Here is a 144,179-nt window from a genome sequence, read left to right as displayed (position 1 = left end):
GTGGGGAAGCCTGATCCAAAAAGGTGAATTGGAATGAAAGGCACCTGAACAACAACTCCCATGAGTTCCTATGGCAATAATTTACATCAAAATATTTCCATTATCAGGTAGTCATTTAATGAAAAATATTTTTCATAAAGACCCAATTTTCTCTTTAAAACAGTTTTGAAGGCAATACTTTAATCAGTTCTAATTATAAGTGAAACCTACAATTAAGGCTGCATAACATTTTTGATAACAAACACCTGGTTTCTATTGCTTATAACTTAGCTAAACTTTAGCCATTTGGTCTGAAATTTTCCATGTTTGATTTCTGCATCAGGCTGAATTCTCTTAGGTTGCATCTTCACAGCAACCTAAGTTTGAAATAAGATAGGCAATTTGTGCTATGCAAATTGCCTATCTTATTTCAAAACTATTTTGAAATTTGGCACATCTGCACAGCGACAAATTTCAAAATAACTCGCTATTTTGAACCATCCCTTATCCCTCATGCAACGAGGTTTATTGGGATGGTGAAATAGCAAGCCCATTATTTCAAAAAATATTTTGAATAACAGGTGGCTTGTGTAGCCACAGGGTAGCTATTTTGAGATACTACCGATATGCTAATGCGAGTATTTTCCTCTTACCAATTTTTGAGATCTAGCTTTTCCATGTTTCAGAGCATATCATTGAAATTTGGTCAGAAGATTTGAAATCAGAGGGGTGCTTTTTGTTATCCGAAAGGAAATCTATCCAGAGTTGGCAAAGTATTAAACCTTTTGTAATCATCCATTGCACATGTTCAGTGAAACTTATTAGACGGTTGCTACTAAAATCTCAGACCATTCTAGCTGCACTAAGCATAGACTTTGAACTCTGATCAGTACACCACTGCCACCACAGTACACCCTTTGGCAAAAAGGATTACTCAAGCAGGGGTTCTCAAACTTTGTGATATCGCAATCCCCCTTTAAGTTGTTCGAGACCCCCCCCCCTTTAAGTTGCTCATGACCCCCCCGGGAGGTTGGGATCCGCAGTTTGAGAAACGCGGAATTACTGGATTCAGAAACTAGAGAATACTATACATTCTAGCTCTTTTACTGGTATGAATAATTTTATGCAAAATAGACACTCAATATTGAGCATGCAAGTAACATTTTTCTTGCATTACGGGAGAGTGACTGAGAGGCTACACAAAATCATTTCTCGTAGAGCTCAAACTCAAGCCACATCCACTTACATATGTTGTCTACAAAATGGCTGTGTTGACTGTGTGTGTTTGGCTGCGCTGTCTCACTAGACCCTACTCTCCTTCACCACGGTTAGAACCTGGCATTCTTGATTCCCAGTAATTGACTGATGCACAGCAAGTAGTTGTGTAGACCTTTCACAAAGCAGCCTACTACTGCTACCAACTATTCATTTATTTCAAGTGGTAGGGGTCTGGGCTGTGGACTCAAACTGTGCTTATTACTCATGTGTGGATGGGCAGTATCACTCCTCATAATATAATCTTATTGAGGGAACACTGCTCTAGCTCTGAATCAGACGTAAGAATTGTGTGTATCTTCTACATTTTTCTCCATTCATACAAAGATAGTGTCAACTGTGGTTTAGCCAAACAGGAGCTTGAGTATGTAACTCTACCTCTCTTTATGTTCAGTTATCTTAGGGTTATGTCAATTTAAAGATCAAATTTTACTAGGCAATCTAGCCTACTGTATCTTTGAGATCAGACAACCCCTGTGTAGTACAAAGTGTACCTTAAGTTATTATCTGCAAATAAACCTTAGTAATGAGGTTTTAGATCTATTGGTTGAGTGTTGATGATAAATTCTCTGTGGAACTGACTTCAGCCCATTAAGCAAGCCGGCTCCTGCCATCGTGGTTGTTAATTTGACAGGACTGTGTCACATTAAGTAGAACAAACATGTTTTCACCCACTCAGCCATCCAGAACGGACATGGCTGTTACTCTAACAACTGGATATTGATTGAAATCATTCACCCCTTCTGACCTGGGGCTGGTCTACAGAAATAGAACCTGGGCTGATTAAGAAATTGCATGTGTTCTGGGCACATGTGTGCAGTGTTAACAGTACCCATAAATTTCAAGCTATTTGAATATGTGTCATGTTAATGTTCTAAGCATTGTGTCTGTCACTTCCTCCAGGGACACTGAAGCCTCATTTATCTTGAATTATTTATTTTTCTATATTCATGTACCCATGTGGTCAAACTATACTTCTAGGGTTCACTGCTCCACGTCCAAAACCAATCTGAAATCTGCATCTACAATAAAATCTCTAATTGGGAAGCTAAAATAAAAACATTGAATAAAAATAAATTGGGATTTGTTTTCATTATAATCTGGGCAATGGTGAATAATTAAGTAGCTAGTAGTTTTAGTACTGTGGCATAATTTATGATTTCTAACATGAATAAGAAAATTTAAGAAGAGATGGAAAAGAATGTATAAGTACAGGACACATCTTATACCATTCAGAAGGTAGAACAGGTTTAGAGGACCAATATAAATATATTTCACCTAATCCAAAATCAGTGGCAAGGTTATTATTTAGCTTACATACCCATACGATACAGTAAAGATGCATAAATTGTCCCCTCATTGCCCTGTGTGAGCTATATGCTTTGTGGCTCATGGCACAGAAAAAATAGAATCTTGGAGTGAGCTGAGCCTTAATTCTGGCCCCCAAAGCCCAGCCAGCCTCGACGAGCCAAATGGAGGGGGGAAGTAAACTGCTTTTGCATAGATCATTGGGGAAGGGAGTCAAATCAGGAATCCTCTTCCCCTTTGTAATGTTGCTGAAGCTAGTTCAATTGCATCTTACTCAGGGCTCTTTATGTCATGTAACAATCTAGATTGCATAAAGATTATGTATTTCTTGCTGGGATTTTTCATTTTTAATTTTCTTTTTGTGTCGCAGAAGTTTCATACTTATGCATTGCATTGATTTTATTAGATTGATTTTATTAAATAAGGGATCATTTTGATGAATTTTCGCAGAGTCCCAGGATAGCACTTAAAAAGGTCTTGCTTTTCCAGATGCGGTTGTGCATTTAGTTAACCATTTTCTTTAGAATTACTAGCACTGAAAATAGTGGAATAGCAGAGACCAACAGGGTGATGATGAATTCTTACATGTGAATCCAAAAATATCATCCCTGACAGTCACAGCTTGTCTAAAGATGTGCATGCTTTTTAAAAAACATTTTTAAAAAGCCAAGCTTTGGGGGAGTGGGGTGTCTAGACAAAATCTGTTTTTGTGAAGTTGACAGAGTGAGAGCTAATGCACATTTTTCTTATTTTAATATAGTTACTGGTTCAGGGTTACAAAAACAACTCTTTCTGTGATGACTTGTGGCATGACTCTGAAGAAAGAACTCTGTCACTGAAGGAAAGAACTTTTTGGATTTTCACTGAATATTTGTAAGAATGCCCCAAGGTTTTTATTTTGGACATTAAAGAACCATGTTTTATTTTTGAGTAAATGGGCAAAACTGCAATAAAAGTCCATTGAAACTGAATCAGTTTCCATAAGTAGAAAATCTGGCTCAGAAGTGCAACAGTTCTGATGGAAACTAAGGAACCCCTTGTCCTTAGTTCACTATTGATATTTGGTGAACTCTTGCAGTGAATCTGAGCTAGTAAAAAATAAAACCAGAATCAAGGAAACAATAAAAGCTAGTAAATGATAATAAATGTTGTTCATTTGTTCCAACGTGTAGTATTCTGATTTGGAAATGAAAATATTTTCAAAGCAAATCATGTTAAAGGCTATTTCACATTTTGAAACTGCAATTTTTTATTTCCAAAAATTAGTTTGATGAAAAATGTCTAAGTTAACAGCTGTAGACCATGCTTCCCCTCCCCCCCCCAACAAATGAAAAACAAAAATGAAAAGGGGTCTGAAAAACAAAGCTATGTTACCAGATGAATGATTACAAGAAAAGAAATAAGATGTAACCAATACAAACAAAAAATGGAAAATAAGACTTACAACTGAACACAAACAAAAATTATGACAACTGAAGATAATCATGACCAAGCTAGAACAGTAGAAATAAAGATCAAATATGAAGAAGACCAAATACAAAGTCTGCAAAAGAAGGGCTGGGAAATTTAAAAAAATGAAGAGAAATATTCACCTCCAATTTCAATGGAATATTTTAAAAAATTAATATTATCAGTTTCATGAAGTTTTTCAAAAAAAGTCATTTCCCCCCTAAAACTGTTTTAATTGAAAAAAAATTGAGCATCTCTGCTCCCTAGTGCTTCACAATGACAGCGTAAGGCTCCATAGATTATCCTTTTTAAAAGACAGTGCGGTCTAGTGGAATTTGACCATCTTTCACTATAGCTCGTGAGCTGCAGATCAGTCTCAGGAAGACATTTTGATATGTTTTACTGTGGAAGTGACTGGGAGTCAGCCAAGTGGGTATGCTGATGAAAAAACTGACTTTGGTATCATCAAGCTACAATGGCATTAAAGATTCATGGGGGCTCCTCAGAGGAAGGCAGGCCCAGAAATCTGACTGAATGCAGAATTAGTCACAAGGGAGACACAGGCACTGCTGTGCATCAAAAGTAAGCAATGCATTGCTTTTTCATGCCGCTGAGCTATAAACGTATCTGCTCAGAAAATGAGGCTATTACAACAGGATTATCAGGGCAGAAGAGTTGTATTAGAATAAATCATAGATATCTATGTAAACAATGCCGTCCTCCACAATAAGATATTAAGTTAATTATCTTAATTGCAACTTTTGTATATCATTACTGTAATTTTGCAATGATGTTGAATTGTAACCAGTTTGTAGCTTAGATAGCCTCAAACACTTCTGCTATTGCTCATTTGTATGTGGATTTAATATTTTGCTTCATAAATAAAATTATTCAAAATTTCATAATTTCCACTAGAATTATACTATTGACATTTTGCTCAGCAGACTACAGCTCTAGAAGACAATGGCATTGTCTTTGAAACTTTCCTGAGTCCCATATACAGCAGCCCAGATTTTACGGGGGTGATGATAGGTTTTTGCATTTCAGTTCCAGCACAATCTGATGCTAAAGCCAGCTCAGCTAACCACAGGAAGATCACCCCACTGTAAGGGAATTATGCATAAGCACAGGACTGTTACGTTGCCGCCTATCTCAATTCTATCCTTTGTACTGAAATAATGGCATGACAGAGAAACAAAGAGGAGGGGACTCTGCGACTTACCTGTATCCCAGATCTCTGAACATTGTATTGATCTTTGGGGTCACCAGTAGTTGTGTCTAAAGGTACCTTTCAAGTTTCTGTAGTTTGCACTAAGGGACTAGCCTGCTGAACAATCGGTCTATGATCAGAGAAGTGTAAATGTTACTCCAAGCCTTTGGTTCATTATCCCATAGCTTGATTATGCCCTCCTTAACCATAAATGAGGATCCAGGCCAGCATGTACAGAACAGAAGCTGCTGCACAACGCTTCCTATAGATGATCTCTCCAGTCTTTAAGTGACTGTGCTTTGACCCTGTTCACGCCCTTTTTGAGTTTGTTTAGTGGGACTGAGTTTTACTGGCATGAGTATTTATAGAAACGGAATTTCAAAGTCTCAGCATGACTTTTGGAAAATTAATTTTAAAGTCACACATGCAAGCATTTGTATCAGAGGTTCATGGGTATTCATCTGACAAAGAAACAGAAACAATACAATGCAATATTATTGAACAACCACCCCAAGCTGTACACTCCTAACAGTGAATAGTAAATATATTACAGACCTGCTTAACCGGGCTCATTTAGCCTTGGTGACCTCTGAAAGTCAGAAATAAGCAGGGGTTTGAATAAATGGAATTGTACAGCAAGTAAAAGACGACTTCTTGGTGACATACTATAATATCGGCTAATTAAGGTTTTTTTTTTAAAGAATTTGTATAAGTAGAATTATTCTGTACTGTTATTTTCAGAGAGATGTTCATGATCAAATTCTAAGGCTAGAACTATTTTCAGACATACACTGGGCCTGTATGTACTATAACTTCAGACTTCCTAAATTGTTCTAAAAGCATGGCTGCTCCAGCCCTTTGTTCGTGGTGCAGTGTGGGAAAACTTTACTGCCCATTAAATTTGATTGTGCACAGGATCAAGTAAGTTGGCCCGTGGGATTGTGGAAAACTTTTGGCAGCCTCCCAGTCCAATAGGGTTGTGATTATTCTTGCAAAGCAATGGGACTTGAGCCCTGGGTCTTGACTTAACTAAGGTTCAAACCCTTTATCTCTAGAATCTGATAGCTCAGGGCTTAGTTCTGGGGTAACAGGATTTGTGTGTAGACAGAATGGGGGTTAGATCAATACCTGGTCTTACACGGCAGCTCTAAAGCTTCATCTAAACGATGTGCCCGTCATGCGTCACCTGACTTGGGCTCACTGGTCGAGGTCTGCAGGACTGAAAAATACATTGGTCTTGGGCTAGATTCTGGGACCCCTTCCCTCACACAATCCCAGAGCTCAGGATGCAGCCTGAGCCTGAATGTCTATACGGGGATTTTACAGCCCCACAGCCTAGAGTCTCAGGAATCTAGGTCAGCTGACAAAGGCCAGACATGAGGAGGAATGTTTAATTGCTGTGTAGATGTACCCACAATGATCAACACAAGACTTGCCTAAGGTCGCACAGGAAGTCTGTGATAGAGATAGGAAAAGTCTCTTGCGACCCAGTCTGCAGGATCAGACCCACCTGTCACTACCCACCTTCTAGTAGGTTACCAGACACTGGTATATCTGTGGTGGATCAATAGCCCTCTCCTTCAGCCCCTCCTCATCTGACCGTTATAATTCTATCCAGCTATTACCGTTTTCATTACTGAAAGTGACAAACTGTAAGAAATGAACATGGCCTCATTTAAGTGAAATAAATGATAGATGTGGAGGCTGGTTCTACCAGGTTCTGATTTTGACTGATCTTTTCTTAGCCTGATTAAATCAAACCTGGACTGTGCTACCACAAAGATTTAGTGAATTTGATTAAATTGGAACATTTCAGACAATTACAAAACGGCTAATGCCTTTCCGGTGATACACTGCTCTATTGTTTCATTCTTCCCTGCCTTAATATCATCTGATTGAAAGAAACTATGCAGTCCCCAGGGGACGTTGTAGCAGTAGCAGGAATTTAATAAGGATGTAAGAAACGGCCATACTGGGTCAGACCAAAGGTCCATCTATCCCAGTATCCTGTCTTCTGACAGTGGCCAAAGCCAGATGCCCCAGAGGGAGCGAACAGAAACAGGTAATCATCAAGTGATCCCTCTCCTGTCATCCATTTCCAGCCCTTAATAGAGGCTAGGGACACCATTCCTACCCATTTTGGCTAATAAGTATTGATGGACTTAACCTCCATGAATTTATCTAGTTCTTTCTTGAACTCTATTAATGTCCTAGTCTTCACGACATCCTTTGGCAAGGAGTGCCACAAGTTGACTGTGTGCAGCGTGAAGAAATATTTCCTTTTGTTTGTTTTAAACCTGCTACCTACTAATTTCATCTGGTGACCCCTAGTTCTTATGAGAACAAGTAAATAACTTTTCCTTATTCACTTTCTCCATAGCTATCTTGATTTTATAGACCTCTTTCATGCCACCTTCCCCCTTAGTCTCCTCATTTCTAAACTGAAAAGTCCCAGTCTTTTATTCTCTCTTCATGGCACCCGTTCCAAACTCCTAATCCTTTTTGTGCCCCTTTTCTGAACCTTTTCCAATGCCAATATATCTTTTTTGAGATGAGGCGACCACATCTGTACACAATATTCAAGTTGTGGGCGTACCATGGATTCATATAGAGGCAATAAGATATTTTCTGACTTATTCTCTATCCCTTTTTTAATGATTCCTAACATTCTGTTTGCTTTTTTGACTGCCACTGCACATTGAATGGATGTTTTCAGAGTAATTTGTTTTCATATCTTGTTACCAAGCATTAAAATATAAGTATTACTGGATAAACCAGGACTGAACGTTCGCTTGGTCTGTTTGATTAACAAAAATAATTAATAAATTTAATATTTTGGAGTTTTCTGAAAAATGCATGGGTCTGACTCTGATCTCACTTACAGCAGTGTTATACTGGTCTAACTCTAACATCTTTAATAGAGCTACTCCATCTACAATCTGCTTACAAAATATGACGTGAATCCTCTGGGCTTCTTGGACTTCACTTCCTGTCACTAGGGTTTGAATATATCCGTGGGCTGTATTCAGCTTTCCAGACTTGACGAATCTTCATTCAGAAGTTCTGCTATGAATTTAGGTCTTGGATCCTTAACTTTGGGGGAAAGTGAAATCTTCCAATGCCACCCATTCATGGTGCCAAAATGAGCAAGTGTTCTGAGCAGATTAAATATATTTTCATACTATGATGCATCCTCTTATTCCATGTAGTAAAATAACATGGATACACTTAATCTATCATTACTGTGTGTCTGAATTAAAGACCCATGAAAATCACATTGTTCAGAAATAGTTTCAGCCTTCTTGAAATTCAAGCAGGCATCACTGCAATGAATTTCTGTTTTAATGGTTTTATTTGTAACCAGAACGGTTAGACTTCAAAATGAAATGTAGCTGAGATTCTGGAGAATCCATTCTGGGAGATGTGCTGGTATGTTATCTTTCTGTGTGCACGACTTCATTGAAGTAATTTTTTCCAAGCCTACTTGTGGGCCCATTGAATTGAATGGGATTGATTTTATTAGGAACAGGTTTGGAATCATTCCCAGTAATATGCCATCAATGACTTGAATATTAAATCTACATCTTTCAAATGTGTAGGTTTGTGGTTGGCATAATTTTAATCTTTCAGAACCTTCAGATGCATCATGGAAGCATCTATTTTAAAACAAAAATGCGTGTGAAGAATGCAAATATAGGGGAACAAACAGACATGAGAGGGTCACAGGGAAGATACCAGTATGTGTGGCATGCTAGCATTTACTATACCATGGTGATACCATGCACACAAAAGACAACCTGAGCATGTATTATTTTATCTAGTACCATCATCTGTGCATTGATTTATGAAAAGACTAAATCTGTCCTTGCTGCTGCAAACATTCAACTTGGGTAGGTTCAAATGTTAAAGCCTGAAAACGTCATTGTATCCTGGTGCAATTTTAAGCTGTTCTTGAAAGCGCCTCTTATTTCTTTATTCATTGTAATGTGTTCATAAAATAAATTGATGAGGTATGAATGACCTAGATCCCCTTATATAGACAAATTCCAGGTGAACCATAGCTTGATGAGATATTGGTTTGTTTTATCTCTTAGGAAATCCACATTTGCAACATCTGCTAGTGGCACCACGAGGAAAGCAGTGAAGCAAAGGGAGCAGGCTTACAAAGATCCTGTGGGAGAAGAAGAGCAACACTACTGACTGAGATCACTTTGCAGGGAATAATTTTGAGCAGTCTAGTAAGGATGATTGGAAGTGGCCTGCACTACAAAAAGAAGCAAACAGAAAACAAAATGCTGATTTGTGATAGCAGTTGGCTGCAAGCAGGGAAAGAGAACAAATCTGTCGTCTTAGGTATTCATATGGGCCTCTTCACTCTGCTGCCCGAGCACCTCAGAATCTATCTAATTTCCTTGTCTAACCTACCCTATTGGGTTCAAGGGGACTACTCATGAAGTAAGATGCTAGTCAATTTGACCAAGTGTATCAGAATCTGGCCCTAATCTAGTTGCTTTTGCTGCCATAGTATCTTAACATGCTTTTAAAAAGGTTTCCAGACTGAAAAGTTAATCATTTTTACTTTGTTTCATGCAAGACAGTTTTTCCATAAACAGTATAACCCATACTTTCAGAATTCTATAGTAAATTCTAGATTTTTAAGGATTAGGTTACATGGTTCACTGAAATTGCAGAACTGATTAGCGTATACTTTTTGTGATCTCTATTAGGGTGCAGACTCACCACCATGACACCTCCTACTGGTCATTCTGGGAATTAGTTCAGTTCAAGTCTTACATGCCCTCTTAAGGTGGTATCGCACTTGCCATCCCTTCCACCATCTGTGGACCTGCATTGCTCCCAGACCACAACTTCCTCCTCTGGACACACCCTTCAGCTGTGCCCCACCCAGTTCTTTCCCCCCTTCTGGGAGAGGACAAACAATCCTCGGCAAACTGCAGTCCCAGTTTAGTCATTCTTGTCAATGGCATGCCAGAGTTCATGCACTCGCCTCTCCTTCCTATGGTAAGTGGAAGGGACTCACGCCTGCCCACTATGGATCCAAGCCCAGGGACACCCTCACAGCAGCCATTTACTGCCCCTCTTCTCAGTTGTGCTGCCCTAGTATTTTCCCTGTCCTTGTTTCAGAGCCTCAGTCTGACAGCTAGCCTGCAGTTGATTCTGCTCAGTACTATTCTGTTTGTGGTGCAGTCTCCCACAAGCCAGTCATTCTCCTTTCCCTCCTGGAAGGGATTGATCTCTGCTTTGCTGGGTAGCCCTTTATATCTGAGCTGCTCCAGGAAGCCCTTTCCTGATTAGATCTCTATGAGCTCTCTTTTCATTGGTCAGGTTCTGCACAGCCTCTCTGGCCTTCTTTAACTTCTGCCATGCCACCCATCTAAATGGACTTACAAACTAAAAATTACGGTGTAGCTATTTTAAAGTCTCATAGTGGGGAATAAGTTCTGTTTTCATTGACACAGAATGTAGTGTTACAGCACAAGAGTTTGCATGCGTCTCAATTACACTGTTGTTTTTTCTCTGACTTTTTTTGCCTCCTTGATGTAACATCCTTTTCATCCTGCAGTCTTTGGATTTCTAGTAATACATTTTTGTATGCAGTATTTGCAGCATATGATATATATATATATATTTAATGCAGTATTTCCAGGATTATGTATATAAAGGAATGGAAACATCAGGCACTGATTAGTTTTTAATATTATTATTGGAAAATGGAGTTTTTCATTCATAAGCTACAGTCTGAATCCAGCTCAAGAATTATTATTGTCCCTATGGTATATGAAATCAGTTGGTGGTCTTGGTCTTGGTCCAGTTCCTTGAGGGCAGTTGTCTGCATTGTACAAACTCCTGCCATGTTGCACAAATTGGCATGCTTGTTAACAGAATCATTTGAATAAAGGTGGATATTGAGAGATGGAGCCATTTGGTTCAAGTAGAAAGAGATTCCAATGATGTGACAATGTCCACTTGTCCCTATATTCAACATTCTTTACTCAAGCATTGAGAAGTTCAGTAGGGTTCTTTGAAATGAATGGGGTCATTTTATAGGTGAAGGTCAGTTTTGGTTGTTTGTTTGTGTTGTATTTAAATGCAATTTGCTAAGGAAAATCAAAACAAAATGTATAGGCATTTTCCCATGGATAGTTTGTACATGAGGTACAATATGTTTTTAAGGATGAAGTATCTTATAGTTGCGGGACATATGAGAGAGCTATTGTGTATGTTTCGTGAATTTACTAAAGGCTAGTTTCTGAAACCAGGATGCTGAGTGTCCCTTATTCCACAAGTACTCCTAATGAAATCTGTAGGTTTACTTCATCATCTAATGTGTTTCACAACCTAAGTAAGGAAAGAAAATATTTAGTTTGTTTTTCTCCTCCCCCTTATATATTTGAGAGAGTTTGTGTGTCTGTCTGTTCAAGAACTTCTCCTAAATATTAAAAGCTAGGACCACCAAATTCAGTATGCAGCTGTAATCACCACCACCACGCAGATTTGAACCTGGGACCCCTCGAGCTGAGTATAGGAGCCTCTACCCTCTAAACTAAAAGGCATCTAGGTCCTAGCCCATGCTGTAGAGGTCTCTTGATCTTAACTGTTGCTGTGGTCTAGGTACCACTTGCATTGCTCAGTAACCACACTCGGTGTGTGGGTTGCACAGCTTCCTTTTATCATAATTTAAAGCAAACTTAGGGTTTTGTTGTGCCAGGAAAATGGGATGTGCCTGGAATGGGATTGCGTCTCATAAAACCATATAGAAAAGAGATTGAATCACCATTCAGGTAAAAGGGATTGGCTGGAGGTGCCCTAGCCCTACACATTCCACTCCCCAGGCACATTTAACCCCTTCTACTCCCCAATTTATACAGGAACACTGCTGACTGTTCCTCGTCATCGGGCATGAGGGGAAAGTGCATAGTTTACTGAACTCTTCACTCCAAGTTGGGAACGCACCAAGCAGACGAACCTAGATGTGTCCCAGTCCCAGGACATGCGCCCCCTCTCGCTCATCCCCTCCGCTATGCCTGCTGGAGCTGTAACAGCCATGGAGAGATGCTTCTCACCTGGCTCCAAGCTGCTGCAGTAAGAGAGGGCTAGGGTAATCCTCTCTTTCTAGGCCAGTCTACATATTGAACATCTCATCTCCAGCTGCACCCCAGAGCAATGATTTAACTGAAACATGTACATTTATTTTCCAAAACCCCCAAATTAATTGAGTTAAGGAATTAAGCAACACTGGGTAAATCTTCAAGTACTGCTTTAACTGCAGGACAATTTTGCTTCTTCAGATAGTGTCATTTAAAAAAAAATGTGCTACATGAGATGACATATATGACCTCGCATCCTGAGAATGAACTATTCAAATTTTGTATCCTGGCAGGAGGTTACACTAGTGGGCCATGCTAAACTGCATACTAATAATTCTATGATAAGGTTTTTAAAAGCGCTCCATCTCTTTAAGAGATGGAAGGCATGTGTCCCATTGGGAATCTTGCTGTCTAACAGGAATCTTGGCTTTAAACAAGACTAATGTCTTGTAAATGAGGCCTGCTATTTTGCTCATTCTTTTTGTCCATTGGTAAGTCACAATCCATTGCTATTCATAATGCTATCTGTGTTGAACCCCATGTAGAGTGCATTGCAAAATGTTAGTAAATCTGCCCTTTAAAGACTCTTAGTTAAGCAATAAATCAACAAAGGGAGCATGTGGGGCTATGATGAAATTATAGTCCAGCATTGTTACAACATATGAGGCACCATCAGAGAACTCTAATCCCTCTGAGGAAAGGTAATTTATTACAGCAACATCCTCTGAATTTCCTTTATTGGTACAAAAATTAATGGGAGAGAAAAATTGGCAATGCATTGTGAAATATTTCCTATAGTTTGATCTACCTTTTCAGAACTCATACTAGCCAATACCAACATTAAATGAAACCTTTCATAATATACAGCTTCTTAATATAAAACTTTGACATCATATATTTTTAAAATGCAATTAACTGTGCAAAATAAAAAAAACCTCCTGATTGATTTTAGTATTTATATTAACACTAAAAGGCTTTAGTTTTTATTTTTAAAAAAGACTGAAGCCCTATAACAGAACAATTATTTAGTATCAAATGCTTTAATTATGCATGCTAAACAGTTTCTCTAAAATTTCCATTTTTATGTGCTCATAATGATGCAAAAAAAAAAAAAATCCCTTTGGGTCTGAAACAGTCACACTTGAGTAGAACATGGGGAAACACAGCACCTGATCTCTCTCTTTAGGGAGAAGTGTAAACAGATTGCAGGGGGTTGGAGGAGAATTCACCAAAGTTGTCATAGATATCCCTATGCTGCACAAGGCTCTGTGCAGATGTCTGCTACGGGTATATTAGGGGGCAGGAAGGCACCTGTCAGAAGCAAAGCCAAAGCCACTGTGAGTATTCTTGTTGAACAGCATAGCACAGAATACTTGCTGCATTTTTGAGAGGATAGGGGACTCAGTAAAATACCCCTGCCATTATTGTGTCAGGCTAAGGTGAAAAACAAAACAAAACAAAAACAACCAAAAAAACCCCCATTCTTTGTGTTTTGAAGAAATTCTACCCACGCTTTCTAGTGGGTCTTTCTCAAAAATAGATGAAGCTTGAAAAGTGAAGTGTTGGTCATCCCGAATGAGGCCTTTGGTAACTTTAGGTGAATGAAAATGAGGCAGTTGCAGCAAATTGAAAAGCGAGTTCTGACTATAATGTCAAGAATGCAGATGTGAAAACCTATCAGATGTGATTATTTAATTTTTATTTTATTTCAATGGCTACTTTACTGCAAAACATGTGTACTGGCTGGCTGCTGAGAAGTGATTTGGGGGAAAATCTTTACATTGTATGTGTTGTGCTTCATGGGCACAGCTGAATGAATATATCTGATAGTTTTGGCCTTTTTTCGTGTCCATTAAATTATACAGGAATAGACTTTTATTTTTACAAAAGAAAGGCCAGCTCCTGCAAACGTTTAGAGCATGTCTACATGGCAATTAAAAACCCACTGCTGCCCCACACCAGCTGACTTAGGCTTGCAGGGCCTGGGCTGCTGAACTGCTTAATTGTGATGTAGCTGTTCAGGCTCAGGCTGCAGCACAAGCTCTGAGCCCTCCCACCTCACAGGATTAGAGAGCCTGGACTCCAGCCCAAGCCTGTAAGTAGGAACATCTGAACATCTTCACCACAATTAAACAGCCCCACGGTCCAATCCCTCTGAGTCCAAGTCAGCTGGCACGGGCTAGCCATGAGTGTCTAATTGCAGCAGAGACATACCCTGAGACACACATGATGACTGATTTTTTAAAAACTCTCATCACCTAGCAGCTCTCATTGTTCTCTATTTTTCCATGGCCACTACATCCCACACTTCCCACTATGGTGCAGCAAGATCTGTATATTCCGAAGCCAGAATAAAAACATTTGAGAGCAACTGGGAGATGGAAACTTTTGAAATTATGGCCCTATTTCTGCTAGCTTGACCTAATTGGGCAAAAACCCTGGGGGATAACTTATGTACTGGCAAATCAGATTTTTAAATAGTAGGCAAAATTGATTAAATGAGAGCACCTCAAGCTTATGAGAGACATGAAACTGTTCCTGGTTATGATGGCAAATCTTCAAAAGGCTTCATTATACACCAGCTTTGGTGCATTTTTTCAGACAAAGTGCTGTCATCAAAATTATGTAATCAGATACCAACATGTGATTCCCATTAACAACTTGAGATCAAAAAACTTAAAATACTCCATTAGAATGATTCCTCACTTTTCTAGAAGGCACTGCCACAACATAGATACTAACTTTAAGTGAGGAATGACTTGCTACTACAGGCAGTCCCCGGGTTACGTACAAGATAGGGACTGTAGGTTTGTTCTTAAGTTGAATCTGTATGTAAGTCGGAACTGGCATCCAGATTCAGCCACTGCTGAAACTGATCAGTTTCAGCAGCGGCTGAATCTGGACACCAGTTCCGACTTACATACAGATTCAACTTAAGAACCCCAGGCGTCCCCAAGACAGCTGCTGCTGAAACTGATCAGCAGCTGATTCCAGGAAACCCGGGGCAGAGCAACTCTGCCTCGGGCTTCCTGTAGTCAGCCACTGGTCAGTTTCAGCAGTGGCTGACTTGGGGACGCCTGGGGCAGAGCAGCTCGGGTGCTGCTGGGTTGGTCTGCTGAAACTGATCAGCAGCGGCTGAATCAGGACTCCTGGGGCACAGCAGCTGGGCTGCTGCTGGGTTGGTCCAGTAGCGCCAAGGAGCGGTGCTGTGGGACCAACCGGCAGCGCCACACCTGCTCTACCACAGGCCCCGGGCTTTGCTCCACGTCTCCCTGGTCTGCTGGGGGGGGGGGGCACTAGCTGCGTCCCCCCCCCCCCCAGCAGACCAGGGAGATGCGGAGCAAAGCAGCGGAGGACCCAGGGCTGGACCCGCGGCGCTTCCAGATAAGCTGGAAGCGCCGCGGGTCCGGCCCCCGGGTCCTCCGCCGCTTTGCTCCCCGTCTCCCTGGTCTGCTGGCTCCCCCAGCAGACCAGGGAGATGGGGAGCAGCTTTTCTTGCCCCGGAGGGGTCGGATCCGTGTAACTTGGGGACTGCCTGTACTTGCAAATATTAAGCTTCTGAAAAAATATCACCATTCTTTAAAAAAAGAGATTAATTTTGTTCTGTGGCCCAGAGGCATTTGGAGGATTGTACTCCAAATTACCATAGATGAATTTGATGGCCCGAGGTTGTGTTAGTTGAGATTGATTGATTGAAACATCAGTCAGGTTTAATCAGGATGGGTGCGAGAAAGGAATATAAATTGTAAACAGAATGGTAGTGCCAAATAGGATGATCAATAAATAAGCGCTCACAGAAAACTGAACTGTTACATTTCACATGAACTATGAACTCACTTCATAGTAGCTGTGCTGAAATGGCTGAGACTCACAGCAGGAGGAACTGATTAATATTGTTTATGACATTGTAGTAAAGTAAGTTGAACTTCATTTTTCAAAATCCTGGTCACACTGGCTATTTTTATACGGTTCCTTTGAAAGCATTTCCTCAGAATAAATCCCATGATTTTTTTCTTTGTCTGAATAGAATTGAGACTTTCAGTTAAAATATAATGAACAGTAATTAGGGCATAAATTATTTAAAGGCCTTGTAGTTTAGGCAGACATAAAACCTAGCAGGCAATTAAATTCATGGCAAGCTCAGGGGGATACTGGTAGAAACAGGTGGAAATAAGTATTTTATGAAACCTGTGAAGACAAGCTTGAGGGCTCAGGAGATGGTGGTGTGTGGATGCAAACTGGCATTTTTCAATCTAAAGCTGGTTTAACAAGCTATTTGGGAAACCTTATTGCACTAGTGTTCATGTCCCCTGTGGGGTATCATGAACCCAAAGCTTCTCATTTAGAGCTGCAGATGGGGAACAGCTAGCTGGCTCTGCGAAAGCTTTCTTAGGCATCCATCCTTTGTTCATGGAAATATCTGTAAAGTGCCGCCCATTATTACAGCTACTGTGAAATCAAAGCAGAGCAAACAGTGTTTGGATAAATAAGCAAAGCCTACCAGCATTTACTAATATTGTTAATGGTATGGTGCTAAAGGCTCTGTGACAATGAACCTGCACCCAAATGGAAAATTTACTCTGTATAAATATTACTAAACTCTTTCCGCAGAATTGAAAAAGACTTCCTTGGCCTTTTGTTTTTCACAATAGAAATGTTAATACTTATCTGTCTTTAATATACTACCATCATTCCAGTTAATAAATAGTTTATGAAATAGTCAGTTACGTTATCCCTGGAAAATGTACAGGTATTTAAAAAACACTTCATTTAAATAAACACATAGCTCCCTTTTTGTCAGCTGTATAGACAATTATCGTGCAATATATACAAATTATTTACAGCACGTGTTGTCCTTTCTTCTCATTGAATATGAATTATTGTAAATAATAGTGATATGTCCTTGTAGCTATTGCCAGCTTATACGGATATATATAATCTATGATTTTTGCATAATTTCAAAGTGCATCTAGCAAAAATCAGGGATAACGCACCTGACAATTTCATAAGCTATCTATTAACTGGAATGACCCAAGTCCATTATGCAATCAAGGGTAGACCTTGATCTAGTGTAAATTGGCTTAACTATATTAATGTATAGCTCTGGTGAGGATCTGGCCCATAGTTTTCAGCAATGTGCTCGCCTCTTGGGGGCTGATCCTACACACACTTGACACCGTGGGTGTTTAATTGCAGTACCCCATTGTTTCTCAAAGTGTTCTGTTGGCCCACTTTGGGAAAGCTGCTAGCAAGCCAATGCTGCTTTGTTTACCTAAAGCGTCCATAACCACAGAGCCTCATGACTTTCATTGGCTCTAGTTTTCCATTTCCATACAGGGGGACACATGGGATGTGGCGGCCTGGGCTACCTCTCACTCCCCTTGGCTGGAAACAGCAAACCAGAGCCAATGTGCGCTGCGAGGCTCTGTATCTATGGACCCTTTAGGTAAACAAAGCTACCCAGGACTTCCAGTGACTTTCCCCAAGCAGACCTGCGGCTCACTTTGAGAAACACTCAGTAACATACCCTCAGTAACTTTTCTCACTTGCCTAAGTGTTTGCAGGATTAGAACCTTTGGCTTCACTCCCAGGAGTAGGAAGGGGGACCATAGCAGCCTTCTATCCATGCTTTTATTACTTCCAGACAGCTTCCTCTTATTACATAAACCTAAACAAAAGTGAAGTGTCACTCTTAAGTTTGTTCATTTTTCTTTACCCCAGAGCTAAAGCCATCAGACTCCAGTACATCGATGCTATGCAGCATTATTATACCAGACTGCAGAGCTATGAAACAACGTAATGATCAAAATATTATGCTGTCACATTTTGGGACAGAATATTTCAAATATACTGATAAGCATCATGGTGTGGTCAAGGATCACTCTATGCAGCTATGATCCTTCTTCTGGAGTTTGGTCCCTTAGCCAAGTCAGTTCTTTAGCAGTTTAAAAAAAAAAAAAAAAAGAGCAGGAGCAGTTGCCCTTTAACCCAAAGCATTATTTAAGGGTTTTTCTTTTTTGAAGAGCACTGTCCAGCCCTTATGTGTGCATAGTTACAGGACATCAAAAGTTTGAAATATGCTTTAATTGCCAACTTTCTGCTTTACTGGGTCTTCCATCATACACTGGGCTGATAATGTTAATACAGACCATCAATAAGCAGCCTTGAAGTAGGGAGTCTGCTGTGGAGAAAAGGTTAGAATGCTACTGGGTACGGACAACTCTCCTGCCTTAAGATATAGTGATGTTTTGATGCTCTTCTGCTTCACTAATAGAAGGTAGTCTAGGAATACTGAAAAAGGTAGCATGTGGCAGTGTTAGTTACAAGCTTCCTGAGAGTGGGTATTAGGAGGGGGAAGGTGGTTGAGATTATTGGCAGAGGTGGTGCAGGAGCGGGTAAATTTAGCTGCTGAAGATGACCGGAGTGAATATTGGGGTAGTTCTGCTTAGAGTTTAGGTGACCAGGAAACCTGAGCTTCAGTAGCTACTGTGGTTTAAATGTGCCCCCTTTGGGGAAAGAATATGAGGAGCTATGCAGTATGAAAATGTTCAGTCCAATACAGTGCCTTTTTCATCTTAGAAAGGACACTTGAATTCAAATTAAAATCAGTGGAGTTCCATGGGGGAAAGTGAGGGTGGATTTTGGCCCTGTACCTACCCAATACACGTCGGCTGTGTCTAGACTGGCAAGTTTGCCAGCTGTCTACACTGGCCCCTTGAGTTTCCGCAAGAACACTGACGATCTCATGTAAGAAATCAGTGCTTCTTGCGGAAATACTATGCTGCTCCCGTTGTGGCAAAAGTCCTTTTGCGCAAAAGGGCCAGTGTAGACAGCTCAGATTTGTTTTGTGCAAAAAAGCCCCCATCGCGAAAATGACGATCGGGGCTTTTTTGTGCAAAAGTGCGTCTAGATTGGCACGGACACTTTTCTGCAAAAGCACTTTTTGCGGAAAAGCGTCTGTGCCAATCTAGACGCTCTTTTCCACAAATGTTTTTAATGGAAAACTTTTCCATTAAAAGCATTTGTGGAAAATCATGCCAGTCTAGACATAGCCAGGGTGAATTGTACATTTTGTAGTATAAAATGACACCATAAGCAGTTAGGGTGCCTTTTCCTTTTGGAGCACATCGTGTTTCTGCACAACAGAAACTCACTTAAAGGCTGTGGGAATGCCTAAAGAATTGATGATTTTTAGGCCTTTGGAGGGTTTGTGCAAAAACTACTATATATAGACACATTTCTTTAAGTAAATCTGACTCCTTCCAAGTGATACTGCAGTTAGTAATAAGTCAAATATTTTGCATTGTACCAATAAATCTGTTTGTTTCCAATGTGCACTACTCATTCTAACAAATGTAATGCTACTGTTAAAAAGTAAAGGTATATTTGTGCCTAGAGTATAAGCAAATAAAATAAGTAGGAACGATAATCTTTTTTTCTTTGCTGATATATGAGGTGCCATGTAATTGGAAAAAGCCATTAAGTATGGAGCTTACAGATTTATTAATAAACCTTCATGCTGCCTAAAAACCAATTTCCTTTTTAACCTGTTAGATATTGCCTGCAATTGTAGGCTTTGTTTTCTAAAGTTGCCTTGGACACATGCTTACTCTTGATTTCTGTGGGAATTAGGCCTCTAAATCCTTTAGTCTGGGATTTTCAAAAGTGCCTTATTGTGCTGCTGATTTTATTCAGTCTTTTATTCACATATCTGAGGTCAATTCATTCTAGGGTTCATACTAATTTTAACCCAGAAATTGTAGTTCCATTAGTAAAAGTCCACCATTGTGAGGGTTTTGGTGACACAACCTTCCTTTTATGAGGAAAACATGGAGTGATAGTGCAACAAGGAACAGGGCAGATCCAGAGGTTGAATTTATATTTCCTGAGTCTTCTTCCAGTACCTTAACCACCAAATAACTTCTACTTTGTGATCAAAGTTTCTCCTAGGCAGATTCAGACAGTAAAGATTCTATAGAATCCATGGTGTAGCCTGAAGGTGTTTGTTAAGAGCAAGAGTGGCAAACAGTTCAGGCATCCATCCCTACGTCATTGCATCATGTAATATGTGAAAAGATCCAGCTTATCATTGATGACCTTTTGATATTAATGAAACTCAGTGGTGGGAGAGGTTGTATTTGGTCATTCAAGAAATTTTTTAAAAAAAATCCCTCCAGAGCCAAATTTATCTTGAGGAACAAGTGAAGGGAATTTTTGTTGTTGCTTACTGTCAGTTGAAGGGAATACAAAACTTGCCAGTGTTGGTGGCAAAAGATAAGGTAGAAAAGAAGGGGGAGAGAATAGCTATGCTGATGGAGGTACTCTATTGAGGATTCAGAATGGACATTTTCTTTTTGTGCTAAGAATACTATAAATCTCCCTAGCCCAAACTACCCCAGATATTGTTAAAAAAAATGTAGTTTTACAAGAGATCAGCAACAACTGTAAGCAAAATAAGAGTGCTGTATAGATGAAACACATTTTTTAAGAACAATAACTCTGAAAACAAGAGGAAGCGACATTAACAAAAATCAGCAAGGGGACAAAAATAAAATTTTAACAGAGCACCCAAGTAAATGAAATGTCCAGATAGCTCGAGAAATCTCAGTTTACAATACACTCCAATGTGTTGTGGTGACAAAGACAGCATTCCATGAACAGAATACTGCTGCAGTTTAAATAATCCTAGCGCAGTCCTTCACTCATTGTCATTTATGTCTTTCCTGTCATACAACACGCTCCCTTTGTCTGAGCTATATTAGATGCTACTATGAGTCACAGTAGCACCCACTGCAATCACATAAAAGTGTCTTAAAAATATTGTTTCCCTCTTCTTCTGACACCACAATACCATTCTCTGACACTAGCATCACCTGTCTGCTGAGCAGTAACAGTTGTCTAGAGGGTGCCCTGGGAAGAAGTACAGTAATGAGTGACACAGAGTCTGGATATATTCTAAGTGTAACCTGTTTTATTTTCAAATATACTTCAGTCCGAAAGCAAGGTATTCAAATTGCATGCAGGACAGTCCCTTCTTTCAGGAATCTCAGCTGCCAGTGTCTGAATACCAGAGAACACCTATTCCTCAAAAATTGACTTTAATCTGATACTAATACAGAGACTTAATGTTCCTGACGCTCACACAGTTACACAGAATGCTGTATGACAAAAACTAGCTACTGCAAAGCAAGTCAGAACATTCAATGAGGAGCTCTTTAATGACCTGAAAATCAAACAGAAATCCTTCAAAAAGTGGAAACATGCGTGGCTTGCTAAGTAGAAATACAAAAGAATACCACAAGCATATAGAGACAAAAGCAGAAAGACTTTAGGTGCAGAAGGGACATAAAAGGCAATACAAAGAAGTTTTTTAGACACATTAGGAGCAAGAGCAAATATAGGTCTTGTATTTAGCAGGAAAGAAGAGCTAATATTTAATGAGATCATGATGCTTGAGGTATTTCATACCTATTTTGCTTCAGTCCACTAAAAAGGTTAACTGTGACCAGATGCTCAACACAGTGTTAAATGGGACAACAAGAATGGGAACAAACAGATGCCAGGGAATTATAGACCAATCAGCCTATCTTCAAAACCCCAAAAGATACTGGAATAAATTATTAAACAATCAGTTTGTAAGCACCTAAAGGACAATAGGATATAAAGAATAAGAAACACTGATTTGCTTAAAAATGAACCATGCCAAACAAACCTAATTTCGTGCTTTGACAGGGTTTTTGGCCTGGTGCCTAGGTGTGAAACAGTACTCATGATATATCTTAATCTTTGTAAGGCTTTTGATACAGTCTCACTTGGGCTGTGTCCAGACTCAGGGGTTTTTTCGGGAAAAGTAGCCCCTGCGTCCAGACTCAAGCCACGTTCTTTCGAAATAATTTCGAAAGAACGCGGCTTTTCTTTTGATGGCGGTAAACCTCGTTCTTCAATGTAAATAGGGCTTCCTCGAAAAAGAGCATCCAGACTCTTTCGAAAGATCCTGCAGTCTAGACGCGATCTTTCGAAAGAGCCTCTTTCGAAAGAAGCCTGCAGTCTAGACATAGCCTTGATGTTTGCAGGAGCAAACTAAGGGAATGTGGTGTAGATGAAATTACTATAAAGTGGATGCATAGCTGGTTCAAGTACCATACTAAAAGAGTAGTTACCAATAAGTTTGTTGTCAAACTGGGAAGGTGTACATAGTGAGATTTGTGAAGGGTCCTGTGTCTGGTACTAGTCAGTATTATTATTAATGACTTGAATAATGGAGTGGAGGGCATGCTTACAAAATTTGCAGATGACACCAACCTCAGAGGAGTTACAAGTACTTAGAAGAACAGGATTAAAATTCAGAGTGACTTTAATAAATGAGAGAATTGATCTGAAATCAGCAAGATGAAATTCCATAAAGGTAAATGCAAAGTATTTCACTGAGGAAGGAAAAATAAAATGCATAACTACAAAATGGGGAATAACGAGCTATGTGTTAATATGGCTGCAAAGAATCTAAGGGTTATAGTGAATCACAAATTGACTATAAGCCATTTATGTGATGCAATTGCACAAAAGATTAATATCATACTGGAGTGTATTATCAGAAGTATCATATATGTAAGACAATTGTCCCACTCTGGTTGGTAATGGTGAATTTTGGACACCACACTTTAGGAAAGATGTGGAGAAACTGGAGAGAGTCGAAAGGAGAACATAAAAAAATTTAAGAAAATTGGCCTATTAAGAAAGATTTAGATTACAAAACTGAATATGTTTAATCTTGAGAAAAGAAGACTGAGGGGAAACATGTAACAAACATGTCTTCAAATATATTGAGGGCTGTTATAAAGAGAATGGGAATCAGTTGTTCTCTGTGACCACTGAAGGTTGGGCAAGAAGTAATTAGCTTGATATGTGTCAAGGGAGATTTAAGTTAGATACTAGGACAAACTTTCTAATTAGAAGGTTAGTTAAGCTCTGAAAAAGGTTTCCAAGGGGGGTGGAATCCTTGTCTCTGGAGATTTTAAAGAACAACTTAGACAAATACCTGTCAGGGATGTACTAGGTTTACTCGGTCCTGCCTCTGTGCAGAGGACTGGAAACGATTACTTCATAAATACCCTTTCTGATTTGCATTTCTGTGATTCTGTGATTTGTTTCCATGCCAAGGAAGAGAAATTTGAAGATTATGAAGTCTGAGGGGCAGCAATGTTAGTCTGTAATTTTAAAAACAGCGAGTAGTCCTGTGGCACCTTAGAGACTAACAAATATATAGGGTCATGAGCTTTCGTAGGTAAGACTCACTTCATCAGATTCCACTCCAACTCATCTGATGAAGTGGGTCTTACCCATGAAATCTCATGATCCTATATATTTTTGTTAGTCTCTAAAGTGCCAAAGGCTACTCGTTGTTTTTGAAGATTATGAGTAATGTTACTACCCCTCGCCCTATGACACCTTCAGTAACAGTATTCAGTAACAGTATTCTCCAATGGTATTTTCCTTGCAACAAATGTATTTATTTGCTGGCCAAATTCAATTATCTAAAGTTGGTATTCATCATTCAATGAATGATGGAGGAAAGGTTCTCATACCTCAGGTCCTCAGATTAAAACTTGCTCAGTGATTTTCCCCAACGTCATTGTGGTTCAATTTAAATTGTCAGCAAAATATCCAATGTGCCTTTGGAAACTTTACCGAGTTTCTCAATTATGTTCAAGTAGGAGGTATGATTGATAGACAGTCTTTAGATGTTCTCAAGGATGAATTTCACTCTAAGGTGCAAATCAACTGTTGTTAACATACAACTCCAATAGACAATTAAATACAAACTTTTTTTAGACCCTTGCCATGCCCTCTGTTATATTTCAACACCCACCCACACTAAATTCCAGTTTAATCTTAGTCATTCTTATGCTAGTTTGTAATGGCTCTCTTTGCCTTCTCAGGAGTTGAATAAAATTCATTATGACTGATTATGTCAGACTCAAACCAGTGGCATTTCCTCTTTCTTGTAGTTCTCAGTTTTCAAACCTCCCTTCACTTCTGTTCCTTTTCTAGCATCTGCTCAGTTTGTGACCTGTGATGTCCTCTGGTGATTGGCAATGTGTTCCTGGAGTGTCACTGGGATATGTGCAACTAAGTATAATTAAAGGAAATAGTTCTTACCTTCTTTATTTCTACTACAACAGTTCTTCTTTGTCTCTTTATCAGTCTGGTCAATGGCTAAGGAGAGGAAAAGGATAAACTCCCAGTGGTGTGATGTTGGTGGTTTTCGATAGTAAGGCTATTTTTCAAGGTTGTCAACCAGCACTGACATTAGGCAGTTCTTTAAGAGGTGTTCTTTTGATGGATAATACCACAGTGACACAAGCCAGAGCAGCAATGGCAGCAACAGAAAGAACTGAGGTGGTAGCATGATTTTTAGTGGACAAAACAGAAGAACTTGCAGAACTTGTGAGAATGTGCCCCACAGGAGAAGCTGTTGCCAACTTGTTCCTTTAAACAAAAATAACTCTCCCCTTTCTTTTTCATTATGTTTAACATTTTTCTGAGACTAGGGTTTGTTAACTGTAAGTAGCTTATGACAGTGAACAGGGGGAAAATGTGTGTCTGCTGTGGTATAGAGAACGCACGAAGAAAAGACACGAAAAAGAACTTTCAAGAGATGGAGAAGACAGTGGTGAGCTAAGGCCGGTCCTGTGAAGTACATAATGCCCCGTCACCACTCATAAACCTAAATGGGAGCTGAAAATGCTCCATTACTTGTAAAGTTGCTCAGTGCTTAGGGAAAAGGCTTTAGTTTGCTGTGAATTCCAGTGCCCAGTGTGACAAACTATATCTTACCTTGATTCCCCTCTCATGCTTCCCATCTTCATTTGACAAGGAGACCACAACGTTGGCTTTTACGGAAACAGTTCTCCACAGTTATGCAAGGAGGCGTTTGTCACCTCCACTAATACCTCTACAATCCACTGCAGATGTTCTTGATTCTATTCTGAAGTGCAGAAACATGCTGCTCACTCATGCCAAAGTGTTTATCTGTGAAACGTACCATACTTGTGCTCTGTCTAGATTGCACCAGCTCTGTCTCCAGAGCTCAACTGATTTGAGCTCTTAAAAAGATTCAGTCCTGGCTGTTGAAGTGTATGTCTGTATGATGAAAAAAACCTATCACAGCAGCAGGCCTCAGCCCAGGTCACCTGACTTGGGCACATGAGTCATACTGTGGGGGCTAAAAGTAGCAGTGTAGACATTCCTGCTTGGGCTGAAAGAGCTTGGGCTCTGGGACTCACCCCTCTTGTTGAGTTGCGGGGTTGCCAGATTCAGCTGGTTTCAGTCTGTGTAGTTTTTTTTTCTATCAGTATTACTAAAGTGACACACACGTAAAGCAAGGGTGTGTGAAGCAAGGTGCAAACTCATAAGAACATAAGAACGGCCATACTGGGTCAAACCAAAGGTCCATCCAGCCGAGTATCCTGTCTGCCGACAGTGGCCAATGCCAGGTGTCCCAGAGGGAGTGAATTGAACAGGTAATGATCAAGCGATCTCTCTCCTGCCATCCATCTCCACCCTCTGACAAACAGAGGCTGGGGACACCATTCCTTACCATACTGGCTAATTGCCATTCATAATTAACCTCCATGAATGGCACACAACATTGACTATAAGAGCCATGTGCTTACTCTGCATCCAACCAAAGCACTGCTACGGTTCAGTCAGCACACCCCAGGAATTCTAGGTACGCAAGCGCAGTGAGCAAAACTACCCTAGCCCAGGAAACCATTTTGATTCTGACAGTCTTGTGGCTCACGAGGATGAAGGAGGGTCATTCACAAAGCACACTCACTAATCTAGGTTGCCCATCACTGACTCTTGAAAGAAGAAAGCCTTAGGAGGACAGTGAGGTGGAGGGAGGATTGAAAGATGCAGCTTCTGCACCACCAGATATAACTTGCACATGTGTACATGTACACGTACTCATAGCACTGCCAAGGACGGAGTTGACTATGGTAGCTGGGATCATCCACCCAACAACCTCTGTGTTCAGTGTTCCTAAACCGCTTACTACCCTTGATGGAGGGCTGTAGTGGTAAGACAGCCTGCCCTTCCTTGTTTGGCTTCTCTGTACACTGGTGTGGTGTGGAGAGGGCAGGTTCATGCAGAGAGTTAAATTCACATCTCCTTTTGCTGTCTGTAATGATACTGGCCCAGAGCGACCTTGTGCAGAACAGTCCTGTAAAATAAAATAAATCACGGCAGCAGGTTGTAAATGATGTGAAGTAGGAAATGAAAAATCCTGCCTTGCCACTAGTGTGCAGACAGTGGAGACAAGGTTTACTAATCCCAGGCAGGCTACCCTGCACTACTTGCTGTGAGCTGTGCAGCAACGCAGGAGTTGGCTCAGCCAAGAGAGCACAGGAATAAGAAAAACAAAGCCGCCTCTTTTCACCTACTTCCCTCCCATTTTTGGTGAATAATTTTTCTATTTTACTCCTTTTTTTCTTATCTCTTCCTATCATTCCTCCCACAAAACGCTGATTGAGATCCAGCTAAAAGGAGCCTAAACGAATGTGTGTGTGTGTGTGTGTGAGAAACAGAGAGAGAGAGAGAGAGAGAGAGAGAGAGAGCATTGCAGTCAAAGAACAGCTAAAATGGCCGTTTGGAGAGTGTGTATGTGTGTGTGTGTGGCTGGGGGGAAGGGACTCTGCTCTCTTGAGTTGATTCTAATGCAAGGATTTCTACCTTAATTTAAAATTATATTGACTTTTTGATCCTCCCTGAATTACTTTTCCCAAATCAGGGGACCAAAGACCTATAGTTACTCTCAGATATATTTGGGGCCAAATTTTCAAAGCCAGGTAAGCTATTTGCACATACATATGTAAGTAGGCACCTTCATTTGAATTAGTGAAGACAAGAAAACAAAACCAAAAACCAGCTAGGGAGTGCACACTGTAGGCATTTGTTGCTATGATTATTATTTATGAAGCACCTACAATGTTCTTAGCACTGAAGGAGACACAAAATGATGAAGGCAGTTCCTCCCCAAAGAGATTAAAATCTGATAGATTTCATTATTTCAGCTGGTGCCTATTGAGTGAGTCATGGTCAAATTTATGCACGCAATTGTGTTCATCATACTTCAGAAATCTGGCCTGTGACCTCTTGTGAACCAGTTTGTTTTCAACTCTGGTCTAATGTTTGCCTTTAAAACTGTACAGCACAGAAAAGTTCCCCTGATATTTCTTATTGTGTGTATATGTGTGTTTCTTTAAGAAAATGCTCTATATCTTTGCAGTAGCTGATGATCATCATGTGATGCAGGAATTACCATGGTAACTACCTGTATGCATTTTTTATTCAAGAGCACAATGAGAAGGCAAGTGAAAGCCACATAAGTTGTTGGCACATAAGTTACAGCTGTCCTTGATCTAGCTCTAGTGAAATATATTGTTTTTAAATGGAATGGATATTTTTTCCATCAAACCAGTTTCCCTTTTGGGGGCTGTGTGCAGCTCACTGAAGAGCAAAACAGAGATTAATTCATTTATGCATGAGAAAGAAAAGAGCTTTTTCTGGATCATAAAATTAATCTCAGACAGAAACTAACAAGAGTGTTTTGCCTTTTGGTGACAATTGTGTGAACACAAGCCAGTTTGTTTCTTATGCAATGGGATCTTCATGTTCCCTGTGACTTGGTGTCTCCACTTTTTTTTCATATACAGAAGGCTTGTCATTCATCATTCTTTCTAAGCCAGCCATTTATTCTGACTGTTCCGGCTTTCTGGTATACATTGGGGAACACATGGCTGTGTGATTGATATAATGAATTTAAACCTTTTTCAGAAATACTTTGATAAAATTCTTCCTCTAGGATTACTGTGTTCCCATTTCCTTCTAGTGTTATATAGCAAGAGGATTAGAAATTGAAATGCATTTATTGTTTTAATCAGAGATAATGGTAGTATCTAAGGATTTAGAACATACCATTTGTCATGTTCGTAATACACCCCTAGAAAGCTTCTCTGTATTGGTCTTGGGATCCACCCCGGGAGATGTGGCAGCAGGACGCTATATGTAATCTCATTCTCTTAAGACTGTGCTGATCCTTCAAGAAGCATTTGCTACTCATTCATTCCAAATAAGCAAAGCCTAGCGGCTCTAAGTGGCTCATTGAAGTGCCCAGCAACATTTTGTTCATAGCTCTTCATTGCTTACAGGAGAACAATAACATCTTCCTAGGTGAAAAACGTATTTGTGCCTTCTGAGGGCTGCCTCCAAAAAGAACTATATGATCATTTATTTATGCATCACACCCATTATTAACTAATCCAGTGCTTTAGAATCCAATCTCATCTTCTACAAAGTGAGGGGATAAATGTCCTGTTGATGCAAATCATATTAGAGAGAAAGATAGGAATTGCTAAAGGATGTTGCAAGCAATTCAGCTATGGTTACTTTTAGTCTCAGATATAGGATATTGCCCTCTAAGAACCAGGATTTAAACTATATTGAGGTTAATCCAAGTCACAAACCCAACTTTTCAGATAAGTTTATATTTCTTCCCATTCATCAGGAGGGCAGAATAGGCTGCTTGATATAGCATTGAACTGGGAAACCTGGATTCTATTCCCTGCTCTACACCCAGCCTACATTTTACCTCTGTGACTCAGTTTCCACTTTCTGTAAAGTGACTTTCATCTTCACCTCTCTTAGGGCATGTCTACGCTAGTAAATTACTTCAAAATAACTGAATTCAAAATAATAAATTCTGAAATAACAAATTTAAAATAGTGTATCCCCACTACAGGGAAGCCTCGAAATTAGTCCGAGGCAGGCTCTGTTACTGTGAATGTGCTACCTTAACTTAGAGCTCCAGGAAGCACTGGGGAGTAATTACTTTGAATTACTCTGGGGAGGAGATATTTCAAAATAGCAGCAATGGAGTGACCACTCTACCACTGTTTCGAAATAACTGTTTTAAATAAGCGTTATTCCCCAAGGAAAGCAGGAGTATAGATTTTGAAATAACCCGCCCATTATTTTGAGATAATGGGCTTGATAGTGTGGACACTCTGCTTATTATTTCAAAATAAGGGGAGTTATTTAGAAATAACTCCTTAGTGTAGACGAGGGCTCTGAAATGCACTCTGGCTACGTCTAGACTACATGGCTCCGTTGGCGGAGCCATATAAAATAGTTTACTCGGCAGAGTCAAAGAAGCGGGGATTTAAAGAATCCCCACTTCATTACAATAAAAATGGCCGCCGCGCTTTGCTGACAATCAGCTGATCCGGCATAGCACGGCAGTCTAGACATGGCGCAGTCGACAAGGGAAGCCTTTGTCGACCGCTCCAGCATGCCTCGTGAAATAAGGTTTACTGGAGCGGTCGACAAAGACTTCACTTGTCGACTGCTCCACATCTAGACTGCTGCGTTGTGCCGGATCAGCTGATCGTCGGCACAGCATGGTGGCCATTTTTATTTTAATGAAGTGGGGATTATTTAAATCCCTGCTTCTTTGACTATGCCGAATAAACTATTTTACATGGCTCCGTTGATGGAGTTATGTAGTCTAGATGTACCCTTTGAGACCTAGAGATATAAAGCTCTGTAGGGGTACATCTACACAGCAGCTTTATTTTGGAATAACTGATATTATTATGAAATAACAAAGTGCATGTCTACATAGCAAGCCATTATTTCAAAATAATGTCAAGCTGGAGGACTTCTTAGTCTGACTTCTGTAGCCCTCATTTCACGAGGAGTAAGGGAAGTCGAAGGAAGAATGTTCTTTCTTCGACTTCCTGCTGTGTAGACAGCACCAAAAGGTGAATTAAGCTATTTTGACTTTAGCTACACAATTGATTTGACTTTGCCCTGCAGTGTAGATGTGCCCTAAGACAATGGAGTATTGTTATTATAATCATCATTCTCATCAGAACGAAAATGCTTTGATCAGTCATATCAATCCTACTCCCTTTGTTCATGTTCTTGGTCTCTGATCTTGACCCTGCTGACTAATGGCAGTTTCATGTGCAAACAGCAGTGAGTGAACACTCAGAATCATAAATAAGCATTTTACTGCGAAGGGCAAACAAGCATTTTTGAGCCCCCTGCCATTTTCCCCCATAATTTCTTCTCCTCGGTTTCCACCCTTATGGCTTTGTACCCAGGTTGCACCCCTGGGCGCACACACTGCGTTGCAGGATTGGAGTCTTAATTGGTCTGTCAGCAACCTACATTCCAGGAAATATCTCCCTACTGTGTACTAAGTGTCTTGCTTTGTGATGTCATGTAAATTACATGAAGAGGTTGGATGCATTTTCCAGAACTTATTTAATAAGGATGAGCCTTTATCTTTTTCTCAAAGTATTCCTTTGAGGAAAAACATGACTGTAGTAAAGGGTATCCATTGACATCCATTATGCAGCATGTGGATCCACTTCTTTTATTTTAGGAAGCAAAACTATCACTCATTTTTCATCTGCTGCTGTAAACACTGGCGTACAATTATAAAGTTAAAATTGTCATAGTTTCCAGATCACTGACTTGCCTCATCTTAACCTAAAATAATTGCCTCCGTGTAACTTCTGGATGGATCTCCTCCAAGCCCTGACTTCATTAAAAAAAATCAAAACCCTTCCAGCCCTGGATTGAGGACACTGACTTTAAAAATAACAAATCTCTTGCTCTCAATCTTCTTCCCTGACAACACCACAGGCTGCCTGCTGCCAGACTCAGCCCCTCCACAAAGCTACAGTACCTTACAATGCACAGATGCTGATGTCACTCATATAAGATCTCAATTAGCAGGGTTTTCAAAAGGGTTAGTTCTGATAATGCATTAGTCACAGAATTTAGATTGTCTACTCCTTGCTGCACATGCTGACTGGCCCTACTCGAAAGAGACAGTCTCTAATATTTAGATATATGTATTTATTATTTTGCTATTTTAATCCAATGCATTTTAGAGAGGTGAAAGGGTGTTGTTATACATCTATTCATAGTTATCTACCTCCCCACATTCAAATGGCCATACAGATGGCTTTCAAATGTTGGCAAGTATGATAATTATCTGTCAGTGAGAACAGCATCGTGGGAAATCCAGGAGTGTTAACTAATGCACAATCCATGATGCTGTTGGAGAAAAAAATGGAAGCCAGACATGTCTGGTGTATTCTAGACTTTCGATTACTCCCTGTGTGTGTCAGGGACTCATTGGCAGAAGAAAGATGTGCATAGTAATTGTAAAAAATATACTGTTGCTTTAGGGTTATAATGTTACTGCTTTGAGAGAGATATCCTATACAAATTACATGAAAAAAATCGGTATTAAAAGAATATCATTTAATTTTCAAACATAATGACTTCAAAAGTTAGCAAGTAGCAAATGAAAGGTTGCTCAGTTTTTTCTGCTAGTGTTTATATGCTGTGCACCGAATGAGGCAGGGGTCATGTGGAAAAAAATAAGTGTGATTATGTAAGTAAATATTATGCAAAAGGGGGCCAAATTAAGATTGCTTGACATTTTCCAGCTTTCAGGTTCTTGACTTCACAACATAAGTGATTTTCTTTTGATGAAGTTTTTTGTATGTAATTTTTTTTTTTTAGTTTTTAAAAATGAAAAAGGCCAATATCCTTCTTATCACGATCTTCAATGAGGTGGCAATTCTGAATCTGCAGCTCCGACTCCTACTGCTTGAGCTGCAAATCTCTATTTGGCTGACAATCACAGAATGCTGTTATCTGAGAAGAATTTGGGGCTTGGCCCCTGGGGCCAGATGCAAGGATGTGGTCAGAATGAGCTTGGTCTGGCTCAGCTCTCTTGTCCTTCTCATCCAGGAGCTGATGGAATTCTTGCCTACCAGTTAGGGGCATGTCCTATTGCCAGAGGCTGAATGAAGCAAGCCTATCCTATCGATTTCTCACAAAGGGTACGTCTACACAGCACCGTTCTTTCAGAATAACTAGCATTATTCTGAAATAACAATGTGAGCAATTCCATTATTTCAAAATAACATCGAAATAACGGATGTCTTATTCTGACTTCTGTAAACCTCATTCCACAAGGAATAACTCCTCTTCCGAAATAACTATTTCAAAATAAAATACAGGACTATGTAGCACTTTAAAGACTAACAAGATGGTTTATTAGATGATGAGCTTTCGTGGGCCAGACCCACTTCCTCAGATCAAATAGTGGAAGAAAATAGTCACAACCATCTATCCCAAAGGATACAATTAAAAAAATTTGGTTTATATGGTTGTGACTATTTTCTTCCACTATTTGATCTGAGGAAGTGGGTCTGGCCCACGAAAGCTCATCATCTAATAAACCATCTTGTTAGTCTTTAAAGTGCTACATAGTCCTGTATTTTGTTTCAGCTACCATAGACTAACATGGCTACATTTCTATCACTATTTCAAAATAGTGGTAGCGTGGACACTCCACTGCTGCTATTTTGAAATAGCTCCTCCCCAGGGTCATTCTAATTAATTTCTCCCCAGTGCTTCCTGGAGCTCTTCATTGAGATAGTGCATCCACGTTAGAGGAGCCTGCCTTGGACTAATTTTGAGGCTTCCCTGTAGGGTGGATGCTCTATTTCAAAATAAGCTATTTCGGAATATATCTTCCGGAATACCTTATTCCAAAATTAAAGTGCTGTGTAGACGTACCCAAAGTCTCATCTCCTAGCTTTTTATAGCTTCTCAAGCAGCTCCCAGGTAACCCATGTCTGATTCTGCTTTGACAGTATTGGCCTGAATAACATAAGCCACCTCATGGAAATGGTGATCTTCAACAGTTCATTTTTCAGAAAAAAATCAAAAGAATGTAATGGGACAAGGAAGTGACCTTTTCTAGCGTCAGGGCTTTCCCCTGTCCAGCACTCCTTATTATAATACAAAATATTGGTATAAATGGTAGAAACATTTACCCATAGATGCTGACACCTTCTACCTGGGTATCACCAGTGTATGTGTATATAGTATATGTACAGTATATTTTAGTCATTTCTGTTCTTAAATGTGCTTATCCAGAGCTTTAACAATGCTGATATACTAAAGGAGGACATTAATGTATGATGGAGACATGTATGTGATAAATTACAGAGCCACAGGATACACTGCAATAATCTTCCACCTTTGACCACCTCATCTGCACTCTACCCACTAATCTGTCTCCACTGGGACTACTTCTCATCCTCCAACCAGCTGAGCAGCTGTGAGATAGGCACCATAGCTATTACTTTAAAAAAATTATGAAAGCACCATGGCACAAAAATAGAGTTATTTATGAGTAATGCAGGCATCTCAGATTGGGACGTGTTCCTCAGTTGTGCCGAGTTTAAACTCAGTGCAGCTCAGAAGGTTGGGGTGAGGAAAGAATAGATTGCTCTCAGCCGTTTTCTGTTTCCCCAAGGATAGGTAGGCCACAAAGCTTCCTTCAGTGTAACTCATGCTGGTTGCAGCAGTCTCACAAGGAAGCTATGACCTGTTGTCCTTCAAGAACATTTCCCCACAGAAGGAGAGGGGAGTAATGTAATCTGGGTGTAAGGTTTTCTCTTTCCTGAAGAATCCTGGTTCCCCTTTAGGGCGACTTTCCAGCTGCTGTTTTGCAGTGCCTCGATGTGACTTATCACTCATACTTCATGAGCTGAATGTGTCATCAGCCTGTGTGTATACTGTCTGTCTGTCTATACAATTATGATTTGCTACGATGCATAAAAAATGTATTAGTTAGTTTGGATTTGGGAGAACCATTTTGTATGCATGAGTCTTGACAGTAGGACTTTGATGTTATTCTGATTTCCTGCATAAGTAAGGTGAACAGGATTTGGTTCAGTGAATTATCTTAGTTTTGAGGGTAGGGAGGGGGCGGCAGGATGTACTGTTTTGGTTTTTATTTTTGTGGTGCTCTGTACACTCACCCTCTGCGTAACATACTTTGTGTGTTAAGAGTTTATTTCCAGCAGTTTGGGTTCTTCATAGCAAAGCAACCATTCTGGAGGTATTATTGTTGCAGGAGGTTGTTTGTAACATGTATTTGCATATAGGCCTTACAGACGGAGGAAACCATGAATAAAGGGGGCAACTTCCACTGAGAAATAGAAACAAATGAGCCACAGAGGGAACTTTCCCTCTTCTTGATTTGCTTTGACTTGGGAAAATTATGAATGGCTAATAACATATAGACCTAAAGTCATAAATGTCTTATTTTTGTTTTGACTCTTTGCTATGTCCTCTAAAAGCATCATTATACCATTATATATTATGTACCTAAAACAAGACCATAAGATATGAGAAGCAAAGGCAGAACAATGAGACCACAAATAGTCTCAGCTGGGCAAGAAATATTAATAGTTACCAAGATTAATATTAATCTTGATATTAATATTAATAGCTACCAAGCCACCATCTTAGAACCATGATAGCTAGCTAGCTAGATCACAGAATCCTGCATGGAAACAGTGGATAAGATAGTCAGAACACCCACTTGAACTGTGTATTGACAGTGTAGATAAAATCTTTTCTGCATCCCTAACTACTATATATTTTATATTCATTAGTTTTCCCAGCATTTGAATAAAAACAATGTTCTTCTCTTTGGTGTATATATATATATATATATATACACACTATGGCTGTGTCTAGACTGGCCATTTTTTTCTGTAAAATCAGCTGCTTTTCTGGAAAAACTTGCCAGCTGTCTACACTGGCCGCTTGAATTTCCGCAAAAGCACTGACTTCCTACTGTAAGAAATCAGTGCTTTTGCAGAAATACTATGCTGCTCCCATTTGGGCAAAAGTCCCTTTTGCGCAAAAGTTTTGCACAAAAGGGCCAGTGTAGACAGCTGAGATTTGTTTTCCGCAAAAAAGCCCCGATCGCAAAAATGGCGATCAGGGCTTTTTTGCGCAAAAGCATGTCTAGATTGGCCACAGACGCTTTTCAGCAAAAAGTGCTTTTGCGGAAAAGCATCCATGCCAATCTAGACGCTCTGTTCCAAAAATGCTTTTAACGGAAAACTTTTCCGTTAAAAGCATTTCCGGAAAATCATGCCAGTCTAGACATAGCCTATATGTATTTTTCCATGTCATCCCATTTTTTTCTTTATTCATATTTTATTGTTTGGACTTCTCATTTAAGAATAAGTTAGTGAAATTTCTTAGGCTCTAGTGGCTCCTTGTGGAGTTGCCTTTTTTAGACTGAACGCCTGTACATAATTCACTATTTGATGCAGAAGTATTTGTTTTGACCTATAGAGGAACATATCATGTTTTATATGCCATATTGTAAGAAAAGCAGATGTTTTAAAAGTTGAACACAATAGTATATGAATAGGCAATTTTGCAATCTCATGATACTCACTTGATCCTTTTCTGCTTCTTGGCATCTTGCTTAATCAATTTTGCTCCAGTTTTGTTTAAAAAAACACACATTTTGAAATCAATCCATATTTGATTAGAAAACGTATAGGCCAGAGCTGCAGCTAGTGTAAATTAGCCTAGTCCATAGGGTGCCGCTGATTAATATCAGCTGCAGATAGGGTACTTCCAACAAATGCTCTCACATTGTTGTCACTTGCTATATGCCACCACCACCCAAGGCAGTTCAGTTAAAAAATACAGATGAAATGTGAAATGCTCATCTATCTCCCAGGAAAACATGAAATCACTATGTCACAAAGTAGAAAAGCTTCTGGGGATCTGATGATATGCTAAGGGAAAAATGACTAAATAACTCACCAAGTTAACTCACCAATACACTGGAAAAAGTCACATTTGACTAATTGAAAAGATTGAAAACTGGGCTCTGCTTTGCCTTATGTAATTATCACATTGTCTACTCAAGTGCAGCAAATTAGGCACCAGATTACTGCATTCATGTGTGCAAATACCCACCTGTGTGTACTAAATTAGGAGCCAGGCTTAAGTGATCTGAAAATGTAGCCTTTATGGTGCAGAGCAGTTCTGGTCAATGGGATCTGCAAGCTTCAGCACATCCCAGAGCTGCTATACTATGCTGAATTGAGCCATGTGGAAAGTTCTTAACATTTTTTCCTTTCTTTTTCTTAAAAAAAAGAATAAAACATGAGTAACAAAGCTAAAACATGAACCCTATAAATGCAAGTCCCATTTATTCAGCATACATATGTGGCATGGGCATTGAGACTACAAGCTTCTCCATCCTAGCTGTGTTTCATCTCTGAGGTGGAGGGTCTAAATTGAGACATGAGAATGGTGGAGGGTAATATTGAGACACTCCCATAGAGTTCATTTTCCAAGGCCAATTCATTTCTTTACAAGCTTCAGAGGGGTAGCTGAGTTAGTCTGTAACAGGAAAAACGTAAAAAACAACAAATAGTCTAGTAGCACTTTAAAGACTAACAAAACATGTGGGCTGTGTCTACATTGGCCCCTATTCTGTAATAGGGATGCAAATGTAGCACTTTGGAATAGGCAAATCCGCGGGGGATTTAAATATCCCCCGCGGCATTTGCATTAACATGGCTGCCACTTTTTTCCGGCTTGGAGATAAGCCGGAGAAAAGCACCAGTCTGGACGCGATCCTCTGGAAAAGAGCTTATTTTCCGGAGGATCACATCCAGACTGGCGCTTTTCTCTGGCTTATCTACAAGCCGGAAAAAAGTGGCAGCCATGTTAATGCAAATGCCGTGGGGGATATTTAAATCCCCCGCGGATTTGCCTATTCCAAAGTGCTTCATTTGCATCCCTATTACAGAATAGGGGCCAATATAGAGACAGCCGTAGATGGTATCATGAGCTTTCGTGGGCACAACCCACTTCTTCAGATGACTGGAGTATAGTACTGTCAGCCGACGGTCAGGGCAGTGTGTGTGTGTATGCTTCTGAGAAAAGGTTTAACGTCTGTGTCTTTACTGCTAGGACCGGGGTCCTATCGCAGAGGGTGGCCAGCAGGCCAACAGACGCCCTGTTATATAGGAAGAGCTTATTACACCTTAGATTTTAGCTGCTAGAACACAAAGTTCTTTCGCAGCGGGCAGCCTAGGAAAGGCTGAAAAGGTGCCCTAACGGACCTGTCACCTGGGAGTGACACAGATCCAAACGCCCAAGCTCTCCCTATGTCTGTCTCTTTTATGACCGGCTGAAGTTCTTTTAAATTGTGCTTGGTTCTATTACAGCAACTGAAGGAGTCAGGTTAAAGCTTAAACAGTTACAGGTTTATTAAAAGACTTATAAAAGCATATGGTTACAATGGCTATTGCTCTCTTTCTTAACTGTTAACAAATACAGATTTTAAAAATGGTTACAAAGAAGATAAAGATAGAAAATAGAAATAATGGTACCAAGTGATAGCTTAATCTTTAAAGAGCTCTAAGTCTATGTGTACACTTAAGACAAAGGACCACATCCAGGTACAATTTTTACCTTTTTCTGTGCTTCTCGACTCCAGCGTGTCAGGCCAGGGCCAGTCTCTCAATTCCTAGGAAAGACGAATACGAGGTGGGCGTCCCCTCTGGAACCTCGGGAGATCAAACACCAAACCCGACCAGCAGATAGATGGTAGATTGACACTCAGAGAAAATGCGCTGCTGGACTCATCTTTATACCCCTGAGGGCCCGTATCCTCTTTCTTATTTAAGATGCTGAATTGTACTGGTCCGTTTTGTGGCGTCAGTTCTTACAAGCAAGTTTCAAGTTAATTTACACTTGCAAGAGAGATAACTAAATTGTGAATACTAGACATTTTTTTACTGGGCGAGAGATTCCTCCCCCCACAGATGGATGTGTGTTCGTATCAATATGGGTTTGAGTCAAGGGCACTCCTTGGCAGCCTCTTAGTCAGCAATTGGCGTATCTCTGTTTACAGCCATTCACGGTCACACAGCCTGGGCCTTCTGCTCTGTGTGCCCTGTATGCTCCAGGCAAGCAAAAATAGATGTTACAATGGGGGTTCCTGTCTGGCTACAAGTAGGTTGAGACACCTCATTTGAGCTGATGTACATCTAGGTCCTTAATTCTCTGGTCCATTAGTAAGACTGCTTCATGCTATTCCATTAAACCCAGTAGATACAGTCAAAAGAAAAGTGCCCTTGTAAAAGCAGTAGCTTGGGTGATGTGGAACTACTACGGCAGCTCCTATCGCCAAAGACTGGACATAGACTCGGTGGGACCTAATAATTCCTAGATGTTGGGATGGCCCTTTGAACAAGCCCTGGGATTGAGGGATATAAAGATGTCTCTGCATCCTTTCTCTCCAGAGCTGTTTCGAATGTTCAGGTACAGCCTTAGAACTGTGCCATAGAATTTCAGGTCCAACAAATGATGGTCAGGCCATGAGCTGCCTTTACTTTTTCAGATGAGGGTAAAAAGAGTAAATATTTTATACCTATGATAAAATCATAGAATCATAGAATACTAGGATTGGAAGGGACCTCGAGAGGTCATTGAGTCCAATCCCCTGCCCTCATGGCAGGACCAAATACTGTCTAGACCATCCCTGATAGACATTTATCTAACCTACTCTTAAATATCTCCACAGATGGAGATTCCACAACCTCCCTGGGCAATTTATTCCAGTGTTTGACTACCCTGACAGTTAGGAACTTTTTCCTAATGTCCAACGTAAACCTCCCTTGCTGCAGTTTAAGACCATTGCTTCTTGTTCTATCCCCAGAGGCCAAGATGAACAAGTTTTCTCCCTCCTCCTTATGACACCTTTTTAGATATCTGAAAACTGCTATCATGTCCCCCCTCAGTCTTCTCTTTTCTAAACTAAACAAACCCAATTCCTTCAGCCTTCCCTCATAGGTCATGTTCTCTAGACCTTTAATCATTCTCGTTGCTCTTCTCTGGACCCTCTCCAATTTCTCCACATCTTTCTTGAAATGGGGTGCCCAGAACTGAAGACAATACTCCAATTGAGGCCTAACCAGCTCAGAGTAGAGCAGAAGAATGACTTCTCGTGTCTTGCTCACAACACACCTGTTAATGCATCCCAGAATCATGTTTGCTTTCTTTGCAACAGCATCACACTGCTGACTCATATTCAACTTGTGGTCCACTATAACCCCTAGATCCCTTTCTGCTGTATTCCTTCCCAGACAGTCGCTTCCCATTCTGTATGTGTGAAACTGATTGTTCCTTCCTAAGTGGAGCACTTTGCATTTGTCTTTATTAAACTTCATCCTATTTACCTCAGACCATTTCTCCAATTTGTCCAGGTTATTTTGAATTATGACCCTATCCTCCAGATTAGCCGCAACCCCTCCCCAGCTTGGTATCATCTGCAAACTTAATTAGCGTACTTTCTATACCAATATCTAAATCGTTGATGAAGATATTGAACAGAGCCGGTCCCAAAACAGACCCCTGCGGAACCCCACTTGTTATGCCTTTCCAGGAGGATTGTGAACCATTAATAACTACTCTCTGAGTACGGTTTTCCAGCCAGTTATTGAAAATTGAAGAAGCCTTGCCCTACTGAAACAATGGATGCTTTCTAGTAATCTTTAATTCAATAGAGTTAAACCGATGTTGAGAACTGGAACATTAGCTTTTAGTTTCCCCATTTAGTAATACTTCACAACCCAAAGGACATTGATTTAATCAAGGTCCAATGTCTGGGTAAATTGCAAATCAGATAGCCCTAACACCTATCTGAGAAAAATCTTGTCTGATATATCCCTTAGGGAACAAATGTAATTGGATAATATGGACAAATAGGCCACAAGGATAGTCTCATTCTGGGACATTTTATTTATTGAAACAAATTGCTGAGCAAAAGTTTAAAAAGCTTTAAAATACTCTACCTTTAGTTTAGTCTGTGAGATGAATGGCTGGCTTTACTACAAGGGTAGGAAAGAGATTGAATTCATTTGTTGGATTGGAGGATATTCAGTACAAGAGAAGTTGGGAGTCTTTAATCACTGGGATACATTCCAATGAGTTTGATGCATAAAATATGATTTCTGCAGTCCTTTTCGGAGGCAGCTGTCAGAAAGCACAAACTAATGGCATTATAATTTGTTAAAATTCAAAAGCCGTGGAAAGAATTCTATTTGATCCATTCTGTCTTATGTTAAGAGACATTGCAAAAGTCTTAGTATCTGGAAGAGTAAATGATGTATAGAGGATCATAGTTTAGGGGATTGGAGAACTACCCAAAGCAGGAAACTAGTATAAAAATAAACCTCTAAAGGCCTAGTGAACCAGACAGATGAGCTTTTCCTGTTCCTAAAATTATTTATACTTTCAAGGTTACATCCGTAAAAGAAAGTTTAATGACCTCTGAGGAACCAAAGAGGACTTTTTCAAGACAAATGGGGAATGAGCAGACTAAGAGAACAGGAAAGCTAGAGACACCATCAACATTTAGACTTAAATTGATTTGTCCATATGGTCTCTTTTAATTTACTACTTTATTTTCTTCTTGTCTGAGAAAATTTGATCATAGAAGAAGCTTGAACAACCACTGCCCATGTTATCTGTCTCCCGTAGATTAACAAAGAAGATCAGCAGTCAGCACCTTATGTAAGTAGTACATTTATTTTTGCCCTTGGTTACACTGGAATTAAAAAGGACTACCTCAATCACTTCAGTAAAATTACTCCAGATTGTATAGATTCACAGATTACAAAACAAGAAGGGCCCCTAAGTCTGACCACCTGTATGAAGCAGGCCATAGGACACCTTTAACTTTTACAAAAACATCCAATTTTGATTTAAAAAAAATTACAAGGGGGGGAAATCTTCTAGAAACCTTGGTAAATTACTTCAGCGGTTGGTTACCCTCAATTAAAATTTTGTACTGTATTTTTAGTCTGAACTTGTACAACTTCAGCCTCCAGCCATTGGAACATGTTTTACCTTTGTCTGCTTGACTGAAGAGCTCTCTATCATCACAGTTCTCTTCCCCATGTCGGTACTTATAGTCTTTACCATTTCAGTTTCCTTTAGATAGGCTAAATAGATTTAACTCCTTCTTTCTCCCTTTATAAGGTGTTTTTTTCTAGTCTTTTACCCACTTTTATGGGTCTTCTCTGAGCCCTTTCCAATGTTGCAACATTCTTGAATTGTGGACAGCAGAACTTGGTATAATATTTCAATAATGATCACCGCAGTGACAAATACAGAGGTAATATAACCTTTCTACTCACATTTCCTGTTTATGCTCTAAGAATTGCATTAGCCCTTCTGGCCATTTCCACTGGGAGTTCATGTTCAGCTGATTGTCCACCATTACCTTAACGTTGCTGGTTCTTGGAATAAAGAACCCCATCCCATAAATATGGCATGCATTCTTTATTCTTAGAGGTATAACTTTACATGTAGCTCATATTGTTTCTTTGGGTCCAGCTTATTAAGCAGTCAGACCACTTTATCAGTGATCAGATCTCTTCATTATTTTTCACTCCCCCTATCTTTCCATCAGCTGCTAAGTTTATTAATAAGAATCAAAAGATGAGGAAGAACTGCTCTTGTGCAAAAGGGGGTTTTTGCGCAAAAAAGAGCCGTCTTCACAGCGCTTTTTTGCATGAAAACCTCTTGCACAAAAGGGATCCAAAGAGGAAATGCAAATGAGAGCACGACATATGCATATGAGCACTCTATTTGCATTTCCTTTTGCTGAAGAGGCTTGTACTATAGACGCAGCCCAGAAGATTCCAAGGGGGAATGTAGAAATGCCTATAGTGATCCTTGGAGACGCTGCCTAACCCTTGCTCCCATGGCTCATGAAGCCTTACACCAGGAACCTAGATGATAGCAAGGAGAGCTTCAAGAACAGGCTTAGAAGCTGCCAAATGACCACTGAATGTGCCTTGGCCTCATTAAAAGGTCACTGGTCTGATACCAGGGCAATTAGAAGCACATGGGGGGGATTCAAATTAGGGAAGCTTTGAAGGACCATTTTGACAATGATTCCCAGTAATCTGTGATGCATTCGGCCAGGCAATGACCGAATGCTGCTTTGAATGACCCCAGTGGTGTTTGCTTCCTGAGTAGTAATTGTACTTATTAAACATTTGTGTTTATCAAACATTCCTGCCTATAGCCGCTATCATAGGCACTAGCTTCCTCCAGGTCCCAACCCCCATCCTACACCTTTTCTCCTCCTCCCCCCCTTCCTGCCCCCTCCACTTTGCACTGACCCTGCCTCTTCCCATCCAGTTCTTCTCCTGCCCCTGAGCATGCCTTGTCTCAATTCCTTCCCCTTTCCTCCCAGCAGCTCCTGTATACCCTGGAACAGCACTTTGCGGCAGATGGGAGGTGTTTCAGGGAAAAGGGGAGCTGAGTGCTAAGTACCCACTTGTCTTTTTCCAAGCCCCCATGGAGTTAGCACCCATGGAGTTAGCACCTAGGGCCACTGGGTTTGAATATTAGCAGCAATTAATGAGTGATGACACAGATAAACACAACATTGTGTCAAACAGGGCACATGGTATGATGAATAGTCTCTTAATGACAGCTCTCACAGCTGCTGTGAGACCAGTCCCTAGGGGTAGAGTGCAGAGAGTACGGTGAGCATGGGAGGAATGGGGTGGGGAGTTTGGCGAGGGCATGAACAGTGTTCTGTGTTGGCTGCTAGGGGATTGGTGCCCAGATGTGCTCACACTGCAGCATGATGCAGGACCTGAGCAGCTCTGTCTGGCCTTCCAGAAGCTTCATCATTAGTTCCTGTGTCCTTTCCAGGTTATCCAGCCTGGATCCTTCCTCACTTGCCTATCTCTGTGCTATTACTTCTCTACGTTCTGCATCTATTGACTGCCACACTTCACAAAAGCCATCTTCCTTCCCCCTCCTGGCTCACTGCCTTATCTGACAGAGGCAATGCATCCTCAAGGGCACATCTTCCAAAGCCAAGGAAACAATGAACAGAGACAATGTTGTGAGTTTGGCCGCAGCTGTGAATAAATAACTGGTGCACACACCTCTTTTTCCCCCATCCCTTGGCTAGCACACAGCCCAGCAAGAGTCCCAAATGTGGTGAGTTCGATGGTGGGGAGCAGGGTTGGGAAGGGAGAAGGGAAAAAAGGGAGAAAGCATTTGGGTGACTTGCAAAGATGGTCACTGCATGTGCATTGGAGCAGTATTCCGAGAACGGACACCCTTTTCCACAGGCTGAATAATTGAACCCATAGCTCACTGCTGAGAGTAACCCAGGATGAAAGGGTGCATCTCTTACATGAGTGCAGCTTCAGACAGGGGACATATGCTACTCACCTGTGTGCTGCTCTGGTCCCTGCAGAAATAGTCAGTAGGTGGTGGAACAAATTTTCCTACAAGGGGAGGAAAACAAGGCAGCTTTTCCTAGGAACCTTTCTTAAAAATCTGTATGGCAGATTCCAAATACATCCCCCTATACATTAACAGACTTTTCCTCTCATCTCCCCAGTGCATAGCTGTATAGGCTCATATGTGAATTTCTGCCCCTTTCCCTTCCTCTATCATGTAACAAAGTACATGAGAGTCCAGTCTCCTCTCACTGTGCTGAATCAAAGCAACATGTGTGCTTAGCAGAGCTCATGTCCCCTGCTTCTGGCTCAGGGGAGTGCTGGGACTGGCTAGACCCCTCCAGAGTCAAAAGAGGTCCTGACTCTCGTCATCAATGGATGATGCTGTTATGTGTCCCACATTCTCCACCAACTCCACTTCTTCATCTACCATTTCATCCTTAGATTTAACTCTGCTGGCTGCTGCCTCCAGTCCCCATATTTATCCACAGGACTTTTGGTGGTTGAGATGAAGTTGCCACTGCTCCTCAGGGAAGCGGCATCTCTTCGGCACCACAGTTGACCTCCCTTTCCTTCTGGTACCCTCTGCCTCAGCTCCTTGATCTCAGCCCAGTACTGCTGTGTATCCTTTTCATGTCTGCTTTCCTGCATTCCATTAGCAATCAGCCCATGGGTATCAAAGTTCCTACAGCTGGAGCGAAGCTGCAGCTGAACAACCTCCTCTCTCTACGTGCCCAGCAGAGCCAACAGCTCTGGTGTACTTCACAGGGGAGTGCATCTGCTTTGGAAAACCAGCATGATCAGCGGGGAAGATACTGTGTGAACTGTCCACAAATTAAAAAAAAAAAACCTGGGCCTTTAAATAGGGGAGAGACACATGCCTGCATACCTTCTGGTCAGAGGAGTTCATGAATGCTGACCAGCACAATCATGATGGGAATTGTGGGACTCCTGGAGGCCAATTAAGGTGAAATAAGCAAGTGTAGTGTCTATGCTGACAGTGCATCAATCTACATTTTTTGCATGAAGTTCTATGGCTCTCTTTTAGGTGGTTTTATTTTGTTGGCATAGCAAGTATTAAATTGGTAGGAGGAGCATTGTAGCGAGTGCACCTCCGCTGTTTTGTTGATGAAAGGTGACATTTGTCAACAAACGTAAGTGTGGACAAGGTGTAAGGTACCTAATTACTTTTGTGGAGTGGGGTTTAAGTCACCTCTTCACCTCAGCATTTATTACTGTTCAGCATGCTGGCTTCTGGGAATCCCATTCTTAAATGCATCTTTCTCTCCTTTTGCATTGTAAATACAATTTGGCCCCAACTCATAGCTAGCTACCAAAAAGGTAGATATTATAATGCCTAAGTCCCTTTGTAGATGTAGCCCTGTGATTGCTTGAGAATGTAGCTAACTTAAAAAGTTTCCAGCTATCACACACATTTTTCTTTGCATTCTTTTTTCTACCTCATTTAGCTCCCAGTTGTTCTCAGATTTGTGCTATTGTGTCTTTTAAGCACCAAGTATTGGTGTGGACTTTATTGTGTTTGTCACATAACAAATGTCATCAAGTCTTGATCACTAGTACCTGAACAATCACCTGAACAAAGTTCTTCTTCACACAGCCCGTAGTCAACCTGTAGAACTCCTTGCCAGAGGAGGCTGTGAAGGCTAGGACTATAACAGAGTTTAAAGAGAAGCTAGATAATTTCATGGAGGTTAGGTCCATAAAAGGCTATTAGCCAGGGGATAAGTTTGTCAGAGGCTGGAGAAGGATGGCAGGAGACAAATCACTTGATCATTTTCTTCGGTCCACCCCCTCTGGGGTACCTGGTGCTGGCCACTGTCGGCAGACAGGCTACTGAGCTAGATGGACCTTTGGTCTGACCCAGTATGGCCATTCTTATGTTCTTTTGTTATGTGCTAATTTTTCATTCTTGATCAATTACTCTTTATCCATCAAACTGAGTGTGACTGAAAACAGAATTTGCCTGGTGTGTTTTTAAGTTTGCACTGCTTGTTTAAGCTCTGTTTAAAAAACAGTGCATGTCATCTTGACTCTCCCCTCATTTATACCAGGTATATTAGGATTAATTCCACTGAAGCTAGACTGGGGGGCCAAATTAAGGATCATAGGCAACTTTAATTCTTGCAGTTCTTAACATTTGAGTGCTTCATTTACCAAACATTAACATTTTTAGATAGTTTGGGTATAATTATATATTGATAACCTGCTCAGTTTGATGTTTGCATGTCTTTGGAGGTGCAGGGAGGAGGAATTTCATTCACATTCCATTCTACTCTCCCTGGGGACTCAGGTCAACTACTGAGTGATAGGTGCAGAGGGAATACAGAATCTGACCTTGAGTGAGTCTATTCCAATTATAATAGTCTCCAGAATAAAATCTATTTAATTATGCTAAGCAATGTAGTAGTTATGAAAATATTAATGTGATAAACACGATATAAATTTAATTAACAGAAGTACAATTTTTAGATGACGGGAAGATAAGCAAATAAAGGGAACTGATATTTCATGCAGATTTCTTCATCTCTCACACTTAGAGTATTTATTATATGCCAAAACCTTCCTTCATGTCATCCTGATGGATCATCCAAAGCATGTTGACTTGGCAAACAAAATACAAATGAATTAGTGGCAGAGGATGCTGCTACAAGATAATATTTTGTGGAGACTGATTTTGACTAGCTGGAAATGTGGCTCTATGATCATTAAATCAAATCCTGGGAGATCAAATCCTAATGCGATGCTGTGACAGGAGATTTGGAACTGCAGCCCAGGTGGTGAGGCTCCGTATTTTAAGCTGTCAGTGCCAGAAGTTGTGCTATGGAAAAATTGTCTTTAAAGCAAATGGAAGAAAAAAGGAGTGTTGCGGTACCGCTATCGGAGCAGCTAACAGGAGGAAGCTTTCAATAGAGTTGTAGGTCAGCTGCTATGTACCAGGGAGTGACGTGCTTAATATAAAATTACATATTGGTAATTGTAATGGATTTTATTTTTTTATTAAATATCAATCATTTTTACCTGCTCTTTTTCCACACAAAAATATTTGATCTGCCACGTGCCAAAGATTAGGGAATATTTGAATTTGCACAATGTCTTGCACTCTGTGAAAACTTAGGTGAAGTTGCTGCTATTTCTACAAATGTATAACAAGGAAAGGACTATTTGCAAAACTTAAGGGTTCATTTGCAAATGGCTTTTCAGCTATGTGCTGATTTGTTTTTATACACCCAATTAATCACAAATAGCAGGAATGTGAAAAGACCAATGAATTTTATTTTTATTGCCTACAAGATAAAAGAGTTCTTTAGAGATGAACTACAAGCTCTCTCCAATCAGTGCCCAAGTGTAAATCAATAATTCATCTGTATGCATCTTCTTGTGCTTTCCTGGCAATCACAGACTAAATTAATGGCAGCACATGACAAATGAAAAGAATTACTCCAGCATTTTTTTCCCCAAGAGAACACCACCATTTCACTACAAATGACACAGAGATTCAAATTGTTCACACACTGTAGTCTGAAGAATATAAACAGAATCATACTTAGAGTCAGGATCTTTTTTATGCATATATAAAATGTTGAGGAGATCTCTGTATTTTATTTGTAACAGAATTTAAATGTTTGTATATGTAACACTTGTGTACAGTATTGCCCAGAATCATCAGTTTATTAGCTTAGCATTCTATTTTTGTAAATCATACTTACTGTGGCAAAATGCAGGACTATGTAGCACTTTAAAGACTAACAAGATGGTTTATTAGATGATGAGCTTTCGTGGGCCAGACCCACTTCCTCAGATCATGGGTCTGGCCCACGAAAGCTCATCATCTAATAAACCATCTTGTTAGTCTTTAAAGTGCTACATAGTCCTGTATTTTGTTTCAGCTACACCAGACTAACACGGCTACATTTCTATCGCTATACTTACTGTGGACTTTTTCCTAATGCAGAAATTATACCTTTTGTTTTGCAATGTATTTTGATGGTAAATACTTAAAATATTTAAAAATTACCCCTTCACTGATCTGCAGGATTCTTTTCTCTCTGGTTGCTTCCCAAATTTACTTACCCCCATTCTCCACTTTGCATCTGTGGGATTCTACTGAGGGAAAACATCTGGTCTCATATTTGAGCCAAGTCCACTTGGAATGAAAAGATTATGAAAAGGTTTAGTAATCCTAGAGAGAAGGGTTAAGGATCACTGACCTGCTGCTAGTAATGACATTAATTAGTGTGCAATGCACCAATTAATTATAACATAATTTGTAATGATGAAATCATAAAAGGCAATAAAATAATACCAATGAAAACACCAAGGGAAAGTTAATCTGTCCTAAATTCCTAGGTAACAATATTCTTATTAATTCTTATTAATTATCTATTTAATGTGTGTTCTGATTACATCCTTTTAGTTTGTTTCATTGGGTGAACATGGTTGGTGGGTTTCTTTGTGAAATCTTGTCATTTGAATTAACTGCTCTGAATAATATAAATACATATATAATATAAAATGTTCCTAGACTCTTACTGCAATTTATTTTCCTATTCAGAGTAGAAAGGGCATTGTAGCAACATCAGCCCTGGAGTAGATTAGAAAATGAATTGTAAACTACGGAGGCATAATTTCTCCTCTTCTATGCTTTCATTCTAGGGGATAAGTAACTCTAGAGCTCATGGAGTAACTAATTCCCAATATGTGCTCTCTAGCTTGCATATGAAGGGTTGGGTGGGCAAAGGACAGAGCCAGGGTTTCATCCACTCCTTCCCTAGCCTCACCCATTTGCTTTCAGGGGGGAAGCATTAGAGGCATAATTCCTGCTTATCCTGGGTCTCCATCTGAATTAAGGATGTTAACGTGAGATTGACTACATGATTAACTCAAGAGCCTCGATCCTCGGCTTATCGGTTAATCTTGCAAACTACATGCACTTCCCTCCTCCCCCACCCCTTACTGCCTCTGCATCTCATGGAGCCTGGGCCTGCCATGGACAGAGGCTAGTCCATGGCAGCAGGTCCTGTCCATGAGGGGTCTGAGCTCCCTCCAGAGAGGGGCTGCTGCTGCCCTGTGCTGTTGCATCTGTTTCAGAGACAGTAGCCTGGGGCAGCAGGCAGCTGGTCTGCATGGGGAGCAGGTTTTTAAACTGCTTCCTGTGGCTGACTGGTTCCTACCTGCCACTTTGCGCTGCTGCCTCTGATACAGAGGCAGCAGTGCAGGTTGGCAGCAGTCTCTCCAGGAGTGGGGCTGGGAGCGCACTGGCTGCCTCCAGGGCCTATCGAATAGTTGTGTAACTGCTAAGATTTCATGCGGTTACACAACTATTCGATCATACGATATCTGACATCCCTATTCTGAATGGAACCTTACTGCCCTGAACTACTTAGTAAGGGTGACAGCCAAGCTAAGAAGTCATAGGCAAAATATGTTTGAAGTCTGGGTACCTTTGGGCTAAGTTTTAAGTGAAGCTAAGCAGAATTTTGAGCATACTTAGGTCAAAATTTTGAGCAGAGTTGGGCTAAATATTGAGTGTACTTGAGGCAAGTTTCAAGAGAACCATGTGCAAATTGTGAGCAGGATTTCAAGTGTATTGAACTTGGATGAAATATTTTGAACAAATTTTAGTCAAGACCTCAATAAAAATGGACTGGCTTATGGGCTTGGATGGAACCTATAACTTTGAATGATTCTCAGTGTTTTCAGATCATCTTCACTTGAATTGAGACAAAATTTAGTGGTTTGGGAATAATTTTCCTCTGAGTTTCTGTTTACATTCAAATCAATGCAACTCAAGGATTGTCAATATGCATTCAAATCCCTAATACAGAACAAAAGTTGTAATTGCTCGTACTATTTTTTAAATTAAGCTTTAAACAACCATTTTTAAAAGGTACCTCAAAGCATCTTTCCATATATTGATAACAGGAAAATAAATGTAGCAGCTTCCCCAAGAACCAGAAGAAATGAAGATCCATTATCCCAACCTCAATTGCTGACCCTCACTGCTCACATCCTACTCTTGAGATCACAGCTGTCTCCCCAAAATCCTGGGGCTTTGAGATCACTGAGTTTCAGAAAATGGCACTTCTTACTGTCAGAGCATGACCCAGTTGATAGAGACTGGTTGGGACTCAGGAGATGTCGATTCTATTCCTGCTTCCACTAGGTGATCTTGAGCTCCTCAATCTGTAACATTGGACTAATTACACTTACCTCCATTGTAATACACTTTTAGATCTACTGATTTTAAAAAGCGCTTATATAGGAGCTGGGTATTATTGCTAAACAGTTTCTCAACCTCTGACTCTTTTTCAGAGAGTAGGTCTCAAGTCAACCACGTTTTAAAACATGCTTGGCTACGTCTAGACTGGCATGATTTTCCGCAAATGCTTTTAACAGAAAAGTTTTCCGTTAAAAGCATTTGCAGAAAAGAGCATCTAGATTGGCATGGACACTTTTCTGCAAAAGCACTTTTGCGCAAAAGCATCCATGGTCAATCTAGACGTGCTTCTGCGCAAAAAAGCCCCGATTGCCATTTTCGCGATTGGGGCTTTTTTGCACAAAACAAATCTGAGCTGTCTACACTGGCCCTTTTGCGCAAAAGGACTTTTGCCCGAACGGGAGCAGCATACTATTTATGCAAGAAGCACTGATTTCTTACATGAGATTGTCAGTGTTCTCGCGGAAATTCAAGCGGCCAGTGTAGACAGCTGGCAAGTTTTTCCACAAAAGCATCTGCTTTTGCGAAAAAACTTGCCAGTCTAGACACAGCTGCTTATGTCTGTCTCTTAAAAAATGGGAGTTAAAGCATTTGTCTAAGTTAAGTGCATGATTAAATGCTTTGCTGAATAGAAATGGACTGCTGAACCCCCTCTTGAATGTTTTCATTTGTATATCTTCTGCTGATAAGTAGAGTCATATAGACTTCATATACATTCTGTAAACTAAGTCAAGAACATGTGAATCTCTCATGGCTGAGAGGATTTTATTCTAAATAAAGAGCAGTTTCATGAAATTTAATAATATATACACTATATGACTGAGGCAATAAAGCTAGGTCTTTCTCTATTGTGTGATCAAGGTTGTCACCTACTATAGAGGTTCTAAAACAAACAATCAAACAAATGCTTGCTTGAGTTCAAGGGATTTTGCCTTTGCTGTTTTTAGTCATATGAAACACAGGATGAGGAATAAACTCAGAAACATTGCCATATGACAATTATTGATTTAAAAAAGCAATTCCTATTGTCTTCATTTTCATTTCCATCTCTGTGGGACCTATTCAATATCTAAACCTGATTGTTCAGTTTGAAAATTAAAGCTTATTGATTTATGATGAGGTCACATTTTAAGCTTCTCAGTACAGTTCTGAAGTTCTAGTGTATCAGGAAAGGAACAAGAGATCTCATGTTAACAAGAGGCATGTGACTGAAATATTATTGAAATAGTAACAGTGTATCAAAATAACGTTAATAACATTTTTCTTTAAATAATTTTCACTACAATGTAAACCCAGCAATTAAATTTCAGGTTGATTAAAATAATGAGACGAAAAGTTCCATAAGGATTTGTACATGCAGCTTATAGAAATGAAACTCCATTATAGTAGGTTATGCTAGGTATTTTAATTTGCATATATGTGCATTCACAACTGGGCTGGATTTATAATTAAGTAAAGAATTTAACCATGGCTGTTTATATATATAATTCAAAAATATATATTGCACTGCTAATCACTTAGAACCAGAATGTGATCTGCCTATTCATGTTGAATAATCAGATTTTTTTTCTTCCACAGAGAATTCCTATGAAATTTTTAAAAATAATTTAAAAAATGTTTATCTGAAATTTTCCACTGAAATCTGACTTTTTAGTGAAAAATTAGAAACTGAAAATTTTGGGCTAAACCCCAAATATTTTATCTGACTGAAAAATTTTCATTAAAAACTGAAAAAATAAATTCAGAAATGCCAGCAGGTCTTCCTGGGAGCTATAATCTGAGTACCTCAGTCCCCAATTTCCTTATAGTGTGATGCTCCTTGGCCAGACAACATTTTTCATGATGCACCCAGGTTTTCTATACTGCTTTTTTTGTTTCAGGTGTGAGGGATTCTTTCCTTTTCCTTTTCCTTTTCCTTTTCCTTTTCCTTTTCCTTTTCCTTTTCCAAAAAGAAAATACTTAAAAAAATCAAATAGACAAAAATCCAGCTTTCCTCTGACACAACATTTTCAAATATTTTCAACCATATTAACGATTTTTTTATATACCATGAGTGGCCTCACTGAATTGGATTGGACCACTTGGATAATGATATTACTCAAAGCAAGGTGAGCCTCAACAGTGGTACTCACAAAAGAATATAGAGCTGTGATCCAGACTTTGGGCCAAATTCTGTCAAAGGTGGGGAACGTGTCTCAATCCATTCCCTTCCCATAAATACACATCAATACACTATAAGAAACATAAGGATTCTCCCTCCCCCCATACACACACATCACACACATATCAAAATCCACATGATTCAGTTAATGTGCTCAGAGGAGGCAGGTTGCTCCATACAACTCTTTAGACCTCTGTGCAAATATACTGACCATTTTCCAGATCCATTTTCGGGCAGAGATTGGCCCCATGTGCAATCCCACCATGTTTTATGTTTCTTCTACAGCAAGGTCATGGTATGTGGACCACTGTGTGGCCAAATCAGCTAGTTAGGTATAAGTGTGTTTACATGTCCGCTTCCCCATAACTCCATCATCCGTGAAGCAAGTGTGGAGCACTGTTACCATGACAAAATCTAGGTGGTCAGCCTTCATCTTGCACATCTGCTGCTTTAAAGCTTCTTGACATGTACCTATTCACATTGCCTAACAGATTTTTATCTTTTAAATGCAATTGGCCCTTCACCTGCATCCTGATAATGATAAACAGCTTTTGTGATGATAACAATGATTCTTGCCTGGAAAAGAATCAAGAGAAAAGGGTAAAGGTTTGGAATACGTCCGTCTTTGCTCAACACACTTTTCATTCTGCAAAGCAACATTTAGATGCTTACAGAAAAATTGCATTGTGTATTTTCTTATTCAACCTGAATTTATTAGAGGCAGAAAATGCACTGTTGGTCCCGGTGTTTGCCTTCAAAAATTATAATTTCCCTATCAGGGAATCAGCATTCAAGAAAATGGCAACCTGGGCAAACGTATGTTTTGGTCTCACTGCCTCTGTGAGCTTTCCCCCATCACCACTGGCCCTCCTTGTCTCTCCACCCCCGCCCTCCCCCCATTTCTCCTGGCCACCTCAACCTCCAGTAGCCATCCCATCTCCTCTAGCCCCAACAATCTCCCACAGCTCCCTCTGTATCCTCTTCACCCTTGACTCCCTTGCCTACCTATCCCCCCATTTCCCCAGGCCTCTGCTGATTCCCCAGGCACCTCTGGATCCAGCTGCCTCCCTACCTGTATTGCCCCAACCTCCTTTACATGGTCTCTCACCCAAAATCTATTCTGTTCCTTGCCCCCTGACCACAGTGCCATAGGCAGTCACCACTTGCAGTGCCATTCCTGACCTCATGTAATTATTTAGGACAGGGCTGGCTATGTTGACACATTTTATTCAACTATGTATGACATACAAATCCTAAATAGATGGAAACCTTGCAGTGTTAACCTGTTTTCTTTACTAGTGGAGCATTTTCTAATTCAGTGTATTTTCTGTTGTAAAGCTTCATTTTCACTTTACACATTTCTGTTTTTTGTCATTCTTGCCCTGATAGCTGCCCTTCCCTTTCACTCCCCAGCCTTCCTGGCTGCTGGACATCCTGACACACATGAAGAGGGTGAGAAAAAGGAAGAAGCATACACAAAAGAAATCTCTTGCTTGAGGAAAGCTTCATATTTCACATTAGAAATAATGGGAAAGGTAGAGGCTCTTAAAAGATTCATTCTGGTTTCAGGGATATTTCCTATATTGAATATGGAGCTGGTAATATCTCTAGAACTGGCACAAACTTTTTAAGTTCTTCACTGAAGCTACTTCTAGACTGCAGGCTTCTTTTGGAAGAATCTTTTTTCTGAAGAGATCTTCTGAAAAAACTTCTGAAAGAGAGCCTCCACACACAAAAGTGCATCAAAAAAGCCATCTGCTTTTTCGAAAGGTAGCGTCCACACTGAATGGACACTATCTCACATGTAAGCTGTGATTACTATGGGCGGAGTGGTCACCAGGGTACCTGTGCTTTTTCCTCTTTCTCTTCTTTTGAAAGAACTCTCTCTTCCCCGTCCACACACGCCTTTTTCTGAAAGAGTTCTTTCAGAAAAAGGCTTTTTCCTTGTAGAATGAGGATTACCAATGCCAGAAAAACCCCTCTGTTCTTTCGATTTACTTTCAGAAGAACGCAATTGCAGTGTGGGCGTAACTCAGGTTTTGTCGGAAAAATGGCTGTTTTTCTGACAAAACTCTGTAGTGTAGACATACTGGCTGTGTCCAGACTGCACCCCTTTTCCGTAAAAGGGATGCAAATTAGACACATCGCAATTGCAAATGAAGCGGGGATTTATTTTAAGAGGAATAAGGGATCTTTCAGAAAAGGCTTTATTTTCCGAAAGATCCGCGTCTAGACTGGTGCTTTTTTCCGGCAAAGCTCCGAGCTGGAAAAAAGCGGCAGCCATGTTTATGCAAACGAAGCGGGGAGGATTTAAATCCCCGCTTCATTTGCAATTGCGATGTGTCTAATTTGCATCCCTTTTACGGAAAAGGGATGCAGTCTAGACACAGCTGCTCTGTATCTAGTCTAAATAAGTAGCAGATTATTGAATAAACTTGTGTAGCCTTCAACACCCTCCCAATTCACCTATTTGGCAGTTAATGGCATGTGAAGTAATGGTAGGTAGACACAATCAGGACCAAATGTTGAAGTCTCCATATACACTACCTCCAAATGGGGCACTCTCTTGAGATATTCAGCCAGTTCTGCAGACTTAGAGGGTTAAACAGTTAGGGCAAGGTTCAGAGAAGCAATCAGACTTTGAGCCACTATCAAAATGAACATGAACCTTCAAGCCTTTTATGGATTGCACGTGATTGATCATATTTGTTACGGAAGTCATTGTTTAGTTGAAAGTGCTGTGTTGCACACATTCAGATGGGACAGATGGGGGAACATCAGTATTTTTCTCAAGTGCCCTGTCAAAAGCTAAGTCAGATCTTTCCCCATACCTAATAAGATCTCACTTCATGCACATTCCGCTGTATTGTTGAGTACAAGCAAGTGCATTACTTTAGACAGAATTACATTCAACTTTAAGAAGAGTTTCAGACTTGCATTAATTTTTGACATCATCTTCTGTCTAGGAAATGCTATTGTGCTTTTCATATATGTGAATAAATTGCTTATATTTCTGATTGGGTTAGGCTTAAAATTAATTTATATAAATTTCTAATTATGATCATATCCCTTCATTTACAATACCTTCTAAAGGAAATACAAAAGACAGCTTACCTGGAAATTTGTTATGTAGGCTGCAAGTGACCCTGTCAGAGCACTTGTGTGGATTAATTCAAGCTACTCAGCATTTAATGAACTGTGGTCCCTTTTCAGCCAGCCAAGTAAATTTGGTCTGTGTGCCAGCCTCAAATGCTCACCCCACTCACTAGCTGAGTTGAACAGAAACTGCCAGCTGATATTCAGAGTACAAGCAATGCATCTTATTGTGCTGACTCCTTGTCATTAGAACAGAGGTACTGTTGTCTTTATAATGCCTCACACGTTGCCATTGGAACACAGTCATTGTTTGAACTGCTGAACCCGGTTAGTAGAAGGACAAAAAAAGCACATCCTTGTATGTGTTTGCAAACAGATGCTGGGCAATTGTGCAGCCATGCTAAGCTGGGAGTTATGTAAAGGTCTATGAATGTTGGAAAATAAGTCTTACGTTGAATGCCACCAGTGGTGACAACAGCTGTTTTCTGAACAGAGTTATAAAAGACTGTGGCCAGAGGTATATTAAGCTTTATTGTGGGCACAAAGAACATACCGGCCCCCAATACCCGGAGAACCCAGGGCCAGCAGAACAGTTTGGGAACATAGTCTGGGGCTGCTCTGGCACCTGGGACCTCAGACCAAAATCTCCAGTCTTCCTGGGTGTCTCTTACTGTGGCCTGGCTCCAACTTCTAGCCTGGCCAAGGGGCTGGACCTTGAGAGGAAGAGGAGGAGCAGGATACAGGGTTACAATTCTGGCACTGGTTCCCTCTCCCCTCCCTCCCGCCCCCAATCATTTCTATCTAGGTTGTGGAATGCCTGTGGGGCCTGTATGCACTGGCTCCATTGGCCTGTGCATTAATCCACCCTTGGCTGTGGTGAGTTCACAGATTAAATCTTGGAATTGCTTCATTAAGAAGTAAATGACAAATGAAACTGAGCCTTGCCAGGAGAATGCTATTCACCCTCTGTGTTAGAAAAAGAAACGTAATATCATGGAAAGATATAGTGCAGCGAACAACCTAGGCCATATGAGTGGCCCCCTTTCATCTCAGTGGACCACAAAATTGTTCTAACAAAGACGGTTTTCAGGTAGAGGGTAGTTTTGCTCACTGCACTTGCACACCTAGAATTTGTGGGCTGTGCCAATTGAACCATAGCAGCGCTTTGATTGGATGTGAAGGGAGCTCACAAATCTCACAAAGTTGTGTGCAATCAGCATTCACCACATTTCACGTACTCTTGTGATAAGTGTCACTTCTGTAGGACTGATAGGAAAAACACTACCCAGTTGGAAACTGTCAGAATCTGGCAAATTTGTATATGGGCAATGGTAAAAAAATGTCTCATGGACCACACATAGAACCCTGATGGGTCGAATGCAGCCCTTGGGTTGCAGGTTGCCTATCACTGGAATAGGGCAAGTGCATGAGATAGATAAGACCTGACAGAAGAAATCTTGAGAATGCTAAACAAAGTCTTCAGTGGTATAATGTCTGAAACATAAAAATGATCAACCTCTGGATACATTTTAGAAAAAATATATATTGGAGTAACTATACATAGCCCTGATTCTGCAAAGACTAACTTGATGAGTTCACTACAGGCACTGTGAAAAGTGAAGTACAGGAGCAAGTCTTTGCAGAGGTCCTAATACGCTGAAAGTCTGACTGAAGCAATGTTCAACAGTTTTAAGTTAATTAAAAATGAATGCTGTGACAGTAGCATAAGAAATGTGAAAATTGTACAGGTCATACTGGTCTTTTACAGAGCAACAGCCTAAAAGCAAGGGGAAAAAAATCATCCATGATAGCCTCTAAGAGAAGAGTTGTTGTAAGAAGAATGATGGGTGTAGATGTCAAGGCTCCCACAGTACAAATATAAGTACAGGTGGAACCTCTCTAGTCTGGCACTTTTGGAACCTGACCAGTGCCAGATCAAAGGAGATCAATATTGTTTAGCAGCATCACCAACACTTCCACTGCTTACTGGGCTCTTAGATGACATTTAGGGGTAAATTAGAGCTAAATAACAGCACAGAACACAGAGAGCCAGGACTGGTGGCTGTCAAAAAACTTCCTCAGACCACAGGAAACTTGTCCACAGCCATGAAACATGGTCATCCAGCTAACTAAAATCATGGCAGACCATGGATATTGCTGGACCAGAGCATGGTACACTAGAGAGGTTCAACCGACCAAACAAACAAAAGCTGATGATAACATCACCTTTTCTAAACAATCTGAAAGATAGACTGCTGTGGGTCTGAGAACTCCTGTTAAAACAGAATTTGAATTATTCTGTAGTAAAATACAAACTCTTGGCATTTCAAGGGGAAAGCGGAGTCAATCTTCATGTATATTGCAAAAAAATAGCTGGTGGTAAGCAAGAAAAAATATTAGATATGAGAAGACTGAATTTAAATAACACAAAAAAGGGTTTGCAGTTAAACAGAAATTCCCCACAAATCATCATCAGGGATGTGAATGTTTTACCTGTTATGGTTAACTGATGGGGCTGGAGCAGCCCTCCCCACTATACGCTCCCACCTGATGGGGCCCATCCCAGGAAGGGGGTGCTCCAGCCCAGCCAAAGCTGCCCTGCCGCGGTGAGCCCAGCCCAGGGCGGGAGCACTCCAGCCCAGATGGAACAGCTCCAATTCTGCCTCACTGTTTGCCCTGTTTAATTGGATAACCCCGCGTTTCTCAAACTGTGGGTCCCGACCCCCTGAGGGGTCGCGAGCAACTTAGAGGGGGGTTGCAGCAACTTAGAGGGGGGTCGTGAGCAACTTGGGAGTTGCGGTATCACAAAGTTTGAGAACCCCTGGGTTAACCAGTTAAACATAAAATGTAACTGGTTAACTAACTAAACGGGGTTTTATATCCCTAATTGCCAGGCATATGCACATCTGAAAAAATAACCCATGAAATATAAGGAATTTCCAGACAACATGCACATGTTACCTGTTCTAGTTGGATGTGTAACTGTGGTTCTTCCACTCAACTGTCAGAGACCGTATCTTGAAAGGAAATATCATTGTGAGGCTTGCCCTCTAAAATTGGATAAAAAGCTTTGGATGGCTTCATTGGTATACTTCCCACAAGCACAAGAAACAAGGAATTGGAAGCATTGACTGGCCTATGCTTATTCCTTATACTGGATATGGCTTATCCCAGAAAGGGTGTTGCTTAAGTATGTCAGGGAAAACTGCTGCAACACTGCCTCTGTAATGCTACCTTAATAAGATGACAGCTATAATACTGTCTTGAGCTACTGCTGCCTAGAACTGAACTGATCTTACTACTTTTCTCAAGAAACCAAACATTTCAAAAGGTTGCACTAGGCTGGAGAACTTATCTACATGCAAATTCTGCTTTGCAGGTGTTTAAATGTACCTCTTTTATGTAAGCGCTTACTTGGATATTCTGTGTTCATCACTTCAGAGAGTTCAAAGCTGAGAAATAAAACACCTATAAGTGGCTAAAACATAGGGACTGGGATTCACAAAGGAGCTAAGGATGCACAGTTGCTATTGACTTTGAATGGGATTGGGGTTTAATTCCCTTTTGCCCTGTCTGAAGGTCATAAACATAATGGCTGTGTCTAGACTGGCAAGTTTTTCCGCAAAAGCAGCTGCTTTTGTGGAAAAACTTGCCAGCTGTCTACACTGGCCGCTTGAATTTCTGCAAAAACACTGACTTCCTACTGTTTGAAATCAGTGCTTCTTGCGGAAATACTATTCTGCTCCCATTCAGGCAAAAGTCCCTTTTGCGTAAAGCTTTTGTGCAAAAGGGCCAGTGTAGACAGCTCAGATTTGTTTTGTGCAAAAAAGCCCCAATCAGGAAAATGGCGATCAGGACTTTTTTGCGCAAAAGCGTCCGTGCCAATCTAGAACAAAAAACAGGACTATGTAACACTTTAAAGACTAACAAGATGGTTTATTAGGTGATGAGCTTTTGTGGGCCAGACCCACTTCCTCAGATCAAATAGTGGAAGAAAATTGTCACAACCATATATACCAAAGGATACAATTTAAAAAAATGAACACATATGAAAAGGACAAATCAAATTTCAGAACAGAAGGTGGATGGGGGGGGGGGAAGGTAAATGTCTGTGAGCTAATGATATTAGAGGTGATAATTGGGGAAGCTATCTTTGTAATGGGTAAGATAATTAATGTCTTTGTTTAAACCTAAGTGTGAAGTGTCGAATTTAAGCATGAATGACAGTTCAGAGGATTCTCAGTCAAGTGTGGTCTGAAAAGGTCTTTGAAGCAGGATGCAGGTAATCAAGTCATTGAGACAATGTCCTTTCTGGTTGAAATGGCAAGAAACTCTTTTTTCTTTGTGATCCAGTCTAATATCTGTTTTGTGGGCATTGATCCTTTGGCGAAGTGTCTGAGACGTCTGTCCAATGTACATAGCAGACAGACACTTTCGGCACATGATAGCATAAATTATATTTCTGGATGCGCAGGAATATGTGTTCTTGATCTTATAACTCACTTGGTTAGGTCCAATAATGGTATCAGCAGAGTGAATATGTGGACAAAGCTGGCAACGTGGTTTGTTGCAAGGGAAGGTACCAGGGTTGGTGTTAGTGTGGTATGACCTGTGATTGTTGGTAAGAATCATCTTGAGGTTAGGTGGTTGTCTATAGGAGACTATGGGTCTGTCTCCCAGAGTCTCTCGGAATTTTGTATCCTGTTCCAGTATAGGCTGTAGTTTATTGATAATGTGTTGGACAGGTTTAAGTTGGGGGATGTAGATGATGACAAGTGGTGTTACATAGTCCTGTTTTTTGTTCCAGCTACACCAGACTAACACGGCTACATTTCTATCACGTGAATGTAGCTAGAGCATCCTGTGCTCCAGCTTTGCCCATCTGATGTACAGCTTCTTAAGGATTGGTGGCAGCTGGCAGATGTTCAATATCTCACTCAAGATCCATGCTGAAAATCAGGAGCTTTACCAGTTCTTTGGCCTCTCCCCCACAGCTGCCTGAACAGAAGTTTAATGTAACAGAGAATCGAGGATAGTATGTTATATTTAATCATTTAAACTTTCTAAACACCATCTTTGCTTTACTTTCTCTCATTTCTTATTAACCATTAAATATTAACTTTTAACAATACATTCCAGTGTTGTCACGTCTGTCTTTTGGACAGCATTGGTCTGCTCTTTGGATGGATTATCACTGGCATTGTCAAAATTAGAAATGTTCACCAATACTCTGATTTTGGGAGGAATGGGTATAAAAACCCTAAAAAGGTGTATTAGTTAAGTCTTCCTATAGTATTACCTCTAAAGGTGGGAGAAGAGCACACCAAGGGGATCTGGCTGGATTTAATTAATTACATATGCTATACAAGTACCTACATGTAAATATACAATTGCACAATACCAGCCATTGATTATTCACCCAAGGACCTGCTATTAAATAGTTAATCTAGAGTTGGACTAATAAATACTCAGTCTTCAAATTCCCACACAGCTTTCACTGAAAGGAACAAAACATTTTTATCTTTCTGAAGCGGTGACTTTAGACTATGATATGATCTTTCAAACAGTACAGCTTTGAACTGTGACATTTATTCTGACTTCAGTATTTGTTCCTTTTCTAAGCTTCATACTGAAGGGGAATTTCATTTTTGATTTACAGATATTCTTTTGTGATTTATAATGCAGCCTTCACCTTCAAGGTTTTTTTTTCTCCATGTAAAAGCATTTCCATGGAATTTGCTCCATTAAATTTCATGACCACTTCTGAAAGCAGAAAGTGTTTTATGATAACTTCATCTCTGCAACAAAGATTGCATGTGAACTGGAAAGTATTTCAGCCATGGTGGCTTCCAATATACATAGTAGTCATTAGGCTACTGATAACATTCATGTGAAATCATTACAGAACTTAGCCACTGGACATAGAAGGTGAAATCCTGGCCCCACTGAAATCAAAGGCAGTTTTGCAATTGACTTTAACAGGGCCAGAATTCCACCCTGAGCTCTCTTAAATGCTCCCAATTTAAAGGCTAACAGGAACAGCTAAGATCTGTGTGACAATTCATTTCCCCTCCTTTCACCATGGCCACCAAGTCACATGTATTAGGTAAGTAGAACAGCACAGGAATAAAGGGAAGACTGAAAGGATCTTTCAGCCTGATCAAGGAGAGTGTATTTTTAGGCCTATGCAGAGGTCAGCTAAAGTCAATGGAACAATTGAAGCACTGGGACCTGTGGTCTGGAATTAGCACAGTCCTGGAGAGGCTAAAAAGTGGAGCTTTTTTTTAGTAATGTGACTTGGTGAGGAGAAAGGCTAGAGGGAGGCATAAATACAATCACCTAGATGGGAGGGAAATGTTCCCTCAATGCCTATTTCACTCCCCTACTAATGCTTCCATCTCCATGCCATGGGTGTTAAAAATGAGAAAAAGCTTCTCCTTTCCCTAAACAAGCCCTCTTCCTGCTTAATGGTTCCTAGAACTAAACAATTGTCTGTTTCTTCCTTTCACCTCCTCTCCTACATCATGTTGCTGTTGGCTGACTCCTGGAGCATAACAGCTACCAAATCTGTGGGAGAGAAACCTACAATGTTTCCTCCTCTGCCCTGCTGTACAAGTTCCTTTCCCTAATGCTCAGGGGGCTAAAAAGCAACAGGAGATGAAAAAGAGAGAAGGAAGGAGACCCTGGGGTAGGAATGGAGAAGAAAGTCAAGGGAGGAGGAAAGCTAATATGGGATCTCAGGGATGGAATAAAACTTTTCAAGAGACAGAAAAAATGTGTGTACTAATGGGCTAGTTTTAACAAAGGGCTTTGACAATGGAAAGTGCTATAGAAGTTAAACTTTTAAATGATGGATGAATATTACAATACAGCCCAGTCTTACATATTCAGACATCCTAGAAAGTTTTACAAAATATGCAGAACTCCTTTCAGTGGTTCTAAAGAATATACAAACCAGGAGATGTTCCTGTTCCTGTACAAATCTCATTTAAAATAGCATTGCTCTCCCAGTCTTGTAAAATAAGAAATGTTGGGTTTCTGAGTTGTGTATGGCTAAATGGAGCAGTATTTAATAGCCAAATTAAAAGTGCCTCATCGTGCAGAAAATGAAATGTCAGGCTGATAAGAAACAAACATTGCCTGAACCCAGTAAAAGTATGTGATGGAAATCATTCTTAAAAGATACAGAATTCGAGATAGAATAAAAAGTGAGCTGATTTGATTTCTATTTTGTTAATTAGTTGAATTTTCAGAATTGTACACCTTCTACTAGAATACCACAGTATTCTTGGTGGTGTTATGCTTCCTGTATCTTTCAGTATATTTTCATCATGACATCCCTGACACAGAAATCATTAAAGATAACTTCAAATGTTACCTGAATTTGTGCTCTGATAACTGACCTACCATATGGACAGAAAAGCCTAGGACAAAAATCATTCTACTTAATCTTTTTGACAATTCCTTCTTTCCTGCAAGGTAAAGTCCATTGAACACCATAAAGCTCCTGTTTAGTAATATCTACTGTCAATCTGAGACTTGTGGAATGACTCCGATTTTTATTGAGATTGCATGTAGAGCAGTGGCTCTCAACCTTTTTTGAATACTGAAACCTTTTCAGGAGTCTCATTTGTCCTTCGGTTCCCTTAAGTTACACCTTACTTAAAAACTACTTGCTTACAAAAGCAGACATAAAAATGCAAGAGTGCTGCAATCCACGATTACTGGAAAATTGCTTATTTTCTCATTTTACCATATAATTATAAATAAATTAATTGAAATATAAATATTGTACTTACCTTTAAGTGTATAGTATATAGAGTAGTATAAACAAGTGAGTCTGTGTCTACATTGGCATGATTTTGCGCAAAAGCGGCCGATTTTGCGTAAAAACATGCTGCCTGTCTACACTGGCGGGGAGTTCTTGCGCAAGAACACTGATGTTCTAATGTGTGAAATCAGTGCTTCTTGCACAAGAACTATGATACTCCCGCTCAGGAATAAGCCCTCTTGCACAACTGTTCTTGCGCAAGAGGCCAGTGTAGACAGGCAACATGAATTTCTTGCGCAAGAAAGCCTGATGACTAAAATGGCCATCGGAGCTTTCTTGCACAAGAGAGTGTCTACACTGGCACGGATACTTTTGCGCAAAAGCACATCTCTTGAGCAAAAGCACATGCCAGTGTAGACGCTCTCTTGTGCAAGAAAGCTCCGCTGGCCATTTTAGTCATCTGGCTTTCTTGCGCAAGAAATTCATGTTGCCTGTCTACACTGGCCTCTTGTGTTAAAAGTATTTGCGCAAAATCTTGCCAATGTAGACTTATCCTGACTGTATACATTTTTAGTTTCTACTGACTTAACTGTTACTTTTTACGTAGCCTGTTGTAAAAGTAGGCAAATATCTAGATGAGTTGATGTGTCCCCTGGAAGACCTCTGTGTACTCCCATGGGTATGTGTGCCTCTGGTTCAGAACCACTACTATAGAGGGATGGATTGTAACCCCACATACTTGTCTAAGTAAGGGTCGGAATAATAGAAGCAGGGAAGGAAACAGTAATAGCTCTGCAAGTCACAGTTGGTGCCCATCTTTTCCTTCATTCAAAGGGATAGTAAAGTGCTCTAGTCTTAATTCGTCCGTGTGCCAGCTCTGTTTCCCTAGCTGGCATGTTGATCCATCTGATCCTCTTCCCTGCTCACACATTCCTCAGTCACCTGAATGGGTAAGGGACAATATCAACCTGATAGTGGCTTCTTCTCTTACTAAACACCTGTGTATAGATAGGTGATACGAATAGCCCTGGTGTCTGCAACTTTTGGCAAATGGCACATGGGGTAATCCACTAGCGGGCCATGAGACAGTTAGCTTACACTGAACGTCCACAGGCACACTTTCCCTGCTGTAGCTCCCAATGGCCATGGTTTGCCGCTACTAGCTAATGAGAGCTGTGGGAAGTGGTGGCCAGCACATGCCTGTAGCTTGCACTGATTTCCACAGCTCCTATTGTCCAGCAATGACAATCCACAGCCACTGGAAGCTGTGGAGGACTGGGCCTGCAGATGCACAATGTAAATTAACTGTCTTGTGGCCTGCCAGCAGATTATCCTGATGGGTCAGGTGCTAAACGTTGCCAATCCCTGAAATAGACCATGCAGGGCTCCTTGTATCTTTTTACTTCCATGCATGTGAGCACAGCAGAATTCAGGACATAGCCCAACATAAGTAATTGTAGTAACATGATTTACATTTTACACTTGCCTGCATCCCAAAGAAACAAAAATTACAATACCCTTTTTTATATAAAAGGATAAATAGAGCATTTTATTAACACTTTTTGCAGCAACAAAAGTGACACAGTCCACATCTTTTCATTAAACACAGCAAAAGCTATGGTCACATATTACATCACTTCGAGGCACAAAACAAAATAGGTTTTTTTCCTCTCTTAAGGTCAAGGTATGATTTGCATTAAAAAAAAAAGAATAAACAATCCTCAAGTTGAATATTGCAATAGCAGGGCCTCCAATCACTAGCACAATACAATGAACAGATCAAAAATCCAGAATGGATTATTACAATACAATGATAATCATTTGATTTGAGTTGGGAAATGGATCATCATTGTCATTTTTAGAGCATTAAGAAGCTGTCTGGTGTTACTAACTTTAATTTGGTTTGGTTTGGTTTAATCCCAACAATCCCAAATGTCTACAACAAGCTAAATATAAAGGTAATATATAGACTAAAAGATTATGCACTTTATAATGCATTGCACTTATTGCTTGGTACACTAATGTTGCAGTTCTTCATGAGTTATGCTAAGAGAAGACAAGCATAATGAAAGTAGAAGTAATGCTCTTCCTAAATCCATCACTAGTTATTTGCCACTTTGGTGTATTCTGAGGATTGTTACTCATATCAGGCATTCATTATAATTCTATTTGACAAATACATTTTGTAATTCAGGGATTTGTAAAATAGGAACATTTTTATAAGTACAGTATCTTCAATAAACTTTTATCTATTTATACAACTGTGCCACAGTATGTCAAAATAGGAAAACTATCAAGCAAAGAAAGAGGATTAAATTATTCTCTGTTTCTTTCATTTATTTTAAAATATTCTGCAAAACAAATACATCCATGTTGTGGAGGGCTACTTGTTCATGGTAGTTTTTTCTTTGGATTATGTCGGACGGGCCAGGCCTTTCTGGAGGCTATATCTTTTTCTTGTAAAGTGATTTTCAACCAGTACAAAGGAATTTACTATAACTAAAAGTACACTGAAACATTTCTTGCAAAAGTTATTTTACAGTCTGCATGAAAATTCAGATTAAACATTACACATTGGTTTTATACTGGTTGGTAAATGTAAGGAAGAACATGACACGTACTATATTTCATTATATTCTATAAAGAATACAAATAAAAATTTGTTCCTAAACATTTGATATAAAACACCCAAATAAATTCCTTTATCACAGAGTAGCCTGCAGCATGTAATCACAATGAACATACAGTATGCCTTATTTAGTTCCTTTAGAGCCTGATCCAATTCCCATTGATGAGAAATGTATCACTCCCTTATGAATGTCTAGGACTGAATCCTTTCTTCTTGGAGAAAGTCCTTGTCTTAGACCAAACACACAGTCTCTACATTATACTCAGTAAACATGTATACTTAACACAATCAGTTTATGATCTCTTCCAATACAGTGTAACAAATATATAAGTGCATTTTTTAAAAGATCAAGTAGTTTTGGCTTTCTAAACAGACTATTAGATGTGCCAGCTTGGTTGGTTAGTTGTGCTTTAATCCTTAATTATGAGCCTTAGCTCATTCATACTGAAAGTATCTAGTTGACTCTATAGTTTTGACCAGTTAACCCTTAAAACTCTAATGTTTATAGAACGGATACACCCGAGTGGAGGTGATGACATATCACAATTCGTACAGATTGCACTTTAATGGTAACCTTTTTTTTAAAACAGCTAGACCTTCCTGTTTGATATGTGTTTACATGTTTTTACCACGTTTTTGTGTGCAAACAATCACAATGAATTTAATCACAAACACTACAAAATATATCCAATATTGAGATTTGTTATGAATAATCTTCTCTTTCCTTATAGCTGTATGAGTCTTGGACTTCCTCTTGTACAAATTCTTCTTTCTTCTCCCAACCATTTGGCCACCCACCATTGACCTGGGTCGTAGCACCATAAGACTTAGTGGTACCATAATTTACATAATTCTGTGTAATGTCCCCTGTCTCTTCATCAAGTTCATCTTCATGAATAAAACCACATTTCTCTTCACTTGTCTGTTCAGGGTCTGCCCAGGGTTGTTTCTCTCCTGAGGCAAATATGCCATAGAATATAACTCCGCCGTAATGCACTAAAGCAGCAATAAGGAAGACATACTGCCACTCTTCACGTGTCTGTAAAGAGGAAGATTGTGACATCAAAATAGTAGCACAGACTTGTTAGCCGTTCTGATATTAAAGGGCCGATTAAGAAACTGAGAGTGTGATTTTCAAAAGAGTGCCACTCTCAAGCACCTAACTCCTTCAGGTTCCTTGGGTAACCACAGTCTTTATCTCAGTTTGAACTATTGCAAGACATTTCCTTTACTATCAGCTAACAACTCCTCCCTCCATGTGCTCAAGATAAGATGACAAGCTAAGCAAAATATCTGAGCCAACACTCAGGTCTGTTTGGGTCCTCTAACACGGCTATGTGCAGTGCAAAACTATTGGAACTCTAGCTTTGCCTGAGGAATCCTGCCAGCTGGCAGCTGGAATAGGGGTAGCAATGGTTGAGGGAAAAAGAGAAGATAGCTACATGGCATCAGCCACAAACATACACTATGGACTGGACTGGACCCAGGATTGGGGAAATGCAACATCTGAGTCAAGTACCGCTCAGATAGATTGTTTGTATTTGGATTGTTTCCAGTGCTAGGCCTCAATCCTGAAACCATTGAAAACTATGGCCCAATACCCATTGACATCAAAGAGAATAAGAGGAAGTCCCTAGTGAAAAATATCAACCAGCTAATAAAGGAAAACATCACTGTATTTAGGAGTACCATGGAACAAATGCACTGATTCCAATACATTCAACTTTATTACCACTTTTCCCTGCACAACACTTGTTCTTTCTTCCACGGGTATTTTCAGTCACAAGACCTTGTTCTCCTTTGGTACATTATTTTTATCTAAGAAAACTTTCAAGGACTATTCATCCAGGAACATTTTTTAATTATTTTTCTTAAAAATATATAAATTCATATTTAAAATGTATCAAACCCACTCTTCATTTCTCCTAAATGATTTAAAAACTAGTTTCTGTGTTGCAAGCTAATGTTTTCCTTATAAAACAATGAGGAGGCTTATGGCAACTTAAAGACTAAGGGTATGTCTACACAGCAAAGTTATTTTGAAATAACAGCCATTATTTCAAAATAACTTTCCTAGCGTCTACAAAAGCCAACTGCTATTTTGAAATTAAGGCGGGCTTATTTCGAAATTGGTAAACCTCATTCCACGAGGAATAGCACCAATTTCGAAATTGCTATTGCGAAATAAGCGCTGCGTAGATGCTTATTTCAAAATAGGGGGCCTCCAGCCCTTCCCAGGGTGCCTTGCTGTCTGCCCTGGCCACAGGGTAACTTCTGACCTGATGCCCTGCCGGAACCAGTTCCAGCTGGCCTTAAATGCAATTCAGTGTTCAAGCAGTATGGACACGCTATTTCAAAACAGCAAATAGCTATTTTGAAATGCATTTTATGTGTAGACGTGCTATTTCAAAATAAGATATTTCGAAATAACGCTGTAGTGTAGACATACCCTAACAGCATAAGCTTTTGTGGGGGAAGCCCCACTTCATAATACATCTGATTAAGTGTTTTTTTCCCCGTGAACGCTTATGCCAAAATAAATCTATTAGTCCTTAAGGTGCCACAGAACTCATTGTTTTGCAGATACAGACTAACATGGCTACCCCTCTGATACTGGTTTTCCTTTGGGAGCCTTATGAAGGAACTAGTTTATTTAAGAAAGAGTGATAAATATGCACATAAAAACAGTTCCAATTTGGAGAATTCAAGAGAGTTCAGGAAGGGGCAGGAGACTCCTGACTGAGGTAGCATATGATGAGGGCTGCTCAGAGATTTCCAGGAAGTCAAAATACTAGATGGCTAGTGGATAAAGCCAGAAGTTAATGGTCACTAATACAAATGGCATGGAAAATAGTTGTAGAAATGGGTTTTGTTGTTAATACAAGTGGGATTAAATTGTTCAATTTGAATTTAATGAGAATTATTTTGAAAACCACAAAAAAAATCAGCTTACCTTGTTCTTTGTCATTGCTCCAACAATTATAGGGCAAACCATTCCAGACAAAGTCCCAACTCCATTAGAAATTCCCATGAGGATGCTGGCATATCTTGGGGCTATGTCTAAATGGTTGACATTGAATCCTGCAGCACAAATAATAAACATGTATTTCCACCAAATAAATCTGTCCGTGACTATTTATATACTTGCATGTTCGGAGTAGTTTACAGAAAATATACTGATGAGAATTTTGTCGTAAGAGGTTTACAACATGAAGCAAGACTAAATATATGAGATGAGTTCATGTTTTATATTTAAATTGAAAACCTCTTATAAAATTATATCAAATGTGGGGCTTTTAAAAAAATGTTTTTAAATAAACACTGACGAGGGAAAGACTACCCATGAAATGGTTAATCTTTTTGGCAAAATTCTCAGAAAGGAACTTGCATTGTAATTCATATCCCTTTCATATTGTAGATTACTGATTTTGAGTCACTTCCTGTTACAACCTGTGTCACTTCCTCTTCTTTTTCTCCACATTTATTTTCTTGGTTACACAGAGCATCAGGATAATGAATGTTTTTGTGTGAGAGGGTAAGATGAAAATCAAATAAATCTGAAATCTACATGCCTCTGGCGACAGAGGCACGTAGTCTAGACGTACCCTTAGAGTGATTCAAGAACAAGGAGAAGACAGAAGTTCAGCTACCTAAATCTCATGAGGTGTTCAATCTAGTAAGTGTGCTCAGGCAAACTCATACATGCAGACCACTGCAAGAGGTGGGAGGGGAAGGGAAAGGTAGTGGAGGAGCTCTCTTGTAAATTTTAGCCCAGTGACTAGGGTATTTAACTGGGAGATGTGAGAGACCGCTACCCCAAATCCCTCCACTGGCTGAGAAAGGATTTGCTACCTCTCAAGTAAGCTGAAATAGTCTAATGCGGGAGCTTCAATCTCTCATGTTGAACCTGTTTCACTGTGGATAAATAATTCGAGGAATTAGAATAAGAGACTGGATCCTGGGTCTCTCATGAGTGCTTTAACAACTATAACAAGCGATAGAAGGTGTGCTCTCTCTCTCTCCCCCTCTCCTCTCAAAGAGTCATTTGGGTCAAGCAAATCTCAAAATGACTCGATAGCCAAAGGGTTCGAGCATTCAGCTGGGAGATGAGAGATTGTCCCTGTGCATCAATGGCTCTTTGATTATTTATGGAGAGATCAACAGGAGAGACTAAAGGAGACCCACACCAGAATATCCCATACCCCAGTGGTTTGATCACTCACATGAGAAAGTCCCATTTAAATCTCTTTTCCTGTTCAGGTGGAGGAGAGACTTAAATTAGGAGTGGCCCCCATCTCAGGTGAATACCTTAGCCACTGGGTTAAAAGTAATGAGACAGCTGCCCCTCGCCCCAGGCTCTTGCTAAAACTGTGTGTACGTATCTGATTCCAAAAGGTTCACAGCTGAGAATTGCTAGCAGAGATAGGTGCTTCCATGCACTTAGGTGTCTATCTCCAAGACAAGGGGAGGGCTTTGCACACACCCTAGTCATTGGTATCTCCCATTAGGGGAGCTTAGAATTGTGGCTCTAGGAATTGGAGTCTAAGGTGCTGTTGCTCCCCATGTGCAGGAATGGAGGCACCTAACTCAAGCTTTGTGACTTGCCGTGATTTACAAGGCACCTAAAAGTTATATAGTGTAACACTGTATGTCACAATGCCTAGCTCTGTTGGTGCCTTCAGGCCATGAAGGCTTGCAAAAGTGTCCGTGACAAAGAGGGGCAAAGGCAGATGGAGTTGTGCCAAACCTTAAAACACAGAAAGCAATTTCTAATATGCACTACATCAAGAAAACAATAACCTGTTCATTATTTTGTAATACACAGTATGAGCAACATGTAAATCTCAAGCTCTCAAGCTAGATTGTTAGTAGATTCCAAAGCAAAATTTACAGTAATATAGTTGCATTTATCTATATACAGAGTATATGGGTGTGAGGAAAGGAAATACTTGAGCAAGTACTGTATAATATATAAGATGTAGCGTTCTCGGAAAATGATGATAAACAACACCAGGCTGAATCTTGAGGTTCTTACTCAGTTTTAATATCACTGATGGCAAACTGAGTAAGGACCTCACATTATCTTTTTCTTGAGCTGAAATAACTTCCCCCTACTAGCAGAAATGGTATCTTACCAGATATGGCGAATCCACTGAAACCCACAGCGAGTACTAAAAATGAAATAGCCACTCCTTTACTATGAGAATACCCTACCACCAAAAGAAGAGTTGCTTCCATACCAAAACCTTGGGAAATAATAAAAGGAAATGACAAATCAAATTTAATTACCTCTTAAAAACTGAAAATAATAAGGCAACAGACATGGTACTCATTTCAAATAAGCAGTGGAAAAAAACACATTAACTTTTGAACTTCATTATTTTAGAAATGACCCTTAATTGAGAATATAGATAAGCCTCCCTTCCCCTAAGAAAGAATAATTGAAACATATAATAACATCTCAAGGGCAGAAGTACTCAGTAGACGGCTAAATATTACACACATTGGGCCAACCTCCCTCCCCCCCATACACATACACTTAATTATTCACTTAGATTCTATTGTCTGCAATTGTGCAGATCAATAATACAATAGTGTATGTATTTGTATATATTCAGCTATTTGAATAATGATGTTTGGTGCACACTGAATGGCTGGGAAGCCCTGTACCTTATACAGTGAGTAACTTACAATACCTCTAAGAAATCTTAGACTAGAATTCTGCCTATCTCCCATTTCATACACTGTGTGAAGTTGTATTATCTTTCCCTATTAAAACCACTGCTTTGTACTCTTTTTGTAATAGCTACCCCATGTCTACACGAGAGGGAGTTGAATTTCAGTGGGGGGAAAACTAGGCAGACAGAAGGAAGTAAAACAGACATTTGTAGGAGAAAAACATTTAGAAAACCTTTGTCTCACTGTGGCAACCCTCATTCTCTCAGTAAAATGCTGCATGTTCCAAAGGCCATGAAGAAAAAGTGGGAGGATCAAGAAGCTGGCAAAGGAGTCTGGGAAAGAAACTCTGTGGGGCATCTTGAGCCAGATATTCAAAGGTATTTGATGCCCACAGACGTGGATAGGCCTGATGAGATTTCAAAAGCTCCTAAGCAGATTAGTCACCAAATCTCCTTTGATTTCAGTGGCATTTGGATTCTTAACCTCCTTAGGCAATTTTGAAATTATCACTAGGCACCTGTCTCCATTTTTAGGTACCTAATTGGCCCCTTGTCCTTCTAAATAATTTCCGCAGTGAGTAAAATAAGAAGGTATAAGCAGACATTCTTATCTCTCTAAAGGTGACCTCCAAGAAGTTAGCAGCATTTTTTAATAGTAGCAATTTTTTTATCTTACAAGTAAAAGGTGCAATTAATACTTAATACAAGAAGTAACGGCTTCTAAATTAACAAAAGCTATTTATCTATGGGCTATATTCTATATCACCGTCAAGGAAGTTTATAAATAAGGGAGAGTGACTTACCTCCACAATTCATTATCTTTCTCACAGTAGTAGTTGAAAGAATTTGCCTGCTTCTTAGGAAGTCTGCAATCTGTCCTCCGATAGGAACAATAATGGTCATCACTAAGTGTGGCAAAGCAGATAACATACCCACCTAAAATAATGACAAATGGGAAGCAACATAAAACATTGATTTATCCTTTTTTGAAGCATCAGGCAATCAACAACTAACTAATTGATTCTCTGCATGTTTCGGTGTTTAAAGCAGGCATCTTGATTTATTTTATTACGTGTCTGAATGGGACAATACGATGATTGTAACTTGCCATTTTCTTCACTAAATGATAGCCAACACAAAATAAGAGTCATGTACAGAACTCTAAGTACTAAACATTGCAGGTGACAGATCAATAGGTAAATGAAGTCAGGGGCTTTCAGAACTATAAAACATCAAGAATCTCAGATCTACATTCCTTGAACTGTCCAACTCCCATGGAGGCTAGTGGAACTTTGTAATGTTCAAGGAACTGGGGATCAGGCCCAGAATATTACATGTTGAGAAATCATACTACACACAGCTTCATGCTAATGACATACTCACATGTAAATCAATAGTATTTTTCTGACCACTGACTCCATACACACATGACACAGAAAATTCTTCATTGAAAATACATAATAAATTAAGTCGTTCCAGGATAATATTAGAAAGGGAGTATGTGGGAAAATAGCATTTCTGTGACACCATTTACAGAAGACACTCCTTTTTCTGTCTTTAGTTTGAAATGCTCTATTTTCTATAGTTTACAAGTGAGAAGTATAGTCAAAGGCTAAATTCAGTTTTGATGAAAGCAGATGTTATTGCCATTTATTTAGATATTTAGAATAGGCAGTATAGCTGCTCTGCCTCAGGTATTTCTGTAGGATGCTAGCACATAAATGTTGGCTTTTCAGTTGCAACCACTATCTGTGGCAAACTCCACGCAAGGGAACTATTGGTCTTCATGCTAAAAAGATTTTTTCTAGGTGAACCATTCTTTGAATATCTAGCACTTAAAAAATCTTTGCAGATGAAACATTAAAGACTAATTATATATGAAGTGACCATTCTAATCATAGTCCCAAAAGAAGAGGTTTCTTTAGAAACATTCACTACAAAATAGTTCTTACAATGCCGCCAGATAGACTCAAATGTACTCTGAACTCTGAACACTACATAGGCTCATATGAAGACTCTGATATGTACATTTCTAGATTAATTTATTCACTATACTAGAATAAGTAAAACATGACAGTTAGCCATGTGGCTTGGTCATCAGTACATGGAAAGGGCACATGGATTTGAACTTGAACAGCCAATATTTTCTTCTGTGGAAAAAATTAAGAAGCAATGTTAAATTCCCACTGATCATTTACACCTGTCTTTACAGCTCCATCATTATGTAATGTTAGGTAAGGGATGGAATCAAAACCAGTTTTTGGAGGTGGAGAAAGAGATGATCAGAATCTTGTCTCGGATCTAAATCTGCATTTCACTACTGGTCCCTTTCTCTATGAGAGGCTAAACCCCAAGCCAAATCTGAGCTTTGAGAGGATGAAGGGTGCAGAGTCCAGATCTGAATTTTATAGCTCATGCTTATCTCTGACTGCTGAATGCCATTGCATAATTGTGATTTGAACCCTATAATACTGCAGCAATTCTATGGCTGCCTAGGGTTTTCTGGTTGTCACTGTGCTACACACCAGCGAAACTTGGGCATTCAGAGTAACAACATGGATAGAATTTAGATCTTCCTACACCAAAATCTCAGGCCCCCACTACAAGAGCTGATAATAGTCTCTGTTCACTCTTTGCAGCATAGGACCTAAGACACACAGATGAGACATTATTATTTCTTTTATCCATGTACAAATTAAGGGCCTAATCTGCTCAAGGAATTCCATGGAAAGACTACTTTGCATCAGGCCTTGCAGGTCAGATTGTGCCACTGTTCCATGTAAGGGGTGATACATAACTGCATCCACCTCAGAGAGAATGAAGTGCAATTTGTAGCTGAATGCCCCAATACACAGGGGATACTGCAAGCTGCGCCATTTTTAGGAGGATACAAATTATTGCTAGTCTACTCTCCAGACCAGTGAAAGGAGGTGGATGGGGATGGGCTCTTTCCCCAAAGTCTTGGGTGTACCATGTTTTCTGATGGGTGCACTGTTGGATTACTGTTCTGATGGCTCTTTCTACAGTTTACATGGCCAAGGGCTCCATCCCTAAACACTGATGCAAACTCCTAGTGCAATATGGATCCAGACAGGTCACTATAAGGTATTACCTCTTAGAAAATTAGTGAGTGCACTACATGTACATTTTAAACTAATCAAAAGAATACAATCCCTTTTCAGTTTTGTCACTTCACTCATATATGCTGGTACGTAAAGGAATGGTGACTTTCTGGATTGGACAAGTACTTCCAGAATTATAAAATCATAGGGGAAATGTGCATTAAACTTTCCCCCCTCCAAATAAAGGTCTGCCAACACGATTCTTCAGTTATTGACTAACAAATATATTATAATGTATTATGTTTAAATACCTTGCTTATTTCAAACCCAAAAACCTCTTCAAAGTATGCAGGCTGACTAATAAGCAGCAAATAAAAAGTCCAGCTTCTACAGAAGTTTGCAACAATTATTGCATAGACGGGCATAGAGGTAAAAAATTTTCTCCAAGGAGTCTTGTATTTCTGAAACATGGAAAGAAAGACACAGTTAATATTTGCTTGGTTAATGAATACTAAACTTCCCTTTATCATGCATCCTATCTTAAGAGCATGTTCCCTTGAACAGTGGCTAGATTTACACAAGTATCTCTATTGTGTCTTCAATGTTCATGAAGTAAAACCCATGTGTACGTGTGTGGAGGATCAAAGATGTAGTAATAGACAAATGTCTACAATGTACTCAGTGAAGCAACTCAGGTACTCAATACTATCATTCACTTTCATTCTTCTTGTACAAATACTATGAGGAGAATCCCATTTAATCTCAGCAAGTATGATTAGAACCAGTCATAAGTAATATAGCAGTGTGAGGTATTAATATTACTATTAAGAGCTGTTGGCTTTTCCATTGTAAATGTTTGGCCATATCCTCAGCTGGTGTAAATCAGCATAGCTCTAGTGAAGTCACTACCTGAGAATCTGTCTCTGCATTTTAACCATATCTAAATTGCCTGCATAGCTTCATTAGGACATTCTGGTAGTTTCTTTCAACAAAGACAGCTCAAGCACCATTTTGTTCTATTCCCCCCACCCCAATATAAAGCATTTTGACCCATATAGGCTCCTGGGGAGGGGAGGTTCTTTTAAAGTTAATTTAAAGTTGCTGAAAGTTTACAGATTGTAATGCTGCAATCCTACAGCATCCCAAGCCCAACTCCACATAGGTGTTTAGACACCTAAACTCCGGATTTAAGCATTTAAGTCCTAATATTAGACCGTACTGCCATCCACAAAACTAAAACTTGACTGCTGCCAAACCTGTAGGTACCTAAACTCACTCAGCACTTAAGTTTTTAGGGTAAAAGTTCCTTCAGCACCTATATTTCTGCCTCCAGGCATGTGAATTGCCACCTCATTCTATCCCTAAATTACCCAGGACCCTAGGGAAAGAGGCAATGGAGTACATGTCTCACTTGGGTCCCAATCTGGTAGATAGGCATGCTGAGTGCCTACCTATCAGATTGGGTCCCATTCAAAATCTGCAAGCACCTACTCATCATATGCTGGTTAGTTCACTGGTTAATGCACTTAGCTGGGCTGTGGTGTATCTAGGTTCTAGTCTCCATTCTACTAAGGGAATGTTTTAAATAAGGATCTCCCCACTTCTGTCAGGAGAGTATTCTAGCCACCAAGTGATGGGGTATTCTGACATGGGACTCCCTTGATTTCTCCTGTTGAAGCAACTCTTCTTTGGATAAATATTACATGGTCACTTGGCCAGAAAGGCAGAATGACTTTATAGCCTGATGCGTAGGGCATACATCTGCTCCAACAATTCTTTAATTAGTTACACACTGTGAAGCACCTTTAGAAGGAGCCTTTTGAGGGTGTACCATTAGACTATCCCATAGCTCTATAGTTACTGGGCCTCTCTGAATGATATGTAAGCCCCTTGTTCAAATCCTGCTCCTCCTTCAGGCAAAGGGCAAAATTTAATCTTGGCTTCCTATGTCCCAGGTGTGTGGTGTAATCACTGTATTGAATGTTAGGTTAGTGGCACCAAAACACCCTCCTCCTCCCATTTCTGTGGAGTAAGGCAGGCACCTAACTCATTCTCCAAAGAAACAGCTTAGGCACCTAAAGCTCCCTGAGTCCAGGAGAGGAGCTCCTGGTTGTGTATAACATGCAGAGATTGGCATTTAATGCTTGGGCAGGGTTTAGATCACACCCCTACCCTCAACATCTCCCATTGTCTAGTGTAGGTGACTGCCCCCCTCGAGTGTTGGGTTTTGTAGCTATGTTATGTGCCTCTCTCTCCCCATGCACTTTGTAAGGAGTCTAGGCTTTGTGAATCACAGAGTTGTTCCTGTGATTTTCTAGGTATTGTGATGCTCATTGTTACAATATCTAAGCCCTTTTGTTGATTTAGGCCCCAGTGACATCACTGGAGCTCCACATAGGCCCAGGTTTCTTCCTGTCTGTGCAGGATCTGAAACTATAGGGCTGTGTCTACACCGGCAGCTTCTTGCGCAAGAACAGCCCTTCTTGTGCAAAAACTTGCCTCTTGTCTACACTGCACGAGCATTCTTGCTCAAGTAAATTTACAGTATAGCGTTGTAAAACAGGGCTTCTTCCAGAAGAGTTATTCCTCTCCCCACAAGGAATAAGCCCCTTGTGCAAGAAGCCCCTATGGTTAAAATGGCCATCAGAGCTTTCTTGTGCAAGAGAGCGTCCACACTGCCATGGATGCTCTTGCTCAAAAGCACATCTCTTGCACAAAAGCATGTGCCAGTGAAGATGCGCTTTTGCAAGAACTCTTCTGCAAAACAGTTTGGCTATGTCTAGATTGGCATGATTTTCTGCAAATGCTTTTAACGGAAAAGTTTTCCGTTAAAAGCATTTGCGGAAAAGTGCATCTAGATTGGCACGGACACTTTTCTGCAAAAACACTTTTGCAGAAAAGCGTCTGTGCCAATCTAGATGCGCTTTTGCGCAAAAAAGCCCCGATTGCCATTTTTGCAATCGGGGCTTTTTTGCGCAAAACCAATCTGAGCTGTCTACACTGGACCTTTTGTGCAAAAGCTTTTGCACAAAAGGACTTTTTGCTCCAATGGGAGCAGCATAGTATTTCCGCAAGAAGCACTGATTTCTTACATGAGATCGTCAGTGTTCTTGCGGAAATTCAAGCGGCCAGTGTAAACATAGCCTAGGAGTATATGGAAATGACTTCAACGAGGTTTCATGGACATAGCTGAGAGTAGGATTAAGCCCATTATGTGTTAAAAACTGGTATGGTTCCAAAGGAAAATGGTGAAATTCACTCTGGTAGAGAGTATGTGCAATGCTCCATGTACCTACTAAGATCCTTAGACAGGGTTAAGAGAGACTAAATTGGTGAGGAGGGCCTGGTGAATGCCGTGGGAAGAAAGCCATACTGCACATACCACAAGCAATTAAGCCATTCATACAAACTAATCACTTCCAAATATAATCTGGAATCCAGTTTTGAATTCTGAAAGTGCAAAGAAATTAAACAACCCAAACCTGAGCAGAATATACTGACTCCTTTTTAAATAATATTTGCACAAGCCTCAGCTGCAGTGTTTGAAATTTCAACACAGGGAACATTTCTCTCATCAAGGGTGGGATTTTAAAAAGCACCTGTGCCATTGTGGAGCAATTCTGGCTTTGAATTTCAAGCCAGATGCTACAGCTGTCAATGCTCTTGATCATGGCTTAGGCCTGTGCTCAATCAAGAGCAAATGGGCTGACCCAATTAGAAAACACTATAAAGAGAGCTCTCTGGGACTCACTGATGTAGAAAAATAGGAGCAGGAGAGTTGGTAGAATAATAGTATTAGCTAGGAAGTTAAGACACAGCTAATGAACTCTGATTTTTCTTAGCTAGTATTGGTGGTGCTATTTCTTTAGAACTTTTTAGAAATTAAAGGATGGAGAAACTGCTCATTTTGCATGGCAGGTTTATTTAAGGGCTGTTAGAAGTGGTTCCATTTCATACCAGATTTTGCAAGGCTCTCTGAGATGTAACTCTATGGAGGACAGGGTCAAACTACACAGAGAGTAAATAGTATTTGAAGGCTGTATATTATAACTGGAAAAAGTCCTTCTAATGCTCTTGGAGTCTCTTCTTTTTCCTTGAAACCAGCCTTCAGTAAAGAAACTAAAACTGTATCTCAAAGCTGTGGCTAGGTGAAAAGTATTATCCCCAACAGTGCAGGGGAAGGGGCACAGAATGGTGAGAGCACCTTTTATTTCAATACATAAGCTTTCACAAACACATTGAACTTCTACCAAAGGGTGATGCAGCCCTTATCTGATTCTAGTTCTTAACGTCTCATTATATATCCTAATTTTCCTCCGCTTCATTTGTTCCTTGTTCTACAGTAGAATGGTTGGAAAGGGATAGAATGGCAAGGGAAAGGAAACTCCCACAGCTGCTCTAGACATAGAAATACCATTAAGGGCCCAACAATCTGATTTCCATCTGTGAAAAGGAACTAGATCTGGGGTGGAGCATGAGGGAGAAACTCCAACAGCATAGCATGCTCCTGCTTCCCTTGCGATGAATGTCAGGAAAGTTCCACAGCAATGTCTGATTAGGGGTTAATGCTGCTCCAAGGAGGACTTCAAGGTCCCCTCAGAGGCAGCCACTTTGCATCCATGAGGGAGACAGCAAAATCACTTATAGCATAAGTCACTTAAACACTGATTTTAAAAAACAACGACCCCTAACTGAAACATGCAACAGATGGCGATTAGCTGAACGAAGTGGTAACCATCGTACGGCATTTGTTGTATTATTGTACAAAATCAAACTCAGTGGACGTAGTCTAAGGCTTGTACCTGATCCTAGCAAGGATTGGTTTGAGGCAGAGATGGGATGATATGGAGGGACCAGAAACATGCTTTGGGAAGTTAGCAAAGAAGTGAAGCCAGCTGCAAAAGAATAATGGGGCACAGCAGCTAAAAGAATGGCAGCTTCATGAGATTTGCCAACTATGTGAAAACCTTACCTCAAACCCTGGCACCCATACATAGGTCCCTTACTCCGTATGTAGTCCCGTTGAAAGGAGGGAGGAGTTAGGCTTTTGGTAATAGCACAAGTCATACAGACATTTCTGATGGAATTTTTCTAGTGAATTATCTAGGATAAGTATAACTCTACTCAAGATAGATAACTTGCAAGTTTTTTACCTCTTTCCTCCCTACCCAGAAACTCTATGCTACATTTGGTGGCATCCAATTATAAGGATAGAAATGTATATGTAAAGCTCTTACTTCCATTGCACCTAAGAGATTGGCACTCTCTCCAATGCTCTCCTCTATGTATCTGCGCTCTTCGTCTGTGATCGTTGGGTGCGTTGCAGGACTCTCATATGACACCAAAAGCCAAAACATATACCAGACCATCCCAAAGCACCCTATTAAAAATGTAAAAGGAAGAAAGACTTTGAAGGAAATACAAACACTAAAGCAACAAACGAGGGAAAATATTGGTATATTTCATTTCAATAGCATTTGGGGTTGCCTTCTTTACAGAGTCGTTCTCACAAAGGCTAGATTTCACTTACTATTGGTGAGAAGGGGTCGTTGGGTTAGGGCCAGAGTGAGGTTGTCATGTTATTTCCTTTACAGAATAACTTTGCTACAAATGAAACTGAGTCCTGTATAGCCACTGGCACATCACAGTGTATTGAATCAGTTTCATTCTACCTAGAGAGAAACTTCATTTCTACTTATCTTATGTCAGTTAGTAATTCACTACCTAATATTTTTACTTGAAAAATGTAAGATTGTGGCACTGTTTCCACCACATTTGTGTCACGTTGAGTGAACATATTCTCTGTTCATACCAATGCTGAACTGAGTCTAATAAATGTCTAGCCTAAATAACAGCTTGTATGTGAAATTTTCTAGATTCTGTCGGTGTGATACACTAGGAGGCATGTGAAATGAACAGTGTTAATTAGAGCAGGGTGGGTATTCTGTATTTTCCTGTGACCAGTTGGGTTAGTTATATTATACCATAATGAGATATTCATTCTGCCTAAAAGTCATTTTAGATTAAAGAAACAAACCCATATGACCAATTAAACCCACACCTCATGCCCCATGTTTTCTGTGGAGCTATACAGAGTGTATATTTATGCATAGAATATACTTATGCATAGAATATACAATTTTATTATTATACTTTGGTCTTTATCCTGATTTACAAATTCCTAATCCAGTCCTAAAAATTTGTGGACCCTTTGTGGCATCTAATTCAGTTCTCTGCATTCCTGCATGGCAGTTTTCAAACTTTCTCAATTTTTTCCCAATAATTTAGATATTTTTTCTCACATTTTTATTGGATGTTTCTGTAATTCATACAAGTTTTATGCTGAATAATTAACTCCATTGGTCAGATATTCCACTGGTGTAAATCAATGTAGCTTTGTTAACTTTACACTAGCTGAGGATCTGGCCAACTGATCTCAGTTCAGCTGGTCTTAACTTACTTTTTAAATCACTGTAAGAGAATGCAGGATAATGAATTGGTGATTCTATGTTATAGAATAAACAAACTATGATTATTAGTTGGTGCCATCATCGTAAAAGCAGTTCCATTATTCAGCTGAAATTTCTCCTGTTTAAGACCATTGCTTCTTAGGCCGGGTCTATACTAGACTCAGAAGGTCGGCTTATGGGGCGCAACTCTAGCTATGTAAATAGTGTAGCTGGAGTTGACATACCTTAAGCCAAGCTTGCCACTCTCTCCACAGTCAGAGGTCAATGGGAGCAAATGCTCCTTTCGATTTCCCTTACTCCTCATGAATTGAGGAGTACCACCGCCGATCAGGGGCGCCCTCAGCATTTGATTTAGAGGATTTTTACTAGACTCACTAAATTGAGCCAAAAGATTGAGCTCCAGTGGGGCAAGTGGAGTCATGGCCTCATTCTAATTATACAATTCCTTCACATTTTCCTTTCCTCATACACCTGTATCTCCAGGCTTATGTTTAGCCTCATAACTTTTATCTTCCTTTATTTATATCCTAGGTTAACAATGAATCTTTTAACAGTGCAAATTAGAATGATGTAGTAATGGGGGCAGGTAAACACAAACTATCATACCATACACATAAAACACAGAAGACCATCCAGTATATTGCACTAGAATCCCAGCTAAAGGCATTGCAATAACAGCTCCTGCATAGGAACCTACAAAACAAGAGACATGCTATTGAAAATGAAAATACAGTCTACTGGACTATTTCATGCTCATGGGTGGAGGGAGAAGAGGACAATATTAAAGGGCTACTTACCACAAAAGGAAGTGGTTGCTAGCCTACTTCTTTCTAAAGGAGGGGCCCACTTGCTCCATATGCCATGACAGGCAGGATAAGTGACACCCTGTGGAGCGGGCATTCCACAAGTTAACATGTGCTGATCAATTAGTCCATGTATTGATTATACATTTATTTATGTTTAAAACTAATGTAAGGAAAATGATCTAATAATTGTACTATTCCCATAGAACTGCCTGGACTTAGTTCAACTCTCATAACAATGGAACCCCTCTCCTCCCCCCTCAACCGCCAGTGATTTGAATGGGAATTGGATCAAACCCTAAATGTTCACTGTGGCAGACGCACTTTAACAACTCTACCCTCATGCAATGGGTGGTTACAACCATTATAGCTGGGCAAAGTGGCACAGAGTTGAAGTGACAGGCCACCCGTCACATCTGTAGTAGAGCCATCATTAAAACTCAGGACTGAATGACTTCTCTAAATCTAAGATTCTTCCCTTAGACCACACTTGGGCTATATCCTAAATTCTAGCCACTATTAATATAATGGAAAAATACAATGGACATAGAAGCTAAAAATCAGCCACTTTCCCCTCAGTGTGACCCTAGAAAACAGGAGCAGTGTGATTCTGGAAAACCAGCAAATATTGCAAGTGAATTCTTTCTCACTGTCTTTGCTGTAATAAATTCTTCAAACATATATGACAAAGGAAAACTGAACAGTGTTAGTTTTCATTTTAAAACATGGCTGCACTCTCTTCAACAAAGATTCAGCCTTAATAGAATAAAAATAACACAATTCAAGAAATTTCACTAGAAATATTCATAATTTATGGTCCATCTTACAATCTAGCTATATACAGTAAATTTTTACAAAATTTTCACTTAATAGCCAAGTACACATTCATAAAATGTGGATTTTTGCATATTTTAGGGGAACGATAGTATTTTCCCTTAATTTTACATAACATTTGATCTTCAGATTAACATAATTTTAAAATTCTCAATTCTTCAAAGAGTGAGATTATTCTTCAACATAAGAACATGTTGAAATGATGAAAGTGGTCCTGTTTTGAATAAAAGCCCTGCAAAATTCCAATTTCTTTTTTTATTGGACATTTTTGTGACTTTGAATCAAGTTATGAAAAACTCCAAAATCCAAAAAGGTTCCAGAATCCTTTGCCAACATTCTTTACAATCCTATTCAGAAGCTAGTTTTGCATCCAGAATTTCATCAAAGAGGGAAAGTGGAAATTTTAAAGTGACCACTCTAAAAATATCTTGCTTTACTTTTTATCTTCCAGTCCTCTTTCTCTCTTTCTTCAGGAAGTATAAAGATCTGCCTACATCAATGAATTTGCAAGACTGTGTCTGTATTTATGTATGCAAATTTATATGTGTGGAAGCCTAAGTACCTAACTTGCCATGGAAGTACAGCTAGTACAGTACATTAACTGCCTGCCTTGCATGCAACATATTTATTCAGATCTAAGGCTTTCATATAATACGATGTGTTCACAAGTTGCACTAGTGATTTGGAGCACATGTATTCAAATCTGATCTAAAAATGTTAATAACTATCAAATGTACAATACAATATTTTGTTCCCATTGAATATCAGTGGGCACATGGTCAGTGTCTATTATAGAAACACATGCTTGATTTTAAAGCAAGTACTCACTTTCTGGTGCTGGTCTACAAGCTACTTTCTCTGGGCGACCCATAGTTCTGCATAGTTCAAGGCCTATGCAGCCTTGATTTAAGTGGAAATTAAGTGCTGGACCTCTGAACAGTAGGGAATTTTACTATGAAATTTTATAGGTGAAAGAAAGAAACATTGAAAACAAAACCTAATAGTTCAAATAGCTGCATTTCATTGCATTAGGATAGCATAGCTCTTAATTGGAATCATACTTTTTCACCTAAAACAAAGATTACTGGTTAGCAACTACTGAACATCCACATTCACATTTTCTTGTTACTCCAACTTTTTTTCTATACCTCAACAAGGCCCTGCAAGATCCGGACAAAAATGACACATCCATAGTGCACCTTAGCGGCAGATGGTATTAGCATATTAAGAGTGGAAGTCAGCAATATAGCAGCCCCAAACACTCTGTAAAAGAAAACAGAGAAAAATGTTACCGTAGTTGTCAAAACAACAGAAATTTTCACAGAAACAAATGCAGAGACATGTATGTATTAAATGAACATTCTTCACAAAGAAACATTAAAATTACCAGACTGGAGCAGACTCATGGTCTATTTAGTCCAGTATTCTCTTAAGGCTTGCCTATACAGCAGTGTTATTTCAAAATAACATGAGTTATTGAAATAAAGTGAGCATCTACACAGCAAACCTGTTACGTCAACATAATTTTGAAATAACGGGCTTCTTATTCCAAATTCTGTAGCCCTCATTTCATGAGGAATAATGCCTATTTTGCAATAGTTATTTCAAAATAGGGTGTGTGTAGACAGCGCAGCTGTGGTTATTTCAGAATAAGTGTTCTCATGGATTCTCACAGTTGCCCGGGTGGCCACTCTGTCCACACACTCATCAGAACTCTATAGTTCCCCTTCCCCTGCAGCCTTTAAAGTTGCAGCCTCAGAGGAAAGGGCTTGTGGCACAAGGAAAGCCCTGCTAGCACCATGTCACACACCATCAGCCTTCACTGCCTTCCTCAACACCATGAGCGACCCCCATGCTCCCACAGATCCCTCCAGGGCTACAAGGGAGCTGGAAGCTAGCTGTGAAGCCCCACGCTTGGGGGGGCAAAAGAGGAGGACACCATCCTGGACTGGTGCAGAGGTCCTGGATCTCAATGAGGTCTGGGAAGAGGAGGCAAACCTCCAGGATCACTACACCATGTACAGAAATGCAGACATATACAGCAGGATGGCTGATAGCCTGGGCCAGAATGGCCACAGCTGCACTCAGGAGCAGGTGCGGATGAAGATTTGATTTGTCCGGCTCCATGGCTGGAGTGCGGTGATGTCTTCCAGGGCAACCAGAGCAGGCAGTGAGAAGGCTTTGCTGTCCCTCAAGGAGGTTGGCAAGGAGAAGAGCCTGAGAGATGACTGTACAGAGGGGGTCCCTTTAAGCACAAGCCTCATATAGACTCAGGCAGCAGCTCCAGGGAGTGACTGCTGTCCTGATGCCCTGCCCAAAGTGCTTCTGGGGGGCTTTAAAGGCAACTCAGCCTCCAATCAGTGTGGATGCTCTATTTTGAAATAGCTCTGTGCTGTTTCAATGGGCATTTGTGGTGTGGATGTGCTATTTCAAATAAGCTATTTTGGAGCTTTTTTTCCCCTGAAATAGCTTATTTTGAAAAAGTTTGCAGTATAGACAGCTTTATGGTGACCAGCATTGAATACATCAGCATAGTCCGTCCTCTTACCCACATAGGGCTCCTCTTGATACGTAATAGTTTGTGACTGGTTTAAGCCCTGAAACATGAGGTTTAATATCCCTTCCAAAATGCAAATCAGTAATTATAAAGATGCTGATTCTTCATGATGCTCACATAGATGTCCAACCATGTTTTTTATTTTCTGAAATGCTTGGCTTTGATTACTTTGACTTAATCATCTTCCTATGGCATTGAGTGCCAAGGTCTAAGTAAAAAACAGGACTATGTAGCACTTTAAAGACTAAGAAGATGGTTTATTAGGTGATGAGATTTCGTGGGCCAGACCCACTGTAAAGTGTCGAAATTATATTTCTGGATGCGCAGGAATATATGTTCTTGATCTTATATCTCACTTGGTTAGGTCCAATAATGGTATCAGCAGAGAGAATATGTGGACAAAGCTGGCAACGGGGTTTGTTGAAAGGGAAGGTACCAGGGTTGGTGTTAGTGTGGTATATCCTGTGGTTGTTGGTAAGAATTATCTTGAGGTCAGGTGGTTGTCTATAGGAGACTATGGGTCTGTCTCCCAGAGCCTCTTTGAGTTTAGTATCCTGTTCCAATATAGGTTGTAGTTTATTGATAATGTGTTGGACAGGTTTATATAAGATCAAGAACACATATTCCTGCGCATCCAGAAATGCTATCATGTGCCAAAAGTGTCCGTCTGCTATGTACATTGGACAACCATGTCAGACACTTCGCCAAAGGATCAATGCCCACAAAACAGATATTAGACAGGATCACAAAGAAAAAAGAGTTTCTTGCCATTTCAACCAGAAAAGACATTGTCTCAATGACTTGATTACCTGCATCCTGCTTCAAAGGCCTTTTAAGACTACACTTAAAGAGAATCCTCTGAACTGTCATTCATGCTTAAATTTGACACTTTACATCTAAGTTTGAATAAAGATGCAAATTATCATACCCATTACAAAGATAGCTTCCCTAATTATCACCTCTAATATCATTAGCTCACAGACATTTACCTTCCCCCCCCCCCCATCCACCTTCTGTTCTGAAATTTGATTTGTCCTTTTCATCTGTGTTCATTTTTTTAAATTGTATCCTTTGGTATATATGGTTGTGACAGTTTTCTTCCACTATTTGATCTGAGGAAGTGGGTCTGGCCCACAAAAGCTCATCACCTAATAAACCATCTTGTTAGTCTTGAAAGTGCTACATAGTCCTGTTTTTTGTTTCAGCTACACCAGACTAACACGTCTACATTTCTATCGCTATTCAAGGTCTAAGTAAATATTCTGCAAAATTTCACCTATCAATTTTGAATTTCTTATCTTTTCATTTCTTTTGAATGTCTGTCCCCTTGTTCATGCATTAAGAGACCTGGAGAGAAAAAATTCTTATTCTATCTTCTCCACCATTATATATTTTTAACATATCCCTCATATTCATGACACATTAATTTTAACAATCCCTGTCTTCACAGTCCCTATGCATATGAAATATTTTTTCTAAGTACTCAATAATTTTCATCACCTTTCTCTGAACTTCCTCTAATTCAGCAATACCTTTTTTGAGATGGATGACCAGTAATGCACATGCTATTCCAGAAGAGGTCCATTTATTTATAGAGAGGTATTATAATGTTCTCCGTATTTATCATCCCATTTCTTTAGACATTCTCTTGTCTTCTTTCTCTTTTTGATTACAACTGCACATTGAGTTGTATATAATGGCATTCAGCTTCTGAGTCAAACCCATTAATTTAGAACTCTGTAATGTATATGATTGGTTTAATTGTTTCCCTCCACACATTACTTTGCATGTGAATTTCACATACCAACATGTCCATTAAGCTTGATTAGTCTCTCTGAAGTTTCCCTCTGTCTTCTCTGGACTTTTCTAACATAAATAATCTTGAAGCATCTGAAAATGTTAATTCACTTCTTGTTTTCCTCACCTCTTTTTTTTTTTTTTTAATAATAATTATATTAAACATGGATACCTAGTATGGAACCTTGAGGCATTTCACGATTACCTTTAGCCACAATGAACATTCACCTTTGAGTCCTACTCTTTGCTTTCAGTCTCCTGGCCCATTTTTATCCATCACAATACCTTATCTCTCACCCTGTGTCCATTCAACTTCTTTAGCAGCATCTGGCACTGGATCTTGTTAAAGGCCTTTTGGAAATTTAATTAATGACGTCAGTAGGCTCTCCTCTACCCACTACTTTACTGACGTCTTTAAAGAATTCTAAGGTTTTGTCTACATTACAGACCTTACAGTGATACAGCTGTACTAATATAGCTGCACCTCTGTAAGATTGCATGTGGTCACTGTAGTCTATGCTGATGGGAGAGAGATCTCCTGTTAACATAGTTAAACTGTCCCCCACCAAGCAGTGGTAGAAGCCCTCCCACTGACATAGAGCTGTGCCCACTACCACTTATGCTACCAAAACTTATGTCACACAGGAGGGTGTATGTTTTTTTCATCCCCCAAGTGACACTGATTTTGCCATCAGTGATAGAGTAGACATGGCGTTTCTGGTTTAAACCCATCATACCAAGATTTTTCAGATATTTTGTTATTCTCTTCATTCTGTTATATTTATTTAAATACAATGAAACATCCAAATGAGGGTGAATGTCATTATTTCTTATGTAGTGACATGGTGTATCTTCCTTAGGGACACTGTTTAAACACAATGTCTACGTGTAAACTAGTAGCCTCCTCTTGAAATTATAAAGCTCCTTTAGACTTACATATATGCTTAACACTTCTGAAAATCAGGTCTCAGGGGCTTGACTCTTGTCTCATGCTGATGTAGATCAGAAGTAACTGCTGAAGTTAACAGATTTTCACTGGTGTAAGTGACTGTGGGTTACTGACAATTTAACCTGCTAATATTTAAAATGGATATGAAACAATAATATTCAAATTCTTCACTCTAAGAAAATGACCCACTGTAACATTCAGAACATCTGTTTGCCTCAAAGTTTTGATCCTGCAGGCTAACAATATATAATACTCTTGATAATTTAGGGCCAAATTGTATCAGCGTTATGATGAGTAGCATCCTACTCCTCAAATGGTGCCACTGAATATTACTCAGGCCTGGTCTACACTGAAGGAGAAGGTTTACTTAAGATACACAACTCCAGCCACGTAATTTAACGTAGTTGACATATGTTAAATCACTGTCCACACAGCAGGAGATTGACGAGAGCAAACGTTTCTGTTGAGCTCCTTACTTCTCACGAGGAGCAGGAATACCAGTGCTGATAGGGGCACTCTCTCAGGTTGAATTAGTGGGTCTTCTTTAGACCCACTAAATCAAACCCCGGAAGATTGATCACAGCAACATCAATCTTCCCTGTAGTCTAGACATGGCCTAAGTGTATCAGAATCTGGCCTGTAATAGTGCTTCAAATAAACAATATATATCTTTCTATCTTCAATAATAATCTTGCTACCACCCCACAACTCCTTTCTGGGTCAGGACTCCTACAATTATAACACCATGAAACTTCAGATTTAAATAGCTGAGATTGTGAAATATTGTTTTATAAATCCTAGGGCTGTCAAATTAACCAAAATGAGCTGTGAATTTGGTAGGGTCCTATTTTTATGAGTCTGATTCAAAATTCAGTGGAAAGATTCCTCAATGGGTTTGTAATGGGAAGTTTTAAAGGAATCATTTTTTAATATCACATTTATTCTTTTCTCTCCTCTCCCTCCCTGCTTTCCCTCCATCTTCTGCTTCCAGCAGAGACAGTTTCACAAAATGAGTGCTTCTCACAGTGATGTGGCACAGAATACTGAGAAGCACATCCCCAGCTTTCTCCAGGGAGGACAAAATGCTCCAGGACAAGGCAGAGGCCTTTTCTATGAGACGAAGGAGGTACACCACTTCACTTAATGGTTATTGCTGGCATGGACTAAACTTCTGGCTCTGCATTCTGTCCCCTTCCTTCCTGGCCCATGTTACTTGTCCACCCAGGAATATTCTGTATGTTCACTGGATGGTGGGATGGGAGCAGGTAGCATCCAACCAGCCATGCTATTTTTACATCATCCCAGGATACCCCCATGTCACTGGAACGACACAAAAAGGATGCAGCCAGTGACTAAGGCGGGGCCATTTATTTGTGAAAAGACGTAATGTTAAAATAAATCATAGTGACCCCTCAATTGCATGACATTTTGCTATCCCATCCAGTGCTGACTGATAGAAAAGCAGTCATCAAGGCATTTGTTAACATTATCTTTGGCTAATGACCCAAATTTGGTGAGAACCAGGCCTTAGTCTGAACAAGCAGGAAGGAAGGATTAGTTGCAAGGAGGAACATCTTCCAAAGATATGTTTGTTTCATAAGACTACAGACTGATACAAATCCCTAAATAGGAAATTGAATATACTATACTTTTAATTTTGATAAACAGTAAAGGGCAGCTGTACAGGAAGAAGCCTCTGTTTAAATACATCCTATCAACCTTTTAAACAACATCCAGCTCCCTACAGTATATATTTATGGCATGGTTTGGCAGCATTTTCTGTGTTTTTCCCTAGATGCTTGAATTCTGTGTTAAAAATGAAGAGTTGATGTATAGATTTTGTTTCCTGGTTGATGAATCCCCTCAAAAGCATGTGCAGTTCATTTCCTTTCATTTTAATCAGATTCTCCCAAATGCTACAGTGATGCCCTATTAATTTTTTTTTTTTTCATTTTTGCAAAGGAGCCTCTTAGGAACTTTCTTTTATAAATGCAAGTTTATTGTTCTACACTGTTTTTTTTCCAGCCTCTCTAGAACAGTAGAATAAGTGTTCTATACAAGTCTGTCAAAAAAAGAATGTACAGTGAGTTTTATCTTATTCATAAGCAGGGTGTGAGGGCTTTTGATTTAGTTTATTTTTTCTTTTACAGTAGATTTCCGATAATCCGGCACCCTTGGGACCCAGGTGGTGCCGGATTATCAGAAATGCCGGACTATCAGGAGGTACTCTGGCAGGGGCGGGTCTCGTCGAAGGAGAAGCGGAGGAGGGGGCGGGGGTGTACCAAACCCTCCCTCCTGCTTCAGGGAGGCAGAGCCTGCGAGCGGAAGAGGAGAGGCGGTGACAGGCAGGCAGCCGCATTCAGGACGTTCTGGTCAGTTACAGTCACTCCGGCTGGATCCACAGCCGACACGCAGTTAATGTAATTTTCCTCTCTACTGCCGGGAGGAGGGGGGGCAGGAGAAGGTAGGGGTCAGTGGGAGAGGGGGAGGGGGAGGAAGAGGGGGTGAGGGTGTGCCAAAGCAGCCGCATTCAGGACGTTCTGGTCAGTTACAGTCACTCCGGCTGGATCCACAGCCGACACACAGTTAATGTAATTTTCCTCTCTACTGCCAGGAGGGGGGGGGCAGGGGAAGGTAGGGGTCGGTGGGAGAGGGGGAGGGGGAGGGAGATGGGTCTCCCACCGACCCCTACTTTCCCCTGCCCCCCCCCCTCCCGGCAGTAGAGAGGAAAATTACATTAACTGCGTGTCGGCTGTTGATCCAGCCGGAGTGACTGTAACTGACCAGAACGTCTTGAATGTGGCTGCTTTGGCACACCCTTGCCCCCTCCTGCTCCCCCTCCCCCTCTCCCACCGACCCCTACCTTCCCCTGGCCCCTCCCTCCCAGCAGTAGAGAGGAAAGTTACATTAATTGCGTGTCGGCTGTGGATCCAGCCGCAGTTAATCAATTACTCTAACAACTTGAAGCAGCTGCCGGAGCACTTCCGGGTTGCAGTTGGTGCCGGACCATCAGGCGTACCAGACCACTGGATGCCGGACCACCGGAGTTTTACTGTATTTTCTGAATAGATCATCTGGTTAAGCGTGTTGTACAATAATAATGTGCATATTTTAAGTTTGTTCTTTCATGGATGTACCTCCTTGTGCTAAGACTTTCAGCTAGTGTGGTCTGTGCAACTTAATTGAAATCAGTAGAAATCACCATTCCCTTCAGCAGTCAGTCCAGAAAGGAGAGAATGTTAGAAATTACCACTTCCTTTTAAGGAAGTAATTCCCAAAATTCCCTCTGACAAGAGATTCCATTATCAGTTAAAGGAGTGTACATTTTTGCTTTAAGTGACTGCAAATCTACACTACTGGAATGGAGTTCAAACTCTAGCCCTTGACCCTATTTTCTACAGTTTAGTTTTCAGTTTAAGACTATCTTTCCGAACTTTTGTTTCAATGTCCACCAAACACATATAAGTTGGCTTCTTAAACCTGTCCTCTTTAGAAGGAGAAAGATGTCCCCTAAAGAATGATCACAAACATATATATTCTAGATGGGACCTATTTAGAAGGACAAATAACAATAAACATTCAATAGCATTTTATAAGCCTGTGACACAATAAACGCAGAGCTCCTCTATGACATTAATGAATTATTTTTTCACCATAGTACTAGGTTTTAACACAGCTTCTTGAAAACGTGTTCCCCTGCTATTTTTATTCTAAATATATATGAACTCAAATCTAAGATAAGACAGTGCCAAAATTATTATTCCTGATTTAAGCAGCTCTTTATCCTTGTTCACTATTTTAAAATTAAAAATAGTAGCATCATTTTAATGCCTCTCTGGTTTCAGTGAGCCTGTTTCCTATATTACCAAGTTGGGGATTGGTCCTACTTTGGGGCAGGAGACTGGACTTATAGAATCATAGAATCATAGAATAATAGGACTGGAAGGGACCTCGAGAGGTCATCGAGTCCAGCCCCCCGCCCTCAAGGCAGGACCAAGCTCCGTCTACACCATCCCTGACAGATGTCTATCTAACCTGTTCTTAAATATCTCCAGAGAGGGAGATTCCACCACCTCCCTTGGCAATTTATTCCAATATTTGACCACCCTGACAGTTAGGAATTTTTTCCTAATGTCCAATCTAAACCTCCCCTGCTGCACTTTAAGCCCATTACTCCTTGTCCTGTCCTCAGAAACCAAGAGGAACAAATTTTCGCCTTCCTCCTTGTGACACCCTTTTAGATATTTGAAAACCGCTATCATGTCCCCCCTTAATCTTCTTTTTTCCAAACTAAACAAGCCCAGTTCATGAAGCCTGGCTTCATAGGTCATGTTCTCTAAACCTTTAATCATTCTTGTCGCTCTTCTCTGTACCCTTTCCAATTTCTCCACATCTTTCTTGAAATGTGGCGCCCAGAACTGGACACAGTACTCCAGCTGAGGCCTAACTAGTGCAGAATAGAGCGGCAGAATGACTTCACGAGTTTTGCTTACAACACACCTGTTGATACAACCTAGAATCATATTTGCTTTTTTTGCAACAGCATCACACTGTTGACTCATATTCAACTTGTGGTCCACTATGACCCCTAGATCCCTTTCTGCCATGCTCCTTCCTAGACAGTCGCTTCCCATCTTGTATGTATGGAACTGATTGTTCCTTCCTAAGTGGAGCACTCTGCATTTCTCCTTATTAAACCTCATCCTGTTTACCTCTGACCATTTCTCTAACTTGCTAAGGTCATTTTGAATTATGTCCCTATCCTCCAAAGAAGTTGCAACCCCACCCAGTTTGGTATCATCTGCAAACTTAATAAGCGTACTCTCTATCCCAATATCTACATCATTGATGAAGATATTGAATAGTACGGGTCCCAAAACAGACCCTTGAGGAACTCCACTTGTTATCCCTTTCCAGCAGGATTTAGAACCGTTAACAACAACTCTCTGACTACGGTTATCCAGCCAATTATGCACCCACCTTATCGTGGCCCTATCTAAGTTATATTTGCCTAGTTTATCAATAAGAATATCATGCGAGACCGTATCAAATGCCTTACTAAAGTCTAGGTATATGACATCCACCGCTTCTCCCTTATCCACAAGGCTCGTTATCTTTTCAAAGAAAGCTATCAGATTAGTTTGGCATGACTTGTTCTTCACAAACCCATGCTGGCTATTCCCTATCACTTTATTACTTTCCAAGTGTTTGCATACGATTTCCTTAATTACCTGCTCCATTATCTTCCCTGGGACAGACGTTAAACTGACCGGTCTATAATTTCCTGGGTTGTTCTTATTCCCCTTTTTATAGATGGGCACAATATTTGCCCTTTTCCAGTCTTCTGGAATCTCCCCTGTCTGCCATGATTTTTCAAAGATCATAGCTAAAGGCTCAGATACCTCCTCTATCAGCTCCTTGAGTATCCTGGGATGCATTTCATCAGGACCTGGTGACTTGCTGACATCTAACTTTCCTAAGTGATTTTTAACTTGTTCTTTGTGTATCCTATCTTCTAAACTTACCCTCTCTCTGCTTGTATTCACTACGTTAGGCACACCTCCAGACTTCTCGGTGAAGACCGAAACAAAGAAGTCATTGAGCATCTCCGCCATTTCCAAGTTCCCTGTTACTGCTTCTCCCTCCTCGCTAAGCAGTGGGCCTACCCTGTCCTTGGTCTTCCTCTTGCTTTTAATGTATTTATAAAAGGTCTTCTTGTTTCCCTTTATGCCTGTAGCTAGTTTGATCTCATTTTGTGCCTTTGCCTTTCTAATCTTGCCCCTGCATTCCCGTGTTGCTTGCCTATATTCATCCTTTGTTAGTTGTCCTAGTTTCCATTTTTTATATGACTCCTTTTTTATTTTGAGATCATGCAAGATCTCCTTGTTAAGCCAAGCTGGTCTTTTGCCATATTTTCTATCTTTCCTACACAGCGGAATTGTTTGCTTTTGGGCCCTTAACAACGTCCCTTTGAAATACTTCCAACTCTCCTCAGTTGTTTTTCCCTTCAGTCTTGCTTCCCATGGGACCTTACCTACAAGTTCTCTGAGCTTATCAAAATCTGCCTTCCTGAAATCCATAACCTCAATTGTGGTGGTCTCCCTTCTACCTTTCCTTAAGATCATGAACTCTATTATTTCGTGATCTCTGTCCCCTATACTGTCTTCCACTTTCAAGTTCTCAACTAGTTCCTCCCTATTTGTTAAAACCAAATCCAGAACAGCTTCTCCTCTGGTAGCTTTTTCAACCTTCTGAAACAGAAAGTTGTCTCCAATGCAGTCCAGAAACTTATTGGATAGCCTGTGCCTCGCTGTGTTAGTTTCCCAACATATGTCTGGATAGTTGAAGTCCCCCATCACCACCAAATCTTGGGCTTTGGATAGTTTTGTTAATTGTTTAAAAAAGGCCTCATCCACCTCTTCCACCTGGCTAGGTGGCCTGTAGTAGACTCCTAGCATGATATCACCCTCGTTTTTTACCCCTTTTAGCTTAACCCAGAGACTCTCTACACAGCTATCTCCTACGTTCATCTCCACTTCAGTCCAAGTGTGTACATTTTTAATATACAAGGCAACCCCTCCTCCCTTTTTTCCCTGTCTGTCCTTCCTGAGCAAGCCGTACCCTTCCATACCAATATTCCAATCATGCGTCCCATCCCACCAGGTTTCTGTAATACCAATGATATCATAGTTGTATTTATTGGTTAGCAATTCCAGTTCTTCCTGCTTATCACAGGAATAAGGTCTATTCCAGAATAGACCTCCTGAGGTCTATTCCAGCCTTGTGATTCTATGATTCGAAAGTCTTGAGTAAATATGTCCTTCCTTATCTTCCTATGCCTTTACATTCACATGAACATATATAAACAGCTTGTTATTTTCTGCAGTTGAACATAGTTTCCTTATGCTCATCTATTTTTTGACCTTGTTGTGCTGATTAGTTCTTCATAGAGCTCATATTCTTCCTCGTTAGTAGAGTGTTTATATTTATATAAGTCTTCTGTGTATTACTTTATATAACTCTGGTTAACCTTATAGTCCACAGCTGACATTTACTCTAGTTTGAACTAAACCAGGATAGTTTTCATGTAAAACATTGCTAAATATGTATTTAATGTTCCCATTTTCATAGATGCCCCCACAGATAGGAATTGAAGTTGCATTTTTCTCAGAGTATATTACAGTGCCACAAACACTAATATCAAAAACAGTTGATTGCTCCATTCTAGATCTCACCCTTGTTAGTATTTCAAATTCTGATAATATTCTGATCAGTATACATTAAATGTTTCTTCAGTCCTGTTTCTCATACCTGGCTCATTTGATAAAATTAGGTTCAGAATTGTCTCCAATCCCATAGTCTGTTCAGCAAAATAGATAAGTTTTCCGTTAAAAGCATTTTCGGAAAAGAGCATCTAGATTGGCATGGATGCTTCTCTGCAAAAGCACTTTTTGCAGAAAAGCGTCCGTGCCAATCTAGATGCACTTTTGCGCAAAAAAGCCCTGATCGCCATTTTAGCCATTGGGGCTTTTTTGCACAAAACAGTACTGTGCTATCTACACCGGCCCTCTTGCGCAAATGATTTGCGCAAGAGGGCTTTTGCCCAAAAGGGAGCAGCATAGTATTTCCGCAAGAACACTGACAATCTTACATGAGATCGTCAGTGTTCTTGCAGAAATTCAAGCGGCCAGTGTAGACAGCTGGCAAGTTTTTCTGCAAAAGCAGATGATTTTGCAGAAAAACTTGCCAGTCTAGACACAGCCATGCAGAACAAAGCCCACCAAAGAGCAACATCTTTCAAAACATCTGCTACTGCTACATTATTCTGTTTAAGCACCCTCCTCAATCCGTGCCTTAACTGCCATCATATTTTCTTATTTTGCCCTTCCACCGTGCTCCTCACCTTACCTGGTTTTTCAGCTCACCCATATGTCACCTCACCATTCCAGAGAAAGTCAGTGGCACTTGGTCTCCTAGGTCACTTAGACACTTTAATTTTTTTCCCCGAGGAGCTACAGTCTTTGAAGTCTTTCTTTGGGGCTGATCCTAACCCATTGAAGTCAATGGGAGCTTGCAACTTTGGCACTATGGAAGCCAGCATAAACACTACTGAAACACATCTAGGAATTGGAGGGATTGTGAACCACACCTAGCAAAATAGGGACCTTCTTTTGTGGGGTTGGTGTACTGGATTCTTAGACATTGCAGATGAGAGCTGAATCTATTTGCCCTATTTTGCTGCTGCACCAACAAGTCAAGCAACGTAGCCTAGGGAAGATGAACTAAACTGGGTGACAGGAAATCCTGCATTTATCTCTGCTAGTTATAATTCTGGACACTTTACAACCCTTGTTATCAAACAAAGCCTCAGACCTCAAGTGTAGACATCAGTCAAGTATTAACTCTGCATTTTACAAATAAGTGTCACATAGTCACTTCAGGAAAAGTTGGGTCTAGAATTCAGGTCTCTTATCAGGGAGGCACAAGTATTATACAAGCAGTAATACTCCCTTTGGGTATGTCTACACTACCACCCTAGTTCGAACTAGGCTGGTAGTGTAGACATACCCTTTTAGAGTGAGTGTGCCAAACCTATGGCCTTAAATTACCCTCTATCCAATCACTTCTATAATCACTAGTTGCAATCCCTTTCCAGAGCCAGGAATAGAAACCAGGATTCCTGACTTCAAATGTTCAGTTGATGCTGGTGTCACAGATTGGCAGGTTTGATGGCCAAGAGGTTTGCCTCTTTGTGCTACTGAAAAGATGATGACGACTCAGGAAAAAAGTGATTAAAATGGAAAGTTGCAGAGGGGATTATATATGTTTGCCTTCCAGCTGTTTGGTTTATAGTCCTCTTCTGAGAGAAATGAAAGAGAATAAATGTATCTCTGGATTTCTCAGCCCTGCAATTCTGCAGCTCCACTGTTGTCCTCTGCCTTTGGCATGCAGTTGGCACTATGTGATCTCATAGTATCGTGCAGTATTGTAGACCTTTTTTTCTGCTGCCTAGGAAGAACCACTAGATCCCAGACTGAGCTGAAAATGATGGTAGTATGGCTACATAGAAGAAAAGAGTCAAACTCCTGAAAGGCAGATGGGTAGCTGATTAAGTTAGATATATGACATAGGAAGGAATGCAGGTTTGGAGGTGTCCTTAGTGGTGGTGATAATGTGGACATGTTCAATACCAAGGATTATGAATGAAAGCTATTAGGATGATACTCAAAAGCTAAGAACCATTTCTGTGTGCTTACAGATTAGGGCTCAGATACACAGCTGATGTAAACTGGCATAGTTGTATTGAAATCACTCATTGAAAGCATTGACAAATTGCTCAAACTACAACAGTGATGCTCAGAACAAATATTCTAGTGTTATATAAAAGCCATGTGAAAATGAAAAAGTAAAATCCTTATAAATATAAATTATTTTCACTAAATATTGTTCTGCTCTTAAAGAAAAACCTCAGTTTTCAAATTTGAATTTCTTGGTCATTTGAGAGAAACTGTTTTAGATTGAAAGATGCTAAATGGCTTAATGTGTTCAAATATAAAACAGATTATTTAATGCAAAAAATAAATGTAAAAGATATGTCCAGGTAACAAATAACATAGAATAAAATTATGAACATTTTCCCATCACATTTCATAAAGAGATATTTATTTATACACCCCAAACTCTACCTAGCTCCCATTGAAGCTATTGGAAAGACTTCCATTGACTTCAGTAGAAAATGGTTCCCATCCATAATTGTTTTTAAACTATAAAAGGGACAAAGGGTATTTCCCATCCAAAATCTGCCAATCTTCATTTTATTTGAAAGGAAATATCTATTGACGATGAAGCATTTTGTTTCCAAGGTTGTCACTAGAAATAGAGAGGCAACTATTCATATCTATATTGTTACAACAAATTAAATCAAAATAATACATGGCATTTTATTCTGACCATGAAGCAGAACTCTGAGAAGAAACACTCTAGCCAGTACATGCCCAAGAGAATACAAATAAAGTAATGATTTATTCTTAATGGGTCAAATCTTTAAATCCTAAATCCAGTTAATTGTTTACCATGAACAAATTGTTTAACATTTATTTCCTTATTACCTACAGCCTTCTTGTTACTTACTACTGCTACACATTACTATTTCTTGGAGTATTTACTATTCATTATTTGTTATTCTCATAATTGTTTTTGATCACGGACTGGTCAACTCCCAAATTTTTCTAGACAGTTGTGTGAACACGTCTAGTGTGCATATTTGTGAGACTGTCTTTGTACAAGTATTTACAGTATGTTGCCCTTCCACGTTCATTCTGGAAAACAAAAAAATGTAATGTTTGTGGAAAGCCAAAATAGATTAGTAGTTTGTTACTGAAATGAAGGTTTGCAAATGTAGTTTTCAGGTTCTACTTGGGCAAAACTCTCAGGGCACATCTGCACAGCAGTGTTATTTCGAAATAACAAAGTGAGCATCTACATGGCAAGCCTGTTATTTTGAAATAATATCAAAATAAAGAGCATCTTATTCCAGATTCTGTGTAACCCTCATTTTACGAGGAATAATGCCTATTCTGAATTAGCTATTTTGGAATAGGATGTGTGTAAACAGGACAGCTGGAGTTATTTTGAAATAAGAGGACTCCAGGAAATCCCACAGGTACCCTGTTGGCCACTCTGTCCATGCTCATCAGAACTCTATAGTTCCCTTTCCCCTGCAGCCTTTAAAGCTGCAGCCACAAGGGAAAGGGGTTGTGGCACACCAGGCCCTGACAGCTGTGAGCCACAGAGCAGCAGCCTGCACAGATGTCCCTGCTGCCATAATTGACCCCATTGCTCCCACTGAGCCTTTCACGGCTGCAAAGGAACCAGCAGCCAGCTTCCAGGACCCTGCCCGGGGATGAAAGATGCTTGCGCCTTCCTGGTCTGGTGCAGAGATCCTGGGCCTCACTGATGTCTGCGGAGCGGAGACAAATCTGCAGGATCTCCACACCCGACACAGGAATGTGGCTGTCTGCAGAGGGATGGCTGACAGCCTGGGAACAAGGGCCACATACGCACCCAGGAGCGAGTGCACATGAATATCAAGGAGCTCAGGCAGGCCTGTGCCAAGGCCAAGGAATGCAGCTCCTACTCCAGGGTGGCACTGCAGGCCTTCCCATATTATCCCCAGCTCCACCACATCCTGGGGAGGGCACACACAATCCCAGCCCTCGTTGTGGACTCAGGGCTGGAGATGCCCATTGAGTGTGTGGGGGAAGGGGGGGAGGGAGACAGAACCAGTGTGGAACAGGAGGAGGAGCAGCAGCCAGATGAGGCCAACACCAGCTCACTGCCTGCCAGCCCCGAAGTCATGCTCACCTTGGAACAGGTACCCCCCCACCCAGGATATCTCCCAGGCATCGTCCGAAGCCAGAGAAGGCCCTTCAGTTGAGTGCCATTATTTTCCCTCAACACACATGAATGGAGGGGATGGGTGGTGAGGAGCAGCAGCACACTCCTCTCTCAGGCTGGGGATCGCACAGTAACTTGTGCATGTGGAGCTCCAGTCGGAGGCACACAGAGTCAGGAGGCTGCAACAGTGGATCCTTGTTCTCTGGCTCACAGGGTGTCTAAAGAGGCCTGCCTTACTCCTGACAACCGGGTGGAACACCCTCCCACCACAAGCCATCACTAGCAGGAGGCTGGGGACAAATGAGACACACACACACACACACACACACACACACACACACACACACACACACACACACACCATGACCACTCTATTGGTGCAGCATCCACTCTTGGGGACAGCACAATGAGGTGGAGGAGCATCTGCCACTCGTGCGCATGCACACGCACGAACACACACCCTGCCCCACTCTGCTCCAGTGGGCAGGGATAAAAGCCCTCTCTCTGTGGGACTCTGCCACTGCTGGACCTGGCATGTGTGTGACAAGGAGGGAGGCTCAGCTGCCCCATGGCCATCCTCCCACCTGCAGGCTCCTAATCTGGTCAGCAACTTTCCCATGCCTGCTTATCCCTGGGATGTGGGGGTAGTAAGATCCCCTCCCTCCCTTGGGACATCTGTGTCCCTGCAGGAAAGGGCCCACTGTCTAGGCCACAGATGGCCTTGCTCAAAGCACCTCGCTTTTGTCTGACCTAAGATCTTTCGGTCTTGGCTCAGAAATTAGGCTGGCTTCAGGCACAGTGTCTCCAGGGGAGACTGCCCTTCTCTTTGTTCTTCGCAGCTGGACCAGCTGTAAGTGGGGTGCAAGGCCCATATCCTGTGCCATCCTCATGATCATATGGCCTCAGGTGAGCCCACAAGGTCCTCCAGTGGGAGCACATCACCAGCCTGCATGCCCTGCAGCACACCCTGGACTGGCAGGACCGGAGACTGCAGGAGGACCTGCAGCTGCGCTGCAACACCTGGCAGGGCCGGACCATGTGTGCGGCTTTTACTACCATCCTTGACTGCCTGGTGGCTGCTCCTGCTGCCACTCCTGATCCTGATCCCACCCTGCTCCTGCCCCCGCTTGTGTTCTCCCTCTAGTCCCCTGTGGTCATTGAGGACCCCGCACAAGAGGTGGGGGGGGGGCTCGCAAAGAAGGCACCACTCCCAGCCCCAGCCCTGAGACTCTCCTCCTGCTCCCGGGTTCTCTCCCATGTCCCTCCCCAGTTAAATAAATAAAATAACAGAGTTCATTGTTCAAAAACAAAAGTGTGGTTTATTGTTTCTGCAGGGAAGGGGGAGGGGGAATGGAAAGGAGGAAGGAAGGGAGGGCAGGGGAGGCAAGGGGTGTGGGAGGAAAGGCACACAGGGCCACTGGGGGGAGTGTCTTGCAGCTGGCCTGGCTGAAACTCTCCCTCAGGTCCACTCGGATGCGCACAGCCCCCTGATGGGCCTGCCAGATGGCAGCCATGCTCAGCTGCTCGAAGGCTCTGGTGAGCCACTTGGCCTCTGCTTCCCGCCCTGGCAAGAATGTCTCCCCCTTATGTTCACATAGGTTGTGGAGGACACAAATGTAGCCAGCACTTGGAGGACTTCCATGCACTGAGGTCCAGCCGGGTGAGGAGGCAACAGAACCTTCCCCTTCAGATGACCAAAGGCACCCTCCACAATGCAGGCCCTGCTTAGACTGGAGTTAAAACGTTCGTTGGTGGGCTCAAGATGTCTTGTTTAGGGCTTCATCAGCCAGGGGAGCAGAAAGTAGGCTGTGTCCCCATGGTGCACATGGGTATGTCCACGTCCCCGACTCTGATGGTGCAGTCAGGAAAAAAAGTGCCAGCATGCAGCTTCTGGAAGAGGCTGGAGTTGCGGAAGATGCAAGCGTCGTGTGCCTTACCCAACCACCCAACATAGATGTCCGTGAACTGGCCTCAGTGGTTGACAAGGTCTTGCAGGAGCATTGAAAAGTATCCCTTCTGGTTGATATATTTGGATGTCTAATCATTGGGGGCCCAAATGGGGATCTGGGCACCATCAATATCCCCATGCAGTTGGGGAAGTCTATGGTAGAAAAGCTGGTGATGATGGGGTCCCCGTTGCTCAGGTTGATGACCCTGTGCAGCAGGATGGTGTTGATGGCCTTAACCATCTGTAGAAGGAGACATACAGTGAATAACAGGGGGTAGCCAGGGCCCTCAAGAGGTCCCTGAGCCCAACCTTCCCCTCCCCCCACACACCAGGAGCAACACCGACTTGCTTCATCCCCTGGCAGGGCTTTGTGAAGGCAGGACTGAAAAACCTCCTGGGGAGGGAGCTTCCATCACCATCAATCACCCCCCTTCCGTAGGGAACCCCATGCCAGCAGTTCACCACCCTCCTGGGACAATAACACGAGAGCACCATACCTGCATGACCACGGTCCCAACGGTCACTCTCCCCACACTGAACTGGTTCCTCAAAGAGCAGTAGCTGTCCAGCATGGGGAGCGTCCAGAGGGTGATGGCTACCCACTTCTGGAGGGGGATGGCAGGTCTCATATGGGTGACTTATTGCCTGAGGGCAGGGGTGAGCCACTCACATAGCTCCAGAAAGGTGTCCTTCCACATGAGGAAATTCTGGAGCCACTGCTGGTCATCTCACCACTCCAGGATGAACCGGTCCCACCAGTCAGAACTGGTGTCCAGTTGCCAGAAGCAGCAGTGCACGGTGTGCAGGGGAGGGTGGGTGGGGTCGAGCTGCATGAGCAGCACCTGGAGAGAGGTGAGGAAGTGCACCGCAATGAACTGAGGGTCCTCCTCCTGCAGAGCCATGAGGGCAGCCTGCAGAAATTGCAGCAGGAGGTGCAGTATGCCATATAAGAGCTGTTGACTGCTTGGTGGCAGGTTCAGCTCTATGGCAGGAGTACTGTGGTGTCCCCAAGTGCAACCAGAGTGCGTACAGAAAAGGCTTTGCTGGCCTTCAAGGATGTAGGCAAAGGAGAAGAGCCTGAGACATGACTGTACAGGGCCAGGGCTGGGGGGGTCTTTTTAAGCATGAGCCTCAGATAGCCTCAAGCAGCAGCTATGGGAAGTGAGTGCTGTCCTGATGCCCTGCCTGAAGCATTTCCGGGTGGCCTTAAATGCAATTCAGACTCCAATGAATGTGGATGCTCTATTTTGAAATAGCTCTGGGTGTTTCGATGGGCATTTGCTGTGTAGACGCGCTATTTTGAAATAGGCCATTTTGGAGGTTTCTTCTGAAATAACTTATTCCCAAATAAGTGGGCATTGTAGACGTGCACTCAGTGACTCGAGGAGGTTTTTGACTGTTTCAGGTACTGAGTAAAAATTGAAAAAGGACTTCAAGATTTAGTGCTGCACATTTATATAACAACTTTTTTCTCAATGCTTCGTTGTCTTAGATCCAAATCTCCATTGCCACAGAAAACCCTTTGGGAGCCGATTACAGAAAAGTGAAAATCCATAATTTTTCCTAACTCTTTCATTAAAATGAGTTGGGGGTGTTGCCCCCTCTTGAAGAAACAAGACATTTGCCATCCAGAAATGTGCACAGGCTGGTGGATTGTGAAGATGCCTATTAGTGCACCTCCCCTTCCTCTCAGATGATACGTGTTATCCACCTTTATAAAAAATACAAATATTGCTAAACATGAAAGCCGTTTATTCTTTAAAAATGCAAACACTCCCAGGACTAGATCCTTAGATATGTTTGAAGTCTTCTTGCTGAGCACCCCAGGAAGGAATCTAGGTGGCTTTCTGCTATCTTTCAACCATGCTGATTTTGGGGAAGCCAGAACTAGTTTATCACCCCAGTACAAATTAGAGCAAGTCAGCTTTAACTTCCCCAGTTAATAAAGCTCTGTAGGACAAATTGCTGGAGTGTAACATCTTGTGCCCCCAATCTATCCTCCTCTTTCTCATCCCTGGTACATCTATCGCAAAATGCTAGCAGTAGCTGTATGCCTAGTTAAACTGTCTTTACTTCATGTAGGAACCACCTTGCATAATTCCCAGACAGACAATTTAAGACAGTCTTCCATTTCTTTTTCAATGCAAGAACAATTCCAGGGAACAAAGCAAGGAGCAAGATCTGGCCCAGAATATCACAGAGATTTGTTTCCAAAAAGATGTTTAACAGAATCATCTTGCAAATGCTGTCATCCTTATTCTGTCTTTACCCCTGTGTTTTTTTCCTCATTGGGCCAAATCCTGAGGTGAACTGGCTGAACACTTACCTTTCCCACAATTGTTAGTTGTCAATTGCACGTGCCTTTCCCTCAGCTGATTCACTAAGAACCCCTATTCCTAGGGCAGGCGGTATGAGAAGTTCTTAGTAGCATGGATAGTGATTACAGAAATTGTACTTCCATGGGGAAGTAATGGGCCAAAGGGCTGTGTAGACACAACAAGCGTTAGTATGGAAAACCTTGGGGGGACCAAAAGCTCTGCTCTTTTCACTCATCATGGATTTAAGGTATTAACCATTTAAGCCACCTCTTTTCTCCAGACTAATTTCATTTATGAAGTCTAAATCCATCTGAGTTTGCATCAAGGAACAAATATACAAAAATCTGGCTTAGAGCATTAATATATTTCAGTGATCTGCACTTGTTTTGCAACATGATCCATCAAATCACATGTGGAAGAAGGAGCAAAACACCCCAAAACTAAGGCTGTGTCTAGACTGTCAAGTTTTTCCGCAAAATCATCTGCTTTTGTGGAAAAGCTTGCCAGCTGTCTACACTGGCCGCTTGAATTTCCGCAAAAGCACTGAGGATCTCATGTAAGATTGTCAGTGCTTTTGCGGAAATACTATGCCGCTTCCGTTCGGGCAAAAGTCTTTTTCTGAAAAACTTTTGCGCAAAAGGGCCAGTGTAGACAGCAGAGATTTGTTTTTCGCAAAAAAGCCCCGATAGAAAAAATGGCAATCGGGGCTTTTTTGCAGAAAAGCGCGTCTAGATTGGCCACTGACGCTTTTCTGCAAAAAGTGCTTTTGCGGAAAAGCGTCCTGCCAATCTAGACGCGCTTTTCCGGAAATGCTTTTAACGGAAAATCATTTCCGGAAAATCATGCCAGTGTAGACATAGCCTTTAACAGATTCACTAGAATGATCAAGTATCAGAGGGGTAGCCGTGTTAGTCTGAATCTGCAAAAGCGACGAGGAGTCCTGTGGCACCTTATAGACTAACTGAAGTGTAGGAGCATAAGCTTTCGTGGGCTTTCCACCTCATCATCTCCAGCCTGATCCTGGCCTGTATATTTATTCCTGCCTCTGGAAATTTCCACTACATGCATCTGACGAAGTGGGTCTTTGCCCACGAAAACTTATGCTCCTACACTTCAGTTAGTCTATAAGGTGCCACAGGACTTCTTGTCACTAGAATGATCCTAGACATTACCTAGAAGAGCTAGACTGAATGGTATAGTGGAACTCTAAGGCTGATTTTAACAATCCTGTGAATCAAAAATGCATAATAATTTCGGCCTTTATTTTGCTATGAGCCACCTAAAAAGACAATGGCAACATTTCCTCTGATTCTTATGACCAGACGAAGCCCTCTGTGGCTATCAAGCTGCCTTCTCCATTGTTTGTTCCCAGGCTGGTTCTGAAATGTGAATGTATATTTTTGGCATTGCTGGAAGACAATTATTGATCTAGGGGAGAGTAACTCAGCCCAGGAGTTTCACTTTACAGCTCAATATAACCTTCTAGGTCTAGCAGAATGCCTTGACTCATTCTTTCTAACTCATTAGCTTTCGGATGCATTAGTCCTTACATATACAATCTAGTAGATTATGTTTCAGAACAAGGGTAGCTCATTCAAAGTACCTTTCTAAAGCTCTTGGTCTCTGTTGGTCCCACCTTTTTACCTTGACTTAAGGTACATCTACAAAAGCCACTTCTTATTTCAAAATATTTTTCAAAATAACAGGCACGCTATTTCGCCATCCTGGTAAATCTTGTTGCAGGAAGGATAAGGGATGGGTCAAAATAGCACATTATTTCAAAATGTGTCACTGTGTAGATGTGCCAAATTTCAAATAGCTTATTTCAAAATAGATTTGAAATAAGATACACAATTTTCTTAGCAAAAATTGTGCATCTTATTTTGAGTTGAGACACATGCTTGATGCACTTGCTGTTTTTAGAATTAATCCAATATGTTTTAATCTAAAATACTTTGTGGAGTTGTATTGCAATATATTACCATGTGGAAGATCCATGGGTACCTCACCTAGCCAAATTGTGTGGTTTTGTTATACAGTTTTATTCCAAAATTTTACAAAAGGAAGCCTTTGTGTCATTTGTGCCTAGAGCAGGGGGCTGGACTTGATGACCTTCTGATGTCTCTTCCAGTTCTATGATAAGGGGATGGTTTGAGAACATGATCTTGGTAAGTAATTGACCATTCATTATCAGTGGGAAATAGGTCAATGGAGTTACTATAGAGAACTTTCTGGTGTCTGGCTGGTGAGTCTTGCCCACATGCTCAGGGTTTAGCTGATCGCCATATTTGGGGTCGGGAAGGAATTTTCCTCCAGGGTAGATTGGCAGAGACCCTGGAGGTTTTTTGCCTTCCTCTGTAGCATGGGGCACAGATCACAGCTGGAGGATTCTCTGCATGTTGGGGCCTTCAAAGTATTTGAAGGCTTCAATATCTGAGACATAGGTGAGAGGATTATTCTAAGAGGGGTGGGTGAGATTCTGTGGCCTGCACTGTTCAGTAGGTCAGACTAGATGATCATAATGGTCCCTTCTGACCTTAAAGTCTATGAGTCTGAGTCATTCTGTATAGATTATGACCATGTTCTCTGTTGATGAACACCCCCAGAGTTTTTGATCCAATCTTCAATTCTAATTTACAGCCTTTTTTGTTCTCATTTTATGATCATAACTCACATGAAGGGCCAAACTAATTCAATTACTCTCTGAAATTATCTTCATCAGGGTGAATGTGATTACTCTGGATTTAGTAACATAATATTTATTACCATTCTGGTTCCAATCATTATATAGCTATTCCAGTTTCATGTCTTCAACTCTGACCAGTACCAAATGTTTCTTAATAATGGGGAAACTCTGGTGCTTAGTATTTGATTATGTCCTGAAGAATGAGTATCAATAGCTCTTATTCCTTTTTATCCCAGCTAATGAAATAGTAGATTAAACACTTTTTATTCTAACCATTTTCTGACTCCGACTACATCTGAAGAAGAGGGCTGTGCCCACGAAAGCTCATGATACAATCTACATGTTTTGTTAGTCTTTAAAGTGCTACCAGACTATTTATTGTTTTTTAAGTTTATCCTGTACAGACTAACTCAGCTACCCCTGAAGCTTCCGACTACATTGTTTGCCTCTCTGGTATATTGTGAAGATGAGCTCCGCATGATGATAATGTAGTGTGTTTTTCTAAACGTATTTCCTTCTCCCAGAGTTGAAGGGTGGTTTCATTAGGTATTTCTTATTTGGTCACGTATTAGGAGAAAGGTTAATTAGCAGCTCCTGACTGACCTTTACAGTACTCTTCGTTATTTAGTGTGTGATTATTGTGTCACTTCTTATTCATCTCCTCTCTAAACTAATTACAGGCAGTCCCCGAGTTACGCGGATCCGACTTATGTCGGATCCGCAGTTACGAATGGGGATTTTCTTGCCCCAAAGGACTGGAGCGGCGGGACGCCTGGTCCCGCCGCCCGCCTCCTCCGGGGCGAGAAAAGCTGCTCCCCGTCTCCCTGGTCTTCTGCGGGAGCCAGCAGACCAGGGAGACGGGGAGCAAAGCGGCGGAGGACCCGGGACCAGACCCGTGGCCGCTTCCAGATCAGCTGGAAGCGCCGCGGGTCCGGCCCCGGGTCCTCCGCCGCTTTGCTCAGCGTCTCCCTGGTCTGCAGACCAGGGAGACGCTGAGCAAAGCGGCGGAGGACCCGGGCTGGACCCGCGGCGCTTCCAGCTGATCTGGAAGCACCGCGGGTCCGGCCCCGGGTCCTCCGCCGCTTTGCTCAGCATCTCCCTGGTCTGCAGATCAGGGAGATGCTGAGCAAAGCCACGGAGGATCCGGCCGGACCCACGGTGCTTCCAGCTGATCTGGAAGCGCCGCGGTCTGGCCCGGGTCCTCCGCCGCTTTGCTCCGCGCCTCCCTGGTCTGCTGGGAGGGGACACAGCTAGTGCCCCCCCCAGCAGACCAGGGAGACGTGGAGCAAAGCCCGGGGCCTGTGGTAGAGCAGGTGGGGCGCTGCCGGTTGGTCCCGCAGCACCGCTCCTTGGCGCTACTGGACCAACCTGGCAGCACCCCAGCTGCTGTGCCCCAGGAGTCCTGATTCAGCTGCTGCTGATCAGTTTCAGCAGTGGCTGAATCAGGACGCCTGGGGCAGAGCAGCTGGGGTGCTGCTGGGTTGGTCCAGTAGCACCGAGGAGCGGCCGCGCTACTGGACCAACCTAGCAGCACCCGAGATGCTCTGCCCCAGGCATCCCCAAGTTAGCTGCTGCTGAAACTGACCAGCATCTGACTACGGGAAGCCCGAGGCAGAGTTGCTCTGCCCCGGGCTTCCTGGAATCAGCTGCTGATCAGTTTCAGCAGCAGCTGACTTGAGGACACCTGGGGTTCTTAAGTTGAATCTGTATGTAAGTCAGAACTGGTGTCCAGATTCAGCCGCTATTGAAACTGATCAGTTTCAGCAGCGGCTGAATCTGGATGCCAGTTCCGACTTACATACAGATTCAACTTAAGAACAAACCTACAGTCCCTATCTTGTACGTAACCCGGGGACTGCCTGTAGTCCTAATAGTCTTTTTAATGTCCCTTTATGTGGATGCCTTCTCCTTTTTCTGATCACATTGATTGTCCTTCGCTGGACTTTTTCTATTTCTTTGGAGATGCACTGACCAGAACTGAACCTAGTATTCAATGTGAGAGCATACCGAGTAGTTTAGAGGCAATCTCATATCTTCATTATTATTTTCTGTCCATTTTTTAATATGGATCTTGCCTGCTCTATTAACCAATGTGCTTCGCAGAGTTTGCATGTGTGTTTGTACTGTGCTGCTCGCAATAGCAATTTATACACATATAACTAATAGCAGAATTTGGCCTGCAATGGCTGCAGCTACATGTACAACTTTAGGCATGCAACCATGTATTCATTTCTGCATGATTACCAGGATTTCTCACCACTGCATGCTTGTATCTTTAAGCCTTAAGACAGAGGAATTCCTCTATCTTTTCATACTCTTCCCATATTTATTGAACTAAGTATTTTCACCAAAAACAGCATTCCCTACACCCATTCCCAAACAATCTGATACCAAACAATTACACTCTGTTTACTTTTATTCACTATCCCCTTCCTCTCTTTTTGTGCTCTTCACATAATTTCCAGACATTTTAAGCAAAGACTGGGGCTCTTATCAGTGAAAACATGTAGAAAATGGTGGATATCTTTACAGTGTATTTCAGCATTCTTAGTTCTTTCTGGCTGAAATTCAGAACACTCATGGAAAATCTAATGAAATAAACTAAATGTCTTAGAACCATTGGATTTGCCAGGACAACCCAGGGGCAGGATACCGGCAACACTATACACCCCCCATCCTTGGAAATTGGATTTGTGACCCATATAAACTATGTGTTGGAATACTGTGTAATCATGGACCCAAGTGATGAATCATCTCTTTTCACTCAATCAACATTACCTCCTGAACACTAGTCCATCCAGAACTTACACAGCCTACATAGAGATTAGTAGGAGTTTATCCTCCACAGAGAAGGTGGCAAACATATTTTCACTGCTGAGTAACATAACACGAGGCATACAGATAGTTCGGAATGGCTTGCTAGTTCGAACTATCTAGCCCGTGCCGCGTGTAGCCGCGCGGCACGGGGTTCGAACAAGCCGGCATTTAAAAATGGCGCCGGCCGGCTTATGCAAATGAAGCCCGGGAAATTCAAATCCCGGGCTTCATTTGCAAGTGCAGTATGCCTACATTACCCCGCTAGTTCGAACTAGCGGGGTAGTGTAGACATACCCTTAGGGACAATTGTGGGAAGGCATTAATGGATTAGTCTGGCAATCAGGACAGGGACACTAAGAGCATGGGGTTGTATCTCTTGCCATCTTGGCTAACAGCCACTGATAGATGTATCCACCATGAACTAATCCAATTCCTTTTTAAACCCACTGATACCTCTAGTCTTCATAACATCCCCTGACACTAAGGTGCAACCATCTTGTTTTCTCTACTGCATGCTCTGCAGGGACTTGTAGGCTCAAAGCTGGCGAATTTACAAAGACCCTGAATGTCACATATTCTAAAACAGTCTATCAAAGCATTAAGCACATGTTTACTTTAAGTCAATGGGAATATTTGCATGCTTAAAGTTAAGCTCATACTTGTATTCTTGGAGCCAAGGAGAGAGAAGATAACAATGTATCTACAGGGAGCCCTGTATCCCATGGAATTCCAGCGTGGGTGTTCTATCTCAGCAGCAGCATGGGGACACAATCCAGCCGTAATTAGATCTAGATATGGTTCTCAGATGTAGTCATTACTTCTATATTTAGACAAACTACCATTCATCACTGTACGTTGCCTACCATATGCAAACATAGAAGGTTAGAAGGTTGTACAGGAGAGTGAAAATCAGCATTGTGCATGGTCTTGAGAATTAATTTGGTCCAAAAATTCTTAAACACCTATTTGGTGATACTGTTTTAAATGCTTATATTCATTGTATAAGAGCACAGTCCTTTCAAGTTGAGGAATAGTTATACCACCAGCAAGTTGAAATAGTGTTGACCATAAAGACAAAGAGAATTTCTTGTAAGTCTAAGATTTATACCATTTACTGTTTCTCATCCCATCCCATTTTATTTATCCTTCACTAAGGGTACGTCTACATAGCATGCTTATTTTGAAATAAGCTATTCCAGAAGAAAAATTCTGATATAGCTTATTTTGAAATAGCAGGTCTATACTACAGGGAAGCCTCAAAATTATTCCAAGGCAGGCTTCCCTAATGTGGATGTGCTACCTCAATTTAGAGCCCAGGAGGCACTGGGGAGTAATTACTTTGAATGGCCCTGAGGAGGAGCTATTTTGAAATAGCTGCAGTGGAGCGTCCACGCTACCACTATTCCGAAATAGCTATTTTGGAATAGGCGTTATTCTTTGTGGAATGAGGTTTACAGAAGTTGGAATAAGCTGTCCATTATTCTGAATTCATTTCAAAATAACGGAATTGCCATTTTTTTGGAATAATGATCACATTATTTTGGAATAATGATCATTATTCTGAAACAACGCAGCTGTGTAGACACACCCCTAAGGTACTGAAAGAGAAGATAGACTTCAGGTTTCCTGAGACTCTTCAAGATTGATTAGTAAAGTATAGTCTCCCAGCTGTCTTTAATATGTCTCAGTATTGTCAGAACATGATGATAGCATTGCAACAGTCTGAAGGTATTTCAGGAAACATGAGGATAAGATAAATGTGTTTAATTTCTTAAACCGGGATAGGAGGTTCATGTTCAAAGTAGAGCACGCACCTAATTACTTTGCTGAAATGGCTACCTAGTTCAAATGAAACAGAATAGGCTCAAGAAAATTTGGATTGTTCCATGAATATCAGAAAGGCTTACAAATTTAGCAGCCAAGCAAGACAAATACCGGACACTTCCACCAAAATTAGAAGTGAACTCTTATCCCCAATGCCTGTTTTGCCTGTGGTCATCCATTAACTTAAGGCTAGTCCTGTTAATAAAGCAGTGCATTTCAATGAGCTGTGCCAGAACAGCTATTTTGCTTGTCTTAGCTTAAAAAAATATGATGAAACAGGCTATTTCCATTCATGTGTGTACATGGGATGGGGCGGTGTCTGTGTGCTTCTCATATTAAATCCTATGTTAAGCCTTTTGTGAAGCATTAATATGTAAAAGCTGATCCCTCACCATCTAATCCAGTCTAATTAAGGTTTGGATGCATTATTAATTTTGCCACACATCTGAGGCTCCCTTTTATCAAACAAAAAACCCCACCCAAATCCCTTGGGGAATCATTAAATTGTGAAAATGGCTTCATCATTCATGACAGAAAAATGGAAGGACTTCGAGCCATATGGCACAGGGAGCAGCACCAGCAGTCACCCTCCTGAGTGGTACTTAAAAGGCCCTGCAACACAGTGGGGTGACAGAGACTTCTTGTTGCTTTGTGCCGTGTTGGCTGTTCTCAATGAAAACAGAAGAGGCCTGGAAGCACAGTCCAGTTCAAGCTCAATAGTTTTGAAATGAACATGAAGTGAGGAGAAGGCAGGAATAGCCTCAGGAGTTCTCTTATATTATAAGGTCAGGAAATAGAACCTGCATAACCAACCGGAAATAAAACATTCCTACATATCCCAGGTATAGTACGACTGATCTGTTGTTTGTTAAAAATAATAATACTGTATGTTAGATATAAGAATACTTCTGTTACTTCTATATACCAAAACTGTGGAATAATTTGCCCTGCAAAAAAGTGAATAGAAAGATATTAAGATTCATTCACACTTTGAATTCAGAATTCCTTAGTTTAGGAAGATTTGTCTTAAAATTATTATTATTATTATTGGTATTATTTATTATATTTAGTTTCAGATCAGTGACAAAAATAATTATTTCACTCTCACTGTAACGCCACAATTCATATTAAAATATTTCTGATTTCTTGGGAAGAAATGCATTGATACATCTCTATGGAATATAGCTCAATTTATTCAGGTTAGTAATCCAGTGGAATCAAAAGGATTACTTGCTGTGAAAATTCAGGAGGTCACAGGTTGCTTTGTATATTTCTATTTAATCCGTCATGAAAAAATGCTATAGAATTGAATAGAAGTTAAATTAACAAAGGTCCTACAGAAATTCAGAAGCATTCTGTGAAGTAAACTAAAAACATATTAGGCCAGCTGCTTACCCATTTACACCAGCTAAGAATATGACCCAGGGGATTTAACAGAAAAGGAGAACCTTATGTCGTTATATTTCTTTCTCTTTTTAAATCATGATCTTCTCTGCTATATTTGATATGATTTTGTCATAAGGGAAAGTTCTAACATCTGAACACTCACAATTTAAAATGCTCCTGACCTTCTGTTTTAATCAACAGAAGCCTTGCAACTCTTTTATCATTTGATTTTCAAAAACTAAATTTTCACAAACAATGACTGTAGTAATTACTAAATAGATCTTTTTTTTTCTGCTCATGACCAGTTGTGCATCTGACTGTCACTTGGATGTTCAAGTCTGTATTTGCATGTACAAACACATATATTACTTTTCTACATTAAGCATGAAATTGCACACATGGGACTAGTTCCTCAGCTAGTGTAAATTGGCATAACTCCATTGACTTCAGAGGGCCTATCCTGGTTTGCACTATCTAGCTATCAGTGGTGAAATCAATCTGTGGTGAAGTGAAGGGAGTTTTGATATTAACTTGGATGGAGCCAAGATTTCACCCCAGATTTTTAGCCCACTTTGGAAAGTGGTCTCATTTTTTCCTATTAAAAATCCTATTTTAACTATCCCAGATTATTAGAATTCTACTTGGTGACTGCAGCAAAACAATATGAAGGTGACCTGAAGTGATATTACAGCTCCACACGTTTTCACTTAGGTGTTACAGCACAACAGATACGTGAAATCACACGTTCTCAGCGCTCTGTAACATTCACGAAGGTGTGAGTGTGGAAGAAGACTAAATTCAGGATTTCATTACATTTTTAGTTTAAAGCTAAACTACAGAACATGGAGACTATTTTTCAAGTTACCACTCAGCAGCACTTAAGTAATAGTTACATCTTTGCAGTATGCACAAATAATAACTAATCGCCACAGTACCCCTAGTGTGTTTTTGGTTCATTGCAGTGGTTCAGTTACAGGCATGGGATTGGATATGGAAGGCACAAGGAATCTCTCCTCTCTACTTGTATGATTCTGCCACAATGACAGGAGTATTCCCTCCATTCACCTCCAAAGTGCCCACAAGAAGACTGGGAGGGAGCCCACATGCCTCTCCCTGCACTCTCCATTGGCATGGACCCAACACATCAGAGGAAATAGTTAACATCAGTTCACTTCACTTATGTGCCAGTGAGCTCTGGGGGGAGGGGGGGGGGAGAATCAATCTCCTGTAGCTTCCCATTAGGCAGTAGACCCTCCACAATGCAGCACCTGCCTAAATGTGGCCACCGAATCCTAAATTATTTTTTCCCCGCCATTGATCAGTGTTAGTACAGGATACGAACTCGAGAGTTCTTGTTCTCTGGTCCTTTTGTCACCTCGTTAGACAGTGTTGCTACTGCAAGGTGGGGGGCTGCTTTTGTAAATGCAATGTCATGAGATTTTATCATTTTAGTCCAGATTCTGCATTACACTCCAGACACTTTATACCACGTAGGTGATACAAAAGAGCCAGATTTTCCAACTCATCAGTGGAGAATATCGTGATGGAAGTGGGACCACCCAGCAGGTGTACACCCAGTAGAGTTGACTTGTGTGCCAACTACTCCCCTAGTATAGGGAATAGGATACATGGGAAGGGAACTGATAGAACACCACTACACTATCACAGTCTTGCATTGATTTAAATCTCTCTAGGGTATCTGCACTTGTGGCACAAGGTAACACAGTTGCTAGGCTGCTCCTAAGAAATGATGGGTCTGGATTGGCACAGAATAAATGATTGTAACTGCATCAAGCAGAGGTCAGACTCAAGAGGAGACTGAGTCCTTTGACTTAAGCACAATCATTCATTTGTTAAGATTTGCAGAACTGGGTCCTAACACTTCATGATGAATTTTTAATCAATTGATATATAGGTGAAACAAAAGGTATTAGCTTCTCCGGGCTATAGTACAAGGGCAATGCTCAGAAAATTCTCAATATAGTATCACTGCTGCACTACAGTGAAATTAATTATAAAAAAATAATTGCTGCATTGTTGCACCAGAGTATGCCACCTCCACATGGTTATAAAACACCTATACATCTTAGTCATCAATTCTATATAAGACATTTTTGAATTATAAGAGCTCAAGAACTCCCAACCCACAAATTTCTTTCTTTCTTTCTTTCTTTCTTTCTTTCTTTCTTTCTTTCTTTCTTTCTTTCTTTCTTTCTTTCTTTCTTTCTTTCTTTCTTTCTTTCTTTCTTTCTTTCTTTCTTTCTTTCTTTCTTCATAAAATCTGAATCAGTGTATAGTGCATTTGTTTTAAAAATCTCTATGGGTCTGAGATTAACCATGATCAGCTTCAGCCAAAAGTTATTTTTATGGCCTAATTATAAACTCAGGGCTAGGGTTAGAGAACAGTCAGCATTTCCTGGTGTGCTATTCACTTAGACATTCTGAAATGCAGTCAGTCCTAATGTTAGGCACTTATGGGGAGCTACTAAAATACTGGCATTCAAACCTTTAAAAGCATTCAAATATGATTTTCAGTTCTTTGAATTGGCAACTTGCATTGTGAATTATGACTCAGTTGGTTTAACAATTCAGAGAAACATTGACAAAGTTCTGTTGTGGAATTTTCTTGGTTTCACTGATAATAAGAATATGATTTTGTGCTCGTTTCCTTCCCTACTTCCTTGGGATGCCTTTTGCTATCTGTTATCCTATGGAAATCCAGAGTGATTCCAAGAAAACCAATAAATAATAATTAGTGCTCATTTCTAGACCTTTGGCCAAATCGTATAAGCCTGAATCTACTAATCTTGCATGGTAGCATCAATGGGCATAGTATTGTAACTGATCTACAGCATATCTGTGCACATGCATTTTTTCTAGGGTAGTTCTTGGAATCCATCTCTATTTTGCCCTAGCATCCCTAAGGGCCCTACACCATGATAACATTTCTTCCTGCTACATATATATCTCTCTGCCAATCTCATTGCTTCCATTTCCGGTATAAATTAGCTCTAGGAGGAAAGTACTGTTGTTCAATGTGCATCCCCTCCAGAAGTGAGCTCACTAGTTCAAAAACATTCCCAGAGCCAGACAATCTGGGGAGAAAGAAACCAAAGTTAGCCCTGATGTGTGGCAGAGCATTGCCATCAAACTGCCAGAATGGTCCCCTGTGCTCCATGCTATTAGTATCTTAACATTTAATCAGTGGAAATATTATCTTTATTTTTTCATGAACGTCACTTGCAGGGAGTGTGAGGCCTTGGGACTCTGCACTGTGCAACCCGAGGTTCCTGTTCTCCTAGTGTTTGCAGGGTGACGTCACATTAATATCCTCCAATGCCAGAATGTCCTCTGGGATGAGCAATCTCTCTAACATTCTAGCCAATGAGATCTCTGTTCCACTTTTAACTACTATACAGGGAGATGCAACATTTCAAACTCCTTGTTAAAGATGAGCTTTTGGCACTTAGGGACTTGTCCTGATTTTGTAAAGTGCTGATTACATCCTTCCACTCCAGCTCATTTGATGGAGTGGAACTTTCCCACAGAAGTGCATGATCCTATATATTTTTGTTAGTCTCTAAGGCTGTGTCCAGACTCAGGGGTTTTTTCGAAAAAAGTAGCCTTTTTTCGAAAAAACCTCACCTGCGTTCAGACTCAAGCCGCGTTCTTTCGAAATTAAATCGAAAGAACGCGGCTTTTCTTTCAATGGCGGTAAACCTCATTTCACGAGGAAGAACGCCTTCTTTCAAAAGTTCCTCTTTCGAAAGAAGGCGTTCTTCAATGTAAATAGGGCTTCTTCGAAAGAGAGCATCCAAACTCACTGGATGCTTTCTTTCGAAAAAGCAAGCCGCATTTTCGAAAGTTCAACGTGCAGTCTAGACGCTCTCTTTCGAAAGAGGCTCTTTCGAAAGTATCTTTCAAAAGAGCCTCTTTCGAAAGAGGCTTGCAGTCTAGACATAGCCTAAGGTACCACAGGATTACTCATTGTGAATACAGCCTGGCAGTCTCCAAGGGTATGTTTACACAGCCGCATTATTTTGGAATAATTGAAGTTATTCCGAAATAACAAAATGCATGTCTACACAGCAAGCCATTATTCAGAAATAACCAGCACTTAGAAACACATTACAATGCCCTTCAACAATACAAATAAGAATGAAACATACAAAGCCAAACCCACCTCCAATTACTCATGCAAACAGTCCCATTGACTTCAAAACTGAAAATCTCTTCGGAGTCAACAGAGGACGATCCAAAAATATACTTTTGAATTGGCAAAGACCCATTATTTACTGTGTCACTACTGTCAGTCTTGTAAATGTATTTATCTTTGAACTGAAACATCAGTATAATTATAAGGACACCGGATTTCTTATTTAAGAACAAACACTTCTTGAGGAGACAAAAATCTCACAGTTGTAATGTGAAAGTAATTGTGATCCAAACGAGCATACAAAAATAAATAGATAAAACAGATACCAGAAATCTTGATTCAAACCTTCATGTCTTAAGACGCTAAATGTGAACCTGAAAAACTCACTGGGAATTATATTCATGGTAATACATGTGAGATTGAGGCTGCAAATAAAGTAGAAAATGAGCCAGTGCACAGCAACTGTCTTGATTTCTGCAATTAGCAAAGAAATCCATGATCCCAGTAAAAAGCTCCCTATTGATTGACCAGATGAAAAATAAATAGCAGCAAGGGCTTGGCTCAGCATTGATGATTCTTGCTTGGCAGGAAGCAGTAAACACTTTAAAACTGGGCGAGTTGAAGATGAGGACAGCTTTAAAGGCCTGGCTAATGTGTTTTGGTTCAACAAATTGAAATATTCTCCTACTGAAACTGAAAATGAATGGGTGGTAGGAAGAATTCCATGATGTGAACATGAGTGTGTTTTAACTGAAGTTTGATTTTTCCATATTTTATAAATTAATAACATTTTAGAGCTATGCCAAATCCTCATAATTAAAGCTAAAAATGGGCTGCTGGACTGAATCTTAATGTCAAACAAGCAAGATTTTGCATGCTCAGAAGCACCCTGCCAATAACAAATGAAGTGCCTGGTGACTCCCCCTCCCCTTCTCCTTGGCACTCCTGGAAACTAGGTGTGTCTCTGACTCTCATGCTATTCCCATTGGTCTCCCTGACAATGAGTCATCTTTTTCTCTTTAGCTCATGACTAAGCCTGTAGTACTCTCTGTGGAAGATGGTGAATTATATTGTGTTGCAAAATTTAAAAAGCATACCTGATCTTAGTTTCCTAGCCTCAGAGCCACTAGAATTTTCTGAGCTGCTGTATATGCAAGCAAAAAACCATAATTTCTAAGACTTTATCATTGAATACTAGAACTGAAAGGGACCTCAAGAAGTCATCAAATCCAGGCCCCTGCCCTCCTGGCATGACCAAGCACCATCTGATCATTGCTAATAGATGTTCATCTAACCTAGAAACATACAACACATGGACATAATGAGGATCCTAATAAAACACATTATTATATGTGATGGTTCCCTTCTGAATGGATGTTCTGCTGGTTGAAATTACTGTGCTTCAGCTAGCATGTGGAGCTACACTGCAATTACTGGAGGAGCAGGCAATCACCTAGAAGTTCATGGAGTGATGTTAATCTATACCCACTAAAGAGAATTTGTGCATTATTGGGCAGTGAGGTACAAACTGAGCATTGAGTACAATTCTGTATAATTCTGTTCATGTTCTTGAAAATTTCCTATTCGACTCCATTGCACAAATTCATCACTGATGAAAATGGTGGCGATAAGGCTATGACTAGACTACAAAGATAAATCAGAAAAAGAAATGATTTACTTCCAAAAGAGGCTTTTCTGAAATGTGGCCTGTCTACACAGGACCAAATTTCAGAAAAAAAACATTTCGGAACTTCCCTTTTCCTAATAAAATGATGTTTACAGGGATGCTGTCAAAATGCGTCCGGTATCCCAGAAAAGCTCTGCAGTCTAGATGTACCATAAGTTACACATCTTATAAGAAATAAGGTTTAAGTAACTTATGCTGATTTGGAACAGGGATGTTAACTGTTAACTAGCATGAGGCTTACCAGTATGCTTACCAGTTAACCGGTTCTTGCTGGTGAACACCAGAAGCATCCAGCCACACCAGGCAGAAGCAGCCCCAGCAGTGGGGCCCCACAGATGCAGCTATGGTGAGGAGGGGCAGTGAGGTCAAGCAGTAGGCCTAAGTTAAATGGTTAAACAGTTAAGCACCGGCATTTAACCATTTAACCATTTTAACAACCCTCATTTGGAAGTCTTCTGGAATGCAGAACAAGTCTAACTGACGCTGAATTACTATTCTGTGGGGATTAAATTCTGCCCTCACCTAAGTAGCCATATCTCACTGTGACTTCATTTAGGCCTTGGAATGGTGTGCATATAAAAAAGCTAGATTCTCAGACCTCGCTGAGTAGCACTTCTCTTCCTATTTCAATTGAACACATGGGTGGCAGCATCTACCTTTAATGTGTGCAAACTTGCTTTATCTGTACATTTTCTGCTGATACTCTTCACTTGTGTCCTGTGATATTAACATAAATGTTTCCCACACATTGAATGTAAAATCTGTGTAAGTGCTATTACTTTGCCATTTACAACTACTTGCACATGTTTTATAAGGCACTAGTATCTCAACTGGATGTGTCATTTACACCAACATTTACATCACTGATGAATTTATCTCCAAGATTACCCTGGCTATTACAACCAGTACCGTGATTCTGCTCTCTGTTGTGCTGGTGTTAACACAGACTACCGTGACTGACATGACTTAGATTACTCTAGATTTACAGCAGTGTAATGGAGAGTAGAATTTAGTTCACATATTCCAGGTTGCATATTCCATTACAGGGTTTTTCCTGGTGACGTCCAGGGCTTTTCCACCAACTGGATCCACTTCTGATTGCAGTTCTATTTTTTATGAAGCTGTATTGAGTAAATTACTTAAATGGAATTGCCCTAGGATAATTAAAAATGAATTTGGCTTGCTGGGTCAGAGCCTACAGTCTTTATTAAGGCAAAACTGCCATTAAAATCAGTGAATGATGGACTGAATGAAGATTACAGGATTTGGCACAGTAAGGAAGACAAAGGTGTTGTACTTAGATGGACAAAGGCCATTTAGATTGTAATTTTTTTTAATTGCCTTTTATATTTCTGATCCATTTTTTGAAAGATGGAGAAAGGAATGTTTTAACTAAAAGATAAAAACATATTGGGTTACCATTTATATCAATACTGTGCTTTTGTTTTATTTCTAAAATCATGGTCCAAAATGACCATTGGTGTAAATGGACATCAATAGAGCTACACCAATTTACTCCACATTCTCACCGTTCATTGATTTATCTTCTCTTGGGAGCAGAGAGCTCCATTAAAACTGTGGGCTTGGCAAATATATTGTGTCCTTATTTTTTTTAACAAAAGAACATATACAATGAAATTCTCTCACCAGGCTAACCCTCCTAGACCTACCTTTGATGTGACACTTCAGAGATGAGCAAAAACTGTATTTTCCTTTTCAATATTCATTTGTAACTAGTCCATCTCTCAAGAAGAGTGGCACTAGGACCTTTCCTACCTCTCCAGATGATGAGTCTGTGGCAATAAGGATGGGTATGAATCCCTCCTGTGTCTTGAATACTCAGTGGATCTAATTAACAGGTGGAATCACACTCTGGGTGCTTGAAATATTGCCAGACTCCATAGAAACGAATCTTTAAGAACCTGCGCCATCTGCACTTCCTTTTCATTGTACAAAGCTCATTGAAACATGTTTTTCTTCCATTTTATTCAGAATGGATTATATTCAGTTCAGTGTCAATTAATAACTACTGATATCTGCTATTTTCCCCTGTTCTTTATAAAGAAGATCGCGTCTAAATACATAAAGAGATTCAAGCGTCCTTTCAACCTTGAAAAATTCTCTGGTGTTAATTTTAGTGACATAGGGAACAGAGCAAAGTAAAATAATAGCAACTTGGTTTTAATATACCTTCTAAAGGACAAGAAACAAACACAAAAGCCATATAAATTCACAAAATAATTGTAATGGCGATAAAATATAACGATCGCCCGATTCATTTTCATGGATGTTAAATGTTTGTTTCTGGCCCTTTCAAATGATTTTATGATTATTATTTCCAGAGCTACAAAGCAAAGAAACACTGACGCATTGCCGTACCCCCATGCTTTTCAGCAATATGCCGTTACAGAGACGCGCCCATGTGACTTGAGTTAAATAACAATTCCTGGCTGTATAAACGATTGCCTCACTATACTGCAGTGCCAGCTACAAATGCTGGCAGGGGCCAATTTGTTACGCTGGAGTTGTATTAGGTTGCTGATGCAGCGAAGCAGAGTCTAACACATTGGGTCTGGTCTACAGAAGGTTCCTGTGAGTCGAGTTTTCGCGAAGGAAAGAACCCGTCTGCTATTGCCCCTCGGTGTCCAACAGCCGAGAGAAGAGAGGGAAGCTTCCTTTACTCCGCATTCAACAGATGACCCTTGTAGGAAACCATCAGCAGAAGAGCACTAACGAATCAGACCCCCTGCTTCGTCTGCCTTTTCTATAAAAGCGCCTGCAATTAGACTGGCTGTTTTCAGAGTCAACGCCTAACCACAGCAATCCGATGTGTAATATACATGTTTCTGTGTACGTACAGTGGAAGCAGATCGTCATTACCTGTTAGCCGCTAGTCTGGATGCGATATATCCCCCCGGGATTTGAGTGATTATATATCCCCAGAAAAAAGAGCCATGGATCATGCCAACTGTTTCAGGATCCCAATTAAACTTCGCTTTCTTCCAGGTGGAACCGCAAGGAGACGGGGGAGAAAGAAAACAGGCAGTATGTAAAAGCAGGCCACGCTAAAGCACGCATTGATAATAGCTTAACACTAAGCAATATATTTGCGGGATTTCGATTAACGTTGAACATGCCCATTTATTCGCCGGTCAGATATAGAAATGATCATCGAGTCGCTTTAAAACTGGTCTGCAGAACACATGTCGTACAATACCTACAAGAATCTTGTACCGGTGCTGGAGGGGAGAGGAGGCACAGGATTTATATCTCGTAATCGCTAGTATGAACCCTAAAACATGTGACGTTTGGAACCAAAGATTCCCTTGAATCTCCTAGAGAAAGACCGGCAAGTCTAGGGAAGGTTGGGGAGTGGGAAGGGAAAAGGCTTTCTCTGACTCTCTCGCTTTATACATACACACTCACTAACTGCCCGTTTTAGTACATCTCTCTCTAGTCTAGACAGAGACAGGGCGCCTGCTGCATACATCCCAGATAAACTCACAGACATGGGAATGAGGAAAATGAGCAGTATTTTGAGGGAAAATATTTGGCTCATTATAAGTGAATCACTGAATTTGCGTGCGTGTGTGTATATATACACACACACAGGGGAATCGAAAACCGCCCTCTCAGGGTATCCAGACATCTGTTTATCTCGCGGTATGTACACATGCATATTTGTATATTCACAAATATATTTTATATATGATATACCTTTCTATATCTTAGATTAGTCTTATTTTTGTGTACATGTTATATACAAATGGCTACGCCCCTTCACAATGAAAAATGTTTTCTCACTGGGCAATAGATTGCTTTCAAAGAGTTTGTGTTTTGTTAACCAAAAGTCATGCATCTGATATTTCCAAACGGTCCACAACAAACAACTCCATTTCCTTTGGAGAATTGTGCAGCCGCTATTGCAGTAGTGTGTGAGTTCTGATGTTCTGTATTACGTGCATTTAGTTTACTAAGTGATTAAGGTCTCAAAAGTTGGGTATAAAAGCAAAATATCTGCCCACAAACACTTGTGCCACGGAATGACTTCTTGGTGAGTGAAAGCAATATAACAAAATGGACATAATCGATCTTTTATTTCCTCCTCCCCCAACACACACACATTTTGATCTCACGCTAACCATTGTTGTTTCTGTTCAAATATAATACGAGGTTGGTTGTGTTGCAGTTCAGTGTAGGATTCTCCTACCCAGAAACTAGCAGATGATAGAAGAAGGAGGAAACCGTCTAGATTGTATTATTAATTATTATTGTTATCTAGTAGAATGATTGGAAATATAATAAAGTCCAAAGGGGTCTTAATTATTCTATTCATTCTTTAGTCTATGTTATTGCTCTCCCCTGAGGATATAATGGTCTATACTCGTGTAGGGACTAAAGGGGAGTGATTCCCACCTCTTTAATAATTTTTCCTCCTTGGTGTATGGTGCTGTTATTGACCATATCCACGATGGCTACTCCCAAGTTACAGCGGATTCCAAAAGAGATGCAGAATCCCAGTCCACTCATGATGGCAATAATGTACCTCCGGGGGAGCCCAAAGCAGGTACAGTCACACATTGGGGCTTTCTTCTCGGGCACTTCCAGGGGTTTCCCATCCTCTGTCAGTTCGATGTTGTCCCCAGGTTTCTGTTTCTTCTCAAGGACTCTGCCCAACACAAGGGAGAAAGACAAGCAAGAGACTTGAAGCCAACTCTCCCGGATAGGTCACTTGAATGACAAAGTCACTATGACTAAAAAAAACCACCCAACAGTTGTTCTGTTAGCAGCGACCTGTGGGATTCATAATTATTCACCTCCTCCCCAAAGAGGGAGGAGCAACAGAAAATGATTGTTCATCTAGCATTAAAGACCCCTTGTTAAATATGTAGGCTGCGTTAAGAAGACATATGCTGCAACAACTGCAGAGGCGCCATGTTGTGGAGTTCAAAGGGGATTGTTGGGAGCTAAAAAATGATCTTGGAGGTTTAACTCTATTGTGATTACATTATAAATATCAGGTGAATGAATTCTACAATGCATCCTACTTGTGGAGCATAAAAATGTTGCAAAGATAAGCTATTATTTCTGTTGATTCCAGATCTGCAAAATGGCTGTCCTGGACATTTGAACGAAACATGCCAGTGTTTGAGAAATATCCATCTGCATCTGACTCAATGCCTGGCAATACTAACGTCTTGAATTTGCAAAGCTTAACCTGCACTGTGATCATCAACTGTTTAGATTTGCAAAGAATAACCTGCACCGTGATCATCAACTAGATTAGTCTAGATCTGTTTTTATACGTTGCTTTCGGTCTCCACATTTAGCAAAATATTAAATCGAAGCTCCCAGCGTTTTATATGTAAATATCTCAAGAAAAATTAGTACTTTAATGTGTACACGTTTTGATATAACGAATCTATGCTGGCATTCGCACCCACAAAGTAGGTTTCAAAACATGTACGTGCATTTTATTTTTATATGGCAGAGAAGTCTTAATATGGGTTTTTTTGAGGAAAAATGGGCTGATTTATCGAGAAAATATTTCCCAGGTTGCTGATTATCAGTAAAGTTCAATGAAGGGCAAAATAACTACTCAGAAATGCATCCCCCTGAAGAACAGGTTATTTGAAAACTGCATCAAAACATTCCATTTTGTTAGAGCCTTGCTCCCCAAACCTACCAATCCTTGCTCACGTGAACAATTCTCCGCAGGTGAGTAATTCAACCGAGGTCAATTCCCCTGAGTAATGGGTGAATAACGATTGGCAGGATAAGATCCAAAACGTTATCCACATGATGTATAACGAAAGTATGGGCCATGCCCTGCAGCACGTACTTATTTGAATTTGCTCTTCTTACTCATCGGGGGAAGGTTTACTCACTTGAGGGAAGATTGCAAGATCCCCATCCTCTTAAAATGCAATTAAAATATAACAGTATATTTTATATTTTAAAAACAGATTCATTTAAATGATAAAATCTGAGCACAGCTTTCGCACAGAATTGATTTGATACTTCTTGGAATAAAGCAAAGATCTTGGGATATAATAAACTGATAATTTCCACTTTAAAATTACGGATAGACAATTATAGGTTGACTATCTATAGTGTGGTTAGTCCTGATGGAATATTAATTAAATCCTTGGAAGATCAAAGAGTGTCTTACTTAGATAATTTAAAAAAAAACCTGGTTGAGAAGTGACCTAGAGTCCTAGACTGCATCGAGAGAGGCAGGTTTATTTTCATATCTATTAAAGAATATTTATGGCTGAACTCGATTATTGTAGTTAAATTCGTAGAGAACAAAACACATTTCCCATGGTATTCGAGAGGCCCATATTAATATACTCTATTTTTCAGGTATTTTATATTTTTCAGTCCGTTTTAAAACATTAAATTTATGTGAGCTGGTGGTAAAATAACTATATGTTTCAAGACTCCGACTGTACTAGTTTCTATTCATATAAAATGCATAATTTGACCTTGATGATTTCGTTCATATTTCCTTTCTATCAAAATTGCATGGGAAGTTGTAAATCAGGTGACATTATTGTTGGAACAATACGGTGCCTGTGTACAATATTGCCGCATAGGTGGAGAAAAACAACATCCACTGTAGGTATGAAAACAATCCCCGCATTTTGCTTTATTCAGAAAATCTAATAACATTGGGGAGAATGGGTTAGCTTGTTTTAAAGGAAAATGTCCGAAAACCTATTCAAGCGATATTTTTTATTTGATCGTTTTCTCGTAAAAACATATTTTGGGGTCACCAAAGTCGCCAGATTTTCACAAGGCCGTTTATGTGGCTACATTCGAGGAATGGAGGGTTCAAATTTCGTGTCAATGCGATTCAGGTGTGTGGTTGCATATATCTTTCTATATGCAGACCTGCAGACGATGGAAAGACAGTCAACTCCTTATTGCTAGATTAACTTTCGTATTTCGTCTATTGCGGTTGTGCATTTTCTACAAAAGAAATCGATCCTTTTCTATGCAGACGGATAAATAATTGAAGGCATTTCTCTCGATATATTTATCCTAGCTTCAGAGAGAGAGAGAGATCGGTCGGTTATCAATTATTTATGCATTTTTCTGTTTTTCTTCCGTTGACGGGCGGTTGCACCAGGGAGTCGGTTAATCGAAATCAGGAATGATTGCCTAGGATTTTGTTTCTATAAGGAAAATGAAAAGGATCGTACTGGTGTCCTGCATTGAACTGAAATACAAATACAGGAGTGTGGATTCTGGTTTTAAACTGAGATCAAATGTCTGGGGTAGAAAGATGGGGAGAGGATCTCTTAAGCCAGATTTTAAAACACCCTCCACAAGACGATTACAAAAGTTATTTTGGTGCCATTGGTGCGTAATGGCAGAGCGTTAGTTTGTAGAATCCCGATAAATCAAGAAAATCTATCAATAGCTATGAATCTATCCTCAACCAAACGTACACAAATAGCGTATACAGTCCTCAAATTTATCCAGCAATGTTAGGCTGAGGGAAGACTCCCATTCTTTACAATAAGAAATCCAGCCCCTTGAAAGAGCCCTTTCTTACCTGTAGAGCTGACCGAGCGATTTCCCCGCAAAATTCTTCAGTCCCTCCTTGCCGGGGGTCAAAATCCTTTGTTTTACCGGCTCCATTCCTGCAGAGGTTTGCACTGGGCTCTACTCTGTGTTGAGCAGGGCACTGCTATGAACAGCGATGATCGCTCATATTGGTTTAATCTCTAACTTTCCCCCCATTAAATGACTATTGGTGCGTCTCCAGATAAAGGGAGTGTGTGTGTGTGTGTGTGTTGTGTGTGTGAGGAAGAGAGAGAAAGAGAGAGAGACCGCTGCATGCAACCCACGGATTTCCTACTAGAACAGAGTTGGGAGCTACAATTAGAAAGTCTTTTCGGAAGTGCAGGAGTCATTGGCAGAAGGTGGAGGCAGTGCCATGGCTGATTTGGGAAGGGGGGTGGCTCTACTTGGAGGAGAAGATGGTCCAGGGTTTAAAATAAATCCCGGTTTTCTGCTGAACGTTTCCCTAACCTGTAGGGGTGGAGAGGTGCGGGGGAGGCATCTAATTCTACCATTCCAAAGGAGAAGTCAAAAGTTCCCACTGCCCAGCACGTGCCAGCCCGCGAGAACCTGAGGGCTACGTTCCAAGGCAGCGCTCGGACAACAGCAGCCCCAGCGCTTCGTCACCGTGCGCAAGTCCTCGGCAGCTTCTCCCCCCCCCCCCCCCCCCCCCAGGTGCAGCGCGCACAGCGTCGGCTGGGAGTTCGCGCGCTGGGGGGCCGGAGCGTCTAATCTGCTCCGCGCCCTTTCTTGCGCCAGCGCGCGCCGGGGAGATTTCAGCACCACGGACAGCGCCGCTGCCTCTGGTCGCTCCGCGTTCTCAGCACCAGGGAGAGCGCAACCGGGAGCTCCGCGGGCTGCCAACTTTCATGGGGAACTGGGCGGATTCATTGCAGGGGGGGTTACGAGTGGCTGCCATGGAAACCGGAAAGGAGCGGTGTCATCGTCCCCTTCCAGGTTTTCCAGAGCACGGGCAGAGAAACTGGAGTTTATGAGACGCTGTCAATTTACTTTTGGACTCTCGCGTCGCGTTCTCCCCTTCCCTCCCTCCCTCCCTCCCTTTTCTGACGCATAGCCTGACCCTGTTGTTCAGAGCAAGGACTCCAGAGCATTGCCAGGGAGTTTGCTGCATGGTGCAGAGGCTATTGCACTTCAGTCAGTGATGCTGTTGATGTAAATAAAGGACGTGATCAGCTCGCTCAAGATAGCGCTGTGGGGAACCAGGGCCCCAGTGGCAAAATATATTGTAATATTAATACCGCATACAACTAATCTCACAGTTGTATCTACATAGACTGAATCTGTCTAAGATTTTATTTTATTTCTGGGTCTATAGTTATAAGTCTCTAATATATTATCATAATGTAGGTGTACAGATTAGACATCTACATGGTTTTTTACTTTTATACTTGTGCCATTTTATACCTTTGTGTCCTGCCCTTTTATGACATTGTAGTAATAATGCAATAATACAACTTTAAGATGTATTTTTTCACCACTTGAGTGATCAGCATATATTCTGAGAGTTTGGTTTTCATATCTTTTCACAATTGGGTAGAAAGACAATGTAGGCAAGGTAATATCTTTTACTGGCCCAACTTCTCTTAGTGAAAGAGACAAGCTTCCAGTTTGCACAGGCCCACTGCAAACAGAAGTAGTCATTTATCAATTTCAATCACCTAGTGGATGCTTGTGCATGTTAAAGGTAATGTTTATTTCTAAATCATCATTACCGCATTTATGTTGGGCCTTTTTCCAATATTAAATCCACCTGAGAGTTTCTATTACAATATCTATTCAACAGAAAAAAGGAAATTAATAATTTTATGCTCTTCCAACCTCTTTCACTTACTTACTTTCTTTCTAACAAAAGTTTATATAAATCAAATATTTTAAAAATGAAGGTGAAAGAATAATTTCCTGCTAAAATATAGCCCTACCACAATATTATTTTTAAAAAATCTAGATCATTTAAAATTTTTTGCTAATGTTGCCCCCTGGTGGATGGACAATGGTATTTTACATCAGCAGTGCATGTTCAAATCATAGATAATTCTTATAACACTCCAGTGATAGTAGCTTCCAGATTGTAGATCTATTTCAAAGATGTGAAAGCACCATAAAGTACCACAAAAGAAAGTAGATTTAAACTATATGCTTCTAAAACAAAATGCTTACTCCCACTCATGTGCTTTAGACAGCATGCTAAGTACTGGATCTAGTCTTCAGCACACGTTTCATCATACAGTCTTCTTTATACCTCACCTTTAACTTGTTGAAAGGAACTTTAGGATTTATTAGAGTCCATATTGCCATCCATAATTTTTATAATTGCATCTGACCATTGGGTCTTGTTTCTTCATTGTTTCAGTTTACAATTGCAGATATTTAAGACAACCTAATTATTAGAAATTTCCAGGAAACAGAAGGGATGGAAAATAATTCAGTCAGTAATGGGGAAATGTTCTAGACTCAGATTCAAAAATGATTTCCCTATTCAGGAAAGCATTAAGCACATACCTTAAATTAAGAGTGTGCTTTTCTGAATCTACTTACTATGGATGTGCTCTGAGCCCAAATTTCATTCCTTATCATGGCTATTATACTGCTATTACCAATTCTCATTCAATAAAGAGTGCTTACTGGTTTGGGAGAACTAAATAATAATTAATAATGTCAATCTGTATTCAGCCTAACACCCCCCAAGAATAGCTTTAGAGGCTTCATGTGCTCTTTCATTGACCACAAAAAAAAAAAAAAAAAAAAAAAAAGAACTATTTCTTAATTATATAAAGATAGACTCTAACAATCAACCCTGACAAGTTAAAATGCTACCATCCATAGTTGCATTGGTATTTCTGAATTGGGTACACTATGTCTAGTGTATACTATATTAGTAGTTTCCTGAGTCATTTCCCATTGAAAGTTCTACTAATTGTTTCAACTTCAGTTCTGAAAGCACATTGGTTGAAAGTAATTACATATTCCTCAAACAACCCAGTAAAAACACTCTCTTCTCAAAGAAGCTATTGTACAATTGTGGGATGATGTGTGACTCCAGCGGGCTAAACATTCCTGAAGTTTTTCTTGTGGGATTGACTGCAGACAGCTCTATCTATGATTGATCTTGCATACTTTGTTCAGGCAGTATTCCCATTAACTGTCAATGGAAGTTTTTTTTTTTTCCTGACTGAAGACTGCAGGTTTGGATGCCTGAAATGGCCCATGTACTGCATATTCTCCCTGATGTCTTCTGGCTGATTGTATTCTTAATGAATTAAGTGAAATAGAAGCTGAAAGTTCATGATTATATTTTTCAAAGCTCAGTGTGTCATATTATTAGCCATGGAGCCTTGAGGTTTTTTAATAGTACTCATCAAAATAGTATCTAGAGATGTATAAAAATCATCCTGATAATATAAGTCTCTGACTAGGTGTCTGAATCAGCTTGCTAAATTTAGTTCTGTCTCTAATATACATGGCACTGTATTACGTATCTGTAGTGTGTGTATAAGTGAACTAAACGGATTTTTTTATTAATTTAAATATTTTTTTCCCTCTGGAGCAGTGGTTCTCAATGTGTGGTTGGCAACCATCTTGCAGGTAGCCCCTAGACTTGGGACTTAACCATCCTCCAGAAGGGAGCCCATGCTGGCACTCCACTGTCCCACTCATGAGGTTGGAACACCAGTGCCAGCTTCCCTCTGTGGGCTGAGGGAAGCCCTGAGCCTCGTGGACCAGATCCAGCTCAAGGGGGGGGGAGGGAGGAAGCAGCTCCATGCACTGCCACTGTCCCTATCCTTCCCCCAGCAGGTAGAGGAATGGCAGTGCAGGGAACTGCTCACCTGGAGGTTTTCCCTGCTGCTCCCATTGGCTGGAATTCCATTCAATAGGAGCAGCAAGGGGAGCTGCCTGGGAGTGGCAGGGGTCACAGAGCCAAATAAATGCCCCCCTCTTCCTCATACCTCCCTCCACTGAGACTTTGCACACACCCCCCCCCCCCCCCCCGCTCCTACACCCAACCTCTCAACCAGACCCACACATGCTCCAGCCCGATCCTGCACCCTTCCTCCCACCCAGATCTCGCACCCCCATGCCCCTCCTGGACCCATTTTGTCATAATGTGTGGTTGACTGGTGGTCCGTGGAAAAGTTTGCATTGAATGTGTTGGGCTGCAGTCCAGAAAGTTTGAGAACACCTGCTCTAGAGATTGCCTGCAACCTTGCTTTTGCTACATCACTCATTACAAAATGTATTGGCTTTTCTTATTATGTGACATGCATACAGATCCACCAGTGGAGTGGTACTGTATGATGGAATCTATCCACAAAACTGCAACTTTGTTGATGTACATTTAAGATATTTAAAAGACCTGCCCTTTTATGCACACATTCATATTCAGCCTGAGATATCCAGATCCCCCTTGGTGGTTTTGAAAATCTAAGTTTCAATAAAATAGCATAATATAAAGTACAGTTCTGTGATGTTCAGAGTTGTTTATCCCTTACAAATTCAGCAATTCAGAAATCAATTTAGAAATGATGCTAACATAAGAATGTCCATATAGGGTTAGACCAAAGGTCCATCCAGCCCAGTACCCTGTCTGCCAACAGTGGCCAATGCTAGGTGTCCCAGAGGGAGTGAATCTAACAGGTAATGATCAAGCGATCTCTCTCCTGCCATCCATCTCCACCTTCTGACAAACAGAGGCTAGGGACACCATTCCTTACCCATACTGGCTAATAGCCATTTATGGACTTAACCTCCATGAATTTGTCTAGTTCTCTTTTAAACCCTATTATAGTCCTAGCCTTCGCAACTTCCTCAGGCAAGGAGTTCCACAGATTGACTATGTGCTGTGTGAAGAACTTCCTTTTATTTGTTTTAAACCTGCGGCCCATTAGTTTCATTGGTGGCCCCTAGTTCCCTATTATGGGAACAAATAAATAACTTTTACTTATTCACTTTCTCCACACCACTCAGGATTTATATATCTCTATCATATCTCCCCTTAGTCTTCTCTTTTCCAAGCTGAAAAGTTCCAGTCTCTTTAATCTCTCCTCATATGGGACCCATTCCAAACCCCTAATCATTTTAGTTGCCTTTCTCTGAACCTTTTCTAATGCCAGTATATCTTTTTTGAGATGAGGAGACCACATCTGTACACAGTATTCCAGATGTGGGCGTAGCATGGATTTATATAAGGGCAATAAGATATTCTCCGTCTTTTTCTCTATCTCTTTTTTAATGATTCCTAACATCCTGCAAGCAAGGCTCACTGATTAAGGATGAAATTCTGGCTCCTTTGAAGTCAGTTTGTTCATTAACTTCAGTAAAGCTAGGATTTCACCTTAAGAATGGTACAGTTAACCTCCTTTGGTTAACTGGGGAACTATAATAGCCCAAAGAGATGTAAAGAACCGTAATCTCTCTTGGAAAGAACTCAGGCCATATTGGAAGTGTGAAGGCAGAGAAATTGATGGAAGGGAGACTGTGTCTGGAGGAAACAATAGCTCATTAAACCAATAGCCATCTATTTCCTGTGCATTTATAACAGTGATTCTCAACCTTTTTTATCACTGCAGTTCTCACAGATTTCTATGTTCATGTGGCCCACACCCACACAATATATATACTGATGTATGGCCATGAGAAGGTCATCTGGACTACAGCTATGTGCTGACTGGGCTACCAGCTGCATGTGTACATTGTGTCAAGAACCACTGATTTATAATATAGTTTTGTTAGTAGGTTACTCATTAAATGGATCCTGTGGCAGATTCTTAGCCACTGCTAAGAAAATGAGACACAAAGATGGCTTTAACTCATCTTTATGCTATTCTATCCACCAAGGTCTGTGCTGGGCTGGTCCTCGGCAGAATTTAAAACAGCCTATGACTAATTCAGTTATGACTTGAAGGCCTGATTCGTAGCACCTAATCAATGGTCAATTCTGTGGCCTCGACCCATTGTGCTGGGAGGTCATCCATGACTGAGGTCTCTGTGGTGTGCTGAAACTCAGCCAATGCAGCATGTAGTTGTAGCTTGGTTAATGTGGCTTCCTTGATGATTTTGCCTGTCTCCTATAACTGAGACTTGCTTTATCCTGGAGTGAGGTGCAAGGTGCCAGTCCCACCCAAAAGGCTACTGAGGAATTATGTTGAGAGTTTCTGTAAGATATATACATACACACACGGTTTATTAAATTGTGAAGTATTCAAGGACAGGATAGTGTCTTCTAGTGTGTCTGCAAAGCATCTAGCATAATGGGACCCTGATCTCATTTGGGTAGCTGGAAGTTCCCCTAAAGCAAATAAAAAATGTCTCTGATTATGCCATACTTTGGAATATATTATTCCATTATAGCACTGAAAAGCCACCTACATTCTAGTTTCAAAGCCCCTGTAAGTATTCTCCTCTTGTGAATCTCCTGAATGTGGTTTTAGCTGAACTAGTCTGAACAGTTCCTAAGCAGTCAGACAGAAAGAAAGTTAATGCTTGGATCTACTCTGATTTAGCCTATGCTTATTGCAAATACAACCCTGGGGCTTTAGGGTGAGAGCACAGGAACAGCTAGGGCAGAAGAAAAGACACACGCACACAGATCCAGGATCTAACAGGGATCTGGCACAGGGATGGATTGTGCAGTCTTGGCAAGAAGAATCCTCTGCGTGTAGCTCTGCTGGCAAACTCTGTTCAAAGTGAACCGAATAAATTAAATTAGGAAATATTCTTAGACTCCTTAGTCACCGTTTTCTCTTCCAATGAGAAACTGACTCACTACAAAGCCCTCTCTTCCCTCCTTCCACTCCCATGTCATTGCATTTGCTTGGCAAAGGGATAACATTAATAATTCTAATAAGAAGAAAGAGAAAAATTAAATTATTGCACTAATCCAGGGCATTCATTGAAAGGGTATGCTTCTGTTTTAAAGCACTCTAGTTTTCAGGTTTGATTATAATGTCAGAGTCTGATTCTGGGTTAATTTAAAAGTTAATTTGACAAATCAGAATCAAGGGCATGCTTTATTTGGTTGAAGGCATTGCTGGTTCCCTCTGGTGGTGGAAGTGAATAATACAATGCAATATAAATGGGGCTTTTTGTTTGTTTGTTTTTTACTGTATGTAAGAGTGTATGGTATTTCAGCCTGAACACAGAGAGTTTGATTTTAGGATAGCGTATTTGATTGCTCTGCAGTTTTAAATTTTCTAGCTACACTAGGAGGTTCTAGATTCATTTTTTCCCAACTAGTTTAACATAGAATATTTTGTTTGGTATCTAGCGGTCTATCAGAAACCATCAACAATTGCCAAAGCCCAGTTAAAGTGCCAAACAAAGCAACACTGCATTATAACACCTGTCGCTTATCTGCTTTGTCATAGAAAAATTTGGTGTCATAAACTTTATTCATGCCATAGGACTAAATATGCATGCTTAACTTGTTTCTGGCTATCACAGCAACATCAATATTTTGCATTCTTGTTCTGATCCAAAATTTAATATCAAAGGATCCCAAAGATCTTTAGCAAACAGTTATATAGAAGTGCAACTACCTCTGAGTGAAATAGCAACCATTTTAGCAGTGCATTGGAACACTGCACAAAAGTTTAGGTGTGTGGACCTTAATGATAAATAATTACCTACATTGAAATCTGGTCAAGTACAGTGGTGTTAACATGTGTTCATTTATTAATGCTGTTATGAGATATTTAAATAACTTGCCTAGATCCTGTTTTACCTTATTATATCTAATCTAGCCTATTTTTGTTTTTGTTTTAATAACACCCTTTAATTGCTCTCAAACAACAGACAAGCATGGCTTAGCCTTACAGTAAATAAGAATACTTTTCACCACTCTTCAAGTGTAAAGGTGGGGTTTAAAGTGAATGTAAAAATAATTTATGCTGCCTTAATGCATTTTAACATTACTACAGCTGTTTAAAAGCATCTTTGTGTAAATAAGAATCCAGCCCAGCCCCTCTAGAAGGATGGTGCCCAATTCTTTTGTTGCTTTGTTGCCTTAATGCTGTTTAAAAAGCCATTTTTGGGTCCTTGTCTTCCTGACCCACCCGTTCTAAAAATATCTCTTTAGCATAAAAAAGCCCCAACACTATAATATCCATTTTGGAGGGGTTTCATATCTATGGCGATGCTCAAATAAAGGTTTTTTAGAAAATCTGGATTAGTGAGCAGAGATGTTAATGAAAAACTTTGAGTCTTAATGAGTCATTCCTGTCTATTGTGTAACTCTTCTGTGTGAACAGATACAGCGCTCTTGCAGAATTTTTTACAAGACCTGTCTAAGTTGGCAAAAATCTTGTCATGGCTATTAATTTTCTGAGGAAATTTCCTATTTCATTTTTCTCATTATCACAACCATACGAAAATACCCAAACCAGCTCTAGTTGTTGTTTGTCTCAGGTCTTGATAATCTGTTACCTTTTGAAACACATCTCTCATTGCCTACAAACAACAAAGATTTTTGGCTTTTGTTTCATGATAAATATTTAAAGAGCTAAATGATGGTTGGCATTTTCTTTGGGGAAAGAGTCCATATTTTTCAAAGTAAACATGAGAATAAATATCCTTTCTCTTACCACAAACCATATAGGAGAGCTTAGGATTTTAAAATGTTCAGAGTGAGCCTGTGCAGTAGAATGACTGTGTTGATGTAGCTTTGTTCAATACCTAGGGTGTGTCTGTTTTCCCTCTGGGAACATTTAAACAGTACATCATTAAAAATGGCAGGAAAATGTATGCTTTATTTTAGGACACTGCTAATGAGCACATTGACGTCTGTGCTGTGTTCATAGGAACAAGGGATCGGGGTGTCCAACACTTATTAGTTTGAGGCTGAAACACTGCACCCTCCTGCTTTCCATTACTTTTGAAATACCTGGGATCCTGAAGTGATCTTGTGTAACTAGAAACATTGGCATCTCCTGAACACAGAGTTAATTTCCAAATGTCTCAGGGAACAGACTATACAGATGCTGGGCATGTGGTTCATCTCATTTCTTTTCATCATATAATACTAATTTGACATCTTTTATACCCAAACATTCTTGTTACATGTTGGAAGAGACCCTGCTGTGGCGTGGAGGAGTATTTTGGCTTTGTTAGAGAAAGCTGTGGCTTCAAATGCAATTAGCTATGTGCAATTAGATGACAAATTAGGAAGAAAGTACTATTCCCCATGTTTGGCATGGTGTATCACAGAGCAATGTACGCTCCTTTCAGAAAAAGTATGGCCCGAGTCCTACTCCCATTGCCACCAGCATTGCTAGATGAAGTTCCATACATTTATATCCCAGGTTATAGGAAACCTGCAATATAAAATTACTAAGTCTGAATTTTTAGGTGGAGAATTAAAACTCTTTGGGGCAACACATCTCGCACTGCATATTTAAAATGCAAATTTCCACAGTTGCATAGCTGATTAAGAAATAGCCATGATTAAAAATTAAAAAAACAAAACCCTGAACTGTTTACTTGGGCTGCTCGTTTACATCCTCTGTAAAAAAAATCAAATAGGGATTTGAGGATTTGACTCAATATAAAGATTTAGCCATTTTACTGAACATGATGCATTTTGCTAAGTGGTCTTCTACCCTTTCCTAACTAAACTTCTCACAAAGTCCCTATGCTTTGATCCTAAACCTACCATAGATACTTCAGTAACTATTTCACTTTAGATGTTCTAAAGTCCTGCTCAGGAATAAAGAAGGGATATTTCCAAAATATTAAGCATGCCTTACTCATGAAAAATGTCCATTAAACAACATGAAAGCAGGGGTCAAACATGAGATCTGTGTAAACAGACAGGAGAGAGCACCATCTGAGCTCTGCAAATGCAGCATTACAGCTGCCTGCCAGAGGTCCTGCGATCACAATAAAGAGGGTGGGGGGAGTTCATTGGATGAATAATGAATTCCTGCAGCATGTAACTTGTTAAACATTGTTGCTATTTTCTTGTTCTTTTGCTTAAGTTTCTCCCATGGTAACTTTTCAAACTTGCATGTAATCCCTTTTTCAGAAGGTGTCAAGATGAACAGACCTGCAAATGCAGCCTGTCTGTCTGAATTTATCCACCTCAACAGGGACTGCATGGGCAGTGGTAAGGCAATATGCTCAACATAATGTCACCACCTTTGAAGTTTAGAAAGTAGCCCAGTCTTCATGCCCATTCAGTGTTTCTGAAGAAGATTCAGCCTCCTACGATTCGTATCAATTCGAGACAATTGTGACACAGCACTTGTCTACTAAAAATTGGAGACCACCAGTTCCTTTCACACTGAGCAAGTTGTCAGACAGCCGTGACTTTTGGTTGTTGGCTCCTTTCTAAGGGTCCAAAATCCACTGAATTAATAGCATAGGCTCACATTGATGTCCATGAATTTTGAATAATGCCAATAACAGACTTCTGGCTTTTTATGAGCACTAATTTGAAATTCTTCATTAGCCACAAACTCCTAATCTGAATTACTGAGATGCAAATACTTTCTAAAAAATCCTTTCTGTTTGCACAGTTGTGTTCACATCCACACTCTTCTACTGGGAGGCACCTTGTAGCTCATGGAAACAGCATTCCCTGGAGGCCATTTATCCTGCTAAAGCTCTCTATTGAATCCATGGGTCCAGACAGTCTAATATTATGTCACCCTCTAAACTGAGTTGGTTTCATTGCTCCCACAGATTTTCATAGCATGATGCCTACTTTTTATGATTTATGACAAGAATATTAATCACCCTCTGCATGGTGCATGCCTCATCATCAGTGTGCACCATAAATCATCCAGAGCTACCTTCACATCTGGTTAGCATTACGCCTAAGGTATCAAGCTCTGCAGTCTGTCTCAGTCTGCATGGGCATCTTAGCTTCGCACATTCACTGTGCCTTGAGTGTTCTTTTCCAGAAAGCTTAATAAATCAATCGCCTGTTATTCAAAAGCCACCCCACCCCCGTGCAGCTAAGCAGCAGTATTAAAAGGCTCCAAAGAGAGCCCCCATCAGTCCTCCTTGACTAGAAGCTTGGTGAATAAGTCATAAATCCTGAATGGTAATGGGAGTGTACATCAAGTGAGAGAAAAATCATTGGATTTGGTGGGGCACAGAAGGGAAGGAATTATAAGAAAGGCTGCAAATTTCTCTGTAGGGACTCACCTACAGGAAACTAAGCACTACCTTATATGTAATGGAATCTTCTTAGAGAGCATTAGTATTTATGCAGGGAATTCTGCAGGGATGTGAGGTCTGGAAATCCATGAACAGAATGTGGGGCTCTGGATCCTCAGAAGTGCCAATCCACTGTCTCTTTCTCTAGCCTGCTCCTGGTAAGCTATCTGAATGACTTTATGGAGCCTCTCTTTCGCAAATATTGTGATAGAAACCTCCATGAATGGCCATTCTATCTATGCTCCACTTCATAGTAAAGAAACAAAGTGGTGCAAAAGGCCAGGTGTGGTAACCCTGCATTTGGGTGAATGCCACTCTTTAAGCAAAAGTTGTCTTGAGTTAGTTTTGTGGTCTGAATTTCAGAAGTACTGAGTGAGCTCTCTGGGTGTTTAGTACTTCTGAAAGTGAGTCCTTATTCTTAATGAATGTGTCCAGTTTAGTAAGGATGCAATTAGCTGAGATTTTAGCCTTTTTCACACGCTTCTCCAAGACTTAATGAATGGAAAGATGTAAAGTAATACATTAACATGAAATGAAAATGAATAATGAATGGTTGACAAGGATTGCTAAAAGTGGGGTCTGATTTTGATCTCACTTGCAAAACTTTTCATTTTGATATAATTCTATTGAAATATGCCTTTGGAAGGAAGATCAGAATCGTGCCCTTTCTGGTCTCTGCTGATGAGGAGGGAAAATAGTGCAAACTAAGCTTTTCAGTTCCTGATTGCATCTGAACACCCAGTATCTCCTAATGTGTCAGTATCTGTTCTTTTACTCCATGTCTAGACTGCGGTGCTGTTTCGGAATACTGGAAGTATCCCAAAATATCTATTCCACATCTTTTGAGCACTCCCGCTATTTCCAAATAGATTTTGAAATAATGGGCATGCTATTTTGGCATCCCTGTAAACCTCATCCCGCAAGGAGTAAGAGATGTTTTGGAATAGCACTCTATTTCAAAATTTGGCGCTGTGTAAACAGTGCCAAAATTTGAAATAAACTATTTCAAAATGAACTTGAAATAGGCTGTGCAATTTGCATAGCTCAAATTGAGTAGCTCATTTCGATCTAAGGGTGCAATGTGTCTACATTGGCATGATTTTGTGGAAAAGCGGCCGCTTTTGTTCAGAAACATGCTGCCTGTCTACACTGGCGGGGAGTTCTTGCGCAAGAAACTGATGTTCTAATGTGTGAAATCAGTGCTTCTTGCGCAAGAACTCTGATGCTCCCGCTCAGGAATAGGTCCTCTTGTGTAACTGTTCTTGTGCAAGAGACCAGTGTAAACAGGCAACATGAATTTCTTGCGTGAGAAAGCTCAATGGCTAAAATGGTCATCTGCACTTTTTTGCGCAAGAGAGCGTCCACACTGGCATGGATGCTCTTTCACAAAAGCACACCTCTTGCGCAAAGGCACATTCCAGTGTAGACGCTCTCTTGTGGAAATACTTTACCGTAAGAACTCTTGCGTTAAAGAGTATTTGTGCAAAATCATGCCATTGTAGACACAGCCTTAGAGAAGTGAAATAGCCTGTGATGGTTATCCACCACAATATGTTTGGAATGAATAATCTTTGAAAGGTTTTGTAACCTTATCACAATTTATTGATTTTTGTCTGTAGGCCCTAAAGCACAGGGAGAAAATCCAGGTAGCTGCAATGAAACCAGAATGGAGAAATCGTAAATAATTTGTGAAGTAGAATTGGAAGTGGAGGACTGAGAAGCCTCAGCAAGAGGAAAATGCACTTTCTACTTTCGCAGGTGAGCAAAAGTAATGCAAGCATCTATTCCCTTTGAAATCATTGCCAGAAGCAGACGTTTTCTTGAATCCAAGATACTTTATTTTTTGAGTGAGAAGCTTTTTGTTACAAGATGGACTTTTTTCAAAACAGCATTTTTGAAAAATTGTCAGTATACAATTTTTCCTTTAAAATTACATACTTAAAAACATCTTTGAAAAATATGAAAAGCATTGAAAATGTTGAAATTTTCAAAAAATGGGAAAAAAAGAGTCAATAAACAAACATATTTGTTTATCAGAACGAGGGTTCTGGTAAGTGAAAAATGTCAATACAGTTGGATCTCCCTGGTCTGGCACCCTATGGATCTGACCGGTCTGGAACGAGGGCATTTGCAGGACCAGGGGAGGTCCTCTGCCAGCAGCACCCCCTGCCCACCACCCTTTTCCTGCCACTGGCTCTGCTTCAGCCCCAGCTGCTTCCCCCCACAACTGGCCACACTGGACTGCTGTCTGGCTCCCCTCCTGCCAGCCTCACTGGGCTGCCAGTCTTGCTGCTTGCAGCTGGGCTGCTAGCTCTGACCCCAGATCCACTGCTGCCATCCCTTCTGCGACCAGGCTTCTAGACCCTGGATGTTGCCAGACCAGAGTGTCCTGGTTTTGGGAGGTGCAATGGTAGTCATTTTGTTAACATTTTCAGTGGTACATTTGCTTAAAGTGTCATGATCAATTTTGACCAAAAAAGGATCCGTTTTCAACCTTCTGAAATGGTAATATTTTAGCCCATTAGTTTCATTTTCCAGCCAACTCTCCTTACCACTTCATTAATTTTTAGCGTTTTGAATGAAATAGACCTAGGCTATTTCACTAATTTTAGACTAAATAATTTTATTGCTTATAAGCATCTCCCACGTATCTGGAATTAAATTGCCCCAGTTAATGCTTCTTACAAGTTTGAGAGATCAAAACATCTCCAAGGTGGGAATTCCTGACAACTGAAGTCATTAGAGTTTTGCCATTGACTATAAAGGGGCTAAAATTCTGCTCATAGTTGTCATCTTGACACAACTAGTTTTGTGGAGGAATAGAATTATGCTGGATACACAGAGGTCCTTTGTTGCAGAGTCCTCCAGATTCTGGTGTGAGAGTAAGAGGAGGCTATTTTGCAAACCTGGTCTCGAAAATCCCCACCTGCCAGGAAACAGAAGAGAGGGTTGATGCAAGTATTAAGGCTACACACTGCTATCTCTACAAAGAACACAGTATCTGCATGCTCAATAGACCTACTGGCATGGGACCACAGTGCTCTAAAGAAGATGCAGGTGTTTCGTGACAGGTGGTAAGGAAAATAAAGGAGAGCAAAAATGATCAGAACAGAGTACATGATCTTGGTGAGCTTATCCCTTTTCTGAGAGTGATGAAGGCCAGTCTTTTGCAATGTCCTGACACTGCTGCAGTAACAGTAGCAAATAGCAGTGAAAGGCAGCAAGCAACCAGCAACCGTGTAGCACATGGAAAGGGGCAGTGTTATATAGGTGCAGCTGGAAAATACATAAAGAGAGCAGATAGTTTTGTTGTCTGGGCATATCTGAGTGCTGGCAACATAGGAGATTGGCACACTGACCAAGCTAGTTACTGCCCATATGGAGAGGCAAATCAGTAGCGACTGTTGTTTATTTAACAACCACAAAGACTTTAATGGATGCACAATGGCCAAATAGCGATCCACACTCAGACAAGTGACAAAGTAGATGCTGCAGTAATAGCAAACATGGTAAATTGTCCTGGTAATCTTACAAAGAGCATCTCCAAAGATCCAGTGCAGCTGATGGAGATGGTAGTAGATCAGGAAGGGGAGGGTTAAGATCCAAGTGATGTCAGCCAAAACCAAGTTACAGAGGAAAACAGTGCTCCTGTTCCAGCGCTTCACCCGGAACACAAGGACCCAGATGACAGACACATTCAAAGTTAGTCCCACAACCAGGATAAAGAGGAAGGTTCCTGGGATGAGTGTTCTCTGGATGGTGCCGAGGATGCTCACAGCACTTCCACAAAAGTCTGCCTCTGCTTTCTGTCCAAATACAAAACAAACTGATTTCACCAAGGTGCGACATTATCAACTGACAAGTCTGCTCTTCTCCCATCACCACCAAAATGAGATGTCTGAATCTTCACTCGTGGGTCTTATCATGACACATTAATCAGAATAGGTGTGATCCCCCACCCACCAAACTCAATAGAGACGCCAATTGATTTGTAGGGGCTTTGGATCAAGACTCATAATAGTAGCTATAGGACTGATTCATCAGGTCCGCTAGTGTAACTCCACTGACATCCGTGGACTTAATCCTGACTTAAGCCAGTGCTATCTAGATGAGTCAGTCCTTTTGACTCTTCACTGCTAGCGTGGGCCCCAAGGGAGAAGCATTCATTAGTATTCATTTCCATGAATTCACTTTGATAATGTTAATATCCATGTTGCATTCGTTTTCTGTGAACTTCCAAGCAAACTAGTCTGCTGGTGGAAGTGTTCCCAGAAATAGCAAATTTTTAGCAAATATTTGAGCATAATTGTGGTAAGCACGTTTTTGATTTGTAGATGTGAATACCTGCACCAAAATCTGTTTCTGGAATTTATGCTCAGCCAATCAGAGTCCAAAAACACAGTGTGTGTCCCATAGGCCAACTCAAATCTAGTCATCAACCTTGAATTTCATATACTAGACCAGGCATGTCAAACTTGAAGCCTACTGAGGGCCGCACAAATGAAAACTGATAGCTTTCAGGGCCACCAAAGAAAATGTACTTCTATCGGAAAGTCATAATTATTTATTAATATAGATTATGTTTTAGGTATATTTTATAATTTTTCAGGTCTTGTTTTTATATAATACAATAATTTGATATGTAAAATTATTTGCCCATATAAAATAATTCTTAATTTAAATATATATTTAAGGTACTTTTTTTATATGATACGTAACTTGTTTTGTTTAAATAAAAACAAGTATAGACCGTGGTTAATCAAATAGAACAGGCTTCTGTGGAAATTTCAGATACTTTGTAAGTTTGAGATTTTGCATAAACATATAATATTCATGCAATTGCAAAAAAAATGACATTTATTGATATAAAATTAATATACATTTTGTGATTTTATTTGGGAATAAATAAACAAAATGTTAACAAAATATCCCCCTTTTCTCCCCCAGAGACAGGCACTCCCATACCCCCATTCTAACCCAATACCCCCTCTGCTCTAATCCAATGCCTCATCCCTCCCCCAGAGCCAGGCACTCCCAGTCCCCCCTAACCTAATGCCTCTCCCCTCCCCCAGAGCCACCCCCCCAACCTAATGCCTCCCCTCTCCCCCAGAACCAGCCCCTCCCCCAATGCTACTCCCCTCCTCTCCCCTAAAGCCAGGCACTCCCAGCCCCCACAACCTAATGCCTGGGTCCCAGAGCCTCCGCCACTGCCACACATTTCTTCCTCAGGTGCTGGGGCAGCGTGAGCACAGTGGCCAGCTGTGAACAAGCGCTTGATTCCTGTGCAGAGTGGCCGTCCGGCCATGAGCACGTGCTGGAATGCCCAATGCAGAGCGGCCCAGCCAGTTGTGAGCAGTCACTGCGGTGCCGGTCACACTTTATTCTTTTATCAAAACGTAGTATCAAAAATTTGATCAGGCCACATGCGGCCCTCCAGGGGCCTGTTTGACATGCCTGTACTAGATATTCATAATGAACAATTTGCTTGTGAAAAGAGCTACACACCAAAAGGCATTCTCAGAAGTGACACTTATGAATAGCAAATAAATTTGAGAAAACGGTCAGCAGATAGTTAATGAAGAGAACAAGACTGAAAATATACTGAATAATCGTCCACTGCTATACATTAAAGCCATCAGCAAAACTTTAGCTATAGATATTTTTCATCAGCATGTATCTTTCTAGATGGTCTTTTGTTTTTCTTGCTGTTACTATCACTTTTTAGATAGCAAAGAATCCCTGGGGATTCCAGCTATATATGGTTCATATCAATGAGCGATCAGTCCCAGAGAAATCATCTGTAACCTTATTCTCCTCTTACTCGACTGTAACTCCATTGAATTCAATGAAGTAGATCAGGAGTTATACCTGTGTGAGAGGAGAATCCAAATTCATACCACAGTCTTCAAATCAGTCCTCAGTCACAAATGGCTTGGGCTAAACTCTGATATCCTTATGCATGTTGATAAATACGTTAAACCACAAGTAGCCACACAGATTTCACAGGAAGTACCTTTGGCATAAATTACAAACATCACATTCTGGTCCTATTGATTAAGTAGCTAATATTCAATCCAGTCATAAGTTGTTCAACATTTGATTCACTTAGCCATCTAGAAGCCTTGATTTGGGGTACACAATTGCAGGGACACAAATGAATCTGTGTTTATTTAATGTCTAAAGACATGGAAAGTATTATGCAACAATCTTGCCCTACAATGAAACTAAACTTTAGTTGTTGTTATTATAATAAATGATTTACTGGTGTTAAATGTACAATATTAAAGAAGGAAATAGGCTTTCCCTTCCCCCGTTTCTTGTGTATTTTGTGGCCTGTGCTCTATTTTCATTGATTTACCAACAATAACTGTATCAGGACTGCAAGAATGAGAATCTAAAATAAGTTTTAAAAACCTGTATTTAAAAGGAATGAAGGAAGTGGTGCTTTGATGACAGCGTCACTTCATTACTTCATTTCTTGTGCTCAACTGTTGATACATTTTGTAGTAGTTAAGTATAAAGCCCCATAAATGCCCATGACTGCCTGCCCAATAGAAATTGTACTTAAACACCAAGTTAGGAAACCTCATACATTTACCTTTATATGGAATCATGAATATGACAGCCACCACGTAAGAGAAATGTGGCAAGAACTTACCTGGCCAGCTGTTCTCACCATCCTCATCCCTTATATTGTACTATTTTGTAAAGCTGTTAACTCCTGTCAGTACACATTTACTGAGGTAACTGCCTAGCTCCCTGACAGGCTAGATGTGTGAATAATCTCACAGATACAATGGCTTTGTGTGTGCACAGGAGGAGGGAAGAGAGTTCCATATATAGGCAGGTGTCTGATTACACAGGATGGAAATCTGAAGTGTTTTTCCCAAAGCCAAAAGCAAGTCAAGATAGATTTTCTGTATAGTTCGAAATTCTGCCTTGCTTCTAATATCTTCCAGCTGATAGCTGCTAAAACAAAAAACAGCTCCACCACCCTCCACAAGCAGCCTTTTGTATATGCTGAACTTCAGTTCTTCCTGTTCATTACCAATACATTGGCTCCTCTGTCGTATGTCATGTAGAAGACAAGTGATTTACTGCCAGACTGTAGTATGAATTTAAAAAACTCCTCTTGGCCATGAGATAATAAACACCCTGTTGATTCCTGAAGCAGAGACCTGCCTTGGCTGACTTCAAATTCATCCACTACCTCAGTGTCCCGTCATTGCTCACATACTGTTTGCTGCATGTGTTTTCTGAATAGCCTTCCCCTTCAGAGAAGCTACATCATCAACAAAAAATTCAAAGTGACTTAATTTTGAGGTCATTCCCTTCACATGATTAGCTGTTGACGTTGGCACTGAACACTTCTGTTATGTGTCAAAAAAATAGATTTCCTGTTATTTTGATGTTCTCCAAGGTCTCTCTCTCTCTCTCTCTCTCTCTCTCTAATATAATCACTGTGGCAGCAATAAGTGTAACACCAGCTGTGACACTTACCTCAGGACAGCCGGAACACTGAATCATTGTATCCCCAAGGGTTATACTTTGGTGGGTCTTGGACTGTCTGTCTTCTTGTCTGCCGCACCAGCAAACCCATAGAGAGACTCTGCTAGTCTCAACCTTG

The 144,179-nt window shown here is 40.6% G+C and overlaps 2 protein-coding genes across 2 annotated transcripts; both read right to left on the bottom strand.

Moving 5' to 3' along the window:
• Positions 1–64,359: 64,359 nt before the first annotated feature.
• SLC17A6 (solute carrier family 17 member 6) lies at positions 64,360–126,031 on the bottom strand. The gene is made up of 12 exons (XM_075927750.1): positions 125,370–126,031; positions 122,222–122,474; positions 120,686–120,804; positions 83,432–83,546; positions 81,444–81,531; positions 81,253–81,339; positions 79,414–79,556; positions 74,488–74,637; positions 71,918–72,050; positions 70,572–70,682; positions 68,390–68,517; positions 64,360–66,475 (listed from the first exon to the last, which is right to left on the bottom strand). Exons 1-12 carry the CDS (start codon positions 125,453–125,455, stop codon positions 66,140–66,142), a joined length of 1,749 nt encoding a protein of 582 aa, XP_075783865.1. The 5' UTR covers positions 125,456–126,031; the 3' UTR covers positions 64,360–66,139.
• A 12,287-nt stretch (positions 126,032–138,318) lies between these two features.
• On the bottom strand, positions 138,319–143,953 carry LOC102462299 (P2Y purinoceptor 1-like). Its single transcript, XM_006111491.4, has 2 exons — positions 143,211–143,953; positions 138,319–140,358 (listed from the first exon to the last, which is right to left on the bottom strand). The coding sequence occupies exons 1-2, from the start codon at positions 143,235–143,237 to the stop codon at positions 139,378–139,380; spliced, it is 1,008 nt and encodes a 335-aa protein (XP_006111553.1). The 5' UTR covers positions 143,238–143,953; the 3' UTR covers positions 138,319–139,377.
• Between the last annotated feature and the right edge of the window lie 226 nt (positions 143,954–144,179).

The sequence above is a fragment of the Pelodiscus sinensis genome, chromosome 4 (assembly GCF_049634645.1).
Source record: "Pelodiscus sinensis isolate JC-2024 chromosome 4, ASM4963464v1, whole genome shotgun sequence".
Taxonomy (NCBI): domain Eukaryota; kingdom Metazoa; phylum Chordata; order Testudines; family Trionychidae; genus Pelodiscus; species Pelodiscus sinensis.
Note: the sequence above shows the minus strand (reverse complement) of the source record. Positions and strands in the feature narration are given on the sequence as shown.

Bases quoted from the DNA above. Each gene is read 5' to 3' on its own strand.
- LOC102462299 (XM_006111491.4), bottom strand. From the start codon at position 143,237: ATGAGGATGGTGAGAACAGCTGGCCAG. The intron at 140,359-143,210 runs GTAAGTTCTTGC...GTATTTGGACAG, and splicing joins TGGTGAGAACAGCTGGCCAG to AAAGCAGAGGCAGACTTTTG.
- SLC17A6 (XM_075927750.1), bottom strand. From the start codon at position 125,455: ATGGAGCCGGTAAAACAAAGGATTTTGACCCCCGGCAAGGAGGGACTG. The intron at 74,638-79,413 runs GTAAGAGCTTTA...TCCATGTTTCAG, and splicing joins ATCTCTTAGGTGCAATGGAA to AAATACAAGACTCCTTGGAG. The intron at 68,518-70,571 runs GTAAGATACCAT...TTTGTGCTGCAG, and splicing joins CAGTGGATTCGCCATATCTG to GATTCAATGTCAACCATTTA.